The following is a 144,179-nucleotide window of genomic DNA, read 5'->3' as shown; positions in this document are numbered from 1 at the left end:
CCCAAAATCTCTACATGTCAGCAGAACACAACCCACCACAACAAAATAAAAGCAGTGTTATGAAAAATGGAAGGCCTGTAGTGTTTACTCTTTTACAGTACCGATTTAATAAAACGTTCTGGGGTATTTATTTGAGATTTTATGGTTTTTGTTTATTGTGCAACAGAAAAATAATGGTTAGATTAATTGTCTAAGTCTTTAGAATAGTTAACTATTTGATAAAAATAATTGCCCGAATAATCTTTCGTTTACTGCCCAGCCCTAGCCCTCAAACTGGTTTAGATGGTTTGATTGTTCTCAGTATTTCCCTACACACAAGATTCTTTGCATTTATGCAGCGCAACTTTGGTGCTCCTATGACAGTTTTATTTATATTTTGAAGTGTTGGAATTTCTGCTTTGGTTGCAAAATGAGCAGGTTCTATAATAGAAACTGGGAGTGGAACTGCTTAGGTTAGAAAAACTCCCAATGATTGCTGTAATAAATAGGATTAATTCTTGCATTTTTCAAGTGTGCTAACACTGTCGTTTTTAATAATCGAATGCCGAAAACCGTTAAATGAAGCAGAAATTAGTTTTGTTGTGGAAATGTTTGGAGGTTTTCACTTTTAGACTGAAAAACAATCTGTTCATCATTAGCCTAGCCCCGTAGGGTAGAAAATGGTGCTTATCTGCTATATGTCTTGGCTTCTTCTGGAAGAGTATAGTTTAAGTTCTTGAGATAATTTCTGGAAACGGATCCGGCAGACACAGATGATGACGAGACAATAATGAAGCCTGTCTACTTCCTGACTGTTTCACCCAGCAGTGAGCTGAAGTGGACATAGCTTCCTGTTTGATGAAGAGTTTTAGGCAATCATTTACTCAAACTGTTCTTATCCTGTTTCATACTTTGTCCCCCCTTCCTGTCTCTTTGTTTTTTATGCTTTGCCAATTCAGCGAGTTACTGTTAAACTGTAGAGCTAATATATTTCATATTTGATTTAGAGTTAAGTCTTAAGATTTAATGATTTTTATTTAACCACAAAAAATATGTTACATTTCTGTAGCTAAGTCATTCATAAAGCAGTAAGTGGTAAATGGAAGAACACTCACACTTTGCAATACATCAGCAGACAAGAACTGGTTAGTTTTCAGGAATTTTTTTTTCTATTTAAACATGTTGTTGATCAAGAGCATTTAGATGATCTGGAATCTGGTTCCACTTTTCTCCACCATTCCTTACTTTGATCTGTTTCTGGATACTCAAATGCAAACTCTGATGAGAGAGGTGTCTTTGCAGTAAGCACCAGTGAACAGGGATACCTTTGTGTGTGAAAAAGCATATACTGTAGTAGTATTGAAAATCTTTAGTAAATATAGCTACATGGCATGTAGATTTATTTTAGTCTAAGCTTTTCTGACTTTTAGACAAAAACAAGCTCTGTTTTTTTTGTAACACTTTCTTGAACACAAGTCTCCATTTGCTGATGAAGTTTCTCAGTCATCCAGGTCATGGTAATCCAAAAGGGTTCAATTGAAGGCAACTGGACTTTTTTGGTTTCTTGAAGATGTTTTGCTTCTCATCTGAGGAGCTTTGTCATTTCTGACTGGAATATGCAGATTTTCCCCCAGCGCTTTAAGCCTGACGGGCTGCCAGGCCTTGCTTCGTCCTAGGGCTGGGCGATATGGCCTAAAATTAATATCACGATATATTGAGGATTTAACCTCGATAAAGATAAATGGACGATAACTACAGGTATGCACAGAAACAAAAGTTGTCCACTAGATGGGGCTGTCACATATATTACTTTGAGTCATATTTTTACGTGACAACGTAAAGGTCACATTGCCAACCTACACACACATTTTCATTTTTTTTAATTATCAAATTTATTGACATGGGAATAATTGTCATGATAAGAGTCAGAAATTTCGATGATTCATTTTCGATTTATTGCCCAGCCCTACTTGGTCCCTAAGCGTCCACCCCCCTCCCCTGCAGTCACGGACGATGTGCGGTAGCTGAAACGAGCTGCCCGCCCCTCTTCCGCTGTCACGGACGGTAGCGAAACAATCCGTGCGCCTCTCGCTCACGGATGACGGAGGGCAGCGGAATGAACCAAGCACACCTCCTGCTGTCAGGGACGGCAGTGGAACAAACAGACCTCTTGCCTTTTATTTTTTCCTTTCCAAAAACGTTTCTGTAGAGGATTTTCCAGATGGTTCATCAAATATGGTTTGGTGCATCATGTTTTTTTTTTGCAGTATTAATATACAAATAAATATAGTTTATGTTGTATTAAAAGCAAAAAAACTTGAAAATACAGCAAAACAGGTGAGGCAAAGAACACTTTTTTTGCCATGGTTGCATGCATCCCTAATTTTTTTATTTCCCACATCCTGAGTGGTGCAGACTGAAGATGTTTTGGGATTTAAAAGACAGTTGTAAGTAAGTTGCACCCATCACTGAGCTCCCTGAATACACACCAAAGCCTATCAGCTGGTGTTTTCTGCCACATTTTTAGAAGTACGGTGAAGGAGTTGCCATGGGAACTAGCATTACCCCTTCATGAGTAGCTCCAATGAGTGTACAGTTGCTTGTCCATCTGAAACGATTCTGCCTGGTTTCTCAGTTTGGCAGCAAGACAACATGATTCTTTATTTTTGCATTAAGATGATTCTATTGGGAAAGACTTTCTTCAGACCATCTGATTGGAAAACAAACACAACCAGCCTTAGTCGTTTAAGCAGATATACACACACTGGTCACTTTATTGGCTACACCTGTCCAACTGCTCATTAACACAAATTACTAATCAGCCATTTATATTGTGGCAACCCAATGCATTTAGGCATGTTGACAAGGTCAAGACAATCCGCTGCAGTTCAAACCGAGCTTCAGAAAGGGGAAGAAAGGTGATTGAAGTGACTTTGAACGTGACATGGTTGTTGGTGCCAGACGGGCTGGTCTGAGTATTTCAGAAACTGCTGATCTTCTGGGATAGTCCAACACAACCATCTCTAGGGTTTACAGAGAATGGTCTGAAAAAGGGAAAACATCCAGTGAGCGGCAGCTCTGTGGGTGAAATACCTTGTTGATACCAGAGGTCAGAGGAAAATAACCAAACTGGTAAAGCTATGGAAATGAAACAGTAACTCAAATAACCACTCGTTACAACCAACATATAGAAGAGCATCTCTGAACGCACAACACGCTGAACTTTGAGGCAGATGGGCTACAGCAGCAGAAGACCACACCAGGAGCCACTCCTGTCAGCTAAGAACAGGAAACTGAGGCTACATTTTGCGCAAAGCTCCAAACATCTCAGACTGGTTTCTTGAACATTACAATGAGTTCACTATACTCAAATGGCCTCCATAGTCACCAGATCTAAATTTTTGAATAAAATCCCTTGTCAGCCGTTCAGTTAGCATTATGGCATCAGTCAGCTCCCATCTGGAAACCAAACTGTTGCCTTCAGTAGACTCAGACTGACTTTTTATGTTTTTTTAATTTTTATGTATATAAACTAGTGTTGTCAAAAAAATCGATACCCAGATATAAATCGATACTAAAAGTGGTCACTAAATGAGATATTCCATCCCTGTGGTATCGATATTATGGACTATTATACACAGCCTTCTTCAAGTACACCGACACGCACGACAGCCAGATGCCGTAAAGCAGCCTCCGCCTCCCAGACAAACAGAAGAAGACGCCGCATGGCTACATAGCAATTTCCCACGCGAGTTGTCTCCGATCCAAGTTTTGTCTGCCAAATAAATAAACAAAAACATAAACAGCGAATTTGGGAGACGCTTCACAGCCCAACTTAATTAGCATACCAAGTCCGACACGTAGTTGTATATTCACGCTTATGTGCTTAAAGGAAACTCCCGTTTATTGCAACCCGGACTTAATTTCTAGCATGCAGTACGTTTGTTTACTCATGCTGACAACTTTGGTGCTACTTGGATTCCCCGGGGTATTTACCGTAGGTCCATCGCCGAATCGCCGTCAGCGTATATCCATATAACGGGTGCGGACGGGCACCCATGGTGCAGCCTCGAAATAAGACATTATCTGCACCAAAACATCTTCATGTCGAAAGGTTTTGTTAGGAATCATTAACGTGATTCCCCTGTTCGTTTGGAGCGGGTCTGGTCTGGGATTTCTAGGCGTAAACAGACTAGCTGCGGCTAATCTAACCGGCGCTTTTAATGACGTCACTGCCGTGCGCCAGTCTGTTTTTATTAAGATTACCGGTAGATGTACCTTAAGCCTGATTTATGCTTCTCCGTCTGCGTCAGTGCGGAGACACGCAACGCCATTATCCGTCCTTGCGTAGGGCACGCAAGTACGTACGGAGTCGAGCCCACTTTTTTAAACATCCGTCGAACGAGATGGATTACGCAAGCTTGTGATTGGTCAGGACGCCGCTGTTGTTTACAGCGCCGCCATTGCAAAGAGAGCCGAGGATAACTAGCGGCAGACACGGAGAAGCTTGAAGAATACCGTCTTCGTCTTCGTCTTCGTCTTCCTCCGCTTATCCGGGTCCGGGTCGCGGGGGCAGCATCCCAATTAGGGAGCTCCAGGCCGTCCTCTCCCCGGCCTTGTCCACCAGCTCCTCCGGCAGGACCCCAAGGCGTTCCCGGACCAGATTGGAGATGTAACCTCTCCAACGTGTCCTGGGTCGACCCGGGGGCCTTCTGCCGGCAGGACATGCCCGAAACACCTCCCCGGGGAGGCGTCCAGGAGGCATCCTGACCAGATGCCCAAACCACCTCAACTGGCTCCTTTCGATCCGGAGGAGCAGCGGTTCTACTCCGAGTCCCTCCCGAATGTCCGAGCTCCTCACCCTATCTCTAAGGCTGAGCCCGGCCACCCTACGGAGGAAACTCATTTCGGCCGCTTGTATCCGCAATCTCGTTCTTTCGGTCATTACCCAAAGCTCATGACCATAGGTGAGGATTGGGACGTAGATCGACCGGTAAATCGAGAGCCTGGCTTTCTGGCTCAGCTCCCTCTTCCCCACGACAGATCGGCTCAGCGTCCGCATCACTGCAGACGCCGAACCAATCCGCCTGTCGATCTCCCGATCCCTCCTACCCTCACTCGTGAACAAGACCCCGAGATACTTAAACTCCTCCACTTGAGGTAGGACCTCTCCCCCGACCCGGAGGTGGCAAGCCACCCTTTTCCGGTCGAGAACCATGGTCTCAGATTTGGAGGTGCTGATCCTCATCCCAGCCGCTTCACATTCGGCCGCGAACCTACCCAGCAAGAGCTGAAGGTCAGAGCTGGATGAAGCTAGGACGACCACATCATCCGCAAAAAGCAGAGACGAGATTCTCCTGCCACCAAACTCGACACACTCCACACCACGGCTGCGTCTAGAAATTCTGTCCATAAAAGTGATGAACAGAACCGGTGACAAAGGGCAGCCCTGGCGGAGTCCAAACCTCACTGGGAACAGGTCCGACTTACTACCGGCTATGTGGACCAAACTCATGCTCCTCTGGTAAAGGGACTGAATGGCCCTCAACAGAAAGCCACCCACCCCATACTCCTGGAGCGTCCCCCACAGGGTGCCCCTGGGGACATGGTCATAAGCCTTCTCCAAATCCACAAAGCACATGTGGATTGGTTGGGCAAACTCCCATGCCCCCTCCATCACCCTAGCAAGGGTATAGAGCTGGTCCACAGTTCCACGGCCAGGACGAAAACCACATTGCTCCTCCTCTATCTGAGATTCAACTATCGATCGGACCCTCCTCTCCAGTACCTTGGCGTAGACCTTTCCAGGGAGGCTGAGGAGTGTGATCCCCCTATAGTTGGAACACACCCTCAGGTCACCCTTCTTAAAGATGGGGACCACCACCCCGGTCTGCCACTCCCTAGGAACTACCCCCGATGACCACGCAATGTTGTAGAGACGTGTCAACCATGACAGCCCTACAACATCCATAGCCTTGAGATACCCCCGGGGCTCCGCCGCTGTGTAGTTGTTTGACTACCTCAGCAACTTCTGCCCCCGAGATCGGACAGTCCATCCCCAGGCCTCCCAGCTCTGGTTCCTCCTCGGAATGCGCATTGGTGGGATTGAGGAGCTCCTCAAAGTATTCCTTCCACCGTCCGACTATAGCCTCAGTTGACGTCAGCAGCTCCCCATCCCCACTGTAAACAGTGTGAGCGAGTTGCTGCCTTCCTCTCCTGAGGCGCCGGACAGTTTGCCAGAACCTCTTTGGAGCCGATCGATAGTCTTTCTCCATGGCCTCACCAAACGCCTCCCACGCCCGAGATTTTGCCTCGGCAACTGCCACTGCTGCACCCCGCTTGGCTATCCGGTACCTGTCTGCTGCCTCCGGAGACCCACAGACCAGCCACGCCCTGTAGGCCTCCTTCTTCAGCCTGACGGCTCCCCGAACCTCTGGTGTCCACCAGCGGGTACGTGGGTTGCCACCACGACTGGCACCGGCCACCTTACGACCACAGCTAGCAACAGCCGCCTCGACAATCGCAGAGTGGAACAAGGCCCACTCGGACTCAATGTCCCCCACTGCTCTCGGGACGTGGTCAAAGCTCTGCCGGAGGTGGGAGTTAAAGACCGTCTTGACAGGTTCTTCTGCCAGACGTTCCCAGCAGACCCTCACTATGCGTTTGGGTCTGCCAGGTCTACGCGGCATGTTCCCTTGCCATCTGATCCAACTCACCACCAGGTGGTGATCAGTTGACAGCTCCGCCCCTCTCTTCACTCGGGTGTCCAAAACATACGGCCGCAGGTCAGATGATACGACTACAAAATCTATCATCGACCTGTGACCTAGGCTGCCCTGGTACCAAGTGTACCGGTGGGCATCCTTATGTTCGAACATGGTGTTCGTTATGGCCAAACTGCGGCTTGCACAGAAGTCCAATAACAAAACACCGCTCGAGTTCAGATTAGGTGGGCCGTTCCTCCCAATCACACCCCTCCAGGTCAAGCTGTCATTGCCCACGTGAGCATTGAAGTCCCCCAGCAGGACAATGGAGTCCCCTGATGGAGCACTATCTAGCACTCGTCCCAGGGACTCCAAAAAGGGTGGGTACTCTGAACTGATATTTGGCCCATAAGCACAAACAACAGTCAGGACCCGTTCCCCGACCCGAAGGCGCAAGGAAGCTACCCTCTTGTCCCCCGGGGTAAACCCCAACACACAGGCAGAGAGTCTCGGGGCTAACAAAAGGCCAACCCCAGCCCTCCGCCTCTCACCCGGAGCAACTCCAGCAAAGTAGAGTGTCCAACCCCTCTCCAGGTCTCGGGTTCCAGAGCCAATGCAATGTGTCTTGGTGAGTCCGACTATATCTAGCCGGTACCGCTCAACCTCTGCCACAAGCTCCGGCTCCTTCCCCGCCAGCGAGGTGACGTTCCATGTCCCAAAAACTAGTTTTCTTGTCCGGGGATTGGACCGCCAAGGCTCCCGCCTTGGTCTGCCCCCCGATTCGCATTGCACCGGACCCTTCATGTTCCTCCTGCGGGTGGTGGGTCCACAGTTGGACGAGCCCATGTATCCGGTTCGGGCTGGGCCCGGCCGGGCCCCATGGGCGAAAGCCCGGCCACCAGGCGCTCGCTCACGGGCCCCAACCCCAGGCCTGGCTCCAGGGTGGGACCCCGGTAACCCTCCGGGCCGGGTACTCCGACTCTTCGTTTTAACCGCCATGAAAGATCCTTCGAACCGTTCTTTGTCTCACCCTTCACCTAAGACCAATTTGTCATGGGAGACCCTACCAGGGGCTTGGAAGAATACCTCGCGAAAAAACTCTAAAAATATGAACGTTTAATTCCCCCGTGACTGGAGGAGTGAAACGATGCGCAGCAAGCATTTTATTTGTGGACGGAAATGACAGGAAACGTGGGTTTAGAGGTGGGAAGCGCATGAAGGGGTGGGAGAATGAGAGACAAATATGTCCCTGTTAAAAGTCTCTTATATACACAAAAAACACAATATAAACACACGATCTTGGACAGATGGATGACAGGATACCACAGAACAGCGCTACGCCCTCTGTTGTCCTGCAGGGCAATTGCTTTGCAACACTCTCCAGGAGACGGAGAAGTATGAGAGCAAAACGCTTCCGTCAGTCCGTGCGTGTCTGTCCCTTGCGGAGCTGACAGTCCTACTGTGGAGAAATTCGTTTTCTCCCTTTATTGACCAACAGAGTTGTTCAAAAGTACAGAACAAAACATATGGCATTACATCTTATGACAAAAATGCACCTTAAACAGAGTTTAAGCAGCAAAACATCACTCTGCAAATAGTGTGTATATAGTGAGACAATTCATGATTTTAAGTGTTAACTTTCACCAGTTTTTGCATGCACGTTTTAAAAATTGCTGATACTTGAAAGGTTTAAGCACTTTACACACTTAATTCTTAACATTTAATTTTTGTAATATAAATTGAGGAATGTTATTTTTTGAATAAACTTGTTCGATAAATGGGTGTTTTTAAAAAGTATCGAAATCGAGTATCGAGTAGTTTTTCAAGTATCGAATCGAGTTTGAAATTTTAGTATCGTGACAACCCTAATATAAACGTGTTAGTCTTGCTGAAGGTGAGCTGGTTCTTATTGTGCTACAGCTCCCAGATAAAGTGGTAGGTACCCGACTGCATCTTCATGTAATCTGCTCAGTCGGGCTGATACCGGTAACTTCCAGAAGTGACAGGACCACAGAAATGGTCTTCTGATAATATTGCCACAAAGTAACGTAACACTATCAAACAATACAGTACATACCAAATCAGCTGTTACTGCAGCGTTGTTATGTTCCCTTCCTTCGACCATTGTGCATATCCTGTTTTAACTTGGTCTGCTTCACTACCCTCAGCATTTGTTTACTATTTGTATTGCTATAAGCTAACGAGAAAAATGCTGTCATGAAATGGCGTGTCGCCTTCTACTCTACCGGACTGGAATGCATTTCTTTTGAGAGTTCAGCTTTCTAATGTACATGTAAACTAGGACAAAGGCTCCCATTTGATTACTTTAGATCAGTATGTCTCAACCCTGGTCCTCAATGTCCTATGTCCTGCATGTTTTCAAGTCTCTGCTACAGCACACCTGGTTCACACATTTGCATTGCCTCTTTAGGATGACATCAAGTGCTGCAGAAGCCTGTTAATCACTCATTCATTTAAGTCAGGTGTGTGGCAGCAGAGAAACAAAGCTGTTGGAAACGTCATCATAGAAAACATGCAGGATGGATACGCTGAGGACCAGGGTTGAGAAACACTGCTTTAGATTGACCTAGATAAACTTAGATGTGCATGGAAATGCACTGAATGTTTAGAGCAGGGGTGTCGAACTCCAGTCCTTGAGGGCCGGTAACCTGCATCTCGTTTCCCCGTTCCAACACAGCTCATCAAGCTCACCAGAAGCCACATGAGAAGGATTTTTATGATACACAGACATCAAGTAGTGGCCCTAAATTGTGGGCAACCTGGGAGGAAATTTCTTTGTTCTGACATACTCCTAAGATTGCTGTCAGAAGTCTGAATGAAACTTTATGTTCAAAATCAGAATAAAGATCTAAAATGATGCTGTTATAATTTCTTTACTAGAGGATGCAGTTCATGCATTAGAGACATTGAATTCATCGACTGTAGTAATGAACTTTCTGCTTTCAAGTTAATTCCCTGGAACATTTAAATTAAAAGCTATATTAAAAATATATATCTCCACGAGGCGTCTGCAGAATGACTGTACTGTTTCTCATATAAAAGCTATATTTAAAAAAAGAAAATGTTCAAATTTTATTTTGACAGGTATGACACTGAGTTTATGTTTCCAGTCCTTACTGTGTATGATTCGTCACTTCACGTATCAGCAGTGAACCATCATCCTGATGGCTGAAAAATGTTATGTTGTTGCACTACCACCTCTAAACACTAGATGTCGCTTTGGTGTTCATTTTCCATATTCAACCTTTAAATTGTTGATCTTCCATTAAGCTCTACAAACCCATCAAACCGTCAGCCCTTTATAAGAATAAAATAAAATCATTTAACATGTTATAACACTTGTGCAAAGACATCAGTTCTGGGTCACCGTTGGGAAGAAAAAAAAAATATATATATACGTTTTTGAGGAAAAATTGGAGGTGGCCACCACCGCCATTTTGACCGTGTCATAGGTTCCGTCAAGCCCAGACAATTCCACAAAAGGGAAGAGAGGTGGAGCTGTGGATGGGGCTGTAAGGCTGGGATCAAATGACGACACCCATTTGAACGAGCTACAAGCTAACCTGAAGCTAACCCAAAGCTAACGCGGAGGTGGGAGCTAAGCTAATGGAGGTAGCTACCTAGCTACAGCCAGAGCCAACTCTGTGGAACACCAGCGACCTGAAGCTCACATCTGTAATAATAAAACTGGTGATAAAATCAATGAGCAGAAAGAGTTATCAGTTAGTATTTGTTTTAATAAATGTGTTCAAATATCAAACAGCTAAATAGCATCAACATGATGACAGTAGAAGGCCTCTCTCCCAGGATGACCAACAGGTAAAGCCTCTCCTAATGTGGAGAGTGTTTGTTATTTATAAAGCATATGTTGTTAGATTTTATCCAGAGTCCAGACTTTGAAAATATATATTTTAATTACAGTTTGATTTATTTGACACCAGTAGAATGTTTATTATTTTGTTAATTTCTCCTTAAATGCCTAACGTTTTAGTTTAAAATGAATATTTTTCATTCATCCCAATACATAAAGTTACACATTGAAGACTGACCAAAAAAATTATTTGTTTATCTGAATAAATATCCATACAATTATATGGAAATTAATAACGTGATTGTTTCCCATCAAAACAGCCCTAGTCACAGACAGTTCAAGAGAGGGGGAAATTTTTTTCTTGTTACACAGCAATGTAACATCTGTATATTATACAGCTAATGCTTCAATTTTTTCAATCATAACCAAAATATGAAGTAATGTGTTTGTACCCTGGAGTCCGTGGTGAAGTGATGACTCTCAGAGTGTTCACTGCACAAGCGGGAGTGTGAATTGGGAGTCCAGCACTCTCTTCTTTGGTTGCTTACCCAAAGTTCAAGCCTCTCTGGATCACTTAGAGGTAAACTTCATAGAAAGAACTACTTAAAGGGGCATTATGGAAGTTTGACAGCCAAAACATGTATAGAAATAATAAATTTCTTCTTAATACATTCTCCTGCAATGCCCTGGTCCTGTAAAATGAGCCCTGGCATTTTTACTGTGATTGCCTGTTTTTCTGTAAAATCACAGAAAAAGAGAGCTGCTCGGGTCGAGCAGGCTGCTTCATGCGCGTTCACGCTCAGTCATAGCCCTCCAAACCGTTCTTAAATGGTACAGATACGAGGGATGTCAATGGCATGTTAGCTCGCCTGGTAAGACGTCGGACTTTCGTGCAGAAGACCCGGGTTCGATTCTGGATGTGAACATAGTTTATTTAGAGTTTCTTTTTTTACATTAATGGTATTTTTTTTTACAGTAAGATGCCCACATTTTTATTTGAGACTCGCCGAACGGCATTGAATTCACAGATAAAAAAGATGTGGGTTCAACTTTCATTTGAAACAATTTTTCAAGAGCATGCAGGAGGACTGACCCATCTTAAAACTTTGTCGGTTGTGCTGAAGAGGAAGTTACAGAACCAAATTATTTAATTAATTAGCTGCGCATTCTCCTGTCCTCTGTCCTCCGATCCACACACACACACACACACACAGAGCTGACTGTCTCAGCTGTTATTTTCGTTAAGGAGTGTGCACGTACAGCATGCACGCCTCGTGCAAGAGCCTACTATTGAAGCTGCCGTTACGCTTTTGGCCTGAGGGGGCAATCACGAGCATAAAAATTCAAAACTCCGTAAAGTCCCTTTAAGCATATGGGTTTAAAATACTTAATAGCTTATCATGGCCTGTAGTAAAAGGTCTAAAATTAGGATAAAGACTAATAAAAAATGCATACTTTATTAAAAAAATATATAAAACCAAACACTTGAGTTTATCGCCTTATTGGATAGGATATGAACCTTTTAATAATCAATTTTATTAACTAATTTCCATTTTATTAAGCTGCACTAGTTCCCATGAGAACACGGCACCCGGTCGCGGCTCTTTGTGGACAAATTAGTTATTTAGTCGCCCACCACCACCACTGTTTTACAAATATGCAAAAAATATAAAAAACGAGCAAGTTTATCTGATGGCATACAGACTTCTGGACACTAACATCAAGCACTATCAACCAACTCACCGAGCTGCAGTATTTCTGTGGTCAGGTCTCTCTCCGAGTCCGAGAGCTCCACAAGCGGTCAGCCCACGCAGCAGACAGGGGCCGAAGCGGTCAGAGATGCGCCGGGCTGACCGCTGGGGAGAACCGTGTGGAAGAATGGAACACAGAAGTCTCCCTCCGAGAGCTCCACCAACATGTCATATTTCAACCCATTTTTATGTTGAATGCACTGGGTTTTACACCCATCGACATATACCCTGTTAATTATTTTACCGTATTACATCTAAATTTCATGGTGAAACAGTACATGTTAAAATGGTAGTTAGCTAGCTACGTTGATAAGCTCAGCTAGTGCAAAAGAGGCAGTGACCTAAAATACATAAATATAATTTTACTTACCGAAAAAAATGAAGTGGAGACTCCTTGGACGCTCTTTTAGTGCAATTAATACCACAGCAAGTCATTTTGTCCGACAATTGCACAAAAAATATCCAAAAAAGAATACACAAACGCTACAACTACTGGTCTAAGTTCCAAGACTAAATATCGCGGAACAGTTTTCAGGCGAGACCGAGGCTCAGACTGAGGCTACTGAGGCCTTTCCACGGAGCTAGCTCTGTGGTCACGTGGATCTGATGCTGCGGTCACGTGGGTCTGATGCTCATTAATTATACAGAATTTTAGGCATTTAATACACTTAAACAGAAGAGTGACAAAAAAATTCACCCCCTTCATAGTTGTCATGAGTATAAACTAGATCAATTAAACCAACAACCTGTAACCAAGCTGTAAACATGTTTATTTCTGCTGTGAAATTGGTATTTTTAACATAAGAGTCAATGAGGATTTGCTCGCTTCTGACACCAGCCAGCGGATGAGGGTGGAACTGCAATTTATTTCACTTCTGCGTTGGCCTAAATTTCAGACCCGCATTGTGGGGGCTTGGTAGAAAATTAATGTGGGAGGGGCCAGGTTTTTTTTGTAGTTGGTGCTTCTAGGGAATATGTTTTGGAGTTTCATTTTCAAATGTTGCTTTTGCACGTTTGTGTTAGAAATGTGCTATAAATAACTTTCAAACAACATCAGTTTTTTTAAGTTTACTGTTCAGCACAACAACTCTCTTTTTAAAGGGTGGAAGAATATTAGTCTGGATTAGTCTAAAAACGCAAATCTTTCAGACGGGGAGAATGTATGTAGCTGGTACTGCAGTGACTCAGATGCAAGTGTTGGGAGAGGAGATCAATGGATGTGTAGTGGAGGAAGAGATTTGGGGGTGGAAAAGAGGAAGTTCACTCTGAAGAGAGCACTGTGTGGTCAAATTAGTGGTTGAAATTGGCTTCCACCAGCATGTACCTTTAAGTTCTTGTTTAATGAATTATTATTTTTTCATTCACTTTCTTTGAGCCCAGAGCTGTGGTTTTTGTTAGATAATGTGTCCATAGAATGAGTAAAAGCTATCATGTGGAAGAGGGATCTGTGAAGTCCCTTTTTCTGTATCTGTAAACCAGTTTTCTGTCTGCTTGAGTCAAATTGGGAAAAGTCTGTTGTTGTCTCTTTGTGGTAACTCTGTCTCACGTCCCTCAGACCAATATGACTAAAGACAATTTATTTTATCGTTCTAATCTAACCGTATCAGTTATATCTTTGTCTTGTCTAAAAGTAAACTACAAACACTGAATATAGAAACATTTGTAACTCAGTCTTAACATCTATTGATCGCTATATGAACAAACTGTTTTGGCACTGCTGTTTGGATTTTTGCCCGGGAACACACAACAGTGCATTTCTTTGCACACCAGGGTGTGGGTGGATAGACGAGGTCAGCTTGTTTAAAACACATACCTATTTATTACCACACTACAGAGATGTATTAAAATAGATGCTATTTTTGAACTAGGCACAGATCATTTCTGAAAGAGGGGCTTTATTTGACTAGTTAAAACGTTTTTGGCATTGAAATTACTATCTCATACTATTCGGGCGAGGGCTGTGTTTTTATGTCATGGTTTATTCTAATTCTCACATTCATATGAATTCTCATTTATAAGACATTAGAGTTGTTTCCTGTTGTGAGCTAAGCATCTAGGACAGCATTCCTTTCTGTCTACTTCCTGGCTTCTATGAGGACAGTGTTAATTTGGTGGTTTGCTAACTTGCCATTGTCTCATCTCTGTGTTTAGGAACTGGAGAAAGTGGCAAAAGTACTTTCATAAAGCAGATGAGAATAATCCATGGGACAGGCTACACAGATGAGGATAAAAAGGGCTTCACCAAACTGGTCTACCAGAACATCTTCACCTCAATGCAGGCAATGATCCGTGCTACAGAGACCCTCAAGATCCCCCTGAAGTATGAGCAGAGCAAGGTGAGTTTGGTAATTACTTAGTGGTTTTAAAAGGACAGTTCAGTGTGACTTGAAGGACAACTTCACTTTAGGATGTTGGTACATTATCTAGTGCTTAGTCCTATTTTTTGTTGCGTGTTGTTAGAATAACTCCCTGCTGGTGCGGGAAGTGGACGTAGAAAAGGTGACAACGTTCGAGCAGCCGTACATCAGCGCGATAAAGCAGCTGTGGACCGACCCTGGCATCCAGGAGGCATACGATCGCAGGAGAGAGTACCAGCTCTCCGACTCAACCAAATAGTAGGTCTTTGATACGTTAGTCTACCATAACGAGTCATTATTTAACTCTGTAATGTGTGGGGGTGTTGCCGCAGAACCATCTGAGCTGCTTTCTGTCTACCCTGCAGTGGATTCATGTGAAAGAAGGGTAGAAGGTTCAGATGAATGAGGAGTTAAAGAAGTGTTTTGCTGATATTTAGGCTAACGTTTAAATCTTTCGTCCCGGAAATGAATGAATCCAAATGAATCAGGCAATTGAATTTAACCTAGGGCTGAACGATCGATCGTTTTTGGACCGAAATTGCATTTTCAAACAGCACGATCATGCGACCACCAAAGCTGCGGCTTTAGCGATTTTGACTGATCCAGGATCAGTTGTGTAACTTTTTTTTTTTTTTTTTACATCCGGGGTTTTCCCCCCTGTGTTATGGCAGCGGCAAAAGTCAGCGCAGGGGAGAGGGGTGGGGTGTATCATCCAGAGCCGACTCGCCCAACTCTACAGCTGACAGAGCTGCATGTTCAGGTTATTTCCCTGTTTTATGTTTCCACACACAGCGTTGCTAGAGCCAATAATAATGGCACTGTAGGTGAGCCCGGGACAGAGAGGGAGAGAGAAAGAGAGAGAACGTAGTTGAGTAAGGGAGAGACTCCTCCCACATCGGAGCAGGTTCAGGCCGATTTCTAAAGCTTGGTTTGCCTTGGTAATGCAGGAAAATCTGTGTGCATTTTTTCTTATTTAATACATTTAAAAGCTTTTTCTACCTGCAGATTTCCTCCATGCATTTTTGGAGTAGAACGTTTTTATTAAGCTCCTCTAGATAAGAAATTACAAGCGCAAGTTGCTTCACAAACACATTAAAATAATATTAAAAAAGATAATAATGGGAGAAAATATTAATAGCTTTAACTGTTTTTATTGTATGATTAAATAGTAAATATTAATGTGAATGACGCACTAGATTAGAATCTAGACCATCTTTTCACTTAATCTACAGGATGGCTCGGCAAGCTAGTGTTGGACCTTTGTTTGCAGAAACTTGTGAATTGAACCAAAATCGCAATTTCTGCTAGAAAAATTGCAATTCAGTCTTTTTCTAAAATCGTTCAGCCCTAATCCAATCTGATCAGTATTCATTAATAATGTCTTTAAAGCTGTTGTTTTTGTATTTCTATGTAAGATATTATCTGGATGTGCTGTTGTATTACTCAGACGGGTTTGTGTGTGTGTACATGTGCATCCTTGTCATATGTTCCCTCCCTCCTCGCAGTTATCTTAACAGTTTAGAACGAATATCAACACCAGGGTTCGTGCCCAATCAGCAGGACGTCCTGCGTGTGCGAGTGCCTACCACCGGCATCATTGAGTACCCGTTTGATCTGGAGAATGTTATCTTCAGGTACTGGTTCTAAGTGCAGCTTGCTGACGTTGGCCGGCTGTAAAACAGCTAGCTAGAAACCGTCGCTGTCTTCGTTTACCGTATGCTGCATGAGGGGCTCAGCACTTTAACAGGGGTCCTGATGGTATTCTCTCAAAGACCAGGCTAAGAGTGGCTAAAGTGGCCCCCAACTTTATTTCTACTCAAACAAATGCTAAAGTGGGTCTATCACCTAAAAGCTAATCGCTGTCAGGCCCAGCCTTTAAAAACTGTGAATGTTTTTGTCTTTGCGAGCTGCCATCAAGGAAGAATTTCTAAGAACTTTTGAGGTTTAGTGGAATGTCATCCACCCATAACTCTCCTGAACGATCTTTTGGTGGTTACTGATGCACTTTCTTTAGGGAGGATTGTGCTTTATCTGCTGGTATGCTTCACTTTCTTTTTTCCTGCCTCTCTCTCTCTCTCTTGTTTTTATTTTTACTTCCTGTCTCTAGCTATTTAACCGATCTGGATCGTATTGCTGAATCGTCCTATCTACCAACCCAACAGGACGTGCTTAGGGTTCGAATCCCAACCACTGGGATCATTGAATACCCTTTCGACTTGCAAAGCATCATTTTCAGGTAGAAGACGACCTGCTTTACTTTGTCTATCCTCACGTTTGTACCATATTCCCTCTTACATCTGTGTTACCCTGCATAAAACATGCCTAATGTCCTCGTTTAGTACTCAGAAGCTCCTGATCCATCCTGCTTTCTGGAAACAAATCAAAATACTGCTGAGTTTGATTTTTAATCATTCCAACTGGAATTTGTTTTGCTAACATGTCCTTGTTACAGTGTAACGTTACCAATTTGCTGCATTTTAAAAGGTATTTATTCAAATATATTTTAGGTGTTATAATGTACAGGAGAAACTCAAACATAGAATATGGTGCAAAACTCCATTTATGTCAGTATTTCAGCTTAGACTGAGAGACTGTCTAAAGGCTCAGGAACCCTTTGCAGGATTCATTAGCTGATTAGAGTGTGACACATTGACTCGCACTGTTCTAGTTGTCTGAGACTTAACACATTCACTGCCATTGATGACTAAAGTCATCATTTTAAATCCAGCCGTTCACTGCCAAAAAAAATGCCATTCGCATTTTTTTTACTGTGTGGGCATCGGACTGAACCCCCGCACCGTGAGAACAAACATCTCAGCTCTAAAGCTGATCTTCATCCGCATACGTCACACGTCACATGTTCAGTGTTACGATCTCTGGGTTTTCCCTCCAGCCATCACCATCAGGATGAGCTCTCTTCCCTCAGAGCTCAGCTGCAAGTCATCTGCAATCACCCAGCTGCAGCATAAAGCCTACCCATTCAGGAGGAGAAGAGAAGCAGACAGACTGGAGGCTGAGAGAGAGAAGGACTTTTTGGCTTAATGATGGCTTCAGAGGCGACTTGGGTTGGCTGGACATATTAACAGAGCTGGTTTGTAAAGCTCCCCCACCAATCCTCTTTAGTAAGCGGAGTCAGGTGGGGCGCTTTCTTTTGTTTCTCTGTCCAGCTCTTATTTGTAAGATCCTGAGATTTCCTCCTCCTGGGTAAGGCAAGGTTAAGTTTTGTTTTGGGACAGAGGTAGTAGGTAACTTTAAATTAGCAGTCATATTATTTGAGTTATTTATTTCCTTACAGGTGGTTGTTTTAGTTTCCTTTCCCTTTGGGACACCTTTTGTTAATAATAAACTGTTTGATTTAAGGTGATTGGTTTGGGTCCTGTTTTATCCACCTTTTACTGTTAAGCCTCCCAGGATTTCCTAGACCTGGTTGGGGTTGTAACAATCAGTAAGCAGAAAATCCATGTGTTAGGAGATCGTTTTGGGCCGCTGCTGTAAAAAAAGTGAGGTGCGAACCGGAAAAGCTTCTGCTGATCACAATTCAACAACGGATTATGAAAGAACGGATAAAGCTCGAAATGTGCTTATTCTTCCTGATGTAAGAGGTGAGTCTCCGCTTTGTTGTGGTTGTTTTGGCGTCGACATCATCCTAGCGCACAATGTTCTGTGACTCTTAAAAAACAGTAAAAATGGTGAGAAACGCTGGCAGCGAAGGGCTTTACTGATCAGGAAATGGCTGGCAGCGAATGAGTTAATGTGTGGTTTCATAAACTGTAAGCATAATCATCCCAATGATAACAAGTAAAGGCTTGACTGTTAATCTCTGGAAATATCCATCGAAACATTGTCGAAAATGAAGTCAATGTTGCCCAAGTAATGAAAAATATTGATGTCTTCGTAACATAACAATAAAAATCAGGTCAAAAATACATGGGAGCGGGTCTAAGGTTGTTTTTCAGTGTCAAGGCGCCTGGCCTCGCAAGACATCGCCTTGAGAGGCCAGGCGCCTTGCTTACGAGGACACTATCCTTCCTTGGTCAAAGAAAACAATTAATTGGAACAGACCCCAATTTTCTGGGCAACGCCGTATTAGACGCCATGTTTCCCTCTATGGGAACCCATGAGGACAAAACACATTTACTGATTTGTAACAAACAGTTTCAAAACTTTTGCCATTAGTAAATGTTGTTTTACTCATTTATCTCTTCACTCGTTGCCAGTGATGAAAGAAAGTCTGATGTTCTTGTTATTTTGCTGGAGGTTGCACTCCCAGGGATTTTTGACCCTAATGGCTATCCGTTGGTAAGTCCTTTTTTGAACACAAAAATAATGCTTGCTTGCAGTGATTTAGCAGGGTTTCCCCAGCGCTTTATAAGCCTGGCGGGCCGCCAGGCTTTTCTTGCCCACCCGTCAGGCTAAGCGTCATGCCCTGCCCCCCTCCCCGTCCCTACCGTGTCCGCTGACACAAACGGTGCAACGAAACTAGAGCCCTCCATCAGCTGATACTGGTGAGAAACAGCAGCAGAACGTGTGGGACCCCCCCCCCCCCCGCTCTTGGAGGAGTGCTGCGGGACGGAGCGCGCAACACCCCCCACCCGGCCAAAGCCACCAGGCAAAACTAATTTTCTGGGGGAAACCTGTTTAGTTATGTACTGCCCCCTATCGCCAGGGAAAATACACACTGTCACTTTAAATTTAATTGCTGAAATAAAAGTTTTGCATCATATTCAGATTTTTCAAGTTTCACCTGTATGTTCCAATAGCTGACTCCAAGAATTATTAATTTCCAAAGAAGATCTTAACCATCAGTATTCAATTTTTGGGTAGAGACAGTAAGTCAGCCTGTTTAGACGGTACCAACCCAAATTTCAGCCAAGTCCAGTCACATTTATTTTAATACATTTTAATTTCTGATGAAAATGATAAATGAGCAGGTGCGGGCCACAGCGGAGATGTTTATCCCTCATAAACAGACAAACACAATAGTTATTCCTGTGTAATGAATGCAAAGGCACAGGGTGCAGAACACGGCAAACACCATCTTAAAACCGGCCATCAGTCTGTGCAACAGCTTCATATTGTCCTTCTAAAAAAACAAAAAGAAAAATTTTGAGCTGGAGATGGACAGAGGAAAGAGCGATTACAAAAAAAAGTGCAAATCGATAGGAAGCCATCATGTCAGCTCCCTCCTACACTCAGCAGGCTAGAAATATCTCTGCTTGCAATAAGGCCGAGTTAGAGAGGTTCCCAGCAGCTTGGCTGATCGGCTTGGCTCGCCTGTTCTCCTGAATCACTGAATAAACAAAGTCACGTTGGTTTTGTGTGGTGAGCTCAGAAGGATTAGGAGTCATCAGTCAGTGTGAGGTGCGTCTTCAGTGGGGAAAACTGAGGGGGTTTTGTGATTATTGTTGTTAGGTCCTTGTAATGGTATTTGAAGCAGACACTGCACGAGGCATTCCTCCAGCTCCGTTAAAGAAAACAGGCTCAGCTAGCACTTGGCTGGGATCGTTGCAACAAGGAAGTCTTTGATAGACAAGCCGCTTATGTTTTGTTTTCATTCTTTTTAATTAGGGTTCAGCGTAAATGCTGTTTAACTTATAGGAGCAGTCTTACAGATTAATGTGTTGTTTGCTCCTGCTCCTCTTCTCCATTTGAACATGAAACACTGATAGTTTGTTGATTTATTATTTTCTGAATGCCACAATTTTATTCTTCTAATTCTGTTCTCCTCCCGCCTCTGATTTCTTTTAACGCCTTATTAGTATTTCTTCTTTTGCGTCTCAACTCATTTCTCCTGCATGTTGGTCTTTGGTGCACATTTCTACTTCCTGGTGGCTTCACCTGGGAGCATTTAGCTCTGTCCTCTCTGTAATTGACGCTGAGAATGCTCATGTCCCATTTGTTCTGTTTAAATCCACGATGCAAACTGGTTGTTTTTAACTGTACGTAAACGTTTTAGTATTTATTAGAGAAAGTCGCCTCCTCAAATATATTAACGTGCCACTTCTGAGTGGAAAGGAAAGTTTATCTAAATGTTCTTCTTTTTAAAAAAAATCAACCTCCTGTCCTGATTTGACCCAGATCTTTGCCTGAATCACTTCAGTGTTCCCTCATCAGTGGCTGCGTTATGAACCCTTTTTGGACATTTTTATGAACATTAATGAAATAGTTTGATTTGGGACATGTGGATCCTCATTTCCATGGTTCAAATGTTGTCTGAGCTACCGAACAATTCGGGAAGTTTCATCTTTAGGATGGAAATGAAAAAGCGTAAATGTGCAATAGAATTATTCCAACCTTGTTCCTGTCAGGATGGTGGATGTCGGAGGTCAGAGGTCAGAGAGGAGGAAGTGGATCCACTGCTTTGAGAACGTCACGTCCATCATGTTTCTGGTGGCCCTCAGCGAGTACGACCAGGTTCTGGTGGAGTCGGACAACGAGGTGAGAACTTTAACACCCTACAGTCCCGATGAGGCTTTACTGTCACTTCTGCTGTAGCGTTACTAGAAAGCAGTTGTAGTTTTTTTTTCTTCCTGTGATTAAACTGGGAGCTGAGCTCTTTCAGCTGGAAACACGAGGGAGGTGGTGGGCTGAATCTAAGATTACGCTGGAGGGAGAACAAGGAGCCCCAAGTGCATCGTCTTCCTCTTGACAAGACTTAAAATAACAAATGAGACTCCTAGTGTCAACGACGTCATAACCAAACGTCTCTGTTTCTGTAATGTTGGATTGAGTGGAAAGAAACATGCAGGTTAACAGAAAAGTGCAACAACAACAAAAAAGCTGCAGCAACTCATGCCAGCTCTTACACAAGCACACTGGCAGCGAATGCTGTGGCTGATTCGCTGCTACGTTGGCACATTGTCTCTTCTGCTGATTTTTCTGGACATTTTACAAAGAGCTGAGTCAAAAATGTCTCCAGGAAATCTGAAATGAAAGTGCCAGCCATTCTAACATTTGAGAAAGCATCTAAAACATTTCAGGTTTGGAATCCATGCAGAGTAACAGGAAGAGATGCACTATGTCCCCTAGCAACCGGACTAATGGCAGCATATTTAATTGATTGAAGCAGCTCCGAACGATCCGTCTTGAGTTTCAGGTAGGACAGAATTCTGTGAAAATAGAGGAATGGCTGCAGATAATGCTGCTGATGAGGCTTTTCTTTAAAGCTAATGACATCTTCATCAAAGCTAAGGAACACAAGAGGCGATAGTGGATTTTTCAGAACATTCAGATTACAACCTTACTTAAAACATCAGCTCTGCAGCATGAAATCAACCGCAGCTTCACTGGGAAGCTTAATCAGACTAGTAGGACCAGACAATAGGTTTTACAAATGTCAATGTTTTCAAACAAGACACAAAATGATCCAGTAATGTTTCTGTTAATATAAAAATACAGTGGGGCAAAAAAGTATTTAGTCAGCCACCGATTGTGCAAGTTCTCCCACTTAAAATGATGACAGAGGTCAGTAATCTTCATCATAGGTACACTTCAACTGTGAGGGACAGAATGTGAAAAAAAATCCATGAATTTTACATGGCAGGATTTTTAAAGAATTTATTTGTAAATCAGGGTGGAAAATAAGTATTTGGTCACTTCAAACAAGGAAAATCTCTGGCTCTCACAGACCTGTAACGTCTTCTTTAAGAAACTTTTCTGTCCTCCACTCGTTACCTGTATTAATGGCACCTGTTTGAACTCATTATCTGTATAAAAGACACCTGTCCACAGCCTCAAACAGTCAGACTCCAAACTCCACTATGGCCAAGACCAAAGAGCTTTCGAAGGACACCAGGAAAAGAATTGTAGACCTGCACCAGTCTGGGAAGAGTGAATCTACAATCTGCAAGCAGCTTGGTGTGAAAAAATCAACTGTGGGAGCAATTATCAGAAAATGGAAGACATACAAGACCACTGATAATCTCCCTCGATCTGGGGCTCCACGCAAGATCTCATCCCGTGGGGTCAAAATGATCATGAGAACGGTGAGCAAGAATCCCAGAACCACGCGGGGGGACCTGGTGAATGACCTGCAGAGAGCTGGGACCACAGTAACAAAGGTCACCATCAGTAACACACTACAACGGCAGGGAATCAAATCCTGCAGTGCCAGACGTGTTCCGCTGCTGAAGCCAGTGCATGTCCAGGCCCGTCTGAAGTTTGCCAGAGAGCACATGGATGATACAGCAGAGGATTGGGAGAATGTCATGTGGTCAGATGAAACCAAAGTAGAACTTTTTGGTATAAACTCAACTTGTCGTGTTTGGAGGAAGACGAATACTGAGTTGCATCCCAAGAACACCATACCTACTGTGAAGCATGGGGTGGGAACATCATGCTTTGGGGCTGTTTTTCTGCAAAGGGGACAGGACGACTGATCCGTGTTAAGGACAGAGTGAATGGGGCTATGTATCGTGTGATTCTGAGCCAAAACCTCCTTCCATCAGTGAGAGCTTTGAAGATGAAACGTGGCTGGGTCTTCCAACACGACAATGATCCCAAACACACCGCTCGGGCAACAAAGGAGTGGCTCCGTAAGAATCATTTGAAAGTCCTGGAGTGGCCTAGCCAGTCTCCAGACCTCAACCCCATAGAAAATCTGTGGAGGAAGTTGAAAGTCCATGTTGCTCGGCGACAGCCCCAAAACATCACTGCTCTCGAGAAGATCTGCATGGAGGAATGGGCCAAAATACCAGCTACTGTGTGTGCAAACCTGGTAAATACCTATAGTAATCGTTTGACCTCTCTTATTGCCAACAAAGGTTATGTTACAAAGTATTGAGTTGAATTTTTGTTATTGACCAAATACTTATTTTCCACCCTGATTTACAAATAAATTCTTTAAAAATCCTGCCATGTGAATTCATGCATTTTTTTCACTTTCTGTCTCTCACAGTTTAAGTGTACCTATGATGTAAATTACTGACCTCTGTCATCATTTTAAGTGGGAGAACTTGCACAATCGGTGGCTGACTAAATACTTTTTTGCCCCACTGTATAACCAGTTAATGTTCTTTGTGGATTTTAAATTTGGGAGGATGCTGGTGTTTAAGGTTTAGACCATAATTGACGTCTTGTATGTTGTCCTGAGTGTGTGGAGAGACGGTCTAACCCCCCCTGCATCACCAGGTAATAGGTATGGGGGTATGCAGTGGCCAAAAATCTTCAGAAGCTACCATGAATATTTCCCTACTTGCAGATAGGGGTAAATACTGGGACAGTCCAGCCATGGTTCAGCCTTCACAACTTTAAAAACTCAGAGCTGCGTGGCCCACGTGAACGCTACATGTGTGCGTGCGTGAAAAATGGAAAGTGCGGAGTGCCTAAAAAAGCTCTACATAAATGTAATCGTTATTATTAAAGTGTGCAAAAAGGAATCACCTTAAATTGACATACTGTAGCACACGACCTGCCCTGCTGTAGCCTTTATAACCACTGTTTTCAGTCGTATCCATAAACACAGTTTGAAACGCTGTCTCTAAACACCGGTGGCCTTTTTAAATGGCACCAGCAGTCCATGCTATCTTAGGATCTTCAGACAGTTCAGAGAGAGAATTATTGCTAATAAAGCTAATGCAGTCAGCCTCTGCTTCCTCTGACCTGGTCATATGACAGCTGGGTTTCCACACCAAACAGTTTTCAAGTCGACTCTGTGCATCGAAACAGCTTCACCCTCAAGTTTATCCAAAGACACGTTAGTCCAGACTTGGGAAATAACCATGCACACCACCTCTCTTAACTTTCTGAGAAATGTTTAGGAGGAATTTTGTTGTCTGATTGTGTCATTACCTGACGTGTCGTCATTGTCTCCCCTCCCATCTCCACATCAGAACCGTATGGAGGAGAGTAAAGCTCTGTTTAAGACCATAATCACATATCCCTGGTTCCAAAACTCTTCCGTAATCCTGTTCCTCAACAAGAAGGACCTGCTGGAGGAGAAGATCACCTACTCACACCTGGTGGACTACTTTCCAGAGTTTGATGGTAACTTTACTGCTTTCTTTATAGAAAAAGTAATTTCTAATGTCATCACCACTGAACAGTTTATATTGCTTTATTATAGACTGCCACCTAGTGGCTGTAGTTATGTGCTACACACATCTGTAACGTTTTTGTTTCACACACCCGCAACAATAAATAAACCAGTGTTAAAAATCACAGCATGATTTATTTTTGTCCAGGTCCACCACGTGATGCTCAAGCAGGCCGAGAGTTCATCCTGAAGATGTTTGTGGACTTGAACCCAGACAGCGACAAGATCATCTACTCACATTTCACGTGCGCCACCGACACGGAGAACATCCGCTTCGTCTTTGCAGCCGTCAAAGACACCATCCTGCAGCTCAACCTCAAAGAATACAACCTGGTGTGAAGGAAAACCAGAAAGATGCCGACGTCTCTAAACATACACACACACACACACACACACACACATACACATTCACACACACTTCGGATTTAACTTCCAGAGATGCACATCTGCGTGAAACACACAGCTGCTCACAGAGATGAGTGTTGCTTCATTCAGATCAACACTATCTGCTTTATTTCCCACTCCGTTCTGTGGGGGTTTGTTGATGTTTTAAAGAATCTGTCAGGTGGTTTTACTAACTGCTGCTTCTGCACAGGAACACGTGATTATAACACTCATTTCTTGTATTTTTTGGAGCTTTAATACTCCCCTTGCCCCTCCTTTGGCCTGCTGTGAGGCATACTTCATTCATTTCTTTTTTCATTTTCTGCACTACATTATCACCGATGCCTGAGTGTTTGAGATGGGTGGAGGGCCTTCTTTGAGTAGAACAAGCTTTTCTGGACAAAGGGCATTCTGTCCATGCATGCTCCACACTACAGCATGAGGTCACAAGGCCGGGCTGCAGACCTCTGGACTCTGCTCATCTACAAAGTGTAACTCATTTTGAAAATATTAAAACAGGCAGTGCTGGGTGATGTGAGGTACTTCCTGCCCTGGAACTTGATTTTTATTTTAATCTCCCTGACCCACACCAGAGCACGAGAACTCTATTGAATGTAAATAACGTATTCAGGCCGCTCACGCAAGGCGAGGGCTTTACAGAAATGCTCAACATCTTCCTGGTTTCTATCGTTTCTGCTTTTGTCTGGGTTAAAGCCGAAGTGACGACTGACTATTCGTGGAAGACGACCTACATTGTATTCTTTTAAATTAGTGTTAAAAAGCAAAAATGATATCACATGTAGTATTTATACTTTAGACTAATGAATTTGTTTGCCAAATTATAAAGCTGAGCTCTGAAAATCCAGTTCTGTTGCCAGTGTTGTGTTCATCCTCAACCGGTATCCTAAAAATATGAAGTGAATCATTTAGATGTTTGCATAACGGGCCACGTTGTGTGGCTTTTATTACTATTATTAATTTTTTATATGTTAACTGTCTGATTTGCATTTGTAATAGTACTGTAATTCAGTTTCTTTTGTTTAATGGTGAGATGTTTTCCCCCAGATCAGAACAATGATCAGATGTAGATTAAATAAAGCTTTTTGTGCTGCCAATTTAAGCTTCGGTCACAAGTTGGTCACGGTCCTCCGTAGGGCTTCTCTCTGGGTTTTTCTTTTATATATCAGACAAAATTTGATAAATGAACACAGAGCGAATGGGTCTTTTTGGGTTTAACTTATCAGTCAGGTCTGTGATGTTGTTTCAGTGAATTGAGACTTCCTAATTTGAGCTCAAACCTTTTTCCAACTGTGCTGATTGAAGAAATTTTGTACTGCTGTAAAATATCAAACTATTTTCTGGACATGTGTTCTATCTTTCTAATGATACTTCATATATTTTGTTCTTGCAGTTGAGTTTTGATGTGTTTGGTGACAGAAAGCAATTTCCATGTCAGGTGTGTGCTTTATGCAAATGGAAACCAACTAAAAGAAGGAAAAAAAATCCCACTGATGGTTAAATATTTACTGTTTAAGGATGCTTGCAAATTTTGAAAAACATTTTTAAGGATGTGATCTTGTTGCAAATCCTGTTGTGCATCTTGCCCGATAGCTGTTCAAATATTTCTTTAGGGCGGGAGCAGATGATTGCTTTATTTCTTTGTCTTCATGATGTAATTCAGGTAAGTTTTCATCCCTTTTTCATCACAAGGGCTACTCCTAGCAGCTTTGTTAGACACGAGAGGATTCTATGGGTTGGCATGGAGCAAGTGGTGCACTTCCTAAACATTGGCAGCTGAATCAACCGGTGATGGCTGCAAATCTCAGTGAACGGGTCGAGGAAAGGCGGCTGAGGGGTGCAGAGAGCGGCTAAAGTCAGGAGGAAACGGGTTTCCCTCCAGATCCAGTCGCTCGTTTCAAGTCTCAGCTCGACTGGTACGTTTTCCATCATGAGCATATTTGCCTCCTTATTCAACGTGTTGAACTTTGGCACTTCTCTGGTGGGAGTCAGGGTGTGTTTTGATCTGCACATTTAATGAGCCTTTTGTGTTAAAAACCAGATCATTTATCTGCTCATTCTGCGGTACTTTCTATGTTTTAGATTCTTTTTATTGAATGGTTTACATGTCTGATTTTCTACAGCGAACTTGTATGACCAAATCGGGGTTGGGGTGGGGTTATATTCTGTATTATGTGCACTTGTTGACGAAGCCATGGTGTTTTCACTGTCCACGTTCTGAAGAAGCGTTTAATGAAGGAAGGACAGGTCATTATTTTTTGCTAAGTGCCACATTTGATTTAGCTTCAATTTTTAATATGATGTAACACTGAATACTTTGCTGTGCTTCTTTGCAGTTTTATGTCTACATGAACTTACATTCCCAGAAGGTTGTTTTTAAGTTCATCTTTGGTGCTTAAACCATTATTTCAAAGCCTCCTTGGTTCATTCGTCATGATGCTTTTCATACATGCTTCTAAGTTCTGTTGATGCTACAGTTGTGAATTTTGAAGAAAGCGTATGATAATAAACTGACAGACTTGAGCTTTGTTTAGAAAAGAATATTGTGTTGTGCTGCACTGCGGAGGTGTAACATGGTGATAATGTATTTGTTTTTAAAACTTTGTTGGCTTTCAGGAAGTGCTCTGGCAGATTGTTGTTTTGTGTGTATGTGTGTGTGTGTATGTGTGTGTGTGTGTGTGTGGCCTTTTGCGTTTTTTTTTTTTTTTTTTTTTACAAATGATTTACTGTCCTGCAAACTTGAGTTGGCTTCTGTTAAGATAACAAAAAATTTCACCAGGGTGTGGATTTCACCATTTGACGTGTGAATAGATTTACATCAGGACTTAATATGGGGCTAACAGTGACAGTCACATGGATAAACTAGCAGGAATTAGATTTTTCAGATGAGCTGGGTATAACATTTGAAATCCTTCATCTCTACTCCTTTTTATTTATTTAAAATTTTTTTACTTAAAATATACAGTTTTTATGACAATCCAGTGCAAAAAAACTGCACCAAATATTTTGGGAACCCAACCCAGCACCCTGGTACTTTTTCCTTTTCTAAATTGATTAAAACAGTTGTAATGTTTTCAGTAAAGGTACTGAAGTGATCACAATTTGGAGTTTAGAGAAGAAATTGAGAAAGTAAATTAAGCTGCATGTTTAACTTAAAGATTTGTTTTGATTGGATTGTGTATTTGATGGGTTGACCGCATTGAAACTACACCCATACAGTGGGCCTTTGTGCAACAAAGGTATCTGTTGTTGGTGTGTGTGTGTGTGTGTGTGTGTATGTGTGTGTGTGTGTGTGTGTGTACTTTATTGCTTAAGCTACAGATCCACCTCAGAGAGGGGGGCACACAGTGGAAATGAAAGTTATCTGCTTCTTGTTTGCTTTTATGCGGCTGACTGACCTGAACATGTGTATTTAAAACCACTTGATGACCGACCTAAAAAGAAAATATATACAGCTGAAGTTTATGTAGTGGTGTACACATAGAAAGTAATGTATTATTATTTTTTTATTTTTAAAGTTAACCAAATGTATATTCTGTACAATGAGTGTGCCAATTCCCTTTCTTTGTAAAGCCTGACTCTTAACAAGTGCCGATGTTGAAAAATCTGAGGACCGCTAAGTTGTGCAGTCCACTTTTGAAAACACTATATGATTAAGTAACAAAAAAGGACTATTATTCTATATTTAAGATTAATGATGAACTGCTGTTTTTAAAATGTGTTGATTTCTTTGCATGTGTTTGTCAGACTGGGGAGGGAGTGGATGGGTGAGATACACTATACTTGCATCGCCTTCAAGAGGAGAGTCCTAATGGTTTTTAATTTACAGTATTTTAGCCATATTTCTCTTTTATTTTGTATGTTTCATTTCAGCCACTGTTGCCTGAACCTCATTCAAACATGAAAATGATTTTACATAGCCTTCTCCTTTAAATGTTTGAAATTGGAATAAAACATGTTCCTATACTCTTCTCTTGCATCTCTGTCTGTTTTGTTCTGACGTGTTATTTCCCTCCACTCCATAGGATTTGGCTCCATTTTTAAAGTTTTATATGATTGACTTGAATGGGACAGCAGTGGCTCAGGAGGTAGAGCGGCTCGACCAGCAATGGGAGAGTTGTAGGATTGCTCCCAGCGGAGTCCTGATGAAGTGTCCTTGGGCAAGACACGTAACTCACCTTGCCTGCTTGTGGTGTTCAGAGGGACTGGTGGCACCAGTGTTCAGCAGTCTCATCTCTGTCGGTGTGCCCTTGGGCAGCTGGGGCTACACTAGCTCATCACCACCAGGGTGTGAATTAGTGAATGACTTGTAAAGAGCCTTGGGGAGTTCTAGGACCCTAAGGTGCTATATCAAATACAGGCCATTTACCATTTAATGATGCTTTTCTTCTACTGATTGAAGCCTTTCAGCCAGTGATCATTTCCAGGTTTGCATCATCCTTGAATTAAAGTAAAACTCAGATTACAGAACAACACTTGGAAAGAACTTCTGTTATGAAGCTGAATTTAATAGTGAAGCACTGGTGATTTTATTTTCCTCCCACAAAAAACAATCTTATTTGATCAGGAGCAAATAGCCATCAACACATCTAGATCTTCATTTTTCTCATCCAGTCTAACTTCATATAGCAGAATATCACCCAGCTGCTTTATGGTAAAATAAGTAACACTATAAATAAGGCAAAGTATAAAATTAAACATAAAATCAGCCCCATCCATTTATTCTCTTCCGCTTATGGGGCCATGGCAGCAGACCGAGGTCCAAACTTTCCTTGGGCCAGCTCTTCTGGGGATATCCCAAGGCCAGATGAGGAACAAAGCAAAACTATACCTTGATGGAAACGCACTCCGTATTTTACACTGCACCTTGGTACTCCCACACCTTATGTACTGTGTTGGAGTGTGGGGTAATACTACCAGAACACATTACATTCTTTGATCATATTACAGAAAAGAGCAGTACGGATCATCCACAAGGTTGGTTTTTTGGAACATACCCATAATTTATTTACACAGTCAAAGCTGCTAAAATTTGTTGATCTCATAAAAATATAATACATTAATAGTTCTATATAAAGCATTCAATAAATTATTACCATCTAACCTGCAACAATTGTTTATAACTCCAGAGCGAGTTTATACCTTGAGAGGATTTGGTTATTTTTCATTGCCGAGAGCCCAAACCACTCGGAAATGTTTGTGTGTGTGTGTGTGTGTGTGTGTGTGTGTGTGTGTGTGTGTGTGTGTGTGTGTGTGTGTGTGTGTGTGTGTGTGTGTGTGTGTGTGTGTGGAGTGAAACTCTGGAACAAACTGGACTTACAAAAAAAGCAATGGCGAACTGTCCATCAATTAAAATTGTTATATAAACATCAGGTCTGGTCAAAATATAGAGATGAGGGTCTTTAAATTAATCTGTCATTGTACTCTGTCTCAAAGCATAAACATGTGCTTACGGTTCCTTACAATTGCTGCTGTATTGTCTGTTAAAATTGTTATTTGCCTTTTACCATCGTTGACATGAACTGTGGTCAACGGTAAAATTGTATGATGTAAAAATGTAAATTGTAAATTACCTGTTGCCTGTGGTAATGCCATCATACTATAAAAATGTAAAAAGAAATAGTTAAACAAAGTAATAGCAAAACTTTTATTTGTTTTTGACTGTATGGGGATTTGGGGGTGGGATTATATAAGTTTTCTTCTTCCCACTCCCTTTCGGGCAGAATAATATGGCCATGTATGTTTATTCCTTTGTATAATATGATTATATTTACCTTGTTTACTTAAATGTGCCATTGCCTGAAATAAATAAATAAATAAATAATAATAATAATAATAATGAACTTGGTCCCTCCATCCTGTTCTGGGTTTTCCTTTAGCTCTCCTCCCAGTTGGACGTGACAGTGCTGGAAGAGTAAGCAGCTTCAGATGGCAGGATTTGAGTCTTGTTTCCTGATGTTTTGACGTTTCACCTTGGATTTGATAATAGCAATGTGACCACCACTGACTCCATCTGCATTACAAAGTTGATGTTTTATCTCTCCAAACACCCTTGACTCATGAATGTTAAGCGATGGTGTGATGTAGGTCTGTCAGGCTTTTGAATTCCTAGAGTTTCACCGTCTATGTTCCATCAGAAGCTAATGCAGGAGATAGGTGTAGGAGACTATTTTCATGTTCAGCATGCACAAAAAACCCAGAAGGGCCAATTATAATCATAAATAATTTTTAAAAAGCATTTTTTCAGTGATGCACATCTCCACCATCCGCTCTTCCAGGCAGTACACCATCCTTGACCTAAAGAAGGCACTCTACCCTTTTCCAACTCAAGATCGTGGTCTCAGATTTAGAGGAGTTGATTTTCATCCCAGCTGTTTCACACTCTGCTGTGAACCACTGCAGCAAAAGCCAGCGATCACTGTCTGATGAAGCCAACAGGATCACATTGTATGCGAAGTGCAAAGACCTGATCCTTAGGCCACCAAAACAGATCTTCTCATGGCTGCACCAAGAAATCCTGTCCTGTATTGTTCGAAAGTGCATCGTCACTCAGCTTCTGTTACCGATCATTGATTATTCTGATATTTTATACCAAAACTCAACAGTTTCTAGCCTGCGGTCTCTTGATGTCGTCTATAACAGTTTGTGTCGTTTTATTTTGCGGTGTTCATTTAACACTCATCATTGTTATATGTATGATCTTCTTGGTTGGCTTCCTTTAAAAGCTAGACGACAATTTCATTGGTTGATATTTATGTTTAAGTGCATTTATTTTGATTTTCCACTTTATCTAAAAACACTTTTGGTTCCCATTGATTCCTTGTATTCAACCCGCTTAACTACTCTTCCATCATTTGTTGTTCCTCGTTTTAAAAAGGAGGTGGGTAGACTCGCCTTTTGTGTTAAAGCTCCTCAGGACTGGAATAAACTACCCGCTGAATTAAGATCCATCTCAACAATTCGTAAATTTTCCCGCACTGTTTATGCTTATGTAAAGCCAAGCTGTAGTTGCTTTGTTTAATCTTTACTATGATGATTTTGTGCATTCAATGGCTAACATGCTGTATTTCGTTGCCAAACTTTGTATTCAATTGGGATACTACTTCACTTTAGATTTATTTATAATGTAATTTCTTGCCCTTATTTCTCTTTTAGTGCCTCACAGCAGTTTTATTTAATTTAATTTGGTATATAGGTATGTATGTACGTATGTACACTTGTTGGTATCTATGTATCCTTGCTTATGTGTTTATATTTACGTGTGTATATATATACATTTATACATATCGTTGATTTTACTATTATTTACTTTCCCCTTTTTTTTTTAATTTCTGTTACAACTTTCTAACTCTGCCACCTTATTTGTTATTGGTTGTGTTGTAGGAGGACCTGCTCGAAAACGAGATGTTACATCTCAAGCAGTTTATCCTCCTGAAAAAACATAAGTTAAATAAATAAATAAATAAATATCCCAGTAGTATCTCATGTCTTATTTAGTGAGATTTACACTTTCGTATTATTGCTTTCTGTTTTTTCCCCAAGTTTGTGTGTGAATGTGCAGATTTCCATTTCTGGGGGATTTATTTCTTGCATTTATAGTTGTAGTTTCCCACCTGACCCCTAGAGGCGCTGCTGGCTCAGACATCAGCCTGCTGATGACGTAGATCTACACCGTGTAGAAGCTGCTCATTGCCGCTCTTGCTGCTTGTATTTCTGTGTTGGGGGCGTTTGGTTTGGCTCAGCGGCTCGCATCAACCTACCACCTCCAGGAACGGACTGACTTTCTGGCTCCGCAGCTCGTCACCGTTACCAAATCCTCTGATTTTTCAGTGCTGCTCGGTTCATGGAATAAATACCGACACTTTAAACTCCACCCGGTGTCGGTGAACGCCTGAAACTTGATTTTTTTGGGTCCTTCTCGGACATTTTGTGGGCTTTTTTTTTTGGCGTTGGTCGGAACAGGACTGAACGTAAACAAATCTGTAGATATTTGTCATCTAAACGGCATTTTCCAATCTTCATTAAGCGCTTTGGAGGAGCGAATTGAAAGCTTTTTGGACCGAGAAGACAGCGTTCCCCTCCGCCTTGCTGCCTCTTCCCGGACGCCTTCGTGTACAAAACGTTATTAATTTACAGGCTTTGAACTGCCTCCGTTTGAACGCTAAAGGTGGAACGCGATGAATCATTTTGACTGACGGCTTTTCAAGAATTAGCTAGCTAAGCCAGAGAGGAACCAGAGCGGAGGGTGGCTTCCTGCACACGGGCGGCGAAATAGTCTTGCATCACCCACCGACTCTTTAAAAGTACCAGACTTATATTCTGCTCTTTCTCTTTTTTTTATCTTTTTGCTTAATTTTGGGAGGGGGGTCCTCTAGCTGCCTTTAGCTAGTCATCCTGCTAACCCTGGACAGCTCCTGGAGGGCTGTGTTAGCTTTGGACAAAGGACCAACGCAACGGGGAAATACAAACACTGGCCTCACAGTTAGTCGTGTTTGGAAGCAACAAACAAGGACTTGACATGATGTTTCCACAATCAAGACACTCAGTGAGTATTTTTAATTTATAAATCCGACATATGTTTAGCACTTACTCTTTAGCTGATGACATGATTCGTGCATTTAATTATAACTGAATGTCACGGGATAAAAAGATGTCATGGGATGATTGAGCTACGTAATTGTTGTTTTTATGCTTTAAAAGAAATAAAGTTCGGGTATGTTCTGCATAAGGTGTTTGACTTTAGTAGAGACTTGAATGGGATTAAAAATAGCTTTAATTTGGCTTGGATGCTGAGACTTCATGTAAAAATGCAGTTGCATTTCTCAGCCATGTTATTTTTTCCTTCCTTCTTTGTTTGACATTTTCCATTCATCCCAATTGCAGGTATTCACCCACACTAGTCTCTTGCTCGCATGTCTCTGAAGGAAACAAGTGGTGACAGATACGTGATGGTGGGCGTTTTATGACTGGAAAATGCGCACATTCTCTGTCCCCCTAAATCTCAAGTTTCCATGGTAACAGAAACTCAGTCCAGGGCATGTAATCATCAGTGATGTGGGCTCTCAGCCCATTGGTCAAAAATTCATGTTTAGAGACTGGCACAACTGTGTCACTTCAACTATCCAGTTATGTGAAAGCAGCTTTAAAGCAAAGACTCCAAGTCAGGCTTAAGAAAGGGGAAATGGCCTTGGCCTGTACTCAAGCTTATAATGAAAGTATAAGCCTTGAAGTTTCTAGTCTGTTTTAATGTTTACCCTCTTTCTTTGCACAATAATTCATCTAAGTCACGTAAATGCAAAATAATTCCTCCCTCCTCTTTGCCTTTGCAACATTTTGTTTCCATCATTAAATCTTCGAGTGGACGGGGTCAAGGTTGTTTGCTGAGTCTAGGATCTGAATGTCTTCTGACATGAATAGTTTGCCCTTTTAACAGTCAGCAGGTGTGACAGCCTGATTGTGCTGCACTGTGCTGTTGCTGATGGGAGATTTCAGGACATGATCATTTGGGAATATTGTGCTGCAGTTTTATTAGGCAGATTAGGAGAAACGAATGTGAAGCTGTGGTACAAAAAGTGTTAACATACTCGCTCCTGTCTAGGGTTATTTCTGGATTATGTTGGATTTTAAACAAGGTTAAAGCAGTCTCGGAAGAATGGCACTGGTAGCACTTCCCCAAATCTGATTGTGTCATGAATTATTTAATTGAACTTTAGAATAGAATAGACTCTATTGATCCAAATATAATACAGGTAAATATTGGGGTGGACTGCTTTATCAGTCAGCCGCTATATCATGCCCATATTTACCATATTTTTATACTTTGGCCGATATTTGTTTTTTAGTAAAGCCGATTTAAAGTCTGGCACATCCACGGGCAGCCCGGTGCTTTTGCAGAATTTAATTAATAAAATTAATAAATATAATTTATTTTTACAGGGCTGCACAGTGGATAGCACTGTTGCCTAGCAGCAAGAAGGTCCTGGGTTCGAATCCCACCCTGGGGTCTTTCCGCAAGGAGTTAGCATGTTCTCCCTGTGAGTGTTTGTGCTCTCTGGGTACTCCGGCTTCCTCCCGCTGTTCAAAAGCATGACTGTCAGGTTGATTGGTCTTTCTAAATTGTCCTTAGTTGTTGGGTAAGTGTGTGTGTGTGTGCGCGCGCGCATGTGCGCATGGTCTTTTGTCCTGTGTGTCTCTGTGTTGCCCTGCGATGTACCTGTAACCTGTCCAGGGTGTACACCACCTGTTTGCCTTAGACTGTTGGAGATGGGCACCAGCTCCGCCCCCCGTGACCCTGCGTGGACAGACAGGAATAGAAACTGGATGGATGAATGTGTTTTTACTAGGGATGCTCCGATCAGGTTTTAATCTGCCGATCACCGATCACTGATCAGCCAAGAGGCCGATCATGGCCGATCAGCCGATTACCGATACCAATTACATAGATTGGCTGTAAATTGTTCATTTAGCTATGGTGGTTCTAATGGTGAGGAGCTCGGACATTCGGGAGGGACTCGGAGTAGAACCGCTGCTCCTCCGGATCGAAAGGAGCCAGTTGAGGTGGTTTGGGCATCTGGTCAGGATGCCTCCTGGACGCCTCCCCGGGGAGGTGTTTCGGGCATGTCCTGCCGGCAGAAGGCCCCCGGGTCGACCCAGGACACGTTGGAGAGGTTACATCTCCAATCTGGTCCGGGAACGCCTTGGGGTCCTGCCGGAGGAGCTGGTGGACAAGGCCGGGGAGAGGACGGCCTGGAGCTCCCTAGTTGGGATGCTGCCCCCGCGACCCGGACCCGGATAAGCGGAGGAAGACGAAGACGACGAAGACGAAGAGTTCTAATGCATGTGTTACATATTAATTCAGAAAAAACATGGTTTTACTTGACTTCAAATTATGTAATATCAGTAACAATTTATAAGAAATTGAAAACATTAAGGCTCTCTTTAGGCTACAAATAGTGCAAAAAAAGTCAATATCTCACATCACCGCCTAAATCAAATTAAGTAACCAAAGATACATTCAGATACATCCAGTGAGCTGTTAAGCTCAGCATTGACACAGGACTGACACCTGAGCTCCAAATGTCACTTGTGAAACTCACAGAGAGAAACTCACGCTTTCTTTAAGGAGTCCCTCGATGAAAGAATACACTGTCTGGTGGAGCTCTGGAAGGGCTACGTCGGTGAAATATTTACGTCCCCGTAGCATGTAGCGAGGTTCCAAGTGGGTTAGTAGTCGGCGGAATCCGGCGTCTTCCACAACTGAAAAAGGCTGGTCGTCTAGTCCAATAAACTCGATGATTTTACGGGTAATTTGCTTAGCCTTTTAACTGTCACGCTCATATGGGCGAGTGTTTCCAAGCGTCGGCTACGTTAGCTGCCGTCTGACTGTGGCTGCATTAGCAGGCTTCTTTTCATTGTCTGCGGTGAGCCTCAAAAACTCACCATGCTCCGCCAAGTGTTTAGTCTTTAAATGTCGGATCAAATTCGTTGTGTTGAATTTTTTTGAAGTGCTTCCTCCGCGGGGTATGTTTTCGTTGCGTGTTGCAAGACGCAAACTTAATATCACTCTCGCACACCGTAAAGAAGTTCCACACGGCAGACATGTTTGTCTTTGCGGGTTTGCCGCCACGCGCACTAAGCGGGGAGAAGCGGAAGGGTGAACTACCGGCCGGGAAGAGTAAGCGCCAGTGCCAGATCGAAAATGAAAGGCAGTGATTGGCAATCACAGATCACACACTTGCAGGAAAATCGGCCGATAATTATCTGTGGCCGATCAATCGGAGCACCCCTAGTTTTTAGCTCCTGGAAGCACCTTCTAGTTGCACTGGAACACATGCACTGTTGTCAGAAATGTTCAGAAAGGATAGCAAATGTCTGCTGCAATAGCTCAAGAATTCCTGCAAACATTTTTCACCCACATAGTGGGATAATGGTCAGGAGATCAGTAGGTGAGGTTATATGTGAACATTTTCCTGGCCTTTGCTGCAAATGTATGTTTGCTAGTAAGACTTTTCACTTCCTTCTCATTTCTGTTGACCTGTACATGCATTCCCCTCACTATTGTGTATACATTATCAATACGAACACAGCAAGAAGTCTCATCTGCTCTTCTCAAAGCATTGGGTAAAAACACAAAAAACACAGCTATTTTCACATTGTACTTTTAGCATCATGTCTCTACTCCATGTGCGCCCCAGTCAGTTACTCTTCCACACCTCCTCCTTTGCATTTCAAGCTGTGAGAGCTCATCTCCAGCAGAATAAAACCCCGCTGCGATGTACATGTGTGAACAGCAAGTGCGGATGAAGACTAGGCCAATTTTTCTACATCTCCAGTGTGAAAAAGGCTGTAAGATCCCACCACAGAGGCTCAGTCGGGTTGAAATCTGAACTTTGACCGGAGCCATTCTGCCATAGATTAGCTGCTTAAGAGATTACAAAATGGTGAGAGTTATTGCGTTGTGGAGGGATTTCAGTGATGAGTTTAGAGACGGTGATTTTAAAGCAGTGTCAACATTTCTGCTTATATTTATCTTCCTTTCATTCAGATTCACCAGCAACTCTTCAAATATTTTCAGCAGCCAGTTGTTTGGTGAAGTCTACTGATATAATTTCTCACTGAGTTACAATCATTCACCACAAGTTAACCACAAGCCCCGCCCAGCCACTCTGCCGGACCTTTCAGGGTAAATACCCCGTGGCAGGTACTCATTTGTTTCCTGAAATGGCTCGTAAAGTGGTCCTTTCTGGCCTGTCTGGTTAAATGGAGACAACTGCGTGCAATGGTGATCTGGTATAATCACCTGGAAGGAAGATGACAAGAAATTAATAAGCAGTGTCTTGTGTCTAAGGGGAGAGCATCTGGGCTACATCCTTCATGCCAGAATTTTATTTAATCCAATTGAGTGCTGTTGTGCAGCCTGATTTGGAGAATTAGGACCCAAGAGCAAAGAATTGAAACATTTTCCTCCAACACTGCACAACCTTCAGTTTTAACTGACTACATCCTACAGATTCTTACAAACATGAGTGCGCTCTAGCTCGCCAACCTCTCATGTAGCTGGAAGCTTACACTTAAACTTGCTGCTCACACAGTACGAATATGTCTGCCATCGTGCCCTGCTTGTCTTCAGCTGCTGCTGCTGTCATAATGGTCCAAATATGGGGAGAAAGTGTGACACTCATACAGATGAGTGTAAAAATGGAGGCTGTGGATGAGAGAGCAGCAGCAGTGCCTCATAATGACACATTATGGATTGTTCAGCCTCCACTAAACCTGCTGTCCCAAACATTTTGCTTTGCTGTCTATGTAGGATCATTTAAAGGAACCCAGGTTACAAAGCCTTGTGGTTCTTATAAGATAAATGTTAGTATTAGTTATATTAAAGTGGTGTAAAAACCTTGTTAATGTCTTCATTTTTATAAAATTTGTAAAAATAGTTTAACTCGTAGGTCGTCATTAGCGTCGCAATGCACTCTGGGATGTGACGTCATATGGTTGTACCTCAGTTATACCGGCCGGCTTTGGGACCCTGTAGTGACTGTTCAGCGACATACACATGTCATCTGTTCAGCCTTTTCAGTTTGAACCTGAGTGAAACATTAATGAGGACATCACTGACCATGTTTCACAAAACAAGCATCAAAATGAAGAGCAAGAAGGGCGGCATGAAGCGAGTGCAGGACAAAACCGGTGGTGCGTGTGCGCAAATGTGTCTCCATGGTAACCGAGAGGGAGAGTGTTTGTTGTCAAGAGCTCACATTTTTGTCAGCAGAAGTTAACGGCAGTGATGGGAATAACGCCGTTTAAAATAACGGCGTTACTAACGGCGTTCTTCTTTTGGGTAACGGAATAATCTAATGAATTACTTTTCCCACTGTTGCAACGCCATTACCGTTACTGGGGCTGGAAAGTTGTGCGTTACTATGTGCTTGTCGAACGTTGAGCAACAGTGTGAGGCTTTCTGACCGCCACACTTCAGCTGCAACCAGGGAGAAAGAGGTGTCGGTAACGCACTTACAAACACGATGATGATTGGCCGGATGGGCAGAGACCCTCAGTGTTCTCACTGTCTCAGTCACTGCATGCTATAGACACAACAGAGCAGTGATGGGAATAACCCCGTTTAAAATAACCGCGTTACTAAAACAATTTTTTTTCAGTAACGAGTAATCTAATTAATTACTGTCTTCTTTTATCAAAACGTCATTTCTGTTATTGATGAGAAAATGCGTGCGTTAAGCAACGCGGTGTGTTGAAGCTGTCATCAGCTGATCAGGAGCTAAAGTGGCAGATGTTTTCATCCAAGCGCATCACGGCCCGTGAAGAACGAGGAAGACGTGATGACTAGTCTACGGCTGCAGGTGTGGATCTACAGCCGTGCCCTTCTTAGCATGACAGCGGGACGTCCCGAAGGTCCGCTCACTTGTTCACCGCTCAGACGTCACGATCTTCTACTTTCCTAGATCATCCAGCTGTAACCTGTTTCTGATCATGTCTTTAGTCCCGCTGTAACACTGGTTGCATCAGCTTCAGACGTCATGGGCGCTCAGGTGTCATTAGAACTACCTGTGTGTGTTTACTAGGGATGAGCCGGATACTCGTCTGAAACGAGTATCCGGTACGGATAAAGCATTTTTGACGAATACGAGCATGAAACGAGTAAACCTCATAAATATCTGTAATCGTGCTGAAGGAAAATCCTCATTGGGTAAATGACTGTCTTCACGCTCTGTGATTGGCCAGTCACATAGAGCGCCCACCCCTCCCTACACACAAAACTCTCTAGCCGGCCGGGAGCGCAGTCCATCCGGCTCATCCACGCACACGCACACACACACAGACCGTAACGGATCTCGCTGTGATTGCTTCACTGTTGCTCACGTTTCTTCAGTTTTCCCTAGGTTTTCTTCAGCTCACCTCTTTTTCGGTTGAATAAAGTTACTTTTTTCGTAACTTACATGGTGCATTTGACAAGACAGAGGTGACATGCTGTGTCACTCACTACCTCCGCTCCGGTCGGGTTTTTTATTTATTTTTTACTCCATCTCTCACCCTCTCTATCTCTCTCACACACACACACACCTAAATCAACATTGTTTTGTTTAACTTTGTGTGGGGTAAAATGCCAAGGACCTTAAGAAAAAAATCAGTTTAATCAAATTAAAATACAAACGTATACATAAAGTTGTGTCTGGTTCTAGCATTTCATATTTCCTAGTTCCTGCTGCATGAGTTCAGATGTATTAATCCATGCACTTAAATATTAATGTTCTGATTTTATTGAAACACTTGTTCTGTAATAGTTTCGTTACTATTGTGATAAAAATATTTAATCTCAATTCTGAGGCTGCTCTGTAAATAGTTTTCAAATAAACAATACACATATCAACTTCTGATCATGTCATATCAATTTCAGACTTAAAATAATATATTGATGTAAACCACACCCACTTCTGGGTTATGCCACGCCCATTCCGAGTACAGATACAGATACAGATAATTTAGTTGGTTGAACAGATACAGATACAGATAGTGGTGTACTCGCTCATCCCTAGTGTTTACCACCCAGCTTCACCTCTTCTGTGGTTGGGTCTGACCCAAGTTAGTAAATGTAAGTCCTCCATCAGGTTTGTGCCTCTAGTGTAATTTTAAAGGATTTTTATTTTTTTATTTAACCATTACTAGATTACCAGCAACAGAAATGCTACTAAAAACACACAGTTATGTGAAGCTGGAAAAATTAAAATACTATGCAAATTTACATTTATTTCTGTGATTTAACTAGACTGGGAGACCATTTACAGTAAAGGCTCAGGAACCTTTACAGGTGATTCTATTTGCAATTTAAAAATGTGACTTATTGGGGTCTTGTTAAATATCACACAGTGACCTTTTAATAATCTAGATAAGTGTAATGTTCCTGTTAGGAGTTCCTCCTGTTAAGTGCTTATTTATTTAAATTATTCATGTTCATAAAAAACATTGGGACATACATTTTATTATGTTCCAGTCATTAGTCATTTATTTTTCACTATTGTTGTAATTTATAGTAAATTTATTTAGTTTAATTAAGAGGGGAATGCATTTTTCTTGCTTTCTTTAATGAAAAAAGTAACTAATTATTTTTCTTGGTAATTAGTTACTTTTATAATCTTGTTGTGAGTTACTTTTTTGACAAAGTATTTAGTAACTAGTAACTAATTACTTTTTTAAAGTAACGTTCCCAACACTGATTAACGGTAAACTATCGTGTGATCAAACTTATTCAAGTATGAGTGATTTTGGAGAATTTTAGCATCCAGAGCTGTCGTGTGCTTTATAGAAGATTAGGATATTCAGTGAAACCACTTTAATAATTTTTGCAGCTCGTTTTACTGACGGGATAGGTGAATTTTCTGCTTCATCCATGACGAGTGGTGTGTCCGATGGTTCGTTGAACGTGACGGAAGCGGAAGCTGCAGGAGCGGGTTGTCGGCTCAGGAGAGCGTCCAAGCGTCTCTTGTCTCTCCGAGGGCGTTAAGGCTCCTTGTTTGGGAAAAATGTTCGGTAAAGCATTTAGTTTCCACCTTCTCTTATACCCACAAGCTTCAAACACATCAGGAGAAAAATGTTGGGAACACAGCCGCGGATCTTTGGAAAGTTGTGTCCGTCCACGGGCATCTTCTCACTGCTTTCTCTTGTGATTTTTATCTTGAGAGGCACTATAGAAATGATATTTTCTTCTTCTTCTCCTTGCCAATGGGAAAGCCGTGTAAACTCGCATCACTCCCCTTGTTGCCCTTTGACTGGAAATTACATCCAAAAGCAGCACAATGCGGCATTTTACTTAATTATTAAGCGTAAGCAAACATTGGCGTCAATAGCTATTCTTCCAAGAGCAACCAATATACGTCATCGCCCTCAGAGTGTATTGTGTGCGAACAACATGGCATCCTACGTATGTCCAAAAATGTACTAAATATTAAAGATATAAATAAAAAGCAATATTTAGTGTGTTTCTAACAACATAGTTTGGTACAACAGAAAATTTGTGGCTTATTAGGGCATACACATCCTCATAGCTGGAGTTCCTTTTAAGGTCCCTTTTATCCAGCAAAACATTTAAATTGTATTTTTACATCCTTCCTCATGTTCTAGCATACAGTGGTGGAGCCTTGTTTCACTTCAACTTCCACATAATGTTCCTGGTACTCATCAGCCACTTTATTAGGTACACCTACAGGGGTGGACCACCTTTTGCCATCAGATCTGCCTGAATTCTTAGTGGCATCAATCATTCCTCAGAGGTGCTGGTCCATATTGAGATGATAGCCAAATTATCCATGACAAAAATCTTGTTTCACGACATCCTTAAGGTGTTGGAATGGACTGACCTCAGCAGATCTTTGGGACCATGTTCAATAAACCAGTTTGAGAACATTCTGGGTTCAGAGTAGGGCTTCCATAAACGACTATTTTATTAGTCGACTAGTCACCAGTTTGGGGACGATTAGTCGTGACTAATCGTGTCATACAAGTATAGCTTATTGCACCAAGATGCTCTAATATACCCACCATTAGCTTCTAGTTCTATGCGTGATCATTTATGTGCCATCTAATAATAAAGACAACATAATAACTAGAGGTGCTGAAAAAAATCGATTCAAGTCTGAATCGGGATTCTTATTTATAAAGATTCAGAATCGATTCACAAAGGTTCAGAATCGATTCCAAGAACTCAAATATTTGGCTTGTTACAGGTTTGAGATGCACTCTTTTGATGTTTGTTTGGAGAGTCAGGACTCCGTTTACTTTTGTGGTCCCATAAATTGAGATGATTTATGTTTGAATCTGCTGATAAGTGGGCACTTGAATGTAATTTTTTCCATACTCAGAAATCTGAGATATTCTCATATTTATTTTCTAATTATTCTGTTTATTATTATTTTCTAAGTTGATAAATGAGTACTCAGGATTACTCATGTACCTTGTTTCTACACATACTTGAAAAGTATTTGACCGTATTACTTTCAAAGCTACTGTTAGGTAACTACAGATTTGTTATATTTTACAAGGTAAGCAAAAATAAATGTTGCCTTTTGGTCAAAAGATTGCTTCTGTTTACAGTTTTAGAATCACTTTTACATTGTAAATTTGCATTTTTGGAGCATGACCAGTTTAAAGTCAAATAAAAATGTCCCATAGCTTTAACTAACTTTTACAAGAAAGTAGTTCATCCTGGAGCTGACACTCTTTGTTAATACTGATTGTGAATCGATTTAAATTGAGAATCGGAATCGAATCAAATCGTGAGTTGCTCTAAGATTCACATCCCTAATAATAACTTGACAAACTGCTTTTAATGAATTTAGTTGCAACATGTTAATACAAATGCTACAATGTCAAACAGATCAGATTTATGCAACTAAAAACTAAAATACAAAAAAGACTTGAGCTCACATGAAATGGATCCAGCTAAATAATCACACATGGTCCCGGTTTACACTCAGGAAAGTTGGCATTTCCACATGTCCGGAGAAAGGCTCTCCTGAGAACAGATGTTCCCAGCTGCAGAGAAGATCTGCTCAAATGGCGTTGATCAGGGAGCCAGTCACAGCTCTGAGGGCCTGCTTTACCTTAAAGATAAAATATATTAAAGTTAGTTCATTTGTTGATATATTGTTAATTCATAAAGCAAGTTAAGATTTAACAGAGAAAAATATATATTATGCTTTAACTTATATTAGGTTCTTAATTGCTCAGTCAGCAAACTTTATTTTATCATAAAATCCATAAAATTCTATTTTTTTTTTGTATCCAGATAGACGCACGTGCGCGCACACACAGACACACCTATTCAAAGGTCGTCTCATACTTCCTTTCCATCAATGTGGTGAAATGTGATCGGCCTGGTAGATAGTTCTCAGTATTCTTGGTTGAACATCTTGATCATATCTTTAAAACCTTGATGGCTAACCATTGAAAGCGGTCTCATGTCCGTTACCAGCATGTTCAAAATCGCCTCGGTCAGGGCTTTGGCTTGTTGCGGTGTGCACTTGGTTGGCCTTGTGAGAAACTCGTCCATTGTAGAAGAAGAGCGCTTTCTTTTAGCACTGTAACATAGCCGGATAAAAGAAATCATTAGTGTTTGTAACATTAGAGCTTATACGTGACATATACATACGGGTTAAGCATATAATCACCATCACTACTGTTGTTGCTACACATATGATGCTAGCAGCTAAAAGGTGCACTTACAGAGGCGACTCTTCGTTCTCCGCCGTCACGTGCTTCCTTTTAAGATGCTCATCCATCGCTGATGTGCTCCCGTGAAACGAGAGTTTCACCTTACAAAGTTTGTACTCTACTTGCTTCTCAGTTGTTTTCAGAAAATGCTCCCAAACCTTTGAGCTCCGTTGTCCATTTGCCATGATGTGTTGTTTCTCCGGTGATTGTGCGCGAACGCTGAAATATAAATAAATAGCAGAAATCTGTGTTCTGTTTCCTCTTGTTGGGAAACAATTCTCTTCATGTATTCATGATGTTGACAGATTTTGTGTTTGTATTGGAAATATAAACACAAATGGGCAAATGGGGAAAAAAGCACAAAGCTGTTGTCTTCACATTCACTCACCATGAATTTGGCTGAGGACTACCTGGTGTATCTATGCATCGCCTGTGTCTGTCTTCACTTGGTACCAAGCTGCTGGCCCGGCATGGAAAGAAAATTGTGCAGAAATGAATTTTTTTTTTTACCAAACTACTACACTTTAAAAAACAAAATATCAGCATCTTTCCAGCCCTTTGCTGGCACAGCGTGCAGATTTAAACCCTCCTCTCATAAACTCAGTTCGTTATTTTGAGAGGAAAACGCATCATTGGATCGCAGCACAGTGCTTGACCCAGTTGACAGCATTTGACATATTGTTTGGGTGTTGATTAATCCTAATGCAGCTTCAACAAAGCTGGCTGTGGCAGGAAAGTGGAACAACAGAACGGCTCGGTGCCAGAGCCAGAGAGCAGCATGGGTAATGTGGAAGGGAAATCTCTGAAGTCTCTTGAGCTCATGCTCGACTGCAGAGATGGCCACAGGTTGTACGCACACACATTACCCCCTCCTCCTCCTTGTCTGCCTTTATTATGCGTTTCCTCCCAGATCTGATGTAGCGGTGGGAGGGTCGGGGGCAGAGGGTGCACGGGCATTATTAAGCCCACTTGAATTAACAGAACAGCCCCCAGCCTTTCCTCTAAAGCCTCCAGCTGGGGGGAGCTTAATCTCCATGGTCCCCTGTCTCGTCCATTAAACAAACTCCCTCCGCCCCTTTCCCATTGCTTGGCTGCACACATGCATGCACACTTTGTGTGTGTGTGTATGTGTGTGTGCGCGTGCGTGCGTGCGTGTGCGTGTGTGTGTGTGTGTGTGTGTGTGTGTGTGTGTGTGTGTGTGTGTGTGTGTGTGTGTGTGTGAGAAACCTGGCAGTGGGGGTCTGTTGATTGGGAGAACTGGCTATTAGCACGTGCACACCCGTGCGCACAAAAGGACAGGGAAAATCCAAGAATATTCTAATAACTTCAGCTCTCCTCTCTGCAGGTAATTGAAAGGATTTTTTTTACATCGGCTAGGGTGCACACACATTCTTACCAGCCTCAAGGGTCTTATCTGCTTTTTGTAAGTGGGGAACAAATTAAATGTGGGGCTTGACACACGTGGGCCAGCAGATGTCTGGGTTGTTGAGCTTAGGCCAGCTGATTAGCATGACAAACACAGTCCCGCAGCCCTCCCCATCACCCAGCCCCACAACGCCGCCAACCTGAAGCAGGAGGTTGTTCTTCAGGGTGGTTGAGATGAGGCCACAGGCTACAGGTGATGTTGATTTTTGTGAAAGGCCACAGCACATGTTGTCACCGTGCTTTATGTCTGATTGAAAGGAAGCGTGTAGACTGGTGCAACCCTGATTCAAATGAACACACAAAGTTGGACTGCTGGGAATAGTTCCCCATTGCCACTAGCAGCATCTTTTTTCTCTGTGCTGTGAGGGCCACAAGTATGTTACTGAAGCCTCTTTCATAAAACGATGCTGCCAATTTGCTGCAAAGCTGAGGTGGCATCAGGCAAGGTGGTGTGGAGGTGGTCTCTGCCACAGTCACTGTCTCTGTCATAGACTTCCTTTTATCTTGGACATAACTTGCTTTTTATTACAAATGAAGCTGCTATATCAAACATGGTGGGAGTCATCACACAACTGCTGTAGCGGAGTATAGTTGATATATTCTTTACACTTTTATTACGTCCAGAGATTAATCTATGGACTGGGCCCTTATAATTAGAAGAGGTTGTTTTTACTTCAGGGAGTTTTATTCAAACACTTTGTATTGACTTAGAGACAAGAAAAGAGAGAGTTGGGATCGTTTAAGAATATTTAATTTTTATAATTATTATTCAAACAATCCAGGACTAACTCTCTATGATGGATGCATATGGATTTGGAAGCTGAAGTGTTGGTGTGTGTGTGTCAGTTCAGACTCTCCAGCTGCTGCAGGCGAGTCTGGGTATAAGATGTTTTGACTACGAACCACGAGGACTTCAGGAGGAAGAGACATGAAACGCCATCTGTGCCGGATCTACATAACGTTTCGGAGACTCCCGTGGGTAGATCAGGAATGCCAGGTCGACTCGACCCTCCTTCGGTGCTCGAACTGATGGCACAGCTTCTGGGCACGACAAACCAGTCTATGGATAGCTCCCGGTAGTAACGGCAGATGTCCGCGTCAAGTAGCGAGTTCAGCTTTTATTCTGAAGCAACCGTCGTCTTGTTGATGAACGACAGAATTTTCCAGCTTGACAGTTCTCAGCTTAAAAGTAGAAAATGCAGCTAGCCAGCCTGCACTTCACTTAGCGATGATGGATTTGAGAGCTGGTTGGAACTACGTTGAACTCAGATGGAACTCAGATGAAACTGAAGTTAAAATGGTGTTGTTCTGTTTTATTAAACTCAGTTGTTTATAATTCTTAGCCAATCGGAGTGGACAGATTAAAAAACACTACAGAACTCTGCCCCGCAACAGAATGGAGATTCTGATTGGAATGAGCGAACAATGTGTCATGTGTTTACCTTATGTGAATCAGAATGTCTGGCATAGTTAGTCCTGTTATTCAATAAACACATAAATCATTACATTTAGGGCTGCAGCTATCGAATATTTTTGTAATCGAGTACTCTATCGAATCTTTTTTTCGATTAATCGAGTACTCTAATAAATGACCCTTTTGTGTTTGTAAACCTTTATATCGTATATCGATGAGCCAAGATGGCGCCGAGTATGGCTGCCTCGTCGCGAGCTCCACCAAGTTCCAACATTACACGCTCCATACTGTACATTAATGCCACTGTTTTGCACATACCAACCACTGTACATTTTATATCTCTTATCTTATTGTTTACTTTATTCATTTGTATACTTAGATTAGCCATTTTTATATTTTACTTGTTTTTACATTACTGTATTTTTGCACAACTCTGTTGCTGTGATGCACGCACACAAGAATTTCACTCGCATGTACTGTACCAGTGTACCTGCACATGTGACGTGACAATAAAAGTGATTTGATTTGATATCAAATAGCATGTTATAATTATGAAAGACCTCTTAAAATGAGCAAGCAATTGCCAGTTATTCAAGTTTTATTCAAAATTAGTTTGCATAACTTCAGCACTTCAACTTTACTTCACAGTAAACAAATGCCTGTGCAAAAAATAAGTAAACAACCTGAGCCGATTTTCCCCTCGTGCGAGAATCTGCTAGCCTGCAAGCCAGACAAAAACTAGGAGGATAACGCTGCGAGCGGCTGCGGCCCAAACAGAACCAGAACCGCTCACGGCGCAAACAGCTCGCCGGCTGTTTCCCTATTAACACACGTCCGTTTTAATTTCTACACTTTTTTTTCTCACACTAAACAAGGATTGCCAAAAGCATGTTTGCTGTGGTTTTGTCAAATTATACTGATCACAAAACATTTATTTACTTTCTTTCGTTTTCCTCCGCCACTCATAAATACCCGTGTCCTCCTGCAGAAACCCCGAGGGACAACAGACATCAATAACACAATAAAAAATCCGACGTGTTGTGTAAAAACTGCTATTTTTTTAGCAGATTTTAAGTCCGACGTGTTGCTACCAGACGTACGGTGTGAGCTGAAACTGAGTGCTACAAACGAAAAAGTCGCAGAGTCCGCAGAATATATAGAAAAACAGGCTAAAATGCACTATCTTGTAGAAGCTCCGAGTCCACTTGCAGAAGTGACATTTACAGGTGTTGCAGCATGGAGGATGTGGTGTTGTGGTGGGCTAAATCCATTTTACAGTATTTACACTGGACTACGTTTCCCGCCTTACGACGTGAAAAATGGTCCCACAACTTTGACATTTTCTGTCTTTTTCGCCCTCCACCGGGGTCCACGTTGTCCGCCATGGCTTAAGAGAAAGTTAAGTTATATTCGCTACTCGCGTGTGCATTCAGTCCAGTGGGCATGTGCGTCACTTATTTCGGTCCGGGTGAAACATGACCCCGGGCGATTGCAAAGCCATGAATTAATTAAATATGAATTAAACGAATCCTCGAGGCAGAGAATTTGACTCGAGGATTTTTTGTACTCGAATTATTCGAGGTACTCGAGGAATCGTTTCAGCTCTAATTACATTGATTTCACAGATCAGTCACCTGATTATTATTGACCAACATTTGTTTTGATTAGCTTTATTACAAATAAAGTTCTTTAATTAATTAATGAAAAGCGTTCTTCGTCCTTCTTCTGTCTTCTTTCCTGGAATGTAAACACCAAAGCAAGCGCACGACCTTGGCAATTCATGCACACTGTCACTGTGTTAAAGGGCAGCTGTTAAGGGCAGAAAATAGCATTTTCATAAAGCTACACTGCAATCAACACATGCTTGTGCTCACTCATTCAAATCACTTTAACTCCGCCCACTTACAGCCTTTTGGCTCTAGATGACCCATGCAACGTCTGATTGATGCCAAAATAATAGAAAACCATCTTTGTCAACCAAAGTTGACCTCAATGGGATTTTTCTGTAGTCGGTCACAGCGCCCCCCAGATAACTTTAACCTTCAATGACTTCAAAAAACGTGGTCAGAATAGCATTAAACTTGGTCTGTGTCATCACACCACCAGTGTGGTAAAGATAGAGTATCCCCTAGTGGTTAGATGTGTAATTTAATGGTGGGCTCAGAGAAGATGCTGAGTCAGGGTGACGTGCAGACGAGGAGACCGTTCGCGGTTTCTGGTGTCGGGGTGGTCGATGTTTATGTTCAGCAGACGTGCCCGGGTGCATCAGACTGCCGGCCAGGCCGGAGCGACACGGAGCTGCGAACGACGCTGCTTGCAGCTTTAATTTACTTTCTGACTGCACTGTAGATGTTATGTACGGCCTCAGTTCGACTAAGAGTGACTACCATTGTGTAGCCTTCACATGCAGTGAAACTCCAGTGTCAGATCTTGAATCGTGAAATGTTACAGTCCCTTTTGTAATTGAAGATATAAATAAAGACAATTTGACTGAAACCGTTTTAAGTGTAATGAACTTTGATGAGCAAGGCCAACAGTATGGATAGAGATAGTTTTATTTTTCTTGAAACTGATGTTTTTTATGATCATAGGCCAAGAATTACATACTTTTCATGCAGCATGTTATTTCTTAGAACTCATAATGTGCTGTCACAATGAAGTGGGATTTTTTATTTCATGTTTGCATTTATCTGACATATTGAACCACTTTGCAATCAAGAAGGAAAATTAAAATAGAAACCAGATTTCAGCTTACTTGCGATGCTTTTTTATTTTTCTCAACTCTGTAGGGGATTTTTACTGTTCGTGTGTTTCTTTTGTGTCTATTTGAATGCGTAGTTTAGTTTAATGGCATTTTTAGAAAGTCGAAAATAACTGACAGCTTGTGCTTTTTTTCCCCGTCTCACCAGATTGTGTTTGTGTTGGAGGAAACATAGAGGGTGTGTGTGGAGAGGGGAGCTGCATGGATTCCTTAAGGAGAAACGTGGGAGGTGGAAAGAAAGGAGGGTGGTGGTTGGGCAAACAATTTCTCTGTGCAGAGGTGCAATAGACTGGAACAAAGCAGCTCAGCTGGAGGTGGCTTGATTGGCTCGCCCGGCCAAAGCCAGTGGACCTGCATGAACAGGGAGTAAGGGTTGCCTTTTGAGAAAGTACTATTTACTATCAAGATTCACACTAAAATATTAAAAAGAGCATTTCACTTACGTGATTGCAGCAAATAAGATTAATATCAAAGCATGCATTCAGTTAAAGGTTATCAATTATTCCAGCAAGTGAACTTTCTGCCCTTTATAAAAATTAATTGAACTTGTTTGCATACGCTCGTACTGGAAGCTTGAAAGATTCTCGCTGCAGCAACTTTTAGTACAGAAGCTTTGGTGCCAACGAACCTTTTGAGGAGATAAGACTGGAGTTCCCCGCTGTCGGCTGCATGCTGACACGGCTTTTGTTGTCCGCTTACTTGTTGCGAGCGTTGGGACTAATCTTTTCCTCCCTGTTTGCTCTTTCACTGGCTGTTCTAAGTAATAACCTTGTTTTTTACAAACAGGCATCAATCATCTGCACAACCACTGTGGGTGTAATCTTAAAGCCCCCCTTCTGTGAGCCTGGCTTTAATCTCAGCCGTAGTCTCCAAACCCACAGCACTGTCAGACTCACCACTTTCTCTGCTCTTGACAAATTGCCCATTTCCCTTGGCTTTGCAATCACTGCACTTGATTTCTGTAGTGCGTGTCTCTGTGTGATTTTTGTGTTTCTGCTGCAAGCCCTCTCTACCTTGTATGTTTTCAGTGCGTTTTGGTTCATAAGTGCATGTGTGTTTGCACAACAGTGGATTTTAACTGCCATGTTTGTGTATGTTTGTGCTGAGCTCTTGGCTGACCTTGTGCACGGGGTCGTGATAGGTCTGCCGGGTGGGGAGGGAAGGCAAGCCGTGCCAATCCTGTGTTTGCAAGGGCACTTCACTTGAAGTGATAAAAGTAGAATAATCCCCTTTAAAGCATCTTAACGAGGTCAAATATGTTGGGCTGCTGTGTGTGTGCCTGTGTATAATGCTGCTAAAATGGGGGTAAGCCACTGCGTGGTTTGTGAGAGATAATAATCAAAATCAAATTCCTGGCCGAAACAGGATTAGGCTCTCCACACGCTCCAAAGCCCCTGTCCAGAGCGGCTGAAGACACAATCCTATTCCTCAGCTCCTACTCTCACACATACAAACACCGAGCAGCTAGCACAGCAAGGCTTTTGATTGGCTGGGGAGAGCTTGGAAATGGGCCAGTTAGTTCTGTCCCCCTCTCAGATCACTGGGCTCATGTGCTTTAGTCCCAACACTAATCCAGAATATTTAGATGGAATAGTTTGGTTGGCGCTGTTCTTGGATGGAGGATGTGATCTTGTTTTGGTGTGATGTTTTTAGGCTTATTGAATCATATCGCAATAGATTTTTTTCTTTTTGGGGGGAAATAGTTGCCCTAAAGTACAATTTGTGTGTGTTGTTCACAAATCAACATAAACCAGATGTGAATGGGTAGAATCTGCATGCCAAAATCTTGACCGACAGACTCGTGTTTAGTCACCACCCATTTCTGTGCCCTATTCGCTCAAATATGTTCTGGATTTGGGTCAAATATATTTGAACTTGTATAATTTTCCATAATGTTTTCTAGAAATGTTAAACCCAGTTGGACTGAAAAGGCTGAATTGGTGTTAACATCTTATTGGTTAAGCAGCCGAGCATGAACTAAGCAACTTTATTTAGGTAGTTTGATGAAAAAGCTTATGGTTTAACACAGTTTACCAATTAACAAGACACAGTCAAACTTGGCTTTTTAGGAAAGAAAAGTAATTTTTGAGAAAATGTTTAAGGATAGCACTGTAAAGAATGGGTCATATGCATCTTACTTATGAACCATAAAATGTGAGTTTCCATAGAAATATAAAATATCAATCTGATGGATCTTTGACTATTGATTCAGCTTTTATTCTGAAGGAATCGTTGCGGTCAGTTGTAACTTGCAACAGATTTTATCCAGCTTGTCTGAGGTTCGTTATGGCAGAAGAGGAAGTCCGGATGGCTTGTCCGAGACTTCTCTAGAGCAATTGAACTAAAGAAAAGGTGACGTGGGATAGTTTTTATATTTGTCATATTTTGGTTTACTGGCAAATCGGAATTTGACATGCAAAAGAGGGTTTATACAAACACCACAGATAGCCACGCCCAGCCCCAGAAACAAAGGTTCTGATTGGATCATACTAAAGGAAATGTGTCGTGGGGCTTTAGCATTACGTGTCATTAGTGTCTAGTGCAAATGTCAAAGATTATAATAACTTGTAAAATACTGCTGATCACAGGATTATAATATCAAGTAATAACGTTGTCATTTCACAGATTGATTGAACATTGGGCGACGGTGGCACAGGAGTTAAGCGCTCGCCCCGTAATCGGAAGGTTGCAGGTTCGAGCCCCGCTCAGTCTGTCGCTGTCGTTGTGTCCTTGGGCAAGACACTTAACCCACGTTGCCTGCTGGTGGTGGTTGGAGGGACCGGTGGCGCCAGTGCTCAGCAGCCTCGCCTCTGTCAGTGCGCCCCAGGGCAGCTGTGGCTACATCGTAGCTCATCCCCACCAGTGTATGAATGTGTGTGTGAATGGATGAATGACTGATTGTGTTGTAAAGCGCCTTGGGGGGTTCCAGGACTCTAGAAGGCGCTATATCAAATACAGGCCATTTACCATTTACCATTAACAAAGTTGTTGATTATGTATTTATCAAAATAGTTCTTCGTCTTCGTCTTGGTAACAAAGGTGAAGCAGTTCAGATGAGCAGAGTGCATGGAAGACCTTGGCCACTATCTCATGTAGATTAGCCCGTCAGACTTTGTCTCTGCTCGAGCAGACGCAGCAGATCATAACCTTTAGGTCAAAAACAGGACATTCATGATGCTACAGCACACAGAAAAACAGGTTTGACTTGTACTCATTTTTCATTGTACATTAAGGTTAAATGGTGTTCACTTTAACATAAAACAAACAGTGAAGAGTAGACTGTGTCAAGCCCAAACCCTCATAATCCTGGGATGAAAATGAATAAGCCAAAGAGGAAGTGGCAAAAATTGCAGTTCCACCCTCATCTGCTAAGGGCTGGCACAGAAGTGGGTAAATCCTCATCGACTCTCTTGTTAAAGCTTATTACGGCCTGTGCCCGGTGATGTGGTGATAGATTTTGGACAATTTAGTATATGAGAGTTTTATAAGTGAAGACATTTATCACATTAGTTTAAAAAAATAAACTGATTGCACTTTGGTGGTGAAATTAACAAATTATGTAGTCTACTTTGCAGTTTCTGTTTACATAAACCTTTGTGAAATGGAAATGGTACTGATTTAGATGCTGGTAGCAAATAATCACCAGAAAAAAGTGAAGCATAACCAAAATATTATCCAAAACAGCAGCAATATTGTGTGCAGTTGGTTGTTAGAATAGAAATGGAGGGAACAAAGTGGCTTTTATCGTTGCCTAAGAAGCTCCAGAAACCTACCGCAGGTGTTTATGACTGCAGCTAGTCACAAACTCCTGAGCTAAACATTGTACATGGTGTATCAAAATACAATATGTACTTCAGTACAACAGCAGTCACAGCCTCAGCTCTGCCCACAAAATACAAAATCACTGTTGCCAAAAATCAAATTGGTCCATAGAAATGTGCTGCACTTAATGTGGTACTTTTCCTAAAGACATTCGGGAAAAATGGCCTCGCTCGGTATTAATATTGTGGTAATTGTCTCTCTAATAAATGGCAATTGTGCGTCGCCGCAACAGAAGAAGGTGTCATTATAACGTGGGGAGTTTCTGCTGAGCTCTGGCCACCAACTATATTGAAAATAAAAGTAAAACCTTACAAAAGTAAGTTTTGCTTTTTGAACTAAATCAGCTCAGATGTCAAACTGGAGCAATGCAGCACTCCGTGAGCTTTTCTCAGTTTGAGCTGGAGGTCAGATCGCCAGAGACTGCACAGGGACTTTGGAGGGCAGACACCTTTAGGAGCGGCTTGTTAAGAAAAACTTAATTAGCGTTGCTTCAATTGCAATAAAAAGAAAGTTATGTCCAAGAGAAACAGAAGTTTGTGACAGCACAGGGACAGCCCCCATACCCCCTTTATGCCGCCATCACCTAATCTTTTGGTAAAAGGGTTAGGCTAAGGGCACCACATTACCACCACGGTCTGACCACTTATAAACGACCTACGGCTCCCTGATGCCAGCATGATGCTGAAGTTCTCATCGTGCTAAAGCACCTCACCTAGATAATGCAATAGGAAACTGACTGCATCTGCATGTAAACAGCTCAGTCGACCTGTGACCGGTTACTTCCAGAAGTGATGAATATTATCGTCACAATGTAACGTGAGTAACACCATCAAACAGAACAGTACGTATCAACCAAGCTGTTCTGTAGCATTGTTGTTCATTCCTTCGGCCATGTGCATATCCTGTTTTTACTTTGTCTGCTTGACTCCCACCAGCATTTGTTTAATACTTTTGTTGCTATAAGCTAACTGCAAGAATGACGACATAAAATAGGCATATCGCCACCTACTGTACTGGAGTAGAACTCACTTCATTTGAACGTTAGATTTTCTAACCTTCATGTAAACTAGGGTAAAGGCTTCCAGTTATTTACCTTAGATCGACCTAGATGCACATGTAAACACACTGACTCAAATTTGAATCGGCTTGTTAAAAAAGTTTCATTAGTGTGTTTTTATCAGAACCTCCTACCTACTCTGCACAGTCTTGTTTACTCGTCACCAAAGTCAGCTGGTAAGTAATTTTAATTTCAGCCCTTTAGTAAAAGCGATATCCCTGAATGATTATTCTTTAGCTTCTATGTTCTTCTTCCCACCATAGCAATGCAAATCTGTGACAGACAGGGGAGGCGGACGGCTTAGATGGCATTCTTGGGACTGTTTCTATTGAACAAACAGACAACCTGGCAGTGGAAAAAAATAGGGCAACTGCTCGTCAGCGTGGATCTTCTGCATTCATTTAAGAGTGGGAGTGAGATAACATCCAGTCATTAGTGAGTGATTACAATGCCAAGCCTCCATCCCTCCCACCAAACACACAAACACTCACACGTATACCACACACAAACACACTCCAACTGAGATGTAAACAGTCAGGCAGTGCTCCAGGAAATACAATCCCCACACTGCAGCTACCCTCAGGCAGGATTGAAACTGAGGAAGATGTTTTCCAGCGTATCCTGCTGTTAATGTTTGTGTATCTATCTGTCTACCGTCTGTATTTGTAGATGTACACTACGTGTGTGTCTTAAAGCTCAGCTGTATTCATTTATCACTGGTGTGTCTAATCATCCTATAGAGATGTGTGTATGTGTGTGTAGATCCAAACTCCCACCCCCACCTCCTCTGTAATCTCCTTCCCTTCCTGTTGGTTTTGTCGAGTGATCTATTGAGCAGAAACAGCCTTAGTCTGATTCTTATTTAAAATAGACATAATGGTTCACAGAATAATCTGCATGGATTGGACCAGATGATGAGCCCAGAATGTGTGTGTCTGTGTGTCAGAGGGGTGTGTGTGAGCAGGCTTAGGGCTGCTGGGTGGGTGGATGGGGGTGGGGCAGCAATTTCCTGAAACGATGAATCCCATTTATTCGCTGAAGACTGTCTCAATTGCCTCAGCAGCCCACAAAGCTTTTTAATGCTTTAATTATGTCTCAAAGGAGCAGGGCAGAAGTGTGTGTGTGTGTGTGTGTGTGTGTGTGTGTGTGTGTGTGTGTGTGTGTGTGTGTGTGTGTGTGTGCGTGCGTGCGCGCGCGTGCGCGTGCACGTGCTATGCAGATTTTACATGTGACAGCGTGTTTGTGTTTGGGGGGGCAAGTATCCCTGTGTATGACTCACAGCGAGATAAAATGTGTTCCTTTTGAGTTAAGTCATCATAAGTAGATGCTGTCAGATGTTGAGTTTTACGCTTTTGAATCCAGTTTATTTTCTTCATACACCCTTTTCAGACCAACTTTCTCCACAGTAAGGAGGGCATTTATGCACACACACACACACACACACACTTACACACACACACACACACACACACACACACACACACACACACACACACACACACATATACATATAATTATTAGCTTCCATTTCTTTCATGCACAAGTGCATATTCATTCACACAGCATGCAGCCCCTTTTTGTCACAGCAGATGGCACGTGTCACAATATTACAGCAGTATTTCGGTAACATTATGGGCATCCATCTGTTTAGCACTATAGTCACCTTGTTTTGGTCTCTTGACAGAGAGGGAGTTGACAAAAACAGTTAGCAACATTTATTGGATGAGTGTTGTGTTATAGTAAAGAACTGTTCAAAGAACATTTTTCTAGAATGTTTCAACGAGGAAATTATATTAAAACCTAACTTTATGAGTCTACCCATCATCTTATCCTCAGTCTTATCTTACCAAACAACAAAGAAACACAGACAGCGTTGAGCTCGGGTCGGACAGTATAACCTTTTAAAGTTTTGATCTGTGTTAAAGTTGGTGAGAATGTTTCAGTTGAAAGGTCAAGAGTAACATTTATCTTATTGCCCAAGGCAAACAGATGTTGACCATTGCCCTCTGCGTTCTTTGATCTGGTTACAGTCAAATTCCATGCCCATATGTGGGGGAAAAACATCCGCTGTAGCAGTCAGAGGTGGAAAGGCCTATTTATTGTAGGTTTAATCTAAAAGAGCATTTTAAAAATATCAAGGTTTGGGCTGAAGATTTGGCTGATAACGTTGGTTTCATTTTGATGCATTTATGTGATTTGAGTCTATAGAGGCTTATTTGAGTCTAGCATAAGTAAACAATAACTGATTGATGATGACTGTGAGCCTCTTAGAAAACTGTTAATTTCCTAAATATTTGAGATTTTAATACATTTTGTTCTGTTGAAATTTTACGTAATCCTAGATTTCTTACTTTCATAGGTACTATTACATAATGATCCTCTTTTGTACCTCACATGAGTTGTTTTTGGTTATAGGGAGCCTAAAGCCTGGGGCACACCGGGGGCGGACGCGCCGCGCTGCGCCACGCCGCGCTGCGCCACGCCATCATTTAAGATAGAGGCCATTATAGTTGATGAGAGTGGGCACACGGGAAGCGTCACAACGCGTACCAGAAGCACCGCGCAAAGGCGCTGAAGATAGGCACCAGTTCTATCTCCACGACTGTTTACAACATTGTGGAGTACTTTACAACAGACGTTACGACGCAGACCCAACCGCCGGCACAAACCCAGCCACAGTTTTGATAATATTAATTTTTAACTAATCAAATAAATATCATACTTACCCATTTTAATGAATTAGAGTCTCACAAAACACGACGGCAAGTCTGATCACGTATAAACAAGAGTCATTTTCCGCTTCCTGTTCTCAGCTCACGTGTGATGCTGTGACTAATGCGCGACTTTCTAAGAAGCGCTCAGCGGCTCTTCCTGTGTGATCACATGACTTCTCAAAATCTTCACCTCCAGTGGGCCCCAGGCTTAAGTCTACTTCCTTTCTGGTCGGCTCATGGGTCCCCAGAAGAATGAAAATATAATGCAAATCAATGAGGCTAAATGAGCTATCTTCTCATCCGCTTCACCTTACTCCCTGGATCGCACATATGTTGTACTTCTATTTAAATGAAAACTCATGATGTGTGTTTTGATCCTACCTGTCACACACTTTGAAATTTATCAGCTTGTAATTAGCATGACTACAAATGAGATGTTGGTCCGTCGCATATATGACGTCACCAAGGAACTTCCTCTCCCGTAGAGTAGCTGCTACTTACCTAATGGCACTCTTTATAGAGGTTCTTTCCTCCTGAGAGAAGAATTAGAAGTTTGCTGAACTTACAGCCATTTTACCTCTGCTTTTCTCCATGTCTGGTTTGATGACATCACTTTGGTTATGTGCATTTGGAGTCCTCGACTTATTTTCACACAAATCCTAAAATACCCCCCTCCCCCCCTTTCCCCCAATACCGTTTGAAAATAGTAGGCATCAAACTGCGTCTTTAAAATTCAAGGACATAATATGTGAAACCCATGGCACATAATAATGGGATTAGAAAATTGCATTTTTTTTGCCCCATTGACTTGCATCGTTTTTTGCATTCTTCCAAAGACCCTTGGTCCAGAAGTAGATGGGTTTGACTTCCTATATTGAAAGCTCTTGTTCTAGTTGCTGTCTTTTGATTTAAAAAAAAGTTTCTTGAGTTCATCCTCTTCCTTGCCTCAATTACCTGAGGTAGTTGACTCAAACTTTGGTATTTTAAACATCTGCGTTCTGGGCTTTACAGGCAGGAAATCGGATCTTGAGCGACAACACTACCTTTTGGCAAAGTGAGCAGCCCGGACACACACACACGCACACACACACACACACACACACACACACACACACACACACACACACACACACACACACACACACACACACACAGCACCGCATCACTTGTGCAGCTTCCTGTTGCCAAGTGTTGACACAGGGTCTGTGTGGCACAGACCCACATAGGTGGGCTGTTGTTTAGCTGAATTTAGGCCATGCCATATTGGCTCTAGCGATAACGGAGAAGATTATTCTGTTTTACCGGAGAAACCTCTGTCTCCAAGCAACGGTCTGAACCGTGTGTATGTGTGTGACAGGAGCATGATAGTGTTAACACTTTTTATGAAATTTGGATAAGTGGAGGCTGAGATCGCCATTTGTAAACAGTTTTTGTTTAAATAGCTTTCTGCTTTTCTTTTTCAGCCATAATGTTTTAGGTACTCAAGCAATGTCTTTGTTTCCTGTCTGAAGTGCTATTTTATATAGTAAACTTAGGTTTTTACACTAAAAGTCTGGTATGGATAAATCCAAAACCCTTAAGCTATATTGTAGAAAAAAAGTAGATTTTACAATAAAACGCCGGCAGCTGGGATTGCTGGAATGGTACCATAAAGTAACAAGCAAAACGTTTTACTTTTTCCTTAAGAATTGATTTTTATTCTTTTAAAGTAAAAAATGGTACAGACGTCCAGTATTTTACTCGAGAAGAAAATGTTTTTACTTGGGGAAAGAAAAATATTGCTTTACCGGAACAATACGGTAAAAACATTTTTTCCTATTAAAACCAAAAATCATAGGGTTTTCCTCATTACATACAATCAATTCAGAATGAAATAACCAATTAATTGCCATTAAGGTCATACTGGTTATGAAAGCTGTTCCTGCTTAATTACTGTTCATGTCTTTCAATTTCACTTGTGCCAGGGTATCCGCGGGTCCATAAAAAGTCTTAAATTTGGCTCCCTTAAACCTGCAGATACCTTGTGCGTAGCAGTCAAAGCGTTGTCAGTAATGACATTAGTATTGAACAGTAGCACAGCCTTCACGTGCATTCACGAGTCAGGTCAAGAACAGACACTTCCCTCTGATTAGTGATTCAGCCAGATCTCCTAAATGCCGCCAAGCACAGTGGAAATCAGTAAGTAAACTCCTTACACCATTACCAGCTATAAAAAGCTGTATGTTTTTCAATAAATACATTTAAAAATCATAATGCTTTACCGTTATAAACTTTAAAGAAATTTTCTGTAAAAAAAAATGCAAGAGTGCCTTACAGTAGAATTATGTTTTTTTTTTCAAAGAAACAAATGTACAAATTATTGTTTCGACCAATTGATTTATATGCGGCACCTTCACATAAAATCAACAGTTTTAGATAGTTTTATAGTTGATGGGGTTTTCCTGTCATGGTTTTACAGTTTATCACTGCTAAATATACGGCAATTTTTTATAATGTACAAAAAAAGAAAAATGAAATTCTGCCTTTAAAGAGATCTGTCTCCTATTCCTACCACCTTATGTAGTCTTGTAGCGATATAGTTCAGCCTGTTTGTGGGTAATTTGAGCAATATGTAGTAAAGTGGGGTATTCTACTGCGCAACAGGTCAATTTCTATGATTACGGCTAACTTCCTTTTCAAATCCACTACCACCTGACCCAGCTGCTGAAAAATAATGAGGTTTTGTCCTTATGTGGGTTTGACTCCTACTGTGCCCCATACACAACCAGCTGCCTGGTGATGGAAGTGTGAACAGATTTATTACAATAGGTAGTTATGTCTAGACCAGGGGTGAAATTACGCCACGTCTCACCTTTATGTTAATATTGTTTATTTGATGCACTCTACTTTGAACTGCACCAAAATAGCTATAGCTGTATAATCCTAAATGAAGTGTAAATTCTCTAGTGAGGAACATTACAATTGATTCGTTTATTTTTTTATTTTTTGTCCAGCTCTTATAATATTATTAAAACCATCATCACATTGGAACATTAACTCCAAAGGGTCAAGTTTATTCTGTGACTCGTTACAAAAAAATAAAGAGAGGTGGTGAAACGGCTCTTTCAGTTGTAAATGAAGCAGACCCCTGCTCTGTGTTTTCCCCACTGCTCCACACCTCCCAAGAGGCACGTGCTCATTACAAGCTCATGCCCGACACGCTCTGCTCGTAACAGAGCTTTTATTCGGACCGAGTCACTCGCATAACTCGTCATTGTCAGTTCTCTTCCGTTTCTCATTAAAACCACAGTTTAATGTTCGGTTCATCCTTTCTCTTCAGAATCGTTTTTTGTTTTCTGCCACCTTCTGAACAACAGAATTTGCTACATTGCTAATGTTGCTGTTCAGTTCTTCTTTTAATGAGAATGGCAGACTAACGGCAACACGGGCTCGTTGCTGCCTCCATCAGGTCAACTGTATAAATAACGCAGCTTTATCTTCATATTTGATACCCGCCACTGTGATGTGTGCCAATTAACCTGCCACTTCATGCATTTACCCGCATTTGGCCGGTGACGGGTGCTAATTGTCACACCCTGTCCTGTCTCCCCATTTGGTTCAGCCTGCGTCTCTATTAATTGCTCCCACCTGCCTCTCGTTTTCCAATCGCCCAAGCTCCCAGCCCTCTTGTATTTAAACCCCTTCAGTTCTGTGTCTCTTGGTGGATCATTGTTTCATTTTCCAGCGTGTGTTCATCATTAAAGGCTCTTACTCGTTCTGGTTTGTCTGCCTGCCTGCTTCCCTCACCCGCATGTGGATCCTTGCCACCGCTACACTCACCGGCACGCGCTGACACTAATTTCCACCCTTGGTTTATACCATCTTCCACCTTAAATGTTATTTTTGATTGTTAATAAATAAATATATCAGTTTTAAAACACAAGTTATTCTCCTTGTTTCTTTTATTGCCAGTGTATGTTTATGTAGTAGAGTCCACCTTAATATACTTTTATTTTGTAATAGGGATGTAAGAAAATATCGATATGGCAATATATTGTGATATTTTTTCCAGCGATATTTTATCGATATATAGTTAGTTGGCAGCAGTGTGCAATGACTTTTGTTTCCATCATTGAAATGTAAATCTCTCTATTATGGTACAGATAGCTCATATTAAACATGTTTAGTATCACTTTGGACTATTTATTACATTTTTCTATATTAAATTCAGTCTAAAAAAATCACTAATATCGTCTGGCTGAATGTATCGCAATATATCGTATTGTCTCCCCTTTATCGTGATACGTATCATATCGCCTTCATTTCACCAGTACACATCCATATTTTGTAATAAATCCCAAAGCCAGTTTTAAATCTGTCAGGTCCAGATGGGTTTCTTTGGTTTTGTGCATGCTCATCACAGAGATGAGCCCTTGACTTGAACTTGAGTTGCACCAATAAAAAAACTCCCAATATGACTTGAACCCACCATCTAGACTTGAGACTTGACTTGGATCATTGCTGCAGACCCCTGGTTTATAACTGGAGTGACTGGTGGACTAGATGGCAACAATCTGATAGAAGATTAATTTCAGTCATTAGTGATTTAAACCTTGACTTGGACAAGGAAAAATCGAGCTGTGGCCATTTCTGGTACATTTTTTTAATCTTGGTAGCTCTGGTTTTTGAGCTTTTGGCACGTTATAAGTTTAAACAACTCAGCAACAGCATTCTTAGAAGTCTTGCACTCTGGCGAATAAGAACAACTTGATTTTATGATAATCTTTATGTTAATCTCACCACACTCGCTCATTTTTCCGTTTGCTTCCTCCATTCAGTTTTCACAGTTTCTTCTCCTGTGTTTTTCCTTTTGGCAGGCCTCATCGCAGCAGCTGAAATTCACAACCTCTGACTCCTGTGACAGGATCAAGGATGAGTTCCAGTTTCTTCAAGCACAATACCACAGGTGCTCACTCACACACTCAGATCTGTATCGATACACACACGATCGAGCGTGCACACACACATCCCAACCCAAAAGCTGTAGCTGTACTATGTACACAGTAACTTAGACCACACGCTGCTTTGTGATCAAGGCAAATGCGCAGTAATGTCCATGTATTTGCTCTGTTACAAATGTTAATGTTTCATTTTACCTCACTCTGTTACATTGTTAAAAAAGGCACCCCTCCTCTTTAATGGACAAGTTTGTTACAAAGCCAAAAAGGACTACATTAGCTGGATACATTTGTGAGCACAAGTAATTTTTGTGTACAATTTATTATTGGTTCCGATTCCGATACCTGAATTTGGATTTCTACCGATACCGATATCATTTTGATACTAGAGGAATATTTGTTTTAATGCCATTATGATTATTGTTATGGTTGATTTTATAAGGCTATAATAAACTGTTTTCTACAAGAATAATATGTAATTGTGAGAAAGCCCTACAAGTAAGAGCCCAGCACCATGTCAGATGGAGTTCAGATGGTGCTCGCGCGGGTGCACACAGTGAGCTGCTCATCTTCTTCACGCAATGAAACCTTGCATTTTATTGGCTTTTATGTATTTTTGTTGTCTCTGATGCTTTTTTTGAATGGTATGGCTCCTCTGGTGACTTATCGAGCTGCGCTGCTTAGGCTTCGTCCTCCTGTTGATGTAGCGGCCGCTGCGCTGGGAACCTCACAGATGGCGTTGTTGTTTGGACTGCCCGTGTGCTTTCTCCCCCAAGCTGTGATGTGTCGGCCCTCTGTCCACCCCAGCTCAAGAAGGAAGCATCGTAGAAGACGGGGAAAGCAATGTAGTCGGCGCATGAGACGCCTGGACTTCCTAGATCCCTGAAGAAGCGGCTGGTCCGATTCGGCCCAGCTTGTGACCCGGTGGTTCTGAGATGTCTGATGGTTTACTCTGCACCCTGCCTGCTTTCTTCCAGGGTGGTGCTCCCCCCTATCTAGTCACACTCCTGAACAGACATTCACCATCACACGCTCTGCGCTCCTCTGACCAAGGCCTGCTCGCTGTCCCTCGTTCTAGGTGTCGTACTTGCGGGGACCGGGCTTTCTCAGTCCTAGCACTGTCACTCTGGAACCAGTTGCCACCCTCAGTTAGGCTGTCCCCATCTCTGCCAGTCTTTAAGAGTCACCTAAAAACCCACCTCCTCTGCTTGGCGTTCCCTGAACGTGTTTGAATTTGGCCCTTTTATATGTTGATTTTATTTCCCTGTTTTCATTGGTCTCTTTATCCCTTGTTTTACCCATTTGTCTTCTACTTCAATGTTTTACCTTTTTTGCACTATTTGAATTGCATCATGTTTCACATTTCTCATGTACCATGTTCAGCACTTTGGGCTTCCCGACAGGGAAGGCGCTTTATATATAAAGCTTTGATTGATTGAGTGATTGATTGATGTCCCAAAAGATTAGTTGAGATAATGAGGTCAGAAAACAACAAAATGTCTATCCTAAAAAAAAGCAACTGTAGTGTTTCTAATTGAAATTTATTCTATTTCAAGGCAGGGTTACTGGATACAAGTGCAATATGCACAATCAAAGAAACAAATCAAAGAACCAAACAGCCCAGGTCCAAATGATCACACTAGGCAGTAACACATTTTTTAAGTGTCAAACATGAAATGAAAAGGGTAAACTTCCATAAAGCTACTCCAAATAAAATGGAGGGCTGCTTCATCCAATCCCCAGAAATTAAGTTCACTGTCTTTTGTAGCATCAAAAAAGTAGTTTTCAAGTATAAAATCACACTATCAAAAAAATGTGCATCTGAAACAAATTCAGTAAGTCCTTGCTCATGTAGCAGTAAAAGAATAGTTTTCAAATGTTAAACTTTTTGAATTATAAAAGTGCAATAAGTGCACTGTAAACAAACAGCAACAATGTGCATCCGAAAAGTACAATTCAAGCATTGGAGATTTTGCATTGAAGGTGACCTGGATAAAGTTAACAGTCTGTCAGAGTCTGGAACTATTCTTGAAAACAAAATAAAAAGTTAATGCGTGAGGTACTTACATGTTGTTCATCTAATCTCACTTAAACAATGACAGGTTCTTTTTGAGGAATGTAAGCATTTCTGCTCTTTCTGCTGTCAGACGATTCTTTTTTCATCCACAAAATTGGATGCTGTACTAAACAGTCTTTCACTTTCAACACTCGTTGAAGGAGCACTCAGGAACTTTACTGCAACAGCAGCAAGGAGAGGAAAGCGGGCATGGTTGTCTGCCCAGTACTGGAAAGGGCTGTCTAGCTCACCTTTGATGCATCTTTTCCAACTAAGACCTGTCTGAGTGAAGTGATGGTTTGGATAAACTTAGGTCTTATCAGAGAACTGCATCAAACGCTAAAACCGTGCTCTGTCTCACCGAACTCTTGTGGACCCTCTTTCGGATCCGGGCCGTGGAGGATGTTGTGGTTCATCCAGATGACACCGGCGGCTGACAGGAGACATAGGTGTCGAACGGAACCGGTCCAGAGTTGCCCTCGGTACACGTGGATGGTAGAGCGTTTTATCGATGCGCTTTCTTAAGTTAATTCACTCAGAAATCAAAAGACTCGGTAATGAGTCTTCGTTAGAAGTCGCGATTCAGCTATTCTGCCTGGCTTGGCAGAAACAGCGTGAAAGGGGGGAAGAACGAGCCAACAGGCTCTGCCCCCCCTTTGGTTTTCAGGTCTGTTCTCTCTCGTTGTCCAACACGAACTGACTACAAAAGACTGAAACTTACCAAAAACCTTTCTCTTCTCAAAGCAAAACATGTGCGTCATCAAATGTGTCTGGAGTTTACTGTGGGCAAGATGTGTGTGGGTGTGTGTGAATGTTTGTGTGCTTGAGTGTGAAGGTCAGTACCACACATTCAACATTATCTACTTAAGTGTGGATTCATTAATCCATTATAATTACCCCAAAGCATAAGAACCATTCATTTGATTAAACACATTTATAATGAGCAAAATGATAATGGTTATTTTAACATTAAAATCAAGAAAAAGAAGTTTAAACTTTATGTTTTGACTTGGTCTGGGTACAACTCATGTAAACACATCTTCTGGTAGACTGCAGGTGGTTGATGTTATGGTTTCCTCCCAGACTCGCTGGCGTTCAGGTCTTAATCTGTGGGTGAAAGTTCTCAGCGACCCAGCTTTGACACAGCTGAGTCCAACACCACCTTTGTGATAGAAAACCCATATTTCCTCACGTTACATACCCCCCCTTTTTGTGACGACATGGTGGTCAAGCACAGGCCACCTGCCGTTACAAACACAATAACGTGATGTACTCGTGAAGGTAGACATCCCAGATGAAGGCAGGAACGATGAAGCGTCACCACAGGTCTCGTGTAGAAGAGAGTCTATCCTGATCAGATGATTAAGGCCAAAACTGTTGCAATCATTGTAAAGTAATCCACTTAGGAATCTTGAAAGCAGAGCTATTTCAATAGCAGTTAATTTTCATCAGCAATAATGCAAAGGTATGCAAAGGATAAGCAGCTCGTGTGCCACACGGAGCTGGGCAGGTGATGTATTCCCCAGGCGTAGTCCAGGCGAAGTCCAGCGCAGACCTCGACCCATCTCGAACCACGACCGAAGCCCCATGCGACAGGAAACCAGTTGAAGGATGGTGAAGACGACCCCTCTGATGGGATGTAGTCCATACGAGCTCGGAGAAGGAGACAAAGTGAGACAGCCCACACGATATATAGCATTTGATGCAAAACAAAGAAATCAATCAAAACCTATCTATGGGTGCCTCTGGGAAAATGTGGGTGCCTTTTGTGAATTATCTAAAGAAGAAATGTTCTGCACCCTGTTCTACGTGTCATGTAAAAACGTGATGCAGGGAAAACACAAATAAAAGAAAGTAAATCCTAACTGATATGTGAAACTCAGCAGGCTGCATTAATTAAAGGCATATATATAAAGGAAATAATCATGAAAATGAAGGGCAAATTGGCTTGTGGCCCTTTAAGGGAAATAGCAACAAAATAAAATTAAATTTGTAATCAAACATAATCATGCTACACAAAGCACTAATAAAAAGATAGAGATGTAAATCAGTTCTAAAAATGTAAATCAGTAGGTTAGTAATCCCTAAAGGTGTGAGTTAGTAACAGGACCCTGGCTGGAGGCAGGTAACCTGGAAAAAAAAAAACTCAAAGGATATCACATTTGTTAAAAATTCATCCCACAACGAGAGAATTTGTAACGGTCCACCAGTCAGTGGAAAAGAATCCGGTCAGAATAGAGTCGGTCAGAATAGAGTTTTGAATCTGGTATTGCGGACCCACAGAGAAACTTGTTTGAATTTACCTGAGGGTCCCGTTTGGAACTGGAGCGAAGCTGATGGTTTAGCTGTTAGATCAGAACCTGATTTTACCTGCTCAAAGTTGGGTTGCAGCTTTACGGAGGCGACTTTGTTGTGATCAGAAATAGTAGTGAACTGGAAATGCGAAAATGATGCTCGCAAAGCAGGAGGAGGCTCCCCACCCCCCTTTTGTTTCTCAAACTTATGCCGTGTCTGTGAGACAGGAGAAGCATAACAAAGAACAGTTCTTAAGCTCTTAAAAGCCCTAATACCAAGAAGATGCACAGTGTCACCTGAATCGTGCTGAAAGAGTAGGTGTTCAGATGTCCAAAGACCCGGAGGTGTTGGACTTGGAGGTTCTGAAAAGGAGTGATCCAAGGATGATTGTGTCACGGGTGTCAAAGCAAACCTAGCCATGTTTAGAATCAGATACAGACATGATGCTAGCTTTAGGAACATGGTCTGTCCTGAAAACTGAAGCCAAGAATACTTTATTCCCAAGAATGATGGAGGTTCCCACACAGAATCAGAAAAACCCGGTTTAACCAGAGTATTTACAGACTGACTAGAACTCCGCCCCGTAGAAGGTGCAGCACCTAACTCCGGGTCGGAGGTCAATGTTGTCAGCTGAATTGGAGGAAGGTCAGTGTCGAGTTCTGCAATGACCCGCCCGCTCGGAGGAGGCGTTCCCCCGAACCGGTTGAAGTCCGCAACGGAAAACTCAGAGCCACTCAGCACCCCCCCTTTGTCAGGAGGGGCCCCGAGCAGAGCATCACTGCACGCACCTACACCTCCCGGGCCGGGTGGCACCCCCGGGCCCGTGAGAGAGATGATCGCAGCAACCACCGAGCCACCTTTAATATCGCCACTGACCACAGGACTGCTGGAAACCGCAGGTTTTTCTGTGTCGTCGTGGTCACCTGTAAGAGAAATCACAGGAAAGAGAGCACAGAGGCCCGAGACTAAGTCACACCCCTGTGAAAGGAGAAAAGAATTGGCCACCGTATTAGCAGAGGTCACAAACTGAAAAGTGACAAGGTCATTCACATAAAGGTCAAGATGTCCGGGCACAAACCCCTTAAATGGCATGGTAGCTCCGTCCGGAGACCACAAGTGTTTCACGGCGGCTGACGTTTCCATCACGCCCCGATAAAGAAGCTGGTTTGTGCATGAAGCGGACTGGCGAGTAAAACAGACCTCTGCCTGAAGCGGTGGGTCACAGCCTGAAGATTTCACACCCATGCTGGAGAGATGTTCAGCCTTTAACATGGATGACAGAGGAGAAGCATTAGGAACCAAAGGATTAAGCACAACCTGTTTGTCAGAGAGGTTAACCATAGGTTCAAGAGATTTATTCAGCTTAAAAGCAGCAGAGAAAGTGTTGTTTATTTCAAACCTTGATGTTGATGGTGGGTTTTTTACCCCCTGGAAGAAATAAAAGTAAAGAAAAAGCGTTATGACTGTAAACAGCATGTTGCTTGAATTCACGACATGAATTGCAGACCAGAACCACCTCCGACCCAGTGCAGCTGGCACCGAACCGCAGCCACTGGTCCCCACTGTTCCCGACCGGCGGCACCCGCCTAAAACGGGCCCGTTCGGGCGGGCGGAGGGACCAGCGATGCTCGGCCGGTGAATTTCCTGCGTCTTGGCATGTTCTGGAAGCAGAACGTCAGAGAACCTTACATCAGGTGTAACAGTGCAAGAAAGATTTTGTCGTGTCTCGTCCATCTCCCATTAAGTTCAGAGCAACTCGCGTTTTTACCTTCTGAGCCGACGTAAAACTCCGGGCAGATTCCTTAATATGTCTCACACAAACAAGGACTGTCCGTAGCTTACTTAACTTTATGACACAGGGTAAAACAAGGAATTGTTGATAGAGAAATGAATACACACAACTTCACAAGATGGAAGAAAAAGGCATGGAACCGAGCAACGGAGGCTGTGAAAGCCGACCCGTCCACCGGTCCAAAATAAAAATAAAAAATAATAAACCCTACGCTGCCGTGTTGGTATCAGACGGACAAACGTAGCAAACTGTAGATTCTACACACCGTAGCGATTTACAAGAATCACCGCCAATGCGGGTTTTGTGAGGACACAGACTGACTGTGTCAGAAATGATGACAATTTAACGGGACGCGTGCCCTATTTGTCTAACTGTGGCGCTAGCTTAGCTCTCCGGCTAGTTCTAGCGTTCTTTGTCTGTAGCGACCAGACTTAAATTTTCCCGATTAACAAGTAGGCATCTCGCTCCACTTTTAATACGGACTTTAAAAAAAAACGTACGCAATCTGAATGCAGTAACGCGTAACGGCTGTGCCTCGCTTTACGACGTTTACCGAGCAGTCAAGCTCCGGCAGGTGTCACCGAGCATTCCGTTTAAAAAGCGCACGCAATCTGAATGCAGTAGAAACTCCTTTCACAATAGCTCGCCCACAGTGTCAACACACTGAGACGAAAGGTGTCCGAGAATTCAGTCTCGGTTCTGAGGTTCGGAGAATATAGTGATAATTTTAGGAACTGAGGATAAGCTGCACGGTAGCTCACCCAGCGATGATCAGAGCGGAAACGGAGCGTTCCGACCTGAGGTTAGATTGGAGACGCGGCGGCGCGTCAAAATGGACAGAATTTAGTCAAAAGCACAACTCACACGTTCGCTCCGAAGGCGAAGATGGGATAAATCAAAGTTAGGTCTGTAATTTGCGGTCAATTTGAGATCGGAGATCTTCCCGGCCAAGTTTCCACCAGGACGACGCCTCGCGGAAGAGTGACTTCAACGGAACAATTTCCGGTTAATTTCAAAATAAGACATCAAAGTGAAACACAGAGAAAAGCGTTGTTTGTAGCTTTTAGATGTAAGAAATCAGACATATCGCAGATATAGAAGACTGGATACGCTCGCCATTAAATGTAGCGTTATGGATTTATGCTCTTTTATGAAAGAGGAACCATGCTACGTATTAATTCGGAATATTAATTTTAATAAATCAATAACCAAATTTTATATTGTTCAGAAGACTCAAAGGTTGTTTTCATCCATAAACTGCCGATAATATCTGAGTGTCTGTGTTTCAGTTCAATGAGGAAACAAGTTTGAAGGATTAAAAGTTTTAATTCTTCAAATTAAACTAATGATTTTGAAAATTGACAAACAGGAAATAACAATCACATTGGCAACTTTGTGGGACAATCTTTTAACAGTTTATATGCTGTTCTTGCTCAAATAGACCTTCTGGTGAATTTATGAAGATTGAGAATGTTGTGACATGAATGCGTGTGTGAGTCTGATTTTGCTTCAAGAAGAAACAGGTGTCTGAGTGAAGTGATGGTTTGGATAAACTTAGGTCTTATCAGAGAACTGCATCAAACGCTAAAACCGTGCTCTGTCTCACCGAACTCTTGTGGACCCTCTTTCGGATCCGGGCCGTGGAGGATGTTGTGGTTCATCCAGATGACACCGGCGGCTGACAGGAGACATAGGTGTCGAACGGAACCGGTCCAGAGTTGCCCTCGGTACACGTGGATGGTAGAGCGTTTTATCGATGCGCTTTCTTAAGTTAATTCACTCAGAAATCAAAAGACTCGGTAATGAGTCTTCGTTAGAAGTCGCGATTCAGCTATTCTGCCTGGCTTGGCAGAAACAGCGTGAAAGGGGGGAAGAACGAGCCAACAGGCTCTGCCCCCCCTTTGGTTTTCAGGTCTGTTCTCTCCCGTTGTCCAACACGAACTGACTACAAAAGACTGAAACTTACCAAAAACCTTTCTCTTCTCAAAGCAAAACATGTGCGTCATCAAATGTGTCTGGAGTTTACTGTGGGCAAGATGTGTGTGGGTGTGTGTGAATGTTTGTGTGCTTGAGTGTGAAGGTCAGTACCACACATTCAACATTATCTACTTAAGTGTGGATTCATTAATCCATTATAATTACCCCAAAGCATAAGAACCATTCATTTGATTAAACACATTTATAATGAGCAAAATGATAATGGTTATTTTAACATTAAAATCAAGAAAAAGAAGTTTAAACTTTATGTTTTGACTTGGTCTGGGTACAACTCATGTAAACACATCTTCTGGTAGACTGCAGGTGGTTGATGTTATGGTTTCCTCCCAGACTCGCTGGCGTTCAGGTCTTAATCTGTGGGTGAAAGTTCTCAGCGACCCAGCTTTGACACAGCTGAGTCCAACACCACCTTTGTGATAGAAAACCCATATTTCCTCACGTTACATATGTCTACATAGCATAGTTTTTTTTTCATTACTCCAGTCAATTTTAACTCGTGGTCTTAGTTGCTGTGTGTATAAAATGAATAATCAGCCGAATATGTTTCTTAACAAGACAAGAAATCAAGAAGAAGCAGTAGCTATCACCTATCACCAAAAGCACTGATAAACTAAAGCCCAAAGGATCATGCCAGGCCTCTTACTTGTACATGGGCTTTAACAGATCGTTTGTCTCTGAATAGGATAAACCGAGCAGCTAAAAGTAGTTCAGGTAGAGTTTTAGATGTTAACATTACAAGTACATCAAGTTACCTATTATGTCCTTTTAAAGTCAACAACAATAACAAACAACCAAGAACACAAGATTCTCAAAAAAAATCAAACTAAAGATGTGCTGCCATTTTGAAACTAAGTAAAGAACAAAATATTGAAAGGGTCTCAGATGTTGACCTTATTAAAAGAAAGTTGTACAGCTTCCTAACATTTGAGTCAAATGTTCTCTATTCTGCATAAAATAAAACAAAATCATATGCCTTATAAAGGAAAAAAGTTTAGCATCTACCATTTTCTATTCATAACGTTTTAAGCATAACAAGTTTCTATCTACTTCAGCTGGATTTGCTGTAGGGCCAAAACTGTAGAATTTTTGAACACACAAATTTTTTAAAGACACCTTGTGTATTTGTTAAGCCATAAGCTATCATCTTGTTTTTAGTTTTAGATGGCACATAACAGATCACACTTCAAACTAGAAGCTTATTATGGGTATATTAGAGCAGCAGCCCTAGTTGTATTTTTCATAATAAATCTTGACAGAAGAACGAAATTAAAGGTTTGGTCTATTTTAGTCCTCATTAATACAATTCGTCTGATTGTGACAGATAAAACAAAACGTTGTTGGAGTCATCATTGGCAAAGCTCACTAGCAAAAACAATGGCCTGTGGCCTATATTTGATAATTCACCTTCTCTAGTTCTAGAATCCCCCAAGTTGCTTTACAACACAATCACCCGTTCACACACTCATTCACACAATGGTGGTGTTGAGCTGGGGTGCACTGACAGAGGTGAGGCTGCCAAGCACAGGCATCACTAGTTCCTCTGACCACCACCAGTAGGCAATGTTGGTTAAGTGTCTTGCCCAAGGACACGACAGTGACAGACTGAGTGGGGCTCGAACCTGCAACCTTAACTGCTCTGCCACAGTTGCCCCAAAAGAACTTAAGGACAGACTGTGCTTGTGCCGTTTAAAGCCGGGCGAACACTGTGCAACTTTTTTAAATTTTTTGAGCGAATTTTCCCCTCGTGCAAGAATCTACAATATCGGTGCGAATTGTGCGCTGAGCTTTGTGTAGTATAAAGGGGTAACAAGAAGCGATTAACGCCACGTAACCAGCTACCTATCAGCAACCGTGACGTCACACAGATTTCTGGCGTGTTTTATATTTTGCTCGTCCCTTGTGTTGTATCACACTGTTGAAGTGGTGCTGTGAGTGGCTGCGACCCAAAAAGTACCAGAATTGCTCACGGCACATGCACAAACATGCGTCAACACGGCTCGCCAGCTATTTCCCTATTAACACACGTTGTCGTTTTTATTTATACACTTTTGTTATGCACGCAATGACAAGGATTGTCAAGAAACCGTGTTTTGCCATTCTTATGTCAAATTAAACTCATCACAAAACATTGATTTACCCCCATAAATCCCTGTATCCTCCTACAGCACTCCCGAAGGACAACAGGCATCAGTAACAACACAAAAAAAGTCAGACGTGTTGTGTAAAAACTGCATTTTGTGGGTCCGACATGTTGCTACCAGACGTACAGTGTGAGCACGACTCGTGCGATTTTTCTCTGCGAGGAAGTCATACAGTTTGAGCTGAAACCGAATCCTGCAAGTGAAAAAGTTGACAATATCCACCCAGCTTAATGTAAGCGAGATCCAGAGCTCCATCTACTGCAGGTTTTATGACAGAATCCAGGCAAAAGAATCTCTTTACTAAAGGCTGTTTGATTGCCATTTTGCATCTGGGACACTTTCCTTGTAGTTAAAGTTAAAGTCCCATAGTCATCATCACCCACTGTTGAAATTCGACTTCGCATTTGACCCATCCCCATGGAGGGGAGCAGTGAGCTGCAGCTGTGGCCGCACTCGGGCAGTATTTGGTGGTTTAACCCCCTAATATAACCCCTTAAAACTGAGTGTCAAGCAGGGGGGGGGCATTGGGTCCCATTTTTAACATCTTTGGTATGAACAGACCAGTAATCGAACCCCAATCTCCCAGTCCCAGGGCAGACTTTCTACCACTAGGCCACTGAGCTGGGTTATGATAATATAAGATTAGTATCCCATATGGGGGGGGGGGAAACAATACATACAACATAGACCTTTAGAAAACAGACAACTCAAAGGCCTAAGGTATTTTTTCTTGCTCTTTATATTCAGGCAAAATTAAATATTCTAGTGTTGGCAATTCCTCTTAATTCATTTCAAAAACAGTCTGTACCAACAACCTAAATTTGAGTGTTTTTTTCTACTGCTAGTTCCACATTACATGATCCATCATAAGGAACAGAAAAAATATTCAGATGTTTTTAGGAAATAATAAAGTTGCCTGCTGTAAAATGTACTATTAACTCAAGGGAGCCCACGGTGGTGTGATAAATTTAGATGTGCACCTTTGTTCTACTTCCTCCTCGACTTCATCACTTCACTGTACACTCGGCTGTTCATTGTTTAATTTCTAAATCACTTGGATATTGATCTTCCTGTACTGCCTAAATGCTGCTCCAGCTCCAGAGGTCTGCAGTATCTCCAACGTCTGAACTTCACTGATCTGTTTGATAGCGGTTCTAAAGAAGGGAATGCCACAGGGTTCGCATCTCACTTAGAAATCATCTCTTTGTAGGAAAGGAGCCTTTGAAGCTTGCCTACCTTCCTTCCGGAGGAACTTGGTTTGTTCCTCTGTACATGTGCTCCCAGAACCTTACAGAGATTTGCCTTTGCTAGTTGCAGAGACAGTGAAAGACACATGAAAGCTGAACATACTGTGTGTAAAATCCCTGCTGTGGTCTGATCACTCTTGTATGGAGGATTCTGATGCTGCAATAATGCCCTTCAATCTTTTTTCTTCCCCCTCGCCTTTGGTTTTGTTATTCCCACAACAGTGAGCAGTGCCGTTTAACCCTCTTCAGAGACTGAGGTCGCAGTTAAAAGAAAACCTCTTTTGTCTGAGCATACAGAACATGCACACAGTGCCTATTGACTCAGGAGGAGGGATGGGGCGCGGGTCTAGGGTGCCACAAACGAGGCTTTGTAGCGCTCTGCTGCTACGCTTAGCTTGTCTGTTGCTGAAGACTTTAAAAGGCAAATGTTCTGCAGGCGTTCCCCTGGGTGTAGCGTTGTAGCTGTCGTTGTCTTCCTCTTCACGCCCCCTCCCCTCCCAACTCACTCTCCATTTCTACCACCTCTTCTCCCCTCCCCTATTTCACGTGCATAAATAGATCAGGGAATACATAAATCAAAATAAAGATGACAGCAGGAGCGATTTAGAGACGGAAGGAACAGCAATAAAACTCCATCAAAGTGTCGTTTGAGAACAGCGGTGCAGACCCCGGAGCTGCTGAGCAGCAATCAGCGGAGGCATGGAGCCAATCCACGTTAGGCTGCCAGTGAGGACACCTGTCGTCATGACAACTTGTTATATAGTCTACTCGTATACACAGGGATAGTAGAGGTTTTTAAGTAGGAGTCAAAGGACGGGTTTTAGGTAAGTGGACACTGCTCATTCGCATACTGGATTAGGCAGTACAGTAGAATAGGACCTCCCATTGCAGTAAAAAGTAAATTTCATCCCCTGTAAGTGTTAGGTAGGACTACATTTTTTATAGAATTGATCGGTTTTAGCTTTTACATTCTCCTTAAGAGATGGTTCATTAAATGTGTTGTGATTGAAAGTCTTAATAAAATTTGAGGTATTTGTTTTCAGCAGTTTTGATGGCATGACAAATAAGGTTGTGCTGTCTCATCAGCTCATCCATTCTTAAAAGCTCATTCTTTTTTCCTGATATCCTTTATTTTATGTTCACTAAATACTTAGTGAAATCTCCCCTTGAACTTTACTTTTTGAGAGGGTTTTTGTATTTTTCCCTCAGTTTGGTAGTCAAGAAATATAGACAGTAGAAGAAGCAAAATACTTTTGCTCTGCACATCTAGCCATGCTCTTTTGAAACCTCCACATTCCTGACCTGTCTGGTGGTGGGCCAATCAAAGCGCTCAATTGATTTGGTGGGCCAATCACAGCGATGTACCATTTTGGTGAGCCAATCGCAGTGCTTTACCATTTTTTGTGAGCCAATCACAACGACCTACCGTTTTGGTGGGCCAATCACAGCGATCTACTGATTTGATGAGCTAATCACAGCTATATCGGTCTTGAGGGCCAATGAGAGCACTCTATCGATTTGGTGATCGGGATGATGCAACGGAGTGGAACATCTGAGACACATGGCTCGTTTGAATCGGCTTTGGCATCAACTTTGGACTATTTTAGACTTGGGCTTTTATTGAATCAAAAGCAGATAGAGGTACTTATAAGTCCTTTATTTAGAAAAAGGATATATTGACGTCTTTTTAGACGGTGTATGGCGGACTGCCCTGTTGACTGACATCCGTAGCAGTGAGTACATCACATTGTTCCTTGTCCAATAGCATGCAGAGGCAGTTTGAAAGGCAACTCTCTCAACTGAACTTACCCTCTGGGTCGTGGCCAGACCATACATTTACAAATATAGGATTGCTTGCCAGGCTACTAGTAAGGATGAGCACTCAGTTGCGTTGACATTGCCGATGTATTTTTTTGTTGTTCCAAATGTGATCACTATAATCTTTCACATCATCAAGCCAAAAGCACAGTGATTCTACAAAATACAGTTGTGGAAGGGGATATAGCTGAAAATCCTATTTTCCACGTAGTAATCAGTCTCTCTTCTGCTACCCTATTACTTAGGATTTGACTTTGCTTCGATAACTCCACAGTCAACAAAAGAAAATGCAAAACTGAGAAAGCTGACAACGTTTTTTGTTTATTTTTTTGGGTCAATTGAGCTCAGACACTGGAGAAAAGCACTTCAGCTAACTATCATAGGTAAACATGTAAAATGGTAAATGGCCTGTATTTATAAAGCACCTTCTTGGGTTCCAAGGAACTTCACAACAAAACCAGTCATTCACCCATTCATGCACTGGTAGTATTGAGCTACAATGTAGCCACAGCAGTCCTGGGGCACCCTGACAGAAGCAAGGCAGCCGTACACTGGTGGCACTGATCCCACCCACCACCACCAGCAGGCATGACTGTGGCAGACTGAGTGGGGCTCACACCCGCAACCCTCCATTCATGGGGCGGGCACTTAACGCCTCTGCCACCGTCACACCAGGAGAAAAATGCAACTAAAACACATAGCAAGTTATATAAACCTAGCCAATTGCATATTTATTTGCACTTGGTCAAATTTCAAGCACATTAGCTCTTCCTCGGGGCTTATGACAATCTAAGCCTCACTTTTGTGAGGTTTTTCCTTATTGAGCATAGCTAGGTTTAACCTTGACATGGCTCGTGTGCCATAGGTCTCATAGGTCTGACTGGCCTAAACATAACTGCACAGCACTGCCAGAAAGGACACAGTGGACTGCTTTTCTTGAGGACGCTTAGGTCCTTCAGTGTCTGTAGCAAGATGCAGCAGATCTTCTACAAGTCTGTTGTTGAGTGTAATCTCTTCAGCCATCGTCTGTTGGGGTAGTAGCATCAGAAGCAGGGACCTGAAAAGGCTCAGCAGCCTAATATAAAAGGCTGGTTCTGTTCTGGGGACGACTGTGGAACCACTGGAGGAGATAATGCAAAGAAGGATTCTCCAGAGAATCAAGAAAATTATGGACAACCCTGAGCATTCTCCTCACTAGACTGTCCGACAACGGAAGAGTGTCTTCAGTCAGAGGCTTCTTCAGTTTCGCTGCAACACTGACTGCTACTGGAGATCCTTCCTGCCAACAGCCATTGTAATATACAATAACTCTTTGATGACTTGATTATTATTATTCTGAGCTACTACAGCAATCAATTTCCCTCTGGGATTAATAAAGTATTTTTGAATTGAATTCCTTCAGAACTGTTAGTAATACACCAAATCTTAGAAATACACCTGTGATGTAGTGCTGATTTAGAAAAGTAGGCTCAGTATGTAGGTTGTCTCAGTTTATGGAGTGGAGGACAGGAGATAAGTACTTTCCAGTCCTGCACAGAGATGCATGGTTACCTCAGTATTATAATTGACAGCAGAACGTTATTGATGTGCAGCAGTCTCTTCTTTGTGATATTTTAGTGAAGTGATATTATCTTACATCCTTACTACATATATTTCAGGTTTACGGTCCCATCTGTAAAAATCCAGCGTTTTTTGCATACATTTCAAACTTGCCCGCTTGTGCCCCAGAAAGAACAACACCAGAGCTATTTTTACAGACTTTTTCTACGTGTGTGTCATTTGATCTAGAACGGTTATCAGTTGTCTTTGATCATGCTCTTGTAAAGGCTTATGAAGGAGGAAAACATTGTATTTAAATATATATATATATATATATATATATATAATTTTGATTTGAGATAAACAATATTGTCTCTGTATTTTGATGTAGTGTTAAAGAGGTGAACATTTTCTTCATCTTTTGTATTTTAAAAGGGAGCTTGTTTATTTTTTATACATTCTAAAAACATCATTTTAAATAAAAATGAGGAGTATCGTAAAAGAAGTATTATTGATATTTTATGTATTTACCAAATTTTACAACAAACCACTCGTAACCTGGTGAATTGTCCTGTAAAACCTGTGGTATAAATGAAAAAAGTGTTTGTTTTTTAAATAGATAAAATGTCAGTTAAGGTACATTTCCATTTGATTTTAACTAAGACGATTCCATTTCAGTGAAATCTTTTCTCTCATAGTAAAAAGCTTCAACTCACAACAATGAACACTCAGCCAAGTCTAAAATGACAGCATCTGGTGTGATAATTGTTTTTTAAGAATCCCTACCAACAGTGTGTGTACGGATGTTCACACACCAATGAATGTGTGTGTTTTCTGACTGCCAGTTAAGACTAACCATGATGAAGACTCTGCCAGCAGTCGCTATAATCGAGCTGTCATTCCTGCAGACAGCTGAGGAGAATATCCCAGCGTAAATATACACACCATCAAACAGGCAACAGACTTATCTGGAATCTAAACCTTTCCGCCATATGTCTGAGTATATTTTATTAAACCACACCGAGTTCTCAGAATAAATTATGCTTTCTGAATCAGGTACTAACCGGGTTTTTAAGTCAAACTTGCAGACAGGCTGATTTTGTCATTTTATTTGACACGTAGGCAGACTTGTTGACGTGTTCTCCTTTGACATGTCGCCTTGCGTGACATCAGCTCTGACATGATTACGGTTAATGGCTGTCGTAAGGTTTCGGGGAATGCTGTAGCAGTGCATTGAGACTTTTCTGCTTTGCTGCAGCTTCTCTGAACAAGAAAACAGATTTTATAGATTCTGGAGTTCAGAGCAAGTTCATCTAATCTAAACCAGAACCAGTTCAAAACTCTCCTGTCAATCAGCAGCTGTCAAATGCCGTCACCACCTTCTAAAGGTGAAGATATGGGTGGTGGTGATAATAGAGGTGACAACGATGATATAGATTGTAGCGGTGATGGAGATGATGATGGGCTGGTAATGATGAAGATGGATGAGGAGGTTTTAGAGATGATGGAGTTAATGACTGTGCGCTGGTGAAAGTTGAGGTAATGATGATAAAGGGGGTTAAAAAAAGTTATTTCGTGTCAGCACTTTAGAAGAGTGTCTGCGTGAAAAAGAGTTTCTGACTTTGTTCGTCTTCTGTTTCTCTCCTCAGTTTGAAGCTTGAATGTGACAAGCTAGCAAGTGAGAAGTCAGAGATGCAGCGTCATTATATCATGGTGAGTTGTTCTGTGTTTTGTTTTGTTTCGGTGTGCAGGGTTTCCCCCAGCACTTTATAAGCCTGGCGGCCCGCCAGGCTACGCATCATGCCCCACCATCCTCCCCGACCCTACCGTGTCTACACGAACGGCGCAACAAAACTAGAGCCCTCCATTAGCTGATACTGGTGAGAAACAGCAGCGGAACGTGTGCAACCCCCGCACTCACAGAGGAGAGCTGCGGGACGGAGCGCGCTAGCCTCCACCCCCACCCCACCCCCACACACCTCCACGTTCACACTCTTTCCTTTTCATGGGTTCAGTTTTTCTGATGTTTAAGGATTTGTCTTTTCTAGGTACTTAATACTGGTTATCCATTTTCTGAAAACATTAATTAAAGTTTTGCACCATAAAAATGTGTTTAGGATATTTTCTGTGCTTAGAATTTATACAAAATTGACATTTGAGCATCAAAACAAGATCATAGTTGGTAAGGCTGGGCGATATATCGATATTTTTAAAATATCTATAATTTTTAAACAAGATACAAGGTGACTTTATATCCAGACATGAAAATCCCTCACCTTTCGGCGAAATTTGCCGTTTTGAATCCAAAATAGGTCACCTGCTTGATTCATGTAGATCTGATGAGAAAATATTTGGGGGGGCGTCAAGGGGCAGAGGGCTCTGTTTAACTAATCTGTGAAATATTGCAGTGGACTTTTAATCCTCCTGACAGGTACCATTCCTGAGACCCTACACTAGAAACTGTAATGAATAATAAAAATAATCCGCTGGAACCAGTGACGCGTGACCGGAAGTTTACCTGATTTCAAAATAATAGAACAAGCCGGTTAGCTTACAACGAGCATTGTAAACGTAGCATATCTGCTATACATGATTTTCGGAATACTGCTACCTGATTGGTTTGTGCTGATCAGAGCGTGAGTGAGCTGACCCAAGGACAGTTACAACAGAATATATCTTTTGCTCGGCGATTTGATTTGGGCTTGGTCGGATGGATGCTGAGAAGTTCGAGTCTTGGCTAAAGGTAAGGTTGATTAACACTGACTTTTCGTTACACTATGTTGGTTTTCTTTCTGTGATTTGGTCCGCGGCTGGCGGTAGCTCGGTTGGAACCGGTGTTCTGACTATCTGTGCTTCCTCGTCGACATCCTACCGCAGCGTGTTACGACAGTTTTGCTCTTGTTTATAGTCGAGTAACACTCTTTTAAAGCACGGTTTATTTTAAATAGGTGATATTTCTCAATAAATACAGAACTGTAGTATAAATGTACAGTGTTTATCGTGATTTATTTATGAAAGACCATTTGTCATAATTCCATGAATGACTGTAAACAATGGGAGAAATTTCTTGTTTACAGTATAATAACGATATTCTACAAGCCATTTACAAGCTAACTGTCATGTAAACATAAAACAAGTTGTAATATAACAACTTTCAGGTGAACAGCCTGTGACGTAGTAATCAGTCTGCACATGCGCATTTCCCCAAGGATTTCCCCAATTTGCACAAACTGATGAAGGCTGAGGAGCTAATTCCCTGTACAATTTGTCACTGGCTATGGTGCTGGCCGGTCACTTACTGTGTCAGCAAAGAACCAACACCCTGACAGCTGGAAAATGTTTTCGGTTGTTGCAGCTACCACCTTTAATCACTAGATGTCACCAGAGTGTGTTCCACATTTGACTTTTAAAGGTACTATATGTTCACACTGTGTAATTAAAGGTATACTAAATTGAGATTGTTACTTTAACAGACATGGGTGCCATATGGTAGGGAAAAGTTATGTCAAATCTAAGGGCCCAAACCAATTCCCCCCCCCCCCCCCCCAACCCACACTCACACTTTTACTCAAGGTATTACGCTCACCTTTTTCCCCCCTGACCTGTTTTCATGCCTATATATCTTTATATCAACATAACTGGTCAAACTACTATGCTAGCGACTAGCCGCTATGCTAACAATTAGCCTCTATGCTAGTGACATGTTGCTCCGTCTCTAAGTGGTTATTACGTTTATTCTCACAAGTTTGCTCAATCTGAGAGCCTCTGGGTAAATGTGCTGCTCTAAACTTTGCATTTGTCATCCTGGTTTTTAATTATTTGGGGACGTTTAATGCCAACTTAAGTTCTGTTTTTCCATCCTGCTCATGCAGAGACGAGCCAAACCCCTCCCTCCCCTGTGTAATCGGGAAACATCTATGGATAGCCGGAGTGACCTCAAACGTATTGTAAGGGTTTGAATAGTAAACTCTAGGGTTAACGTTTTATTTTGAAGGCGAGCTCAACGGGTGAGAGATGTTGTTCTGTTTTTTTGCGCTCTGGTTAGCTATGCTAGTAAATACTCCGTTACGAGTGATTCTGTTGAAAAAGTTAAGTTTGTGAGGCTTGGGTTTCGGCAACAGTAGCCCGAAAATAATCCTCATAAGAGAGCAACCAGAGACTCTACAGTATACTTGCTTATATGAGTCAATACTGTTATATTCTAGCAACGTTTGCCCTAATAACTAATAACTCCATGGTGCATGACCCATGTGATCTTCAGTAGATGCAATTACATCATCATAAATTTAGCTTAACATGATAGATGCAATATACGAAATGGGCCACCTCTAGATGAAATTTAAATAATTTTACATTAATTATAAAATATAATTAAAAAGTGCCTGTGGGACATTTGATAAACCTCTAGCTCTCAAGTGTGTGTGTATGTGTGTGTGTGTGTGTGTGTGTGTGTGTGTTAGCAGACAGCTGTACCAGTATTTCTAAAGCTCAAACTGGCAGAGAATAGGCACTAAGGTTAAAGTTTGACAAGAATCAATACATTTTCATGCATTTAATCTACTGATTTATGAATATAATTTCTCAAAACGGCTTGAAGTGAGTTAACTTGTAAATGTTTTACAGGAGGAAAAATATTGAGATATATATCGTGTATCGAAATTCAGCTAAAAAATATCGAGATATAAGTTTTCGTCCATATCGCCCAGCCCTAATAGTCAGAATGCAATTGCCCTGCATTGTTTATTTTTCAGTATGTCAAAGTCTTATAGGATGAGAATCTTCTAATCACCTTTTTCCACGAGTGTATTTGGCATGACTCAACTCCTACACTCAACACATTTATGATGGTTTTTAATTACAGTAGCGTGAGATTATCTGTACTTGATGCAAAGGTAGTGTGAAGTGATCTGAACACAATGCAGTCATTAACAGGAAGTAGGGCTGGGGGATATATCGATATTTTTAAAATATCAATATAATTTTTGAACAAGACACAAGATTACTTTATATCTTTATATCAATATAACTGGTCAAACTGCTACGCTAGTGATTAGCCGCTATGCTAGTGGCATGTTGCTCTGTCTCTAAGTGGCTATTACATGTATTCTCACAAGTTTGCTCAGTCTGAGAGCCTCTGGGTAAATGTGCTGCTCTAAATTTTGCATTTGGCGTCCTGGTTTTTAATTATTTGGGGACGTTTAATGCCAACTAACTTCTGTTTATCCGTTCTGCTTGTGCAGAGCTGGAGAGACGAGCCCAACCCCTCCCTCCCCTGTGTAATGGGAAACATCTACGGATAGCCGGAGTGGCCAAATGACCTCAAACGTGTAAGGGTTAGAATAGTAAACTATAGGGTTAACGTTTTATTTTGAAAGCGAGCTCAACGGGTGAGAAATGTTCCAGTTCCGGTTCCATTTTTTTCTGCTCTTGTTTGCAATGCTAGTAAATACTCTGTTACGAGCGATTCTATGGAAGAAGTTGAGTTTGTAAGACGTGGGTTACGGCGACACTAATAACTCCATGGTGCATGACCCATGTGATCTTCAGTAGATGCAATTGCATCATCATACATTTAGCTTAACATGATATTTTTTTTTCTCTGGACAAGAAGTATTCAATATGGCCCACCTCTAGATGAAATTTCAATAATTTTACATTAATTATAAATATATAAATAAAAGTGCCTGTGGGACATTTAATAAACATCTAACTGTGTGTGTGTGGGTGTTAACAGACATCTGTACCATAGAATAGGCACTAAGGTTAAAGTTTGACAAGAATCAATACATTTTCATGCATTTAATCTACCATTTTATGAATATAATTTCTCAAGACAGCTTGAAGTGAGTTTACTTGTAAATATTTTACAGGAGGAAAAATATTGAGATATATATTGTGTATCGAAATTCAGCAAAAAGATAAAGATATAAGTTTTCGTCCATATCGTCCAGCCCTAACAGGAAGCTATGGTTTGTCTTGGGGAAGGAGAAGTTAAGCTGAAAGACAAAGCTCTTGATTTGCTGGTGGTCTCCATTCAAACCCTGTCCTATGGTCATGAAGTTTGGATGATGACAGAAAAATCTGAATCCTGGAAACAAGCAAACAAAATAAACTTCCTCAGTAGCAGGACCTTAGAAATGAAGTGGGGAGCTCAGAATATGAGGGGGTGTGGTGGATATCTTTTAAAAATGCCTTCTGGTTGCCTTCTGGACATTTTCTTGACACTTCCCACTGGGAAGAGATTTAGGGAAATCCAGTAATTACTGGAGGGATTATATATTCTGTCTGACCTGGGAACACCCTAGAATCCCTCAGACAGTACTGGAGAGTGTCACCAGGCTGAATGATGTCTGGGTTTCCTTCCTGGACCATTACCATTATAGCCCAACCTTGGATAAGTGGTGGAAATTGATGGATGGAATATCTTGCAACAAAACCATTGAAACCAATTGACCACTGAAAGTTTACTGTGGGATCTGACATTACTGTCAGCACCAAATCTTTAAAGTCCTGTTATTTTCAAGCTTGGTTGCTTTATGAAATGGATGGCACGCTCAATTAGATTATTATCTTTAAACTTTAGAACATTATAAATGCTTTCTGTTCCTTAAATCCTAAATTCTTCTTCAACTTAAATAAAGGAATTGAGCTTCATTGCTTCAGAACAGTGGGTGATTTGGTTGGTTAGCATGGTGTTGTTGTATAGAAATATTGTATTTATCTTCATATGTCTTTGGTTCTCTTGTATATTAGTTATTTCTTGTGTTTTTTTTTATTGTCAGTGTTTTTCATCTTCCTTTGTGTCTGCATATACAGTACACCTCCCAAACACACAAACACAGTGATGCTCGCATGCTCTCTGCTCCACCTCAGGGCTCGTCTCATTGTTGCTAGCCATAGCTGTGTTGCCGTCTGATGTTTTACCTCTAATTGATCCTCTGACTGACTTTAATCTCATCTAATCTCTACCACTGTGCTGCTCTCCACCATCAGCAGGTCAACAGAGACACACAAACTGTAGATGCACTTATTTTATTTTTCAGGCCAGCTTGAAGACACACAGCTCAACACACACATTCAGCCATTATTAGCTCACAAAGCCTCAGTCATAAACAAAATGTGAAGAACCCTCAAAGGTGTGGATCACTGAAAAAGCATTTTTTAATGATTGGTTCTGATTATAATCGGTCACTCAGTTTTTCATGCAGGCTGAACATGAAAATAGTCTCCTACACCTATCTCCTGCATTAGCTTCTGAGAGACAATAGACGATAAAACTCTAGGATTTGCAAAGCCTGCAGATCAACGTCACAATGTCACTTAACATTCATAGACTCACCCATCTTGACCCATGTGCACGGGTCGTTCCACTGCCCTCCATTTCCGTGAGAGCATTGGGGTTGGATTGCACACAGAGTTTTTCACTACCGCCCATGACAGAGGTGGAGGGGCGCGCGGGTCGTTAACGCTATGGTACGTCACCTGTGACTGCGGGAGAGGGGGGTGGGAAGTGGACACTTGGCCTGGCGGGAGACCAAGCAAGGCCCGGTGGCCCACTAGGCTTATAAAGAGCTTATAAAGAGCATTCCTACCTGAGACCACAGCAACTGTATTGATTAAACAAGTTTCCCATGCCTTTAATGATCAGGAAAACTCTCAGCAAGCAGACATCGTCAACATATAGGAGAGAATAGAAAATTGAGGGTTTTAATCAGTGTTTGGGTCATGTTTATATTGATTTATGATATGAAATACAACTTCCAGCTATTTAATGTTTTAGTCTTGTGGCCAGGTCTGTTTTACATCAAAACACGTATCCACTGTGTTGGTCTGCAGTACAAGGTTGCTGTTATACTGTCAGACTGTCAGTTGGATGCATGTGTTTGGTTTTTAACACTGAGGTTTGGATTAATTGTTGAGGGAAAATCAGCAAAAAGGAAGGTTTGTAACATGATTTTTCAGTGTTTTTAAAGGGCGTACAGGTGGATTTACACTCCATGCTTTTGTCAACTTAAGGCTTTGTCATTTTATGTTTGCTTTTCTCATTCATCTCAGATTTAATATTGGACATAGGTTGTAAAATCTGCCATCTGTAGGTTGTGATGTGGGAAACGTTATGGTCTGTAAGCACAAACTCAGCCATTCATGCTGCTCTAATCAGCTGGTGGGGTGGTGGGTACATCAAGTTGGAGCAATCAATCAGGTTTGAAAGTGAGCTCTGATTATGAAAAGACTGGTGTGGTTCAGTACAATAAGAAATTATGCTGTGATTTTTTGTTGTTTTTTTGTTGTTTTTAACAGCGGTGTTGTTTAAAGGCACCTACAAAAATGCCCCTAACCAGTAGAAACATGTAATATTAAAAAAAACTGTGGTAAAACTGTCAAAATACTACGGGTTTGGGGTTTTGTAGGCTCCTATATGACTGACAGCCATCGAAGATTGTTGAGAACTGACGCACTTGAGTAGATTTAATTTTACTGCCTTTCGCCTGAGACCATCCATCAGTGGAAATGCAACAGACCAGAGGCAGAAATTGTATTTCATTCCTTTTAAAAACCTCACCATGTTTGGCTTCTGGCTGCTGTTGGATGGCTATGGATGGTTTTGTTTCCTGGGTGAAGTATGCCACTACCATTTCTAAATTCTTGGAGGAGATGGTTAAAAGGTTGCAGTTGTCTCTGTGGAATCTGTGTTCTGTCTACACATATATGTTTAGGAAACTGTTGCCCATAACTGTTCTTATTGTTTGGCTTCGGAAAGTGAAGCAAAACACTGGAAAAACAGTCAAAGGATGAGTTGAATATCTGTGTGATCGATGCAACCAAAGAACAAGTCCTTGAAGGTCCAGTCGTGTTTGTTTGGGGGTTCCTCAGGTTCTGTAGTCCTAAACAAGCCAGTAGAACTGTTTCAGAATATTTTTGTAGGTTTTCCTTAATCCTGGAAAGAAGAGTTAGATTTATAGTAATGTCCTCCAAACTCAGTCAGGTTGGGAAGAAACCCCACTTTTAAAACTTCTTTAAAGACCACATTTTGCAAGTAGACCATTTATTGCACATTTTATAATTTCTAAGATTGTGTAGGTGCTAGTTATGGTGTGATTTATTTTAAATCACTGCTTTGTCTCAGCTTGATTATGTTTGTTATACGTTCACCTTTAACAGTGTTACAATCTAACATGACTAAGTGCACCTCACTCAGTTCAGCAACAGCACATTTAATGGTTGCAGGTGGCTCTACCAATCACATGGATTCAGGGATGAATACGGCCAGAGATAATTATTCCACCCAGTGTTGATTTTGTTGACTAAATTATTTATTTATCTTTTATTTATTTCGTGACGAATGAATTTTGCAGACTAAAACAAGACAAAAACCTACACGCCAATAAAGACTAATTTATGACGAATATTAACAGGCATTTTTATTGACATCTTTAGTGTAATACATTTTGAAGTTTTGATGGTATGATGTCATTTCCAGTCATGTTCACAAATATCACTGTGCATTATACAGATTTGTTATTTCATTAATATTGAGAGGCACAGTTTTAAACTGTAAGTGTTCATTTTGGTATTTTCAAATAATAATTATTAAATTAAATATAAATATACATTTTTAATGATTCAAAGTGTGAAATCTGAATTTTACATATTTCTTTAAAGTTTCAAGTTGGTATAATAAATACATCCTGTACTCAAGTCGAAAATTATTGCATCAGAAGACAAATACATGTATTTTAGTCAACTAAAATAAGAACTAAACGAAATGGATAACTAAATTGTGGCTAAAATTACTAGTTATTTTAGTCAAAAGACTAAAAATAATTAAAAGTTTTGTCAAAATTAACACTGATTTCATCAAGTACTTTTTAATAAAGGCTGTCTAACCATTGCCATTACAAATTCTCCATGTACTAGGAATTGTTGGCTAACAGATGAAAAAGAGGTAGGAAAAATATCTCATTTTCAGTCCTTTATAAATTATTCCTGTTCCACACAGCAACCCTGAATTGTTCTAGAAAATCTGCCAATGTGAAATGTCTGTAGCATCCTCTCTGGACTTCATGTACACGTTAGGGGTTGCATGACTTAATTTTTTTTAAAGTCGACAAGTAATAAAATCGAGTTGACTTCGACTAGTCGTTGATGACATCATTCACCTGCAAACTGGTGCGCCTGCAGCCTCTCGGAGTTCCTGCTGCTCTAAACATTAAAATAATTATTTCATTTTCTGTTCCTCACTTCTGATTACCTTCAATGGTGTTTGTTTGTTGCAACCACCAGGTAAAAAAACTAACTTGTTTTTGTTTGACTATTTTTCTGTCCTGCCTGTTTATTATCTTTCTGCATCTCCTCTCAATCCTAAAGAAAAACTGCTACCTGGGTTCATATATATTCACCTTATGAGTTACCTTTGAACTGCAGTTCTAAAAGATCTACCGACCGCAAAAACAGCGGAGTGCCGCTGCTCGCCGGCCGACTACAACGGGACCGTATTTGCTGCGGAGTTCGTGCCGGAGCGGAGATGGTGGAATCTTGGGGGTGCGTCACCGGAGAACAAAACAGTTGAAGAGCCTCGCTCCGCAGCAGCGAAATGCATCAGGCACAAATAACAGACAGAAAACATTAAAGGGAATAAGCCGACATGAACGATCGAGTGTTTAATTTGTTTTTGAGATGGTGACACCTGATTTGGCGGTGCTCAGGACGCAGATGTCTGGAGCGCGTCAACGATCAGAGCTTTGCATGCACAAACTGGTTAAGATTAGGATGGGGGTGAGGGGAAGGTAAAATTGCAAGAGGGAAAAGGTCACAGTTTGGTTAAATGTCCGTTTTACCGCCGGTGTCAGTACCGACGTTCTGGCACAGCGTGTCGCCTCCACCTCCCGACGCAGGGGCTCATCACCTGCTGGAGGACTGCATCTTGTCAGTCATTATCACGTGACAGCGACTAGTCGATGACAGGCATAAAAAGTCACTACAGAGCCGTGGAGTCGACTAGTTCATACAACCCCTAGTACACGTTGATCTAAACTTAACGGTGAATTCAGAAAAAGGTCCCTGAGCAGGAGAACACAGATGCATGTCGCAGTCAGTGAATATGAGAAACGTTTACTGCAAATGTGTGCAAATGTACACTTTCTGCTTCTTGCAGGGTTTTCCCCATTTGCTCTTTGCAGATGACATAATTCTAAACAAAAAGGCAGCCTCTTGGCACGCGGTGAAGTAAAGCACATTTCCACAGCTTACCTTTTGCACCATGTCCTCATTTATATGAATTCTTAAATAACTCTTGAAATTGGATCTGGGGCAGAAATGATTTCATTCTGCAGCACATGTATGATCTGCAACTGCAGAAAATCCCAGACCAAAATGCAGTGTCACCATTATTCACCAGTATCGGCCAAAAAACTTTTAAATCTTATTTGTCATGTAGCAAGTTCCTAGCGCTATTACACATTCAATCGTTCTATACTGTTGGGAGGTTTTCTCAAACATGTGACATTTATAATAATGTGTTGAATCTTAATAAACCAGATTGTAATTTGTTGTTAAAATTGGGCACTGACTGACCTGCAGTAGCAGGAATATTTTAGATTTTACTCCAAATATTGCTATGAAATTGAATTCCTAATGCAATATTTTGGACTTCTTTCTTCCTCTACTGATGAAAATGCACACACATACGTGGGCACACACATATTTAAAAGCACACATAGATCCACAGCCACACACACACACTTTCAATCCATCGGTAGCAGGCCCGGTCTTGTATCCCCACAGCGACCTCCCCACTTCTCCTCTAATAGCATATCAGGTTGCCCCACTCCCAAAGCCAGCGGCAGCACCTCCATTTCCCCAGTGCTGTAATTACTTTAGGGAGTTTCTGCGTGGGCAGCTACGGAGAAGAATACTGTGTGTGTGTGTGTGTGTGTGTGTGTGTGTGTGTGTGTGTGTGTGTGTGTGTGTGTGTGTGTGTGTGTGTGTGTGTGTGTGTGTGTGTGTGTGTGTGTGTGTGTGTGTGTGTGTGTGTGTGTGTGTGTGTGTGTGTGTGTGTGTGTGTGTGTGTGTGTGTGTGTGTGTGTGTGTGTGTGCGTGCGTGCGTGTGTGTGAGACTGAACAGTGTGTGTGTGTGTAAGAGCAAATGACTGACATAAATGTCTGAGAGCAGTGCGTTGTTTGTTTTGCAGTGACAGAACCAGACCCCTGCGGACAGAGTGGGTGATTAACAGGGTTGACGCCTGGAAGGTGGCCCTCTCATTAACAATGAACATGGAGCACACACACACATACACACACTTTTGCACACAAAAAGGCTTCTTTCTCTGCAGTCCTTTCTCTCCGTGCTCCCCTTTTTCTCCTGCGTGAATTCATTTGTTGCATCAACGTTTTTGATGCTGGGCTTTGAAATCACCACTGTGTGTCGTGTTGGTTTTAAGGTGGTTACTGTTTTAAAGTTCATTTATCTAACTTTGGCTCGTCTGAGTCTGATGTTCTTAAAAATCTGCCTGTTTTGTCTTGACAGTGATTGTATTTGGAGTGAATTTGTTTATGTTGTTCCAGAAGTTATGTTATGAGCAAAGAAAAATAAACCCTCATGCAAATCTTGAATACACCATTTGAGTAGAGCTGTTGTCACCCGTAGTGTAGAGGTGGTTATACATACCAATACCGGAACACAGGCAAATCCAAAGTACGACTCGGTGCCATGTGCAGCCCTCATAGGTGACCGGCATCCTGGCATGTGTCGTGGTCGACGGTCGCCGTCCCAATTCGGCAATTATTTGCACACTTGTGTACCACACACTAGAAGCCTTGCTGCACACTTCCTCCTAGTGCACTTCACAGGAGACCGTGGGGCACAGTGCGAGTGTTGGGATTGGGCCATGGTGATTTTGTGCAGCCCCCAATTCAATTTCTAGAACAACGGATGTAGATGGTCACATTTTAACATTTGTATGATTTTTACTCCTTTGATGCCTGGCTTTAAGCAATAACCTGCAGATTTAAGCAAATGCACATTCTTTCAGGTCCTAATACAGATTGTGAGGTTTTCAATAATCTATGATTATAGAGATTCTTCAGTTTTAAGGGTTAGAAAGCACCTTTTGGGAAACACAGCTTAAAGTTGAGTGCATTCAATATCAACTCAAATAGAGAAAATCTCATTATAATCTGAAAGAAGCAACAAAATTATGTTTGTTTATTTATTTGGCAGACGCTTTAATCCAATTTATAACCTATAGGGCATGTTGTGATCTGTGGGGGAAGCCGAAGTACCCGGAGGAAACCCACACATGCAAGGGGAACACACAATTCCATGCAGAAAGGCTGCAGCTGAGTTTCGAACCTGCAACCTTCGTGCTGCGAGGCAACAGTGCTAACAACTGCGCCACCATGCAGCCCAATGATAAAATACAGTTGCATGAAGCTCGTATGCATCCTTGTTCTCATCCTCGTTATCTTTAACCTTTTTCTGTCTTCTGCTTTTCCTTTAGTACTATGAGATGTCCTACGGGCTCAATATCGAGATGCACAAACAGGTAAGATCCTTTTAACTCTCTTATCTGCCTTAAAGGCTTTGTTTGTAAAAGCTGATGAGTTTCTTTGTGCCTTCTTTGCCAATAAAATGTGGATGTTGTATGAGTCCATACACCAGGATGCCTGAAATAGTCTGAATTCACTCATTTTAATTTCTACAATTGTGTGTATCAGCCATCAGCAGAAAGAAGGAACTCCATACAAGCTAGTTTTTATGTGTTAGCTCTGAGTTTGCGCTGCTGGAGGACAGCCTGGTGTTTATGCTTCCCTTTAAAGTGGAGGAGTAATTTATGCTCATCCTGTCTGTGGGAGGGAGCAGTCGGCCTCCAGGGGGCCAGCCCTTATCTGTGACCTCGTCTGGAGACACACACACACACACACACACACACACTCTTGTTATGATTGATGGCACTCGCTGACATCCATATTGGCAGAAGGAGCATGATTTGACAAATGGACACACTCTAAGAGATGCAGCAGCATCTGACTTAAAAACATTCACATTTATGCACCCACACAAAGTGTGATGTTGGAGGGCCAAGACAGAGTGATGCATGCATTTTCTATTTTGCTCAAATTCACGTGTGTCAACTGGCACGTGTTCACAAGCAGTTGTGTGTTACAGTGCGTTTGTACCCATGTGTGTGTATTTTCTTTGTGCACAGTGTGAGTGGGTGCAGTGAGCAGCTAGTCCCATTAGAGCGCTGAAATTGAAAGGGATGTGCGGAAACGAGTGTCGAGGAGCATTCATGTCGAGGCCTTTTGTGCCGAGCTACTCTCCCCTTTTCTTTTTCTCCTCTTTCCACCTCCATCTCCATTTCCCTCCTTTTCTTTCGTTCTCACACTCTCACACATTGTGAGTTGCTCACAGTTGCTCCCTCTTGATCACTTTATTTTTTCTCAACTCAAGAAAAATCCCTCTTTGCTTTTGTATTTTCACTCCGTTTCATTTCTGTGTATCTTTTAGTTTAGACTTGAAGAGAAGAAGCAAGGCTAAATCGTAGATTAAAAGAGGATTGTTGGTATAACTGAAACTCTCGTTTGGGTGCCTTTTGTTTCATGTTTTGTCTCAATTAACTTTTCTGCATGTACCTAAAAACCTTATGTAAATATTTGTAGTTCAAGAGTGTTAAAATGTTCATTATATGTGTAAATTGTTTTATCATTCTCCATAGTTTTAATGGAGAGGTCAGCTCGTCAAGTTAATAGTTACTGTCGTGGACATTTAAATACAGCCCAGTAGATCTAAAGTATTACATTTGAAATATCAGCTAAATTGTATCTTAAGAGCTGTTGTTGGTTCATTTGCTGCTTTTTCCACATTGTATAAGTCAGATGAGTTGTGCTCCTTTTGATTAAAACTGCAGAACAGGATGGAACTGCATGGAGAAACCTTTTAAAACAATGAAGAAAAACGATGTGTATATATCCACATCTGACAGGAAGTAGTTAAACTCCAAGTGAAGGTCATCCAGAGACAGAACCAGGACACAGAGCAGGTCTGGATAATGTTGGGTTGTCTTCCATATTTCCTTTGAACTAATCTTTAACTGTACTGAGTTGGTTTCTTCATTTTTCTAACTCTTTTCAGACTAAATGCTACTAATTTTTAAAAAGATAAAGAATTGTAAAGAAAACACATTTCACTACCATTGTAATTTCTTTTCAAGCTAAATTACTGTTATAATGTAAGGTTAGTCTTCTTTAAGGAGCAAGTTCAATGAGAAATCCGTTTTACTTGATACGGCCAGTCAGTCTGAGTTTCAAATGCAGACTGAGTAAGAAAATTACCTCGTGCCCCTCTTTCCGTCATTAGTCGCAGAAAGAATATAGACGGGGAAACGCTCATATGTATCCTATAGTGGACTAGACCAAATTCTTGCTTTGCAAAGTTTGGTCTAAAACGCTCCATTGGAACCGCCAAAGCCCCCTAGCAGCATTCTGACAGGCCAATCACTGCTCTCTATAGGCGTTTGAAATCGGTAGAAAGGACTATAATTGGAAACCAATCCACTTTATAGGCCAATCACAGTGCTCTACTGGCTTTGTGGGCCAATCAGGGCCCTCTATTCATTTGGTGGGCGGGATGATGTGACGGAGTGGAACAAGATGGCAACAGCTTGTTTGAAACAGCTTTTACATCAATTTTGGACTATTTGGACTTGGACTTTATTAGAATCAGGAGCAGATAGATGTATTTAAGTTCTTTATTTAGAAAAAATGATGTATTTTCACCTCGCTCAACAGCCGATTGCCTCATTAACCGACATCCGTTGCGGTGAGTACGTCACATTGTTCGTTGACCGGTAGAATGCGGAGGTCGTTTGAAAGACAACAGTAGAACCCGCTCCATGACGAGAAGAGTCGGTGGAGCGTTGTCAGACTAAATAATATTAGTGATGCACCCGATATGACATTTTTGGGCTGATACCGATATTGAGATCACTGTTATGGTCGAGGGCTGTGCAGTGGTTAGAGCTGTTGCCTTGCAGCAAGAAGGTCCTGGGTTCGCTTCCCGGCCTGGGATCTTTCTGCATGGAGTTTGTATGTTCTCCCTGTGCATGCGTGAGTTCTCTCCGGGTACTCCGGCTTCCTCCTTCAGTCCAAAAACATGACTGTTAGGTTAATTTGTCTGTCTAAATTGTCCTTAGGTGTGAGTGTGTGTGTGTGTGTGATTGTTTGTCCTGTGTGTTTCTGTGTTGCCCTGCGGTGGACTGGCTCTCTGTCCAGGGTGTACCCCGCCTGATTGCCCGTTGACCGCTGGAGATAGGCGCCAGCCCCCCCGCGACCCTACATAGACAAGCGGGTTCAGAAAATGGATGGCTGGATGGATGTTATGGTCGATTACCGATATTTGCTGATATCGATATACTGACATTAATGCTTCTAAAATCAGCAGATTTTGTATAGAATGAAAATTATTAAAGCTGAATTAACGTTATTATGTACACACAGCACACACATTTATGGTTCTGAGATGATTTCATTCACTGTTCATATGACTAAATAATTACACATCACCCCCCTCACCCTCTGAAACAGGCAAACAAATAGATACAAGATGGAAAAATATTGGTTGTTAATATCGGACCGGTTTTTACTTATCGAACCGATACCAGTATATTAAAAAATGACTAACATCGGCCAATACCGATATTGATGCCAATATGTTGTCCATCCCTAAATAATATATTATTTATTCTGGCTTGTCAGGCTAGCTCAAATTAGAAAAGCCATTCAGATCTACGTCACACTGACAATTAGCATTCATGGACTCACCTATTTCAGCTTTGCAAAGGGGAAGGCTGTTTTTGATTTAGCGTCCAGGAGAGAGCAGAGCACGTCTCGGCTAGTTGAAGCTAACCATTAGCTTTAGTAATTCCACAATATGACGGAACTACCCAGTGACCTAGTGGTAAAGTGTCTGCCCTGGGACTGGGAGATCAGGGTTCAAGTCCCAGTCTGGTGATACCAATGATTTAAAAATGGGACCCAATGCCTCCATGCATTACACCCAGCTTTACATAGTTCCCTGTGGCCACAGCTGCAGCTCATCCACCGGGATGGGTCAAAGGTGGAGATGAATTTCATTAGTGTGTTTCACTAATGGGACTTGATTTGTGAAGATAAGTCAGCGTTGCAGAACAAATGGAGTCAGTGGTAGAGTTGTGTTGCTGATAGCCAAGTAGAGGTGAGATGTCTGAATATCATGAAAAAAAAAACGAACAAGACTCAAAATCCCACCGTTTTCTGCTCCCCTCTCTAATTAACTTCTACTTCTTGAAGCATGAGTGCAAGCCCCCCACCACCACCCACCACAGAGATGGACTCACAAGGCATTTATTCATATTGGAGACCACTGCAGATGTATTGAACGAGTGAACGTGGTCCTTAAATATTCAGTCAACACTACTTTCTCTTTATCCCTCCTTCCCTCCCTCCCAGTCTCTCTCTCACACACACACACACGCGCGCGCACACACACACACGCGCACACACACAGACAGAGACAGAGAGAGAGACAGAGAGAGAGAGAGACAGAGAAACTTGAGTGCCAACAATTTGCACATTTTACAACTTGTGTTTATTTCACTCTTAGCTCATCCGGTGCTAATTAATGTCTCACTTGTGTTGCTACAACAACAAACTGTTCCTGACTCCATGATGGGAGCAAACACACTGAGCTCAATCGCGCCATTATCACATCATTCTGATTTAATGTATATGATCCACCTAAACCAGGGCTAGTTTTATAATTTATGACAAATGACTTTCTCTGGTTTTAATTTAAATTCTTCATGTGCTATTAAAGGTAAGGATGAAGCTCCAAAAGGAGCTGAACATACACTACTTGTTGCATTACTGCCACCTAGTGGTCATGTTAGTAGAATGCATCAGGTGCCCGTGGAAAAAGAGACACTTGTGAAAATGACTGCTGCATTTATATTGTGCTAATTTTTGTTCCGTCATCAAACTGGGCCGTCTACAATGTGATTTACTGCTTTGTGAATACTTAAGGGCTTCAATAGAAGGTTTAATACGGATAATTTGAGGGGAAAGCAGAATTTAGAATGAAGTCCAGGGGAGATACTCAGGGAAACAAATGGTAACGGATTTAGATTTAAATAAGAATGACATGACTAAAGGGCAGTGAAAAGAGGAAAAGCTATATATGGCATGGGGCGGTTCTCAGACATTTTTAGAGATGATTGGGAGATTGTGCGTGTGTGCATGCGTATGTGTGTGTGATTACAAGCAGATCAGAGTGGAGCTCCTGATGGGGAGCAGTGTTCTGCATTCCTAATGATAGTTAGGAGGGCCCCTCGCTCCTCATCACACCGTGAATTAGGCTCTAACACAGTTACTCCTGCTTTGCATATCTCAGACGGATAGGATGATTATCAACCAAATATGATAAAAGATCTGCATGGAAGAAAGACGGAGAGCGTGCACAAGGTGGAAGAGAAAAGGAGTCTTTGTGCCTGCATCGGTGATTGTTACTTTGTGTTTGAGTGAAATTGTATCCATGAGTTCTGAGGGAGTATTAGCTACAAGCTACTTCATTAATGAGAGGAGTTGGAAAGATGGGTGTGAGTGTGAGGCCAGATTTACTTTCCCAGTTTGAGAAGGTCATGGTAGAAGTTTCCCACACTGATGGTGGTGTGAATTTTAATCCCTCAAAGATAATTAAACATCAGCATTGTCAGAGGGGCTTTCTGTGGTCTTTTAGCTTTAAGTTATTGTCTCAGCCATCTGAGATTGTGGTATTCTACTGTTATTTTCTAGGACCACCGCTGTTTTCAATAGAAACCTTTTGATCTCAGTAGTTTACAGCTATACATGCTCTCCCATTTGGGAAACTACTGCTATCAGCTGGTAGATGTTATTCGTCATTATTCTGCTGGATTATGTTTTGCTTGATCTTAGCAAAAACAATAAAGACATATTTCCTATAATATATCACAGACAATCACTTCTGAAAAAGCATACATATTCCTGAAAGGGGAAAACTATGAACAGCATCTTTAATGCATTTTAATTAATGAATGAATGACTATTTATTTAAAGACCTCAATAATGAGAGCCATTTGGCTGGAATCTGCTTCACCAAATTAAGTAAGATAAAATCTATCCTCTTTAGTCACCTTCATACATTATTAGAAATGTAGGAGAAATGTTTGAAACTGATTAAATAAATTCAAATTTTCTAAGAATACAATCAGGTAAAACCATCCTGGAGGTAGTGAGATATTTAGTCATCGGTGTTAAGAGACAGTGGACATTTAGACTCATCACTGTAGAATAATTGTTTATTACATTATTTATCAAAAATAACAGAATGCTACTTTGGTGTAAAGTAGAATTCTGGAAATGTTCGTCCACTTTTTGTTGAAGTTGGCGTCTTCTTTGCTACTGCTGAATAAAGTCATAGAAATGTAAGACTTGAGTGAACTCAAACAACAAATACAGTATGGGTTTGTCTCAGGGCTTAGGAGTGCACCATGTAACTGGTGAGTTGCTTGTTCAAAACTAGATTCACGTTAGTTTTTGGGCCTGTGGCCACAATGTAGCTCATCGCCATCAGCGTCTGAATGATTGAAATCCTGTACATCTGGCGATAATCAGGCAACGAGAGAGGGAGCTCAGCCAGCATCACTCGAGTTTTTGGTGTTCCTTTAGAAGAGGTTTCACGCACACACACGACCAGTGGCTACGAGGTTCCTGCACTGGTGAAAGACATAGTTGACTTCATCGAAGAACACGAACATCGTTGACTGGACCTTTTGCATTCACTGGGGTTTCTACCCCTCCTTGTGGGAAGGAAGCAGTCGAGTGGCTGGTTGAAGCTAACAGCGGCTACCAGGCTACCAGCCTCCACCACCAGGCCAGCCAGAGAACAAACTGTGGGGACCCACCAATCCTGCTGCCATTAAGCTGCCACCAGTCTACTAGCTTCTAGCTACTACGGTATCATGTGCCCAAAAAAGGTTCTTTCATCCGAGGAAGGCGAAGATATTAAGAGGTCGCTTGAGTTTATGTCAGAGGTGATTTCTACAGTTAAACTGCAACAGAAAGCCATTCTGGATCTAGTTGAGGAAGTCAAGGCTCTCCGCATACAGAACGCTGAGAAGGATCATCGTCTGGCGTACTTGGAAAATAGAGTGGAGGATTTGGAACAGTACACCCAGATGAACGATGTTATCATTACAGGACTCCGCATCAAACCCCAAACATTCACAGGGGCGGTCAACACTGATAATGTAGGAAGGCCAGGAGAGGAAGATGTTAATGCCATGGAGAATCAAGTGGTTACCTTTCTACCGTTACTTACCGTTACGGGTTGTCCAGTAATCAGAGGGTTGTTGGATCGATCCCGGCTCCCAGTGCAGAATTCTGCTGTTGTGTAACGTGTGTGTGTGTGTGTGTGTGTGTGTGTGTGTGTGTGTGTGTGTGTGTGTGTGTGTGTGTGTGTGTGTGTGTGTGTGTGTGTGAATGATGCACTTTGCGCTAAAGCGCTTTGGGAGTCCTCTGGTTCGTTGATGGTTATGTCGGCTTTCTCTTTCTAATCAACCCAAGTTTGTTGGTAATGTTTTTTGTTGTTGTTTAATTTGTTTAATAGTCATTTTAAGCTACCAGTTTGACTTGTAAATAGCGTATTTATCCAAAGGTGTTATGGTGATGGTTCATTGACAGACGACAGATAACCATCTCTTCCTCAACAACACAAACGGACATTTACAAAACAGGAAACGTCTGCCTCCAGATAATGACCATGAACCAGCATAAGGAATACGCAGGGTCTGAAACAAAAAGCTGAAGGGAACTGGCATCTTTTCAGGATTGGACACCTGTACTTTTTGACAGATGATGTCATTTTGCTGTTGTGAATAAAAAGACCTACATTTGTGTAAAGATCACTAAGTAAAGCACGATACATACATTAAATAGACAGAACACCTTTAGTGTTGCTATGATGGCGTCTTTTGACAGGAGTTGTTCTTTAACTGTTTCCACAGGCTGAAATAGTGAAAAGATTAAATGGGATCTGCGCACAAGTCCTCCCATACCTGTCTCAGGAGGTAAGCACTCACACACACGTTAATAACCACGTTGCTGCTAACCCTCTGACCCACACCTCTATGCCTCACTTCCTGGAAGGAGATCACCCTCATTTCCGCCTCATTACCTCTCCACCTTGGTGACCCCTCTTTTCTCTCCTCCCGTCATTCTTCATCTTTGGCTTCCTGTGTTCTTTTCCACCTCTGTTCTCCCCCTCCACCATATTTGATCTGTAACCTTCACCGTGGCTGTTCCTCCAACGACTCCTTCCTTTTAGACCTCCTCCCCCTCCCAGCTTCCTCCTCCTGTTTCCAACTCTTCCTTTCTTTGTGTGTGCGTGTGTGTGTGTGTGTGTGTGTGTGTGTGTGTGTGTGTGTGTGTGTGTGTGTGTGTGTGTGTGTGTGTGTGTGTGTGTGTGTGTGTGTGTGTGTGTGTGTGTGTGTGTGTGTGTGTGTGTGTGTGTGTGTGTGTGTGTGTGTGTGTGTGTGTGCGGGTGGGTGGGTGTGGGTGTGTGTGTGTGCGCACGTGTGCGTGCGTGCGCTGCTGTGTGTTCAGTGCAATAAATGGCTGTGTGATTCAGATAAGCCATCTGCCCACCAGGGGTTGACCTCTACCCATTATAACCCACAAGTCGACCATTCATCTAGCAGTGTCACACCAGGCTTTTGTGTGTGTGTATGTGTGTGTGTTTGTGTGTACATATGACTGGATGACTAGCTAAATGGACAGAGGGTGAGGTACATCAGTGGTGGGGGGTAGAGTGGGGTGGGGGTGTCCATTGGGACTATTGATATTGATCTAACCTCTCCACCTTTCTCTCCCCTCCCAAACTCGCCTCCCCTTGTTTCTGTCTCACTGTTGTTTTATGTCTGACTTTCCTCCTCCTCACACACACACACACACACGCACGCACGCACGCACACACACACACACACACACACACACACACACACACACCGTTTGCAGCACCAGCAGCAGGTCCTGGCAGCCATAGAGAGGGCCAAGCAGGTCACCCCTCCAGAGATGAACTCCATCATAAGGGTAAGATGTTCCAGCCCCACCCAGTATTTAACCAGTTCCCTTGTCTAGTGACGTTTAGTTATTGACTTATTGATTACAAAAGCTTCTTTTTTGTGAAAATAAGCTTAAGCCTTTTATTATTCTGTGCTAGTAGAATCTTGCATTAGAGCTCAAACCCTGAAAGGATAAATGATCAATATTATTGCTGAACAGCGATCAGCCTGCTGCAGGGGGATCCTCTGGACATTAGAGCCTCAGCAATTTTAGAAATAAGTTGAGCAACTATTCAGGATTTTTATGCTGTAATAAACTGTCTGCAGAGCTAAAGACAAAAACACCACAAGTGACTCCAGAATGCGGTCACTAAGTCCAGGTCTGCCTCGGTTGGCTGGTTCTAGCCTCCTTCGTAGCACCTCCCTGTAGTTCTTCAATGGAAGCTAACATACCAAGCTAACGTTATCTTAAACAGTTTATTTAACTGCTGGAGCAGATTAAAATGATGATGCCTCACACTTAGATCATTGTCACTGGTTTCATCTTCACCCGTCACATTTAGTAAAGTGAAGCCAAACTTTAGAGCGCGTTCATGTTCTTCTAGTCGGGAATTCGGAGTTCCGAGGAGAAAACGAACGCACCATTAGCGAAATGGAAGCTAACATATCAAGCTAATTATATTTACCTACCAGAGCAGATTAAGATGAGGATGTCTCACTTAGATCGTTGTCGCTGGTTTCATCATCACATTTAGTGAAGTGGACCCAAGCTTTAGCCTGCATTCTTTCTACCATGCTGCTCTGTTTACAACTGGTTCGCAGCGAGCGACGACATAACGCTCTTGCACATGCGCAGCTGTCTTGGCAAGTTCTCGTTATGATGGACGGGTACCGAAACGATGCACCGTTTGAAATGACGTGAATCGGTGCTCGGTCGGTACTATGGAATTCGGTCGGTACCTTAAAAACTACCGAATTCGGTACCCATTACTCGCCGATACCGATTACCGATACGATACTTCTATCACACACAAAAATGCAATGATTTGGAATACAGATTTTATTTTCTTCTCTGCTTTCAACAGGAACAGACTGTGAGGTAGATAAAAAGCAAAATATATGAATAGAAATCTTCACAAAACTAAAATATTAGGTGAACAGAAATGACAAGTTACAGTGAAGCCATTTTCAAGCAACTGCATTGGTATCGGTGGTATCGGTTCCTGGTATCGGTTAACTTTTACCGATACCAGTATCGGTGCATCCCTATTTCTGTCCTTAACTTTTCTATATTAGGCTTTCATTTTCTCAGCTTGGCCCAACGTCTGCTCGAATCCTTTGGCTGCCACCCACTGAGAAAATCTTATTACATTCCTTAATCAGTCTAGCTCCTCCTGAGTGGAGATTCTCACGACGATGGTGAGGAATGTGTGGAGCTCTGAAGTTGACCAAAACTTGCTGCTACTTGCTAGAGTTTTCTCACATTCGTGTACAACTAATGAAAACACAAACAACGGAACTCCGAGGTTTGTTTTGCTTGTTGCATGTAGTGACATCATTTTGTGCCCCAATCAGTGGACTGTGTTGTTGCTCCGCCCTAACCATGCCGCTCCACAAATTTCAGGACCTACAATGGAAGGGGGCCAAAAAACGTCCTGTAACTGGCCTGGTCTGGGTAGGTTGTCGGGACTAGCTTTACAACCATGACAGAAATATTAGCGAGCCGACCTTCCCCGTTTTGTGCCAACAAGGTCAGTGGACATGAGGCTCCAGGGCGTAGATCAGTGGTACTCATAGGCGGCCTGCGAGCCCCCCCAAGTTAGCTTTTAAACACAAACACAGTCACGGAACACTCGCCCCTCCTGTCTGCTATCATCCCTAGACCACGCTGGCCTGATACCAGAACCCACATGACCAGAGGAAACAAGTGCCGCTAAACACCAGTCACCATTCTCTACATCCAAACGTCTTTTGTCCGTCACTTCCAATGGTGATTTTCTTTTTGGGACTCTGGTAGTTTGTCCTAAAGTAGAATTGGTAGCAGCCGGCTGTTTCTCCTTCTCTGATATTACTGAGCCATGTACCTCTCACACCAGTGGTGTTCTGTTGCTAAATACGTGAGTGTGTGATGAGTGGAGGACCCAGGGACGTGCGGTGGTTTGGTCCCAACAACCAGATGGTCCAATAGTTGCTTTTCGTTCAAGCCATGTTATTGGTAGGGGTTTTTAAATAAATGAAAAAGCTATTTTTAATCTCCACGGTATATTTATATTTATATTATGTTATAACATTAAGAGGCATGAAAATAATGTTTTAAGCTAACTTGCTTTCCAAATTAGCCATTACAGCTTTAAAACACTGATCTTAATACTTTTATTATCAACTAGCCCGTATAATGTTATTTACTCTGTCATAACTTTATTGTGTCCTTTGGAGTTTTACGATTTTGATGAGTTGTTTTAGTGGACCCAGTGTCGCCCTGGGCTGAAACCTGAACCCACCAGGATCTTAACTCTGTTGTTCTGGATCTGTCTGCTGGCTCTGAGTTGTTCATTTGCTTTTCTTGCAGCAGCAGCTCCAGGCTCACCAGCTGTCTCAGCTCCAGGGTCTGGCCCTGCCCATGACCCCCCTGCCCCTGGGCCTGAGCCAGCCAACCCTCCCAGCCGTCACCTCTTCCTCGGGTCTCTTCTCCCTCTCCTCCCTGCTGGCCTCCCAAGCCCAGCTGGCCAAGGAGGACAAGGCTTCTCGCGATGGTGTGGACAGCCACCGTGAGGAGGACGGAGACAAGTCTGATTAGATGGTGTTCAGCTCTTTGATCACAGAGACCAGAATCTCCAGATCTGGCCCCACAGCCTCTCCCATGGTCTCCTCCTCCAACCGATCCAACGCGGGCTTCTGTCTCATCAATGCAGCTTCAGACCTCTAACCAGTCTTTGCCACACTGATCTCCTTATATTAGCAGTAATGAGAGTTTTTCTTTCTCTCAGCAAAATAGCATTTTAATTACTCTTTTCTGTTTGTTTTTAAGGTCTTTTTTGATCATGTTTCAGCTCTTCCGTCATCGTTTTCTTCATTTTCTCTTTAGTTTCTGTGGTTTTTGCTCCATCTCTCACACCTTCCTCCTCCTCCTACTCTCTTCCAGGCTCTTGCTTCGTTTCTGCACAGGTTCTTGTTTGCCAGAATGGGTCTGTGAGACTGAAAACATCATTCTCTTGGTGTTAAAATGGAAAACCTGACGGACCATAAAACATATTCGACACAACTTGAGACTCTTAGACGCTTCTAAAAGAACAGTTTCACACTGATCAGCAATAACTCAGCTCCCTAAGTCTTACATTTGTTTTATTTTATTCATCGGGAGTTAAAGATGCAGGTTGTCACCAGTCAGAGAAGTCCATAAAATAATACCTCAAAGGTCTAAATTATCCAGTTTATACAAAAGGAGAAATCGTTAGCTAATACACCTAAGGTTTTATTAATCAGGTAGCACAACCTGAGACACACACAACTGACCTGCCACCTTATTAAAACTTCTAATGTGCACTAGAGGAACTAGGCAGTTTTGGCTTGCTTTTAGCGCCCCCTAGTGTGTTTGTACGACTAAAAGCAAAACTTTCCTTCTCGCTAGACCTGGGCGATAAATCAATTTAATGAATTTGAATGTTTTGTTGCAGGCGATTTAAAAATTAAGTATCTAACTGTTCACTAGATTTTCATTTATTCATTATTCATCTCAGAAACGAGGGTTATATTTGTCTTGCTTGTGATTAAATAAAAAACTAAATTGGCTTTAAGGTGCCATTCATTTGTACTTATTGCTATTCTTAATAATTGAGGGGGAGAGAGAATCGGAAAAAATTCGTAAATCGAATAAAAAAATTTATCTGAGATTTTATTTTTAGGCTGTATCGCACAGCTCTACTTCTCACTATGCGTTCACCTTTTTAACACCTTAATCTTAACAGCTGAAACTTCTCCCCAGCCTTCCTTAGTGCCCAAAATTTTCAGTGTTCATGATCTTAAACATGCAGGAAATGAGTTGCCTGCAGCGCCAGGTTTGTCAGCTCAATTTTTCTAAGTTCCAACAAATCGGCAGCTCTGAAGTTGCAAGTGGAATATTCTGGCCATGGGGCGACAGGGACTGGGTGGCCTTTCATTAACCCTGTAAAGGGTCGTTTTAGCACATACTAGCTCAAGAAAATGGTAAAACATTTGAAAATGTAACAAAGTATCCCTTTAAGCAGAAGTTGTGGGGACCATGTGTGCTTGGAGTCTGACAGCAGAGGGCAGTGATTACCGTTGAGCAAACTTCTTAGCAGGTGAAGAACAAGTCTGCATCAAATTTAAACGTTTGTCTATTCACACTGAGTGAGCAAGCCTGATTCATACAAGCCTGATACACACATGCCTGATACACACATGCCTGATACACACATGCCTGATACACACATGCCTGATACACACATGCCTGATACACACAAACCTAATACACACAAACCTGATACACACAAACCTAATACACACAAACCTAATACAAACTGATTACACACACGTCTAATACACAATCTCTGGACTGTGGATATCTAGCAATGCATGTGGCAAAGGCTCAGTCTCTGAATACTCCACCATAGAAAGTCAGTTTATTTGTGTAAATTCATAAATAAAAACTCACCATTGTGCTTCTTTGTTCACACATCTGTCACATTTAAATACAAAAGTTAACAGAAACTGGGGAAAACGTAATATGAACGGCGTTCATGCACAAATGAAGCACAAGTGGATACATGATCAAATAAGTGGGAGAAAAAAAAACATGATTTAGTCCGATTAGGCCTCTAAGGTAAGTTTGGTGGGAGTGTGCATGGAAGCGGTCTTCTGTGACAGTGTAGGTGAATAAATAGAATTGAATGTGTTAAACAGGGTCTCTGGATTAAAATGGTAATTTATTAACAACCCCAAAGATTTTCCCCTCATAAGACTATAATCACTGTTAAAAACAGCAGATGACAAACATTAGTCTCCGTCAAAAGATGGAAACACTCGCAGTCATTTTAAATTCAGAATATTTTTATATCTTACACATAATTAGAACTTTGACCTGAACATGTTAGATTATTAGTATTAGATCATCTAGTCAATTTAATTTTGATACGTTTTTCTTTCAACAAAAATTGGGATTAAAAAATTCCTTAAAACTTCAAATATTGAACTTTTTACAGTTCAGGTCAACTCCTTAAACCTTGTTGCAGCATAATCTCAACCAAAGTGGGTAAAAAAAAATGAATTATTTTTATAAATGAAGTTTGAACACTAAACTGAAACACTATTAGCTCATATTGTTAATAAAACACTCGTGTTACGTCACACTCTTAAGTTGCTGCCTGGAGGGAATTCTCTAATAATTTGCACGTTTTTAACAACAGACATGACAAATAACTCATCATTGTTTTTTAGGCATCAGACAGTAAAACCCCACCTCAGTGAAGCCCGCTGTTGTGTATTTATGTGTATAACGTGGTGTATAAACAGGTGTACAGGTCTGGTGGTTTGGTGGCAAAGGCGTCGCCGTTTCCACGACAACACATTAATCTGCTTGTGAAATAAGCTGGCAGCACATTGTCCTCCCATCTAACCACACGCCGTTTGTATCTAGCTCCGTGCAGCGGTCCTAGTGATCTGCAGAGACAGAAATGCTCACATCTGTGCATGTCTGCAGGGGAACCAGCGAAGCCCTCTTCTGATTGATTCAAACTTTTTTGTGATCAATGCACTTGATTACTTTTCCTCCCTCTTTGTTTTATTCTCTGTGAACTAAGAGAACAACAGCTGACATTATAAACACAAATAAAACGTATGTATTTGTACAAGTAGTGGGAGGTGCTTGCCTCTATACAGTTATACATAGAAAGCTTTATGTGTAAATGGCTGCATCTTCTCTCGTCTGTCCTGGATGATTCTTGTGCTGTTTGTTACAAATCTGATGTGACACCAGGGGGAAACTGCAGTACTTTTAACTTTTTTTTAACCCTGTAATCATTCACCCCCCCCCCCCCCCCCACCCCACCCCTCCTCACCCTGATCCTGACTCTGACTTTCTGCCCCCATAGCGTGAAGCATTGTAAGCGTTTTGAGCTTTGTAAAAGTCCTTTTTTTAAATACTTATTTTGTGTATAATGTAAAACAAAAAGTGTGTACTTTGACAAAAAAAGAAAAAAAAATGTTTTGTGTCTGAAATCATAGCTTCGTTTAAACAAAATAAAGTAAAAAAAAAAAACTGCAACAAAAATTTACTATTAATGATATGAAATGTTCTGCAGTAAGGAAGGACTTCTGGTGCCTTACAAATAAAATCAATCAAATCATCTCTGCTGTTTCAGTCGATGTCTCCAAACTCTGTTGTGACTGTAAAACATGACGTAGTAACGCAGGAGTGCCCAATCCTTGTTCTGGAGGGTGGAATTCCAGCACATTTTAGTGGTTTCTCTGCTCCAATATGCTAGATTCAGTGGTTGACTCACCTGCAGCAGCTCATCAGGCTCTGCTGAAGCCTGTTAATCACCTGCTGATTGAAATCAGGTGTGTTGAAGCAGGGTTAGAACTAGCATACTGGATACCTCTCCAGGACCAGGACTGGGCACCCCTGTAATAACGTTTGACAGCATCAGCATCTTAAACCAGTTTGACGTGTCAGACAGCTTTTGGGGTTTATTTGACATGACATCATAATAGTGAACAGTTTTTGGTGAGCTCAGTGGACATTTGTGGTTTTGGTCTTTGCATACATATGGTGTGATTTTGGCTTTTGATGATTCAGTTTTACCTTAAAGTCAAAAACTTTGTATTCTGAAGTTATGTTGATTGAAATCCATTTTTAAATCTTCACTTTGAGCTTCAAGTTCACTTGGTGCACATCATGGACTTTGATTTAATATTCTAGGAAATCTAAATCAACACTTTAGTAAATTAAGGATAAAATTCCCCTTTTGATTAAATTGCCTCAAAGGTTTCTAACAAGCAGGACTTTGATTTTAAAAAAGTAGATTTTTGAGTTGCAGGTTGATTTTAGTAGCTCGAGCACATTGATGTTTATTTAAATTTATGAATTTGTGTTTGTTAGTTTCTTTTATAGAAATAATTTAGTCATGAATCAAAGTCCAGATCCTGCGTTGCTGAAAACTCTAATTTTGAAACCCTTATCCTAAAGACATATCTGGATAAATGACAGATCTGAGCTCCTCTGCTTGTCTGCAGTTCCCATCAGATCCACCAGGAGGAGGTGTTGATTTAGGTTTCCTGTGACCTAAAACCATCAGGTAATTTCAGCAGGGAGGAGGCTTCCTGTCCTTTTAACAGCACTGATGAGGGATCTGGGTTGTGGGTACCCAACATCAATGTGACATCTCCGAGACGGAGGATCATGACCCGCTCAGAACCGAAACATAATCCTCATTTGGACTCTGCTCTGAGATTTCTTTGTATCATCACAGCTCACACAAGCATGGACTCCCATTTCCTCCTCTGTTTCTCTTTACTTTCTTTTCCCTTCCTTCCTTTTCTCTCCCTCTGTTTGCCTTTCCACTGTGCAGTCGTGTGTGTGTTAAGCGATAGAGAAAACAGAGGAAGGCTTGTGAGCCCTCTGAGTTCCTGTGGTTGCAGCCCTTCCTCCCTCCCTCTCTGTTTCTCTCTCCCCACAGACAGCTCTGGATCTGACACTTAAATATGAAAGTGCCCTATTTTTTCCTCTTTCTGTCTGAAGATTCACACTCTTCACAAGCAGCAGAGATGGAGAGAAGCTTTCTCTACGGTGCACATTAGAAGAAAAAAGTAAATTCCAATCAATTCAAAGTTACTGTTAATTATTTCCTTTTGTTCTAGTTTTGGAGAGAAGGGTAGAGTTTTATCTGCTCACCTAAGTCGGGCTTTCTTAAGTAATGAAAAGGTTTGTGAAAATAGTTAAATCTAACACAGAAGTCAAGATGTTTGATTCAGTTTAAAAACACAAACAGAAATTCATGAGAAACGGCATCCTGTACGAATCAGTAGTGTTTGACTCATTTGGGAGATATGAGAGAATTTGCCCCTGAATGACCTTAAGTTGTTAGCGCCTAAGATCATGTTGTGCAAAGCTGTTCATTATCTTTGTTGTCCAGGCTTTGAGGATGCTCAATCTTTTGCCTGAAGGAAGAAGGTTGGATGGGGTCTGTCTCTGTGTTTGTTGTTTTGCATCTGCTGGTGTAAACAATCTAGAGAAGCCACGCTAATCGAACCGGTAAGCTTCATCATTCAGGATTTCTTTTCTTTTTCTGTGTAGAATTCTGGAACATAAACAGGAATCATCATCATTCCAAGAGTAAACAACTCTTTTGACATTTAAAAGAAAGTAGACATCTGAGAAAAAGCTGGAAGTCAAAGCCAAAACAAGACAAACGTCCCCCTACTGGCTGGTTGCAGTATAGGTTTTAAGCCTCTCCAACTGCATGTTCAGATACTTGTTTATCTGATTTACTCGGCTGTGATTGGTTATTTGAAGCCCAAAATGCACCATGAGTGGGCGAATGAGCAGCGCATTTAGCTCCAGATCTTGCGTGTTCATAATTTGGCACCAGAAACACAAGATGGCCACTCCCGTGAACTGAACATCAAGACTCAGCGCTTCACATCGATCGAGGTTGAGGCTGTTAAAGATGTTAGCTGTTGGTGTGCTCTTTTCCTGCCATGCTCCTTACACCTTTCTGCCTACACCACCGCATCTTTTAACAGGAAGTTGGTTGCCTTCTTCCCACTCCGCTGTGCAGCCCCTCCCAGTCCACATCGACTCCATGCTTATGTGTGAGGCAGGTGATCTGAAACTTCCAACAAGTTGATAAAACACCTCATTGAAGAAGGTGTCAGTTTGGGGGCCTGTAAACTGTCTGAATGCATCCAGAGAGCTTGTGTGTAAAGTGATGGAAACGCATTGTGTGTGTGTGTGTGTGTGTGTGTGTGTGTGTGTGTGTGTGTGTGTGTGTGTGTGTGTGTGTAAAATGATGACGTGTCTGAGCAGAGAGAGAGCAAGAAGCGTCTTGATTAATCATGATTGACTCATTCAGAGCCCACTCGTCTTCTCCCCCTTGCTCCACATCTCCTTTATGGCTTGATTACGAAGTCGTGGTCTATCTCTCATTACCTCTCTTCCTCCTCTTTTCTCTCTCAACCTTATTTTCCCATCTTTTCTCCCCTCTCCTTCTAACTCCTCCTCAGTCCCTCCTTCAGCTCCCAACCTGCTCTGCCAGTTTACTCAGCCCTTCCTCTGAAAGGAGGCTATGAATCTCTGTCATGTCCCCATCCATCCATCCATCCATCCATCCATCTCATCTATCACTGTTTCCTTCTCTTTTCTCTCTATCACTCACTTCTCCTTCCTTGTGACTTTTCTGTCTAAACCTTCTTCCTTTGTTGAAAGGCTTCCTGTATTCATCTTCATCTCCCCTTTCCTTCTCCACACTAGAATGTTTTGTTACTCTGTGTGTGTGTGTGTGTGTGTGTGTGTGTGTGTGTGTGTGTTGCTCATTTAGATATCTGAGTGTGTGCACAGACGAGATAAAACTCCTCAGACCCATATCAGACACGTTCTCCTCGTTCCCTGACCTTCCTCTTCTCCATCTCACTCCTTCCTCAGATATTTCCATCTGTTTCAAAACTCCTCCTAACCTTCGCCTCCTGTCTCATTTTCCATTCCCTTCCTCCCCTCGCCCAATTTCTCCCACTCTCCTTTTTCTTCTTTCATCTCCCATCACCGTCTTCATGTTTGACACATAACCGCTCTTTCCGTACCTCTATTACTCTCCATCTATCTCTGTCTCTCCTCTGCCTATCTTTTTTTTCTAGTCAAAGCCGTCCTTTCTTTTTTTGTTTTGGAATTGGGTTTAGAAACTTCTGGGTGATAAAACTGTTCAAATTCTTTCTCTTCTTGCGGTTTCTGAACCCTTCAGCTGACGGACAAATGAAATTGGGATATTTTTGTGAAATGGAAACCTTTTTCCCTTTCATTCCACTTAGATTTTTTTCTTTAGGTATAAGACAAGGAATCATTTTGCCTCGTGTTATTTCAACAGATCCAGTGTGTCATGGAACGTAAGATTTTTTGTTGAATCATTTTCTTTATTCTTGGGACATTATGGGTCGTGTCTGAGTGAACATGCTGATCTCAGGTCAGACCTGCTCATGTTTACTAATTATTCTAATGGCAGCAACATTGTGCTCCACATCAATAGCTTCAATCATCATCATCTTTATTTATCAAGCGCTTTCCATCAATGAGAGATTGAACCAAAGCGCTGTACACTCAACAAAGATATAAAAGTAAAACAACAGCAACCGTGCAGTAACTCAGATGAAACAAAATGGATTAAAACAATAAAGATATTAGTTAGAAGACTAGATAAGAACGACTAAAAGAAGGCTAGTAGAGTGCCATGGTGTAAACATGGATATTCAACCTGCTCTTAAAAATGATAAATGACCCGCACTTGTATAGCGCCTCTCAGAGTAAGGACTCCAAAGTGCTTTACACTACAGTGTATCATTCATCCATTCACACACACATTCACACACTGGTGTTGATGTAGCCACAGCTGCCCTGGGGCGCACTGACAGAGGCGAGGCCACTGAGCACAGGTGCCACCAGTTCCTCGGACCACCACCAGCAGGCAAGGTGGGTTAAGTGTCTTGCCCAAGGACACAACAGCAGAATTCTCTGTCCGGAGCCGGGATCGAACCTGCAACCTTCCGATCACTGGACAACCCGCTCAACCTGTTGAGCTACTGCTGCCCCAGAGAGGGTGCTTGTCTTATCTCTAATGGAAGGTCCTTCCACAGTTTGGGGGCCCAGACCGAGAAAGCCCTGCCACCTATGGTTGAGCACCGCACACGCAGAACGACCAACAACTCCTGCTGTGATGACCTCTAAGGGCACGATGGAGTGTACGGGTGATTAAGTCAGAGAGGTATGATGGTGCACGGCCCTGTAGTGACTTGAAGACAAACGTGAGTACCTTGAACTTGACTCTAAAAGAGGCCGGAAGCCAATGCAGATGAGCCAAGATTTGTGTGATGTGTTCATGCCTCCTGGTGCCAGTCAGGAATCTGGCTGCAGCATTTTGTACCATTTGGAGCTGAGCTAGAGCAGCTTTGCAGTTTTGAGTAGAGGGAGTTGCTGTAATCTAATCAAGAGGTGATAAAAGCATGGACTAACGTCTCCAGGTGAGCCCGTGACACTAGTGGCTTAATCCTGGAAATGTGGCGGAGATGAAAAAAGCAGCAGCGAACTAATATGAGCATCCAGCTTTAGTGCTGCGTCCAACTTCACACCTAGACTACTAACTAGCTCTTTCTCAAAGGGTCCGGCTCTGAAGCCGGACTGGAACACCTCCAAACATCCATGCTCATCCAAAAACGCAGCAGCTGCTGGTACACACACTTCTCGAGCGGTTTGGAGGTGAAAGGCAGTTGTGGCACCGGCCTAAAATTAGCCAGCACTGACAAATTAAGGCTAGTTTTTTTTTTAACAGAGGAAGCACCACCGCATGCTTAAAAGGAGACGGCACTACACTTTCCTGCAGGCTGCTGTTAATAATAGCCAGAGTAGAGGGGCCCAGTGTAGGAAAAGCCTCTTTGAAGAGCCTAGCTGGCAAGGCGTCCACCGGAGAGCCTGAGGGCCTCATTCTAGAGACCAAGTCCTCAAGCTCTAAGAGACGTACTTGGTTAAAAGCACTAACTTGCCAGCCGGGGGTGTAATAACTTGTGAGTCCAAAACCCGGGGTGAAATCCTGGATCTAATATCTGCCACTTTGCCCACAAAGAAGTTGAGTAAATCGTTGCATTTAGCGACCGAAGGCTCAAGGACCCCGGGAACATGCACAGACAATACAGAATCAAGTGTTTTAAACAAGATATGAGGATTCTAGGAGTTGGCTGAAATGATGTCAGTTCAATAAAAGTCTTGCTTGATGTTCTTGGGACTTTTGGGGGAACTCACTCAGAGCTCCTAATATTAATAATAAAAATTAGAATCCCATCACCTGTCCAACACAGCCCTTTAGTTTGGCATTGCTGAGCTCCCATCTATTCCCAGTCAGCACCAGTTAGCAGCTGTTTTCCTTTTATTCAACTTCTGACTTCTGTAAATGATCCAGGAGGATTTCAAAAGCTGGTTTGGTGTTTCTTCCTCTTTCTCTTTGGGCTAGTCCCTTCAGGTGTTGCCGTAGTGAATCATCCGTCTCCACTGAGTCATATCTTCTGCGTCCATTCCCTCATAAGAACACACTTCATGTTCTCTTTGACCACATACAAAAATCTCCTGTTTGGTCCCTTGTTCAGCTTCCTGCCAGGTGGCTCCAACCTCAGCATCCTTCTGTGTAATCATTGTCTACTCCTCTGGACATGTCCAAACCATCTCCGTCTGTCCCCTCTGACTTTGTCCCAAATGCAATGAGCTATAATGAGCTGTCCCTCCGACGAAGGCAGAAACAGGTAAAAGTCTGCTGAACTGCATCTGTCTGGAAAAATCTCACAGCAAATTAGCTTCTGACAGCCAGATGCTGCAGGTTCAACTACAGAAAAGTCACATGACTACAAGAACATTCATCAGGCATAAATGAAAAGTGAATTTGGTAAATTATGTGATTTTGATTGGAGCCCATAGATATAACTAGACAAAAGCCTAAACACAACACATCCTAGTGGCTAGTTGCAGTGCAAGTTGAAGCTCCGCCCCTTCCTTGTAAATACATGGGAAATTATCATAACAAAGGACTTAAAACACACCTGAACTATTTATTTCCAGATGCAAACTTTTTGTTGGCTCACATAATAAACTATTTCTGTTGTAAATACATTTAGTCATAAGTAGTATTCAGTGCTTAAACATGCGATGATTGGGTGCGGGTGAGTTGGTGATAAAAGGAAAGTCACGACTTTGGTTTTTAATCACCAAAGTAAAGTGAGATACTTTTTTTTTAATGTATACTTATAGAGGAGTCACACTCATGATTGTAGCTCTTTTGACCTTATATGTTTCTAACTTAAGTTTTTATGATTTGCACAGAAATTACATAAAGATTAGGGAAGAAAAGCTCATGCTGCAGTTTTAATGCAAACAGAGATGTAGACGTGCACAGATGATGAAAACTAGTTTTCATAGAACACAAGTCAAATCAGGAATGCTGCAGTGAAAACAGAAACGGTGACAACAGGGAAGGATACCATACTACAAATAGGAAAATGAGATATTCACTGACAAAAAGAGAAGGAGGTGATGAAAAATAAGAGACAGAACTTACAAACACATAATCTAAATGTACAATAATAATAAAAAACAATGACAGGTTTTGTTGTGGTTTGATTTCAGGGTCAGGGATGTGTGACACAGCTGTCCTAATGACCAGTAGAGCTGTTATGTCATCAGCGTGTGAGATGTGGTCTGCATACGTCTGGGTGGCGAAACACATTTCATTCGAAGGTTCCAATGACGGGTCAAAGGTAAATCACGCATCATAAAATGCTACGAAAACAAACCCGAACTCAGGAACACAGAAAAAGAAACAACAAAGTGTTATATTTGGTCAAACAGAAACAATAATGTTGGCAAATCTCTCCCAAACTCTCAGTCTTTTCTACACTTTAATCACATTTTTTGTGAAATGCAAAACAATTAAAAAAAAAAAGAAAACTAAGTAAAATTTAAAGTGAATCTAAAACAAGACCTGCTTTGGCTGTCTGGTGGCTTTCTAACACTAAAGCGCACGTTATGTGATTTTTCCCTGAGCATTACCTCATGATCCTTTGTAACAACCCCCCATACTGCCGGGTATGGAGCCCCCCCACCACCAACACCCCCCGCCCTGTGTTTAGTGGGTGCCTATGACATTTCCTGCTTGTCACTTCCAATCCTCACACACACACACACACACACACACGCACGCACGCACGCACGCACGCACACACACGCACGCACACACACACACACGCACGCACACACAAACACCTTTACCTGTATTAATTTAGCATTATTTTGTTTAGATGTGCATTATCACATCTTTCGATGTTTTTAGAGACAAGCCTCTAAAATAATTTACAGCAGCAGCTCAGGAGGTTGAGCGGGTTGTCCAGGAATTGGAAGGTTGCAGGTTCAATCCCAACTCCCGCAAGAGAATGCTGCTGTTGTGTCCTTGGGCAGCACACTTAACCCACCTTGCCTGCTGGTGGTGGTGGTCGGAGTGACCGGTGGCGCCTGTGTATGGCAGGCCTCGCCTCTGTCAGTGTGCCCCAGAGCAGCTGTGGATGGATTAGTGCTCACCAACATACACACACAGACAGATTTCAGAACAACATTTGAGAGTCATGGGTCTTTTGTGCATGTAGACAAATTTTTAGATGTTTTGAGTTCAGCTCATGAAAAATGGGCGCAAAATCCAAAGTGTTGCATTTAGATTTTTGTTCAGTGTGGCTTTTCCATGCCTCTTAACAAAGTGCTAACATAGTATAGCTATAAAACAAAACTAAAAAACTTTATTAAGTGGTTCTCTCGCATTTGTCTAAAGATCTCCACCGGTAACGCGTTTCAGACCAAAAGCAACTATTGAACCATCTGGTTGTCGGTCTCTGCGAACCACCTGGGTCCTCCACTCATTACACACTCATGTATAAACAACACATCACCACTGGTGTAGGAGGTTCTCCGCTCAGTAACGTCAAAGAAGCAGAAACAGTCAGCTGCTACCACTTCAACTTTAGCGCAAACTACCAAAGTCCCAAATAGAAAAACATCATTTGAAGTAAAGGACAACAAGAGACATTCGGGTCCAGAAAACAGCGACTGGTGTTTAGCACTATCTCGTTTTGCCCGGTGTTGTGGGTTTCTGGTTCTGGCAGAAATGTCTCAGGGGTGATACCCGAGGGGAGGGGTGAGTGTTCCATGACTGTGTCTGTGTTCAACACCTAGCTTGTTCTGTAAATTTGCTAAAGCAGCTTTAACTAAAAAGGAGTTTGGAAGCTTTTTAACAGGTAATGAAATGTTTATAAGATGAGAGGGTTTCAAGTCTAATGAGCTTTGAAAGAAAAGCATCTGGACTTCTTTGAGTTGCTTGAAGACGTTTTACCTCTCATCGAGAGGCTTCTTCAGTTCTAAGGTCAAATGGTGGAGAGTCCCAGATTTAAACCCAGTGGGAGTTTCCCCCCGAAGAGGGAACAAAATACCCCCGATGATCTTCTACATAAACACATGAGCCAAGGTGTGGTTCAAGTCTTTAACTTTTCAGAGCTTTAATCATTTATCATCTTGATTCATTTGTTTATGATGAAAATCTGCCAACCTGGATCTAGAACCTGTTCATGTTGCAGTGGAAGCTGCTGGTTCCACAGCTTGCTCTGATGTGCTGTTGGTGTGTGTGTGTTGACAGTTCGTGGGTTCATGACCCGTCCCGGCCCATCCAGGTCCGTCCCGTCTGCCACTCTGGTCTCACCCAGCAGCAGACTCACCTGTCCCACGTGTCCCCGCTCTGTCTGCTCGTCTCTGTTGTTTCTGGAAAGCACTTTCATCCTGATCCTCATCACTAATTCATCCACTTACAACCTCCATCCATCAGCGCCGGATCAAGTCTGAAAACACCTCGGGCTAACTCTCTGAAATAGTGGTCTGGCTTCCTTCTCTCACCATGAAATCTACTCCCATTTTTTTTATCTCGTACCAGAAAAAATCCTTAGAATTCAGCCACTTTCTCTATTTTCCATGTTTCCTGCCTCCTTTAAACAATGTTTACACTGTTCCTTTCTCCCCTTATTTCTCCTCTTTTCTATTTCTAACCTCATTCATCCAAGCTCTGCTCTAACAGCAGGAATTACTCTGTGCGCCAATGACAAGATAATGGCCTCCTTGTAGTTACTTTCTTAAACACAGTAATGCTAATGTTGAATCCTCTCAGCTGCCTTGTGTGCTTCACAAATTTATTCCTGCCAACGTTTTCTCCTGAATTCTAATTTTATTGGTTTTCTATTTTTTCCCCCCTCTTTGTTGTTCATATAAAAAATTTATATGAGCCTTCTGCAGCGCTGTTGAAGGGAGATCAAGGTTGCAAACAGTCTGAACTGCTGCTCGTGCTGCGGAAGATATTTAGACTTTTTCACATCGGGGGAATTTCATTTTGAAAGAGTTTCTTTTTCTCCCGTTATGGTCTGTAGCTGCCATTCAGAGTCCTTTGTATGATTTCAGAAATACATGTGGTGTCAGGCTGTGAGATGTTTGTTCACTTCTGGAATACTGATTTCTCAGTGATAAACCTGTTTTCAGCTGACATCTGTGATATGCCACCCAGCGTTTGCTTGCCAGCCCACGGATCAGCAATTAGAACTCCATTTCAGTCTGTAACACACGTTTTTATTCAAACTGGCAAAGAGGCTGTAGAGAATTCAAGGTCTGTTGGTCCAATGTTATTTATTTATTTGCTCAGACGAGGATCTGAGCAACTATTAAACACACTAATGTTCATGTTTTTAATTAAGTTTAACTTTCTCCTGATTTTATTTCTCGGGTTAGAGGCTCTTCAAACATTCCTTTTCCTCATCGCTGCCAAAAGTGTTTCTGACTTTATTAGTTAAGATTTGTTCCCAGATTGCATCAGACTTGTTTACGCTTGGCTGTAAACTCCTGCTGCTTCATGAGGTCTCGTGAAAGCTTCTCTCAGGATAATTTTCTCTTTCAGGTCATGCTGGTGTTGTTTCTTAATTTGTGCACACCACAACCTTAGAATCCACCAAGTTCTTTTGCAAGGTGTTATTTTTTTCTACGTTATAGGGGACACGTTAGGCTAAACTCACCCTTCGCACCCTTTTGTGCTTTTATGTTGGTATCTACTGCCTCTTTAACCACTCGGACTTGAAAAAAATTAATCACTTTGTTTTCGGTTAGTGTTCGATTTTAGGAATTATGTGCCTAAAATAGGCTGTTTCAAAAAGGCCTCGTTTGTGATGTCACAAATGGGAAGAGTAGACTAGACCCTCTTTCCACGTGCGAGGGAAAGCTGTGGCTCAGTGTGTGTGTGTGTGTGTGTGTGTGTGTGTGTGTGTGTGTGTGTGTGTGTGTGTGTGTGTGTGTGTGTGTGTGTGTGTGTGTGTGTGTGTGTGTTAGTTAACACATAACTCACCCAGCAGCAAAGCCAGACAAAAAAACCTCCACTTTTTTATCGCTTCCAGGTTGGTAACAAGATGGCGCCTATGCTTGGATTAGCCGCGGTCACTGGTCACTTTTTCAAACTTTTCTCTACTAACCTCCTCCTTTCCGCCTTGCCTCTGTCTGCGATCCTCTTCGGTGGTGCCCTGGCTACCATCTCCTATGATGGTTTGTCCCCAATCACCCAAGGCCCGCTGAGGATCAATCTTTTATTTGTTTACGTGAGCAGCGTGCTGGCTTGGAGTCAATCGATGGTTCCGACTTGAATGCCTCCAGCAATGTTTCTCCAATCCTGGGAACGAGCAGGAATCCAGGTGAGAATAAGACTTCTCTTAAAAGGAACTCCAACTATGAGGATGTGTATGCCCTAATAAGCCACACATTTTCTGTTGTACCAAACTATGTTGTTAGAAACACACTAAATATTGCTGTTTATTTATAAATCTATAATATTTTGTTCTTTTTTTGACATACGTAGGATGCCATGCTTTCCGCATGCAATGCACTCTGGGGGCGATGACGTATATTGGTTGCTCTTGGAAGAATAGCTATTGATGCTGGTGATTGTTTACGTGCTCACCGTATTAATAATTAAGTAAAATGCTGCATTGTGCTGCTTTTGGATGTTATTTCCATTCAAAGGGCAACAAGGGGAGTGATGTGAATTTACACGGCTTTCCCATTGGCAAAAAGAGGAGAAAGTAGTGAGAAGATGCCTGTGGACGGACACAACTTCCCAAAGATCCACGGCTGTGTTCCCAACATTTTTCTCCTGATAGGTTTGAGGCTTCATAGTCGACCACAACTACTTCAAGAGCTTGCGCTTGGGTATAAGAGAAGGTGGAAACTAAATGCTTTACCGACCATTTTCCCATAAACGCCCTTGGAGAGACAAGAGACTCTAGACACTCTCCTGAGCCGACGACCCGCTCCTGCAGCTGCCGCTTCTGTCACGTTGGGCGGACCATCAAACACGCCACTCGTCATGGATGGAGCTGAACATTTACCTCTCCCGTCAGTAAAACGAGCAGTAGGTGTAGCAATACAGTGTTCTCCAAATATATAATATCTGCAAAAATGATTAAAGTAGTTTTACTGAATATCCCAGTCATCTATAAAGCACACGACAGCTCTGGATGCTAATATTCTCCTAAATCATCCATAATTGGATACGTTTGATCACACGATAGTTTACCGTTAACTTCTGCTGACAAAAATGTGAGCTCTTGACAACAAACACTTTCACTCTCAGTTACCATGGAGACACATTTGCCGCACACCACCGGTTTTGTCCAGCACTCGCTTCATCCCGCCCTTCTTGCTCTTCATTTTGATGCTTTGTGAGACATGGTCAGTGATGTCATCATTAATGTTTCACTCTGGTTCAAACTGAAAAGGCTGAACAGATGACATGTTTATGTCGCTGAACAGTCACTACAGGGTCCCAAAGCCGGCCGGTATAACTGAGGTACAACCATATGGCGTCACTACCCAAAGTGCATTGCGATGCTAACAACAATGGTGACCTACGAGTTAAACTATTTTTACAAATTTTATAAAAATGAAGGCATTAGGAAGGTTTTTTACACCACTTTAATATAACTAATACTAACATTTATCTTTTAAGAACCACAAGGTTTTGTAACCTGGCTTCCTTTTAAAGCGTGGTTTATCTAGTAAACATCGGCGTGATCTTTTAGCTTCTTGATCTTTGTTTGGCGACCAGAGAGCTACTCCCGTATTACCGCCAGGTCGCGATGCGGCCCGGTTTCTCCGTCCAAGTCTTCTAAGGTCTGTTTATCCTCATTCTTCAGTGGTTTCTCCTCCTGTTCCCTCCGCGAGGATTCATTCTGCTTCAACACCCATGATTTCAATCAGCAGGTGATTAACGGGCTTTTGCAGAGCCTGATGAGCTGCTGCACAGGTGATTCAACAACTGAATCTTGTGTGTTGGAGCAGAGAAACCACAAAACCTGATGGATACCAGCCCTCCAGGACCAGGTTATATCATCCCTGATCTAAAGGATCTTCTGACCTTCTTTAACTCTGCGGTCAGAAACTACAGGGTTGCCTGTTTGTCCAACCTGGTGGTCCAGAGCAAAGGGAATCCCAAGATGTCGTTTAACACCAACAGCTTTATTGTCTCTTCTGCCTCTCCTACAACCTCCATACACTGTGATGGAGTTTCTTTCTTTCTTTCTTTCTTTCTTTCTTTCTTTCTTTCTTTCTTTCTTTCTTTCTTTCTTTCTTTCTTTCTTTCTTTCTTTCTTTCTTTCTTTCTTTCTTTCTTTCTTTCTTTCTTTCTTTCTTTCTTTCTTTCTTTCTTTCTTTCTTTCTTTCTTTCCAAGCAGGTCATTTAGACCAAAGCAAGATCTATCAGCTGGTATTTTCACACTAAGATTAATCTGATTATTCTGTCTTTTTCATCTGATCCAAACTGTAAGCAGTGTGCTAGGGGAAATGCTTCAGATAAAAAATTTGATAAACTCCAAAAAGATGTTCCTCTCTCCTGCATTAAAATGTATTGCACAAAAACACATTTTCCCTTTATTAATTTGATCAATGCTTAATGCAAACTATTACAGAACAGAATAACCTCTGCCAATGTCAGCACAGTTCTTAGAATGAAAAAAAAAAACATATCTGTCCTAGAGGACACTTTATATGACGTAACTGCTTGCCAAACATGGAGCATGTTACTCTTTTATGCAGCTGATTTAAACTTGGCAGGAAGCTCTTTAAGCTTCAGCATAATATTCCTAAATAGCTGTTCATGCCTTTTAATGTGAAGCTCTCCCTTCCTCAGCTTCTTCCTTTTTGAGCCTGTTGGCAAAATGAAGCTAAACAAAACGTGCTAATGCTTTAAGATGGGAGTGTGTAACAAACGTGTTGTGTACTTTGTGTTGCCCGAGCAAAACATCTGCACCAACATTTGGGTCAAGATCATTTTCCATTTGTGTTTGGAAACACAAACATAACCTGTACTGAAGTCTCACACAGCGTAGGCTGTAGATCTATTAATTCACACATCTGGGTAAAAGTGGAGTCGAAGGTGTTGAGGTAGATTTTATATGCAAAGAGTAGAAGTAAGTTTGTGATTTTAATGCAGCTCGGTTCTGTTTATCCCTGATTGTATTTTATCCATTCATCGTCGAGTTTCCTTCACTTATTCAAGCCAAGACATCCCACTCTCCTCTCCAGCTCCTCTAGGCGGATATCTCCCCTCACCGCACCTCAAATGCTGAGCATGGCCACCCAACAGGAGAGGCTCATTTCAACAGATCTTAGGTCTTTTTTCATTATTATTATTATTTATTGTTATTATTCAAAGATATCTCATAAATGAAACTGTCATGATTCAAATAATTTCTCCTGTCTACTCCAAGTAAACATCACATTAAGCTTTTTGAGTTCATGTTTATTTTAGGATGTATTGTTTTGATGCAAATGACAGCATAATCGCAAATATCCCTTCTGTACTTCTGGCTTTATATAGCAACCTATGCACAGGAGACAGCCCAGCTATAAATGTACAAACATAACGCTGCGCAGCTGAACACTATTTTTAAATCCACAAAAACCCCAGCCATTTTTTTGTTTTACGTCTCTAATATGTCTAACTTCAGGTGAAACCGTGTATGTCTGCTTACCTGCATCATGTCAATTGAAATAAACATTAAATCTCTTGTCTAGTTCACTTTTTTGGTTATCAGATGTAAAATTGGCAGGTTTTGTGTCGACATGCATGAAAATGGAAAGCCACATTTTTCTAAATTGCATAAAATCGGCTTTTTTCTTCTTCTTTTCTCCTGTTTGCTGTAGTTCTCCCTCTAGTTGCCCATCCTTAACTTTCACTCTTTACTTGAGGACTTCTGCTTGGCATGCTTGTCTCCTTTCCCTGCACCGATGCTTCTTTTGCCACTAGCATTGCATCCCTTTGTTTTCTTTCAGTTTATTTTTCTTGGTCGTCCTTCCCTCTCTCCTCCATCTTTCTGCAGATGGACAAATGTAGCTCTGTAAAAGGCAGGGTGCTGTTGGATTGTGATGTGGTCAGGCTGCGGTCTGTTTGCACTGCTGCTGAGGTTCGTTCTGCTAACCCGCCTGCTACTTAACCTCGTCTAGACCCGGCCGACTGCCTCAATGCTCAGTCAGATGGTTGACTGACTGCTGCAAAATTGAGGCTCCAGAGCAAATTCATCCAGGCTCACATACTTACAGCCAACGCCACAAGCCAAACATAAACTATTTTTGTGTGTCGTTAAAGACACTGACCATTGAGCTAGCATCTCACTGGGCTGCAACTGTTGGAGACTAGTTAGACAGAAATGGCATGAAAGACATTGTTTTATTTGGAATTATGATGAATTAGTATGCATGAGACTTTTGTGAAAGGTTATTTCATGGACAGATCAAATTGCGTATTACTGCACATGATTGCTGTGCAGTTATGGCAGTTAAGCAAATATGTGTCTCAAACCCTCATTTTATCCATTTGGGTAACTTATCTGAAGGCTGTCTAATATTTCTGGCACTTTTAATTGCAAAAGTAAAATTCAAAAATGTTCCAGACATTTCTCTCGTGTGCAACAACTCTGCAACTATTTTGAGACTCGTTTGTCTTGCAAATTGTTTGAACACAAACGAGACACAAGGCCCCATGACTTATGTGAGGAAATGGAGAACATTTGCAAAAAAAATTTTAGAGCCCTCTTATCATAATCTTACGTAATTCAAATGTTGCAGCTCATTGAGGACAATCTGTCCAAAATCCATGACAACCCCATTAGTTAACCAACATGTCACTGCAACATAAAGTAAACGTGTCAGTGGTGGGATTGTCACCTAGCTATGATGTAGGCATGGATTCAGTCTATGCTGGTTCAGGACTGACGTCAACCTAAACCTGTACCTACATGCTAGCTAGAGGGATAAACAAAAGGTCTGTTTTTCTAGAGTGATTAGAAGACGAGATAACAGAAGAAGAGAAGCAGGGGCTTTGTTTTGACAAGAAAAAGAAAGAAGGTGTTAAAAAGGTTCAAATTGTTAGTGCGTAGTTTCCTGCCACTAGGGGGCAGTACATACATTTCAAGGTAGTTTTACACCATATCACTGTGACTGTCACTAGTTTAAAAAAAACATTAAAGTAGATGTTGTTACCTGTGGAGCAGAAAGCATGCAACCTCAGCGTGACTCCTCAGACTTTGATGGTCCTTCAGTTAATTCCATCGAGAGAATGCGATGCTGATGCTAGCTTTCTGGCGCAGTAATTTACAGATCTGCTCGGGGTCCTGCGCCGGCCGATGACGTCATCATACTACGGCAATAACACTTGTCCTAAACATACTGCATATTTTTTTCTATTCTTCTCTTTCATGTAGGTTTTGAAGAGTTTAGCAGTTTTGGTAATAAATTCATTTTCCTTAGTACCCAAATGTTTTCAAACGTGGTAACCCAACTTCTGTAAGTCGTACGTCCAGCCAGTCATCTAGTGTGATGTCATCAACAGGCGCAGGACCTTGACCCAGCCAGATGGAAACATGGCGTCTAATATTGCGTCCCCCAAAGACACTAGACCTGCGTCTATGTACTGTAGACCCGATTTTTATGGTTATAAGGTATGAAGCCGCCAATATTTTTTTGATGGCTGGACATCATTTTATTCATTTTCAACAATGTTTTGATGGATACTCTCAGAGATTAAATGTAAAAATACAGACTATCACTTTAATAATGATGCTCAAATTGCAGAAAGGAAACTGAAACTGAAGTTTCAGTCATCAGTCCTGAGGCCCAGAGAGAGAAGCTTTTATCGAAAATACAATATTTGTCTTTTAGTCCTTCTGAACAAGTGAAGAACCTGGGTGTGATTTTTTACTCTGAGCTGACTTTTATCTTGCACATTAAAAACATCACAAAAATAGGTTTTTATCATCTAAAGAACAATGCCAGAGTCCGCCCCATTCTCTCTGGCCAATACGGAGACGCTGATGCATACTTTTATCACCAGTAGAATTGACTACTTCCGTTTTTAGTTCTTTTTTAAAACACAGAAAAGGGTTTTCTTTTACCTTGCTAACAGTTTTGTTTGTCGACTGCAAAACTTCCTCAGAGCTGATGGTGGCGTCACTTTCTTGTGTATTGTTTTGTGCATGGCTCCCCGTATGTTACAGGATTGATTTTAAGGTTCTTTTAATGGTTTTAAGTGTCTTGGTCTTGGGCTTTCTTATTTCTCAGAGTTGCTTTTATCATATGAACGCTCACAGCCTCTGCGCTCCTCTGGTAGGCGTCTTCTGGTTATCCCGAAAGTCAGGACACACACTCATGGTTAGGCGTCCTTCCAGTATTACGGCCCTCGCCTCTGGAACGAGCTGCCGGGGAACCTCAGGGTCGTAGAGAATGTTCATGTTTTTAAGACCAGGCTCAAGACCTACCCATTTAGGTTAGCTTTTAACTAATAATTTATTATGGTTTTATTATTCATTTTACATGATTATATTTTAACATTGTTTAATCATTTAATTATGTTATAATTTAATTGCCCATATGATTTTATTTATTGTTTATTTTCTTACTTTTTGTCACTTTTATTTATATATTTTTACTCATTTTAATCCAGTGTTTCTTCTGTGGGGGCCCTCTGCCCCAGAGGCGGTGGTTGACTGTTGCTGCTTGGGCGCTCTACAGGTAGTGCTTGAGTGGTGGTGGGGGTCTATGCCCTCCCTCCTCTTGGGCGTCCTGACTTGGTTGCTGTGGAAGACCTGATGCTGCCGAGGCAGACGGCTCTTATGATGGGGTTTCCTTGCCTTACCTTACTTGGCTCATCTGAACTCAGCAAAATATAAATATACTATTTTTACTAGTGTGTGTGTGTGTGTGTGTGTGTGTGTGTGTGTGCGTGCGTGCGTGCGTGTGTGTGTGTGTGTGTGTGTGTGTGACTGTTGATATTTTTAAACTGTTATTGGAATTTGGGGTCATTTGATTCTTTAAAGCAGTTTGAGTCACACTTTTGCCTGAAAAGCACTTTATAAATTGAGAAATCAACCAGTTCAGTCTGACTGCTGCCTTGTGCAGGTAAGATGCTGATAAGTGCTCTACACAATCCATCTTTAAAACAATGATAAAATCAATGAAACCTTCCCTTTGAGACTATTTTCTAGTGCAGGTTCGCTGTTCTGGTAGGAATTTTATTCCTTTCCTCCTTTTGTTTTTACGGTGGAGCAGGAACACTGTTTACTGCCACAGATTGCAGTGTTTGTCTCATTTTCCTTCGTTTCACAAGTCTTCATCATAAACATTTATTTAAACACCAGTTGGTGTGTGAGAGTGTGCTGTGTTGGTTAGCATGGTGTCTTTACAGCTCAGAAGTGTTTAGTTCTCTTCTGCAGCTCTGTGTGACATTTATATCACCACAATGGTCAAATCCTGCATGTTGGGTCTGTTTGATAAATTGCTGTCAGGGTGTCTCCTTCTTCTCACCTGTTGTCAGGTGGAAAAGGCTTTTGTTAGATTTTTGGTCTTCACGATTATTGAATTTCTTCTGAAAAAACGTCCAGAAATGTCTACATTTTCCTGCTCACATGGGTGACCTTTTGTTATTTTTTAACTCATTCACTGCCAGCCATTTCCTGATCGCTAACGGCCTTCGCTGCCAGCGTTTCTCACCGTTTTTACTTTTTTTTTAAGAGTCACAGAACGTTGCGCGCTAGGATGATGTCGACGCCAAAACAACCAAAACAAAGAGGAGACTCACCTCTTACATCAGGAAGAAGCCGTGTGTTTCGAGCGTTATCCGTTCTTTCATAATCTGTTGTTGAATTGTGATTGGCAGACGCTTTTCCGGTTCGCGCCTCACTTTTTTTTACAGGAACGGCCCAAAACGATCTCCTAACACATGGATGGTCTGCTTCCTGATCACGTGACATGTGATGTCTACGGATGAAGATCGGCTTCAGGGCTGAGATGTTTGTTCTCTCCGCGTGGGGGGCTCGTTCTGATGCTTAAACAGTAAAAAATTGCCAATGATGACTTAAGTGAACGGTTGGATCTAAAATGACGACATTAGTCGTCAATGGCAGTGAATGAGTCAACGTGTTGTCTGAAATGTCATAATAAACTTTGGAAGCAGTCCTAGTGAATGTGTGTTGCACTCTTCACATTCTCTTTCTGGGTTTAAAACAATGCTCAGAACTGAATCAACACTTTAGAGTTTTTAAATTATATTCCTTTATTGTGTGATTCTGGTTCATGCATTTATTACATCAAGACTGGATTACTGTAATTCATTACTCTCAGAAAGTCCACTTAATGTAGTTAAAAGTCTTCAGCTTGTCCAAAATGTGGCAGCTAGCGTTCTGATGAGAATTAAAAAGAGAGATCATGTCTCTCCTGTCTTAGCTTCCCTACACTGGCTACCTGTTAGTTCCATACGTTCCTAACCGAGCACGTCGCTCTCAGACTGCAGGTTTACTGGTGGTTCCCAGAATATTTAAAAATAGGATGAGAGGCAGATCTTTTAGCTATCAGGCTCCTCTCCTGTGGAGCCAGCTCCCAGCTTTAGCACGTGAGGCAGACACCTTTTCTACTTTTAAGACTAGGCTTAAAACATTTTTATTTGATAGGGCCTATGGTTAAAATCTGATGTTAGCCTCGATCTGGACAAGTGGGGGAGTAGAGGGAGGTGGAGTGTACAGTCAGCAAAGACGGCTCTCCCTTGCCCTGCCTCCAACATGCCTCCATCTAAAAGGCTAGGTTATCCAGAGTTATCTCTGTAGTTATGCTGCTATAGGCTTAGACTGCTGGAGGATACACCTATCACTTTGGACACTCTACTACTTTCTACTACAATCTGCTCTTTAACCGTATATTTCCTGCCATTTCAGCTGTTAACTTTATTTTTTCTCTAAGTGTTTTTCTCCCCAGAAGAAGCTGCAATGATAGATAATTATAGATCCACTAGGATAAATACAATAAAGTTTATCTCTCACCAAGTAGAATATTTACTAAGAAATCACAATGTAACCATAGAAACATTACTGTGTGTGTGTGTGTGTGTGTGTGTGTGTGTGTGTGTGTGTGTGTGTGTGTGTGTGTGTGTGTGTGTGTGTGTGTGTGTGTGTGTGTGTGTGTGTGTGTGTGTGTGTGTGTGTGTGTGTGTGTGTGTTCTGTCTTCTCCATCCCCAGTGAGTCGTGGAGGATGGCTGCTTATACTGAGACAGGATCCTCTGGAGGTTTCTTCCTGTTAAAAGGGAGTTTTCCTCTCCATTGACACTAAATGCTTGCTTAGTATGAGGATTGCTGTAAAGTCACTGACACCAGTCGGTGACTTGATGCAACCTGCTGGGTTCCTTATATAGGAAACTTTTTTTCTGATTGGCTTAATGAACTGGGGCCTCATTTATCAAGCTTGCTTACGCACAAAGCGGGGTGGGAAAACTGCGTAAGCAACTTTCCACGCAAAATTTGGGTTTTATGAAAGAAAACTTAGCGGAAAAATGAGCACAACTTTAAGTTGACTAAGGACCTGGCTTACACACATTTTGGACATGGAGAGCACCTGCAGTGCTGCTGCTGAGAAGGATACAATTATGAAATCCTGCAGCATTATCACTTGTACTGCTTCGTTTTCACACAGAATAAGACCCCCCACACGCACACACACACACACACACACACACACACACACACACACACACACACACACACACACACACACACACACACACACACATACACACACACACACACACAAACAATAGAACATAGAAAGGAGTGCGAGAAAGAGGCAAGTCGAAAACACATAAGAGCAGCAAAAGAAGAAGCAGAAAGTACAATAAAGAAGTCAGCCGTAACAGATCACTGCACAAGAGAGAACCATGTAATGGACTGGGACAAGACAAGGATCATAAACACCGAACAACAAAAATACAAAAGATGGATAAAAGAAGCAATAGAGATAAGGAGACGTGGATGTGGGACCAAGAACAGGACGATGGAGTTTACACGTTGGACCGCGCATGGGACTGCATCGTCGGAGAGGGGAGAGCGGGCAGCAGAGGGCGACAACGTCCTCTGCTGCCCGCGGATAAACGGAGAAGGAAGTGACGCCACCATCAGCATCAGCCTGAGGAAGTTTGCGGCTGCAAACGAAACGTAGCGAAAACACAGGTAATGAAACTGTTCTGTGTTTTAAAAATAGAATGACAGCATGGAACAGTAAAAGAATTGTTTTACCTTTTTTCGCTGATGTTTCGACTAACACTGTAGCCTTCCTCAGAGTTTCGCTGCTGAGGTGGTGGTGTCTGGACTAAGCTCTGCTGGTACCCCTCTTGTGGACTTGTTATTTGAATCCATTCTGCATGAACGAGATTGTGAACCTTGGTAGGTAGTACTGCTTTGATTTCTCAACTGTAGTTTATTCAAAATTTGACTCCACCCTTTTTTAACAAGTACTCGCAAATTTGAGCACATCACCCCATCCTACTGTCTTTACACTGGCTATCTGTGCATTAGAAGATCCATTTTAAGCTTATTTAAATTGTTTATAAATGTTTATCTAGTGTTGCTCTGTTGCACCTTTGTGAGCTTCTTCATTATTCACCTCTGTGGTATCAGATCAGCAGACCAACTCCTGAGTGTGCACAGGACTTGTTGGAAGCACAGAGGGATCGAGCCTTTGCAACGGGAGCACCTAAATTATGGAATGAGCTGCCTTTGTACATTAGACAGGCGCCCTCGATTTCTGTTTTTAAGTCACTTTTAAAGACTCACATGTTCATGTTGGCTCATTGTACAGCATGAGTTGTTGACATAGCAATCAGTTTTTTCTGACTTCATTCACTTGTTTTTAAAGGAGCAATATGTAAGAATTCTACGGTGAAATAGGGGGACGTTAGTTTTTCTCCTTTCAAAAAAACGAGTCTGCTCTGAGCTAACACTCGGCATTTGTAATTTGACACTGGTAGGCAAAAAACTCCTGAGTTGTTTGAAGAACCTAAGCAGGTAAACGGCAATGTTTTGTTTTACTCTAATATCAGGTGAAAAGGCCAGAGGCTAACATTGAGCTAACAATGCTAACGGTGAAGCAAATAGTTAGCTCTAAAATATCTCAAGCTACTTTTTCAATTACCAACAACTCAATATTACAGTGGAATGTGTGGCCTGGTGTGACGTGACGAATGGTGATGTTTTACATGCATTATAAATAAAGTTGACTTGAGTTTTCTTTTACAAAAAAAAAAAAAAAAAGAAAGGTCTATCAGAACAACAGAATTATTTTATTCTTTATAAATTCCCTTTTTGCCAAAATACCAGAAATAAGTAAAGATGAACAGACTTTTTGGGGAATGAGGTAATGGGCATAAACCTTTCTGTGCATGTGAGGGGTCAGGAGACGTAGGCAGAGAGGGAGGAAGCAGGAGGAGGGCTGCTGCTGGAGGGTGAATGTTGGAATGTTGATTTGATTAAATTCAGTTCTGTTCTGTTTGCATTGGGCCAAGTTACTCAGCTATATTTGTACGGCGCTGTCTGTGGAGTTTTAACAACAGATCAGTGGAGAGCAGGAGGCCCTGGGATTAGACTGTAAAACACTTTTACTGACAATATGCCAAGTTTTCTGTAAGATGACACTTGTTTATTGTTAATATGGTTCATTTATTGCTACTGATACTAAATTAATCCACAAATGCACCGCTTGGTCTTGAGCTCAACAGCTTGAGTCTGCGGTTGCCAGGAAATCTGGCTGATGTTCATCATTGTGTCACTTTTGACATCATAGTTACCTTAAAACTGTGTCAGGTATGAGCCCAAAGTGCTCAAAAATGTGATGCATTGGGTTCAGAACATGAAGGTAAGTTTTCCAATTTATGAAATCATGGGGTTAATTCTGGTTAATGTATAGAAAAATCCCACAGAACATTTTTGGCAATTTGAATGAAATTTCAGAAATACTGTTGTACACTTTCAAAACTATCAGAGGAGCAAGTCATGTTCAGCTTTAGTCACAAAGCTGTTGGAGTGAGGAGGGTTTGCAAACTGGATGGAAACTTTCTCAGAACATGAGCTATCACTCAGCTCATCATAATCTGGCCTGATAGCCAAAACCTGAATCAGATGGTCTTAATAAGTCACAGTCCTCTGACTTAAGTGCAATTAAACAAAAAATCAGTTAGAAACAAAGGTGCTTTTACAAAGTAAAACAAGGAACATCAAGAATCATCATTTACCTGAATGAGCCGATTCAGTTTGGTTAAAAATGTAAAAGATGTGAAGACGTACACAAAACAACTCGTTTGTGTATGCAGCATTCAAACATTCACACACACAGACATGCATGTGTGTTATATCACTTTTGACATCTTTAGTGCCTTGGAACAGTGGCTCTGGGAGCCGGACCCAGAGAAGTCGTTTAGGTGACGATGTCGGAGGTACCACGTAAGTCTAGTTTTGTTTTGTTGTTGTTGTTGTTTTGTAGTCCAAATCTAAAATGAAGGTGCTTGACAAGAAGCCTGTAATAGCCTCAGCCATAGATAGCTGTATGATGTGTGTTTTTGTGTGAGTGACGTTATGTCCTCAGCCATATAGTCACAGTCTGTGTGTGTGTGTGTGTGTGTGTGTGTGTGTGTGTGTGTGTGTGTGTGTGTGTGTGCGTGCGTGCGTGCGTGCATGCGTGTGTGCGTGCGTGCATGCATGTGTGTGTGAGAATGCTACTTGCAGACAAGATAAACAGTTAAATAATTATGCATAAATAAATCTGTGTAGATGCAGCAGAAGGACTAAGTTCCACATGCATCACTTTGCAACGGAAAACCGTTACTAAGTCTAGACAAAGACATAAAATCAATTTGTTTGTCAAAGAAATTTGTCTTTAAATGATCATTCAGTGTGCATGTGCACACACACACACACACACACACAAATCATATTAATGTATTTCTGTAAGTGTACACCGCACAAGTACCTCTGTGAAAAATTTGCCTCCATTTGATGACACATCATCTTCAGTGATAACAGCGTCCCTGAGAGAGAAAATGTCAAAGTGACACTGAGTGAGCATCAAGCCAGTCAATGCTATGTGTGTGTGTGTGTGTCCCCTGAGACTGGAGCTGGCTGACTGCCTATTCCCAAGCTGTCAGCAGACATCGACTCAGAGCACTACACTCTCACTGTGGACACACTGACTCCATCCATCCATCAGTTCAAAAACAGAGAAACTCAGAATCTAGATCGGAGCTTAATGCAGCCGGGTTCTGCCGCCTCAGTGTGAGTTCTGTTAGAGAACAGTGTGCTTCAGATCTGTTACTAATGTTGTTCTCTTTAAACATTTGCTTACTGACCTCTACCTGGAAGCCTTTGGTTTCATTGAAACTGTTGTGATTTCACTCACAACCGTCCCTCTCAGCTGCTGCAACCTTTTCAATGCCCCTTTTCCTGTGTTTGGGTACAAAAGGAAAGAGTATCAATCTACCCACTTAAATCCATTAAGACTTGGTGCAGCATGAGAGTACTTTATTCCCTTTTCTAAAGGGATCCTCTGCTCTAGATGAAAGGACAAAGTGCTTGTTGGACTGTATTCCAGGTTCAGTGTTCTTGAAACCATCTAATTCTGTCCATTAATGTCTAAAAGGAAAAAATCTCCCTACTCAAGGGCTGCCACAGATGTGCTTCCTGCTTCCATCAGGACTCTTAATGCATTTGTTCAAAGGGGTTTTTGTTTAAAACTGACCATTTAAGAAAGCATCAGGAGAAGCTCACAGTCCAGTTGATGAACAAGAACATATTCACCAAGTCTTCTCTGAGCGTGACACTCATAGCTGCACAAATAAAGTGTGAAATAATTAAAGACATCATGCTAGATCAGCAGCCTAGGATGACATCTGGTTCTGCTCACTATAGGAGCCGCTTTAGATTAAATAAATAAATATAATAATAATATACCGAAAATTAATCGAACCAAGCTCTTCAGAACACTGAACCGAACTGAATATGATTTTAGCGTACTGTTACACCCCCAACGATTATGAGTTCATACAAGTGTTTTTATCATTATAGACGTTTATCATTGTTTGAATGCTGTTTATACATTTAGCTAATTTAGGCAGTTTAGTTTCAGCTTCAGTTAAGTTATTCAGCAGCTTCAGCTGCCATTTTCAGCAATCAGCATTCAAACATCATTTCTGCACGAAATGCTATTTATCTAGTTAGAAAAAGCAAGAACTAAGACCCTAAACATATTATATTTAAAATTTGAACATCACAGCATGACTTCTGCTACATTTTAATTAATGAGATAAAAGGTGTGGCTGTGAACGAACAACTTATATGAAATGTGGTTTTATTTTCTTTCGACTCTTGGAGAGTACAGACGCTTTTTTCTCCTCTCCCTCCCTCCTCATCCCAAGGCTCTTTGTCCTATCTTGTGTGCACTGCACTTTCTGCATTTTTTCTGGAAACTGGAAATTATTAAAAATGGATTTGGTCAGTTGGTCTCAACGTGACTGACAAAATTTTTTCAACAATGAGAACGGGAGAAGGGGCTCCCGTTTGCCCCTCTGGGACAGAGCCAGCTGGGTATATCACGGACTCCTGGAAACAGTGGAACCTGATATGCCTCTCTCAACTGTCTGTAGAGAATTCTGAAGATGTCTGGATATTTGTGGTGTTGGTGTCGGGATTCCTGCTGTTTGGCCTGAGCGGTTACCTGGCTTACCAGAAAATTAACAAGCTTTCGAGAAATATTGGCTCAATCCCGGAGCTCAGGGATGGATTACACCGTGCTGTGAATGCACAAACTCATATAATTGTCGAGATGAGTCATAAGCTTGGAACTATAGCTGAGATTCAGGCTCTAGCACAGAAGTTGGATTCCATCAAGGAGCGAGTTGACGGATCAGCACGGATTGGGATAGATTAATTACGCCATTATTGGATCTAGAGGGGTTGAAGACCAACAGAACACTACGGCAGGGAGGAAATTATCTCTGTCTGTCCCCAAACAATTCTTATCTGAATCTGGTGCCCTTGGAGCCTGTGAGGCTGAAGTGTAAACTCCCCCCTCAGAAGAAATGTGGAATGCTGTCGTTGCTAATGGAAACTCTTTCTCCCTATCCCAGCCTGGGCGGGACTGTGACTGGTGAAGGCCGTGGAACCGTATCTAGGAGTCAATGCGCCCTCTAACCCATTATCTCCCTCCCCTGTCCAAACGGAGGTAATGAGCGCTGCTCATCGCGTCTGCAGACACTGAAGTGAGGAGAGTCCCAACCCTACCTTCCCACCTAGTGGACACTTATGTTGTGTAATGTCTGAAGTCTGTTGCATTTCTGTCTGAGGTGTTTTTTTGCATAGCAAAGCTACCCTCTCTGTTGAGGGTAACTCTGAAGTGCTTTTTTTCCCCTCCCCCTGACTCTATCCGCATATAAACCCTCTTGATCTATTACGGTAGCACGACTCGGGTTGCGAATGACCACAGTCACCAATTCTTGTCATGTGTCTATGTATGTATGTATGTTGTTGTCGTCGTCTTCCTCCGCTTATCCAGGTCCAGGTCGCGGAGGCAGCATCGCAACTAGGGAGCTCCAGACCTTCCTCTACCCAGCCACCTCCACCAGCTCCTCCGGCAGGACCCCAAGGTGTTCTCAGACCAGATTGGAGATGTAACCTCTCCAACGTGTCCTGGGTTGACCCGGGGGCCTCCTGCCAGCAGGACATGCCCGAAACACCTCCCCAGGGAGGCGTCCAGGAGGCATCCTGACCAGATGCCCAAACCACCTCAACTGACTCCTTTCGATCCGAAGGAGCAGCGGTTCTGCTCCGAGTCCCTCCCGAATGTCCAAGCTCCTCACCCTATCTCTAAGGCTGAGCCCAGCCACCCTACGGAGGAAACTCATTTCAGCCGCTTGTATCCGCAATCTTGTTCTGTCGGTCATTACCCAAAGCTTATGACCATAGGTGAGGATTGGGACCTAGATCGACCGGTAAATCGAGAGCCTGGCTTTCTGGCTCAGCTCCCTCTTCACCACGACAGATTGGCTCAGCGTCCGCATCACTGCAGATGCCGAACCAATCCGCCTGTCGATCTCCCGATCCCTCCTACCCTCGCTTGTGAACAAGACCCCGAGATACTTAAACTCCTCCACTTGAGGTAGGACCTCTCCCCCGACCCGGAGTTGGCAAGCCACCCTTTTCCGGTCGAGAACCATGGTCTCAGATTTGGAGGTGTTGATCCTCATCCCAGCCGCTTCACACTTGGCCGCAAACCTACCCAGCAAGAGCTGAAGGTTAGAGATGGTTGAAGCTAAGAGGACCACATCATCCGCAAAAAGCAGAGACGAGATTCTCCTGCCGCCAAACTCGACACACTCCACACCACGGCTGCGCCTAGAAATTCTGTCCATAAAGGTAATGAACAGAACCAGTGACAAAGGGCAGCCCTGGTGGAGTCCAACCCTCACCGGGAATAGATCCGACTTACTACCGGCTATGCGGACCAAACTCACGCTCCTCTTGTAAAGGGACTGAATGACCCTTAACAGAAAGCCACTCACCCCATACCCCTGGAGCGTCGCCCACAGGGTGCCCCTGGGGACACGGTCATAAGCCTTCTCCAAATCCACAAAACACATGTGGATTGGTTGGGCAAATTCCCATTCCCCCTCCATCACCCTTGCAAGGATATAGAGCTGGTCCACAGTTCCACGGCCAAGACGAAAACCACATTGCTCCTCCTCAATCTGAGATTCAACAAGCGATCGGACCCTCCTCTCCAGTACCTTGGAGTATACCTTTCCAGGGAGGCTGAGGAGTGTAATCCCCCTATAGTTGGAACACACCCTCAGGTCACCCTTCTTAAAGATGGGGACCACCACCCCGGTCTGCCACACCACAGGAATTGCCCCCGATGACCATGCAATGTTGCAGAGACGTGTCAACCACGACAGCCCTACAACATCCATAGCCTTGAGATACCCAGGACAAATCTCATCCACCCTCCGCTGTGTAGTTGTTTGACTACCTCAGCAACTTCTGCCCCCGAGATTGGACAGTCCATCCCCAGGTCTCCCGGCTCTGGTTCCTCCTCGGAATTTGCATAAGTGGGATTGAGGAGCTCCTCAAAGTATTCCTTCCTTCCACCGTCCGACTATAGCCCCAGTTGACGTCAGCAGCTCTCCATCCCCACTGTAAAACGTGTGAGCGAGTTGCTGCCTTCCTCTCCCAAGGCGCCAGACAGTTTGCCAGAACCTCTTTGGAGCCGATCGATAGTCTTTCTCCATGGCCTCACCAAACTCCTCCCACGCCCGAGATTTTGCCTCAGCAACTGCCACTGCTGCACCCCGCTTAGCTATCCGGTACCTGTCTGCTGCCTCCGGAGACCCACAAACCAGCCACGCCCTGTAGGCCTCCTTCTTCACCCTGACGGCTCCCCAAACCTCTGGTGTACACTAGCGGGTACAGGGGTTGCCACCACGACTGGCACCAGCAACCTTGCGACCACAGCTAGCAACAGCCGCCTCAACAATCGCAGAGTGGAACAAGGCCCACTCGGAGTCAATGTCCCCCACTGTTCTCGGGACGCGGTCAAAGCTCTGCCGGAGGTGGGAGTTGAAGACCGTCTTGACAGGTTCTTCTGCCAGGCGTTCCCAGCAGTCCCTCACTATGCGTTTGGGTCTGCCAGGTCTACGCTGCATCTTCCCCTGCCATCTGATCCAACTCACCACCAGGTCCTCTCTTCACTTGGGTGTCCAAAACATATGGCCGTAGGTCAGATGATACGACTACAAAGTCTATCATCGACCTGCGACCTAGGCTGCCCTGGTACCAAGTGTACCGGTGGGCATCCTTATGTTCGAACATGGTGTTCATTATGGCCAAACTGCGGCTTGCAGAGAAGTCCAATAACGAAACACCACTCGAGTTCAGATCAGGCCGGCCGTTCCTCCCAATCACACCCCTCCAGGTCATGCTGTCATTGCCCACGTGAGCATTGAAGTCCCCCAGCAGGACAATGGAGTCCCCTGATGGAGCACTATCTAGCACTAGTCCCAGGGACTCCAAAAAGGTGTGCACTCTGAACTGATATTTGGCCCATAAGCACAAACAACAGTCAGGTTCCGTTCCCCGACCCGAAGGCGCAGGGAAGCTACCCTCTCGTCCCCCGGGGTAAACCCCAACACACAGGCATAGTCTTGACCCCAGCCCTCCGCCTCTCACCCGGAGCAACTCCAGCAAAGGAGAGTGTCCAACCCCTCTCAAGGACTTGGGTTCCAGAGCCAATGCTATGTGTCGAGGTGAGTCCAACTATATCTAGCTGGTACTGCTCAACCTCTGCCACAAGCTCCTGCTCCTTCCCCGCCAGCGAGATAACGTTCCATGTCCCAAAAACCAGTTTCCTTGTCCGGGGATCGGACCGCCAAGGCTCCCGCCTCAGTCTGCCACCCGATCCACACTGCACCGGACCCTTCATGTTTCTCCTGCGGGTGGTGGGTCCACAGTTGGATGAGCCCATGTATCTGGTTCGGGCTGTGCCCGGCCGGGCCCCATGGGCGAAAGCCCGGCCACCAGGCACTCGCTCACGGGCCCCAACCCCAGGCCTGGCTCCAGGGTGCGACCCCAGTAACCCTCCGGGCCAGGTACTCCAACTCTTCGATTGTACATCCATGAAAGATCCTTTGAACCATTCTTTGTCTCACCCTTCACCTAAGACTAATTTGTCATGGGAGACCCTACCAGGGGCACAAAGTGCCCCAGACAACATAGCTCCTATGATCATTAGGGCTCAAACTCCTCCACCACGATAAGGTGACGGTTCAAGGAGGATATATGTCTGATCTCAGAATTGTGTGAACTGAAACTCTAATTTCTCTCTGGGATTAATAAAGTATTTTTGAACTGAATTGAATTGAATTTCAACCTGAGGCTAAGGCTGAGACCATATCTGGCATTGGACAAGAAGCCGTCTTTGGCTGAGGCCTGTCCCTGAAATGCATACAGTAGGGAGTTAGTGCAGGGCCTGGCTTTGTAAGGCCGTGCACTAACTCCAAGTTTTATAAATAGTTTTATAATGTGTGTCACACACACACACACACACACACACACACACACACACACACACACACACACACACACACACACACACACACACACACACACACACACACACACACACAATCCTCATGAAGATGCAGCAGTAACAGTTTCAACAGTTTCGCCTGTTGACCTCCATGTAACTAACTTTGTCTCGATGTGTGGAGAGCACGATCCTGACTGAGAACCTTCTAGTGATGTGACATTCACGAATGAATCAAATCTTTTGAATGGGTTTTCAAAGAGAATGGTGAGAGCCGAGTCCCTGCAGAGAACCGTTCATCTTAACAAACCTCTCCGGAAGTCGGTCAAACTCACCCGCTCAAACCCCACCCACTGCTGTGACAGACGTAGGAGGAACCATAGATATGTATATAAACATGTGTTTATATACATATCTATGGAAGGAACGCTAACCAACCCCATGCGCCCTCACGGACACCGCAGGAATATGTTGCTCTTGATTCCCCCCCCACCCCCACCCCCCCACCACCTTCCCTCGCTCTCTTGGCTTCACTTCCTTCAAAGAAGCCAATCTTTTGAATGACTCTTTGAGTTAAACGACCGACTAATGAACGGCTCCCATGAAAGAGCCATAAATCCCATCACTAGAACCTTCACCAGCATGGAGAACATGACAAAATACGATGAATGTTTATATCTAATCGTAGCTAAGCTTTGATTTGTTTACAGCAGATAAAAACTGCAAAAGTCTTCATCCCCAACACTTATTTTAGGTCATTTCATCAAAGTTGTTTTAATGATGGAAATTTCACTTTTATTCTGTTATGCAGCTACTTCATCTCGATACGATGGAGAAACATTACATTCATGCACATTTTCTCAAACAGCGTAACACTTACCTCAGATAGTTCATGGTTCTGAGACTCCAGCTGACCACTGCAGGAAATTTTATTTCTGGCAGCCCAAAGGCTGAATGTGAAACTCATTGTTTGCTGTGGGCTCTCTGAACCACTTTGACTCCTGCAGTCCATCACCCTCCTTTCTTCTCTCCTGCCTCATTTCTCCCTCCTCTCACCTCAGACAGCCCTGCTCGTCCATCTGTGTTCATGTTATTTTCTGCTCACATCATTCAGTTCATGATGGGGCCGTTTCCTCATTTCACCGCAACCTGTCACAGAAACAGTTGCAGTAGTGAGCAGCAATGTGAGAGCAGAAGAAGCAAAATGATTCACAGAAAATGGGGTTGGATGCTTTTTGATGGTTAGGTAGAACGTGGAAGCGTCCCACATGGTTAACTTGACTGAGGTGACTCTTCGGGCAGGCATAACTGTGTGTGAGGCCATGCAAGTGTGCATGTCTCAGTTCAGGATGGGGTTAATATTGTGGACTGGGGTGGAAATCCCTTGTGGAACTCTTTTAGGGGCTGAACTCAATTGGAACGGCATGGCACAGGATGTGTGCCAAGTTTTCTTCTGGTGTGTGCATGTATTTGTTCTTGTCTCCATATTTTATTTATTATGCGTGCACTTTTGCCTGCCGTGACACAAAGAGAGCTTTTGTATGTTTCTGGAGTGATTTTTAAAATGTAATAAAATTAAAGGCCTAGCGTTCCTTGGAGGAATGCACATCACCCCCGGCTGTCTTTTGTGACATTGTTTTAAACATAGATGCTGAGAAGTGACAGAATTACATACTGTTTTGGTCAGTTTGTGCAAACAACATCATGTGCAAGCTCAAATATGACAAGATCTTGTGATTTTAGGGGTATGACTTCATTTCTGGGTCTTCATGCACACATCTGTTGATGCCCAGGCACCATTATTCATAATATTATTGAATGATGCACCATAGAATTAGACTCTGGACAATGCGGCAGAGGAGCCCACCTTGTAACTGGAGGGTTGCAGGTTTGAGCTCAGTTCAGGCTGTTGCTGCTGTTGTGTCCTTGGGCAAGACACCTCACCCACCTTGCCTGCTGGTGGTAGTCGGGGGGGACCGCTTGCGATAGTGTACGGCAGTCTTGCTCGTCAGCTGTGGCTACAATGTAGCTCATCACCACCAGCTTGTGAAGGGATGCGTGCATAGGTGAATGACTAGTTAGTTGTAAAGTGCCTTGGGGGGTTGAGGAACCCTAGAAATTGCTATGTAAATACAGGCCCTTTACATTTGGGTCTACTTGTGTATCCACCATCTGTTTGAAACAAGTGAAGAAGAGAAGAAGTGAGTTTAATCTCCTTAAAGGGATATTCCACCCCTAAGTAAAATTTTGTCTATTTCCTCTGACTTCCGTAAACAAACACACTAGCCACACTTCATGTTTATAGTAATTTATAATAGCCCAGCTGCATGGGCTGCATGGTGGCGCAGTGGTTAGCACTGTTGCCTCGCAGCACGAAGGTCGCAGGTTCAAAAACTCGCCTTTCTGCGTGGAGTTGCGTGTTCTCCCCATGCATGCGTGGGTTTTCTCCGGGTACTCCGGTTTCCCCCACAGATCACAACATGCCCTATAGGTTATAAAATTGTAAGTCGCTTTGGGTAAAAGCATCTGCTAAGCACATAAACATAAACAACAGCAGCACTCAAGAAATTAGATTAGTAAAAAACAATAAATAAATAAAAATAAAAAACCACCCTTACAGATAGTAATGGTTTGGTTCTTCACAACATATGGATGGGACTGCCATTTTTTTGACTGCTGTGTTGTAGCCATGCACCATGCAGCGGAGGCTTACAGCGGTGCTTTGTCGTAATGTAGTCCCAAGTAAATCGGCTCCTACAAATCCTTCGTGTTACTTCTTACTTTTTATTTGCAGTCAACATGATTATTGAGCTCATCAGGAATAATTGGTATCATTACTGAGTAATTTTAATCATTTTTGCACACAAAATGCTACTATCTGCTATTCACTTCCATTGTTTATGCTAAGCTAAAGCAGACAGACTGCTGCCAGACAAGGAGAATTACTGTGCTGGGTACAAAATGCTTTGCTTGTCACTTACCTATACGGCAATAGACACACTTCCACTTAGGGGCGGAGTATCCCTTTAAATAAGACTTTGAAATGCCCGAGTCATCGTTTTTCCATTTTCTTTACTTTTTTTTTTTTTACTCCCTTCTGTGATTTGACTCTTAGCTTTGTGAAGTGTAGGAACCATCTTTTGAAAGGGATTTTTAACGTTGCAGGTGTTTTTGGCATACACTGTTTATGGATCCACAAAATCCCGAGCTGCATGTGGAAAGACCTGGCACGATCTAGTGACAGGTGCTCCAGATGATCCAGCCTGCTTTCACCAAAATAAAATCGTATTAATAAAGTGTTTTTAATAGACTTATTACATAAAACACATCTTGCAGAATCTCACTTTGTATGGTTTTGTTAAAACTAAAGATAGCTGTAAAAAACAATTGAAGCAAGGAAAACTTGACCTCTATAAAAACCTTTTGACTGTGTAGAGAAGATGTTCTTACATTTAATTAGAAACCATAGAATGTGAAATGTCATAAAGTATGAAATGTCACATTAATGGATCTTTGAGTAAATTTAACCAGAAGATTGGATCTTTTTATTGCAGGGATTGAGCAACACTTCGTATCAACTCCAAGAAAGAGAGAGAGTCAGGTTTAAAAAGTTAAAAGATTTATTTCTAAACAAATTAAACAAGACTAACTTTAAACACTATGTGTATGATGAACTAAGGTGGAGTAAGACTGAGGATGGTGTATGTGTGAACATGTTCAGAACCAGCAAATCCGGAGAAACGATTAGTTCTGATGGGAGTGAGATGATGTTTCGCTCTAAGCTTTGGTTTGGAGATTGTAACACACATTGAGACGCCATGTGTCGGTCTACGCACCCCAACGGAAGTCCCCGTTTAGATCCGGAATGTCGGACGTCCAGCTTGGACCCTCTTGGAACCGACGCCTGTAGATATGCAGCGGTTGCCGACCCTTCCAGTCTTAAGTTACTCCCAGGTCACGACAGTTTATTGGCATCAGCGAGACCCTGAAGAGTGTCATGATGGTTCCGCTTTTATTCTGTTGCAGCAGGTGGAACATGCAACAGATTTAATCCAGCTTGTCGTTCGGTTCTTTTGGCTTTAAGAGGAAAGTTACGGATTGGCCACTCCGATAACTTCTCTGGAACGCTTTGAACTCAAGTTAAGATGACGTGGGACATAGTTTTATAATTTGGATGTTTTGATTTATGGTCGAATCAGACTTTGACACAAAAGGAGATTTACCAAGCACCAACAAAACCACGCCTCGCGTCAGATCTGGAAGGTTCTAATTGGATCAGAAAAAGGAATGTGTCATGTCATTTTAACATTACGTGTGATCAGTCTAGTGTGTCGTTTAAAGTTATAGTACTTATTATATACTATCATAGGATTATAATATCAAGTAATTAATATTGTCATTTCACAGATTGATTGAACATTAGCTTCACATGATTACTTGGACTCTTTGTCTTCTTTCTTCTTTCTTGTGCTGTCCGAGGAAGCAACAGTTTAGATGAGAGCACAGAGCGTGAGTGGCCTTGGCCATATCTTGTAGATTAGGCTTGTGTCAGAAACTTGTGTTTCTGCTTGGGCAGAGCAAATAGAGCAGGGCCTTTAGGTTAGAACCGGACAATTTATCAAGCTACAACTGTGAGTGACGATAATGAAATGATTCAAACACAAACCAGATCCCAAACTTGAAACATTGAATTTATTTGTATAAGACATAATTGAGCCATCTTGTTGAAAACAGCTCTTTCTAAACTCACAAAGTGGTAGTGGCTGACCAGAAATAGTGGAAATAAAGTAGAAAATGGGACTATAATGAGCGCTCTGGCTCATATTCAGCTCTCAGTGAGGCTGTGGCTTTGTCACGCCGGTTGCTGCCAGTTTCCATTACTTAATGCCGATTCCAAACCCGCTGCACTTGGGCTTGGAGTGCGCCGGTTGCTCGAACGGTCTTGGCACGCTAATGTTCAGAACACCTCACTCGACAAACACTGTGTCAAGAGAGCAACTGTGGAGTAATGTGAGTAATGGGGATTTAGGATCGTTTTATGCTCCCTGGGTCTGTTTCTCTTTATCTCACAGGCGTCAGATCACAACCATAACAGGAAAAATTAACGCACTGGTTCTTATGGATAAATGTAATTGGGGACTGCGTAAGGTTTCTTAACCTTTATGTTTAATGTTTCTCTTCTTCGCATCTTTGTTGTGGTTTCATTGCCGTAGCAACCAAATGTAGTTGTCTGCTGATGATGAAGAAGAGCTGGGGCTCAGTAGCTCTGACTCTGATGTTTTGTGGGTGATGTTCCTGTTGCACTAGATTTAGGAGGCCTTATGTGCTCATACTAACCTAACCTAGCCTACTAACCTCAGCCTGCTCTTCTGTCCATATTTTTGTGGTAACTAACATCATGTCCTGGGTGGAGCATGGTGGTGGCAGCATATGTGCAGAACAGTCCAGCTTGATCATTGAAAATTCGAAGCAGGAGAGCCCACATCATCAGGTCACCTGCTAGCCAGTTTCCTGACTGAGGGATTTGTGCCAGAGCGAGGCCTGGGATCTGGCTCGATCATGGGTATATGTGTGCAGCATTGTTGTGGGAGTGTGTTGCAAAGTTATGGAGAGTAGTTTCTAAATTTGCCATAATTCCAGCCACGTCCCTGCTGTCTTCTCTCCTGGAGGAGACAGCAGTTTTGTCAGCAGAATACCTTAAAAGTTGCTTGAGTTCTGCTGATAGGTTGCAGTAAAAAGGAAAACAAGATCAGTTGTAGTTTGGGAGAAGCATCTGAAGTTATTCCAGTTCTATTTCATTCTCTGAGTTTGCAGTTAAGTCACTGGATGTCTACCTTTTATCCTTCCTTGTGTCAACAATCAAATAATTTGATCATTTCATCCAAAACCTGCAGGAAAGTGAATCCAGAAGATCAGGACGACCATTAGCTTTTCCTACCCTGTTAAAATCATGTGCTGTGGTGTCTCTGGCATGGAAATTAGGTGGAACACACACACACACACACACACACACGCACAAAATGCACATGCACACTTTGATTTCAGATCTTCCGTGTTTAAAACAAACACTGGGAGTCCGGTACCATCTCCAGTTTTTTAGGAAGATTAAACTGAGCTCATCAGTATCCTGGCACAAGCGTAGCTATTGACACACAAATGATTATAACGTAATCTTTTTGGTGCCAGAATAGGTTTGTACTGATTATCTTAAGTGAGCATAGGGTTCTGCAACACCATCTGGTGGGGCCCTTCCTCACTGGCCCCTATTGCAGAGACGTGGCTGGTCATCTGTGTTAAAACGGTTCAGTACGTTAAAATAAATGGTAAATGGCCTATTTTTGATATGGTGCATTCTAGAGCCCTACAACCCCCCAAGGTGCTTTACAACGCAATCACTCATTAACCCACTTACACACACATTCACACCCTGGAGGTAATTAGCTACAGTGTAGCTTCAGCTGCCCCGGAGCGCACCAACAGAGATGAAGCTGCTGTCTCCGAGCACAGGCGCCACCAGTCCCTCAGACCAACACCAGCAGGCAAGGTGGGTTAAGTGTCTTGCCCAAGGACACAGCAGCAGAATTGAATGCTAGCAGCGGAGATCGATCGTACAACCCTCCGATTACTGGATAACCCGCTCTACCTCCTGAGCTGCTGCAGAATACGTTAGATCAAAATGCTAACTGAAATGAGCAAACGTGTTGGAAAATAAAGATACATGCTTTTGTCAGTGCATCTAAAATGCCTTTCATTTTGTTGTTTCTATCTGAAGCACACACACACACGCACACGCACGCACACACACACACACACACATGCACACGCACGCACACACACACACACACACGCACACGCACGCACACACACACACACACATGCACACGCACACACACAACACTCAGATTTAGTGTGTATTGTGTGTTATACAGTGCACAAATGCTCTGTAACCCCAGCTGATCAAGGTATCTCCAAGGAATCCCTAAACATGGCATCATGAATTTTTCAACACTGACATCCACCATCTGCACCTCGGCCAGCCCAAACACACACACACACACACACACACACACACACACACACACACACACACACACACACACACACACACACACACTGCATCCTGTATTTCTCACATACACATACATTCTTCTGTCTACTCTCATCCATCTCACCTCTGTGTGTGTGTGTGTGTGTGTGTGTGTGTGTGTGTGTGTGTGTGTGTGTGTGTGTGTGTGTGTGTGTGTGTGTGTGTTGTTAAACATTCTGCCTGTGATCCCCACAATGCCTGCTAGTGCGGTTTACACTTACATAATGCATTCAAAATATTTAGCACAAGGGGGAAAGAAGTGAAGTTTAGGCAGAGATGTATTAATATTCCTGTTTGATTAGTATTTTCGTTAAAGCTACAAACATTTTTTTCTATTTCCTGAGAAAGGCTGGATTCACATCAGATCTGAGTCACATGAGGCAACGGGATCAAAGAAAAATAAAGGAATCAAGCAGCATGCAGAGATGAAATTCAAAACACAGCCATTGGTTTGTTGCACCGCTGCAGGATAAATTAGCTGTAGCAAAACAGATTTAGGTTTAATTGGGAAAAGTAAGATGAAAACAAGCTTTATGCAGCAAAATTCTCACTATTATTGATCAATGGGAATCTTCATTTATTTTACTTGTCCAACACCTCGCTACAGCTTTTATTAAATTGGTATTTTGTCCTTTTGAGGTGCGTTTCTGTGTAAAATGTATACATAGTTACCATCAGCCTTAGAGGAATGTCTTTTACCTGTGGACTGATAAGCTAACAGCTAGTTAGCCATGAACCATGTGTATTGCTCCTGTCCTAAAACAGCTCCAGTCTCTTCAGTGATTTGTGCATTGTTCCAACTAAATCATATATGGTTGTCTATCTGGAGTTATTGAGACATCCTTCAGACTGGGGCAGATTTTACCAGAGGTCCCATTGTTGTGAGTAACCTTGAGCTTTGGCTGGCTGCTTCAATTTTAGTTTTATTTACTTTATTTTATCCATTCAAAAGTAAAAAAAACAACAGAATATAAATAGGAACACAAAACAATTAGAATGAAAAGAAGCAGAGAGAAGAAAATGTACTATTGGCCACTTTCCACAAAATATAATCAACATTAAATTTCTGTTGAACTTTTCAGACATAAGCAGGTTAATTTTTTAACACCTGCCTAAACTGATTGTCAAACAAAATCACAGAAACTGTCTTAGTTTATATGTTCATAATTACTCAATTCATTAGATTTAATACACATTTTGAATATATTGGGTGTCCTTGAATTTTTTACTTCCATGTTAAGGTTGTTCCATAATTTAACATCTTATAGATTAACACTGAATTCCTTTATGGTTCAAAAAGTGATTTACAGACTTTGTTTCATTTCAGATTATAAGTAATTACTCTCTTTTCAAACATTTTCTGAATATTTGCTGGCGTATTGTTTGGCTTGAGATAATCATTTAGTTATACGGCCCAGA

At 42.3% G+C, this 144,179-nt stretch overlaps 2 protein-coding genes across 5 annotated transcripts in view; both read left to right on the top strand.

Moving 5' to 3' along the window:
- The window catches only part of LOC107393186 (guanine nucleotide-binding protein subunit alpha-11), a 51,539-nt gene extending 26,330 nt beyond the window's left edge, over positions 1–25,209 (top strand). The window contains exons 2-8 of one of the 3 annotated variants that reach the window (XM_070553926.1): positions 14,418–14,602; positions 14,727–14,881; positions 16,129–16,257; positions 16,731–16,859; positions 20,932–21,061; positions 24,454–24,607; positions 24,805–25,209. In XM_070553926.1, the coding sequence (XP_070410027.1) occupies positions 14,418–14,602; positions 14,727–14,881; positions 16,129–16,257; positions 16,731–16,859; positions 20,932–21,061; positions 24,454–24,607; positions 24,805–24,995 (1,073 nt within the window). In that variant the 3' untranslated portion in view covers positions 24,996–25,209. The remainder of the gene's footprint in view (positions 1–14,417; positions 14,603–14,726; positions 14,882–16,128; positions 16,258–16,730; positions 16,860–20,931; positions 21,062–24,453; positions 24,608–24,804) is intronic. The other 2 variants (XM_015971393.3, XM_015971394.3) reach the window with 2 other exon arrangements.
- An 8,143-nt stretch (positions 25,210–33,352) lies between these two features.
- tle5 (TLE family member 5, transcriptional modulator) lies at positions 33,353–102,384 on the top strand. Of its 2 annotated transcripts, none has more exons than XM_015971397.3 (7): positions 33,353–33,603; positions 62,332–62,420; positions 78,948–79,011; positions 90,798–90,842; positions 98,358–98,420; positions 99,367–99,441; positions 101,986–102,384. In XM_015971397.3, the coding sequence occupies exons 1-7, from the start codon at positions 33,577–33,579 to the stop codon at positions 102,208–102,210; spliced, it is 588 nt and encodes a 195-aa protein (XP_015826883.1). In that variant the 5' UTR covers positions 33,353–33,576; the 3' UTR covers positions 102,211–102,384. The 2 variants fall into 2 exon arrangements, with proteins under 2 accessions (XP_015826883.1, XP_015826882.1); XM_015971396.3 differs by having other exon boundaries at positions 101,983–102,384.
- The last annotated feature ends 41,795 nt before the right edge of the window (positions 102,385–144,179 follow it).

Source organism: Nothobranchius furzeri, chromosome 8, assembly GCF_043380555.1.
Source record: "Nothobranchius furzeri strain GRZ-AD chromosome 8, NfurGRZ-RIMD1, whole genome shotgun sequence".
NCBI classification, from domain to species: domain Eukaryota; kingdom Metazoa; phylum Chordata; class Actinopteri; order Cyprinodontiformes; family Nothobranchiidae; genus Nothobranchius; species Nothobranchius furzeri.
This window is presented reverse-complemented; position numbering and strand designations above follow the sequence as displayed.

What these genes read in the sequence shown, in the direction of transcription:
- tle5 (XM_015971396.3), top strand. Translation starts at nt 33,577, where the DNA reads ATGATGTTTCCACAATCAAGACACTCA. An exon ending in CTTCAAGCACAATACCACAG is followed by an intron (nt 62,421 to 78,947) that starts GTGCTCACTCAC and finishes TTCTCTCCTCAG; the next exon opens with TTTGAAGCTTGAATGTGACA. An exon ending in AGATGAACTCCATCATAAGG is followed by an intron (nt 99,442 to 101,982) that starts GTAAGATGTTCC and finishes CTTTTCTTGCAG; the next exon opens with CAGCAGCTCCAGGCTCACCA.